Source organism: Pogona vitticeps, chromosome 4 (assembly GCF_051106095.1).
Source record: "Pogona vitticeps strain Pit_001003342236 chromosome 4, PviZW2.1, whole genome shotgun sequence".
NCBI classification, from domain to species: Eukaryota; Metazoa; Chordata; class Lepidosauria; order Squamata; family Agamidae; genus Pogona; species Pogona vitticeps.
In genome coordinates this window covers 18,546,314-18,681,994 of record NC_135786.1, presented here as the reverse complement: position 1 = coordinate 18,681,994, position 135,681 = coordinate 18,546,314, and the positions used below count along the sequence as shown (strand labels likewise).

Here is a 135,681-nt window from a genome sequence, read left to right as displayed (position 1 = left end):
TTTTAAAAATGCACTGTAGACTTTGACATTGGCAAAGGGTAGCAAGCATCGTATTTTAACAAGTAGTTAAGTTAGCATGCTAATGAAGCACTGGCCCACAACATTTTGTTGCCTGAAGTATTGCAGCGAACACATCACCCCATCAAAACTGGTTGCAGTCTGCCTTGCAGTTCCTTCCATTAAATAGTTGATTGGATTAGATGACTCCAAAGTTCTTCTAATTCTGTGATTCAAAGGATGCTGTTCCATTGGCAATTTGAAGCAAATCCTGTTCCACTTTTTTAATATCAGGTACAAGTCACAGGGTATATAAATTGTTAGCCGTGTTCACTTTTGATTCAGATTAAATTGATTTATTTCTGGTAATTAAAATTGGTTTGGAGGCTACATTGAAATTGACTCTTTTCCTTTCTGTTTTAGGAGCATGCTATTATTAAAGATTGGATGCCAGCAGATAATATTTTTTACATAATGGCCAGTGTATTAATTTTACCACTCTCTTGTGTCTAACTTTGAAGTCTGTTTGTGCAAACTTTGAACATTTGCAGATGAGATTTGAAATTGTTTCATCTTTTTCTCGGCAGTTGACATTTGCTGTTTACAGTAATTCCTTGAATTTTAGCTTTCATTTGGAGAGCTTTTTCTTGTGCAGGAAAAAAAGAGATCAATCTTTCGGTTTCTTTCTTAATGGTTAATTTTCATTAATTTCATTATCATCATCATCATCATCATCATCATCATCACTACCACCACCACCACCACCACCACCACCACCACCACCACCACCATCATCATCATCATCATCATCATCATCATCATCATCATCATCATCATTATTATTATTATTATTATTATTATTATTATTATTATTATTATTATTATTATTATTATTATTATTATTATTATATCATCTCCATCATTATTAACCATTAACTTAATTCTGACTCATGACAAATCTTTCCAGTGTTATTCTAGTTATTCTTGGAATAAAAATAGTCCACATACCCAACTGCACCAAATTGCCCCTGAAGAGCAAAATACTGTACTCAATTAAGAGGGGGGGCAATATTTAAGTAAATCTTCAAAGCTGGCTGGTTAACACATTGAGAGTCATGTATCTGGCCGCAAAGCCAGAGGTTGGGAGTTCAGTTTCTCACAGTGCATCCCAGAAGAGCCAGCCTAATAGTAAACCTTTAGCACAACTGATGCTTTAAAATGTCACAGGAATTGCTTTTAGGGATGAAAACAAGGGATTTCAACATTGTTGATGTTTTGATGGAATTAATTTCTAAACACATTATTTCCAAACGGTGATCCCAGCTCTAGCTTTCCTGCATGAAGTGTTAAATGGTGTTATTAGCCAAGGCAATTGTAAGTGGCTACAACGGGTGCACATAAACATACTCTGGATGCCACCACATCACCCCAATTTAAACTACAATGCAACAAAGAGACCTCATACCCTGGAGTGGCCAGGGACTGATTCACATCCTCAAGTCATTTATGCAGTAACACTGAGGGCACTGTCCCACTTCTAATGCCATCATGTCCCTGCCAAAGCCCCCAGTAGTCCTCTTCCATCTGTTACGTTGGGCCATCAATTTTGCCTTCTACTTCCTCTTTTGCAAAGAGTACAAGAAGTAAAGCTATCTGAGTGAGTGTTTGCAAAGGCAGCTTGGTTAGCATATCATCCTTTCCTTGAAATGGAAGGGAAAGCAGCATGCAACTAAATCTCCGCTGATAGCTGTAAATCCTTGATTGGAAGATACAGAGGGTGGAGCTTAGGGGGAGACCTCAGAGACTTTGAAGCATAGATTTTTACCCTTTGCAGGTCCAGAGTAGGCCTGCAGGCTAGAGTTTCCAAACCTCTGCTATAAATCTGTGCCCACACTCCAAAATATCTTTAGTTTCCCAGATGCTCCTGTTCTCACTGGGATCAAGATTCAACACAAGAACCTTTTGCATAGGAATAAATCTGCCCTTGCTGAATGGGACTTTTGTTTTATTTATTTATTTATTTATTTATTTATTTATTTATTTATTTATTTATTTATTTATTTATTTATTTATTTATTTATTTATTTATTTATTTATTTAATGCCCTATTTCTCCTAATGGATCCAAGGTGGCTTACAGTATTAAAAAAACAAAGTTTTTAAAAAAGTAAAGAATACATTATTACAGTGTTTAAAAAAAGCATTAAACGAATATCATATTAAAAACTCATAAAAAAGAGCAATATGAAAACACAAGTAAACCAACAGAATAAATACAATCCCTTAAAAAAAAAAACTCTTGATCAACCAGTAATTTAAGGAGAAGCCTGCCTGAAGAGAAAGGTCTTCATGTGGTATGTTTTTCCCTGGACAAAGGGATCCCCCTTCCTCATATTTCCTACCATTATGACTACGTATGTTCAATGGAGTGATTATTATAATTCTAAGTTATCAATGGCCTTATCAATATGTTCCTTATGGAGTCTATAGATGAACAGGAAAAAAATGATTTGAAAAAAGGAGGAAGATGGCAAAGTCACAGGTTTACACTCTTCAGGACTGGAGAGATCTGTTTTGCAAGCAAGAGATTAAAAAAGTAGATTCATATAAACAGATGATGTTGTGACTAAGAGAGGACCGTCTAGAAGTATGTAAGGGTGTTAACATTCAGGACAAGAGATGAGTAATGCAGACTGAGAGGAAAAACTGGGTTGATCTTGTGCTCTTTTAGAATTTGGCAATAGAGGTGGAAGAAATCTGAGTCATGTTGAATTTGCTACTTTGCTATCAAATTAGAGGAACTACAGATTCCCGTTTAGCAAGCGGTAACTGCATATTGACAAGAGGTGACTAGATACTGATCAAGAGGTAAGTGCATGCACACAACAACAAAGCTGGTATCATCTGCTTTTGCTAATATGTGACAGGGAATTATTTTACTATGTCTATGTCCCTGACAGATATTTATGGGAGCACGATTGTAGTAATCAATGAAGCTGAATGGGAAGAGATTCTGGAGAGATAAAACTAGTTCTTTGCACTGTGAGTAACTATGGAATTTACAGCAGCTGGATGTAGGTGCGGCTAGGATGGCTTTAAAACGTCTTAAGAAACATTTTCTAGTCACAATGGCTATGGGATACTTTCCACATCAGAAGGATATCAGGTGGGCATCACAAAACAGCTCCTCACGTTGGTCTGTGCAGAGCTTTAAGGGTTACTTTTTGAACTACAGTGGTCCAAAAAAGTATCTATTCCAAGTTCTGGCTGTATGCTTGCTGGTGTAAGTCATGGCTCGAGTACTATGTCCCTGCATTATTTCTCATTGCATAAGCCACATTTGGACAATTTTTGCTCCATTGCAATCCTAAACCCTTACAGCTTCTTCAACTGAAATGTCAAACCCTTCCTGCAGGAAGACAGTGTTAGCGATAAGCACACAATAATTCAAGCCACAAATGGAAACAGCAGGCACAGTACAAATAGTGAAAACTAGAGAACCTGCTTGAGACTCTTGTCAATGCCTAGAAAGGTATGTCAGAAGAATCCGCAGTACCTGCCTGCCTTTTTTTTTTGTGTGTGTGTAGGTATCACAGCCCTTTCAAGGTAATACTTCAGTAGCAGAGATAGGTACACATCCTATGGCATACAGCAGGGTTGTGATGATTCTGTCACCTTTTGTCTCGAGACTCTTTTGATATTTATTGTCAACGTTTCAGTTGCTCTCCCTTTTCATCTTCTTCCTTCTTTCATGATGGAAAGCATGTCACGGGGAATGGCTTGAAGAGCAGAATTATGAATTTTGCCATTGTGTTTTTACATCAGTGTATTTAATGAGCTAAATAAATATTAAATCTCTCCTATTCTATTTGACGTTATTAAGCAGAGCATCACAATCATAAGGACAGGTGAGTAAAATTGATCAAAGCATAAAAGGCATTTACCCAGCAAAAGGAGGAATAGGTAAGACCCAGCTCAGTGAACGTAAGGGTGGCTGTAAGGCTGGGAGGGGGTAAAGAATATTTTTGAACCCGTTTGTCTCCGTTGGCACAGACAGTAATGAGGAATACTGGGACCTCTATGGACTATACTTTGCTCACTTTTGTCACAAGATCTTCTAGAATGTGCTACCCTCTTCTGTGCTATCAAATTGCCCTGACTCATGGCAACCCTAAGAATGAGCAATCTTCAAAATGTATTGCACTCAACTGCCTTGCTCAGCTCTTGTAAATTCAAGCCTGTGGCTTCCTTTAAGGAGTCAGCCCATTTCGTATTAGGTCTTCCTCTTCTTCTGCTGCCTTCCACTTTTCTTAGAATTTTTTTCCCCCCAGAATATTCTGCCTTCTGACAATGTGTCCAAAGTAGGACCGTCTGATCTTCATTTTTTTACTCCTGAGATATAGTAGTTCAGGCTTGAGTTCAAAGGTCCTCCAGTACACTACTCTTATAGCAAAAGCTGTGGAGATATGGTAGCATGCACAGCAATACAAGAGTGGAACAAAATGCACAACATGTATACCTACCGAGCTTGAGATGTGGAGAAATTCCCAGGTGAGTCCTGGCATTAACGATGGGTGGTGAAGTGGCCATGTTTGCCCGTGACACTCAATTATTTAGTTTAGCACCTTATTAAATATACTGTATGCATAACTACAAACTCCAAAGCCACTATAGATCTGTCCACTTGTCTGATTGTGTGAAGAAATCCATGACAATGCAGGAGACCAGCTCTCTTTCTATACTGTCACAGCTGCTTCCACATTTATAGTTGCAAGTATGCTACATGGAACAGGACAGTGGCCTTAGAATTTGTGAACAAAAATGACTGTGAAGAGCATTAGGAGAATTTGTTGAAATTAGGAATGTAGGCATCAAAATGGAGAAAATTAAATGTAAACAGAGTGATGCATAACGAGGCAAAAAATCCCAACTATGCACATACACTAATGAGATATTTTCTGGCTACAAATGAACAAGAAAGGAGTTGTTGCAGGTAGCTTGATGAAAATGCCAACTCATTTGGTGAGGGGGGTGTTATAAGAAAGCCAAAGAGTGTGTTGGGCATAAAGGGAATTTTAAACATAATAATAAAACCACCAATAGTATATCCTTTCCTTATTAAATTCTAGGATACAAATCAATGTGGGGAAAACAAAAGCTGTAAAAGATGTGGAGCAGGTCAGGGAAAAGGGGCTGGAGCAACTCCCCAATGATTAGAGATTGCTATAGTTGGCAATATTCCGAGAACAGACAAGTAAAATGGAGATGTGTAAAATGAAGCTTGATATGAGAAATTAGATGAGGAGACACTGTCCTTTCTCATACTGGAGCCGTGGGTCATCCATTGAAGTTGAATGGTGGAAGATTCCAGGACAGATAAAAGGAGTGCATAGTTAAATACAGATCCCAGGATTCCATAAATGGAGCCATAGCAGTCGAGATGAATTCAAATTGCAATAATTGTATAGTTTAGATACACTCTGGGTGGGGGTTGGGGACTAGAATGACAAATAATGTGGGACATGCTTGGGGTTTGGACAATTTGATTAGTATTATTTTCCATTTATTACATGATGTACAAATCAAGGAAAATCAGCCCAGAGTTGCCACACACCGATATTTAGTCTCTTCCCTCTGTTGCTGGGGCTTCTCCTTTTCTTGAAAAAGAATGTATGTGCATCCGTTCAGGTGGTGGGATGGCTCGGATTGAAGCAGCTTCTAGGCTGAGACGCTGGCTCTCCCCAACTTCTCAGTTCAAGATGGTAAGACAGGAAGCAAAGGGGCACTCATGGGGATGTCAGTTCCCCATAATTGAGCATCCTTTGCCTCCAAATCATTTATTTATTAAAAAGAGTTTACTGCAAGTGCTGGTGTGCTGGGTAGTTGGGAGACCAAAGACGGGTCGGAAGAGTGAGGAGTCAGCAGAGAGTGAGAAGTAAATTGCTAATGAGTAGCCTGTTAAGGTAGCAGCTTGTTAAGCAAGCTCCTGCTAATCAGCAGCTTATTAAGGTAGTTCTTTGCAGAGGTACATTTGTTGTTAACGTAGCTCTGATGTAGAATTGCCTCCTGCAAATATGGATGACCACAACAAAAGCTACCTTAAGAAGCTGCAAACAAGGCAGATTGCCAATTTCCTCCTCTCTCTCTGCTGACTACTGTGTAGTTGGCTTAATTGAATTCCCCTGGGGAAACCCAACTTCCTGGATGTGACATCACAGCAGATCCATTTGTATTTTTCCCATTGTGTGGCTGCACACTTAGATGTGAAAGGGAATTAGATTCATGGAGCTAACGGTTATCAATGGCTACTAGTCCCTGACTCCAGTATCAGAAGCAGCATGGCTCCATATATTAGTTGCCGGGAAGTGCATGATGGGGGATGCAGTTGCATTCATGTTCAACTTGTGGCGCAGTGGTTAAAACGCTGTACTGCAGCTAAAACTGTGCTCACGACCTGGGGTTCAAATCCCAGGTAGCCGACTCAAGGTTGACTCAGCCTTCTATCCTTCTGAGGTCGTTAAAATGAGTACCCAGCTTGCTGGGGGGGGGGCAATGTGTAGCCTGTATAATTAAATTGTAAACCGCCCGGAGAGTGCTTGTAGCGCTATGGGGCGGTATATAAGTCCAAAAAAAAAAAAAAAACACCACCCACCTGTTCCCAGAGGTGGCTACAACAGCAGCAGCAACAACATGCCATCAAGTCAATTCTGACATGACCTATTTCAGGGTTTGCAAGGCAGAGAATACTCAGAAGTGATTTACCATTTCCTTCTTCTGGGGGCCCCTTGTTCATGTGTAGTTTGCCCAAGGCCACACAGGCTGGCTGTACTCACAGGAGGTTCAGTGGAGAATCAAACTCCCAACCGCTGATTCTGCAGGCAGATACCTAAACCACTCAGCTATGCAGTCAACTAACTGATTGGCAATTGGGTGAACAGAATATTGAACAAAAACCAGAATGGCTGCTGGAAACTCTCCCTCTTGTGGCTGAATGAAACTATTCTTTAAGGCAAACAATGTTTCATAGGCTATTGAGGCTCAGGGCAGGATAGATGGGTTAATGCTGGGATCTGGAACCTCAACTTGGGCCATCACAACAACTGTAATCATGCCCAGGGGCACAGTAAAGGACCTGTAAATTGCTTTCCCCTCTCTGTGCTTTCAGCCTTGAACATGAATATTCTACAGTGTTTGCCTAAATGTTCTGTTTATATTTCAGATTAAATATTGCTTAATCCCAAGTAAGCGTGTGTAGACTCAATTGTACACAGCTTTAGTAATTTAATGGAGAAGTCAACTGTAATTGGAAGGACAGATCCTGAAGCTGAGGCTCCAATACTTGGAAGGACAGATCCTGAAGCTGAGGCTCCAATACTTTGGCCATCTCATGAGAAGAGGAGACTCCCTGGAAAAGACCCTGATGTTGGGAAAGTGTGAAGGCAAGAGGAGAAGGGGACGACAGAGGACGAGATGGCTGGACAGTGTCATCGAAGCTACCAGAATGAATTTGACCCAACTCCGGGAGGCAGTGGAAGACAGGAGGGCCTGGCGTGCTCTGGCTCATGGTATCACAAAGAGTCTGACATGACTTAACAACTAAACAACAACTGTAATAGGAGTCTTAATTTTGCCTGATTATTCAGAAAAGAAGCAGTCCCCCTTCAGTTTAGTCTTAGGTGGGCTTAAGTCCCACCTCTCTCCCCATTATGAGGGCCCTGCTATAGAAATGATTGGGTCTTCACTCTAAGTGTACTAAAGTTCCGACATTGTCAACCATTCCCTTTCAAGAAGTCACTCACAACATCTGCCTGTAATATTAAACCTAATAATGTAGCATTCTCAGTGGCACTGCCTTGCTTACTTGTTTATGTATGCCTTTTTGAGTCACCTTTCTATTGAGTATAAAAGCAAGTGCATGGAATAAAAGCTAATTCTAAATTTTAGACTTAAAATACACACAGAGACTCAAAAGGAAATATCAATAGCACTGCAAAAAAAAGCAGAATGTATAACAGAGAGAGAAGCAGCTCTTTAAAAATCACCCACCATCTAAAACCTGCTTAAAAGCAACCAATCTGCAAATGAAAATGATTCCAGCAGATCATTCAATGGAGAAAAAAGGGGCTTCATAAATAAATTACAATGCCTGGAACGTTTTCCTGAAAGGAAGCAAGAATGGGAACCAGACAGAGTTTTCCAGTTAGGGTGCATGCAACAACGGTGGTGCCATTAGGGAAACAAAGCCTTGACCTGTGCCCTCACACTTCAGTAATTGATGAGATATGGCGGCAAGGCTTCATTCATAGATCTCATGGTTCAGGGAGGAAGAAGCATATGGGAAAAGGCAATTTATAAGTGCTCAGTTGTAAGGAAGAATCTGCACCTGACTTTTCCCCAGAACTTGAAAAAAGCAATTCAGATGAGCCAGAATCAGTAGAATCTCAGAGGCAGGAAAAACCAGTCCCCCACTCCCCCCACAATGAAGGCTGGAGCATTCTGAGACTTGTAGCTCAACATGTAAAATTACTCTCCTCTACATTCTGCAATTTCAGTGAATACTTGGAAAAAAGGGTTATGAAGTCCAAGACTCGGAATTATCTCCTAGAATTCAGCTGTGTTATTTCATGGCAACAGACCTGGGCCTTCACTTATATGTTGCTAAAGGCTGTCCCAAGACATTTTTCTGCCTGGGGCAAAGGATAAATGGTGCCCTCTTACTTCACTTACAGAAGTACTAGAGGCTTATTTACAGCATTCATCCTTGTGTCAGAAAGCAGCAGATTAGCTTAGTGGGCACAGTATAGCTCACAGGATGAATCTGGCCCCAGACAGGAAGTAGCGACTGTGGTGGAACAGCTTCTTCTTCTTCTGCAGGCGCAGAACAACAAATGGGTTGTTCTGACCAACCTTTCCTCCAATTTCACCTGGATAAGGTCACACTGTACTTTGATATTTTCTTTTTACCCAAGATTGTTTCTGAGTTTCACCTCAATCTACCAATCATCCTACCAGCTCTTTTTCCATCACCATCAACACCTCTTGAGCGCATGCTCCATTCTCTCGACGTAAGACGCTCTCTCGCCTTCTATATTGACAGGACCGAGTCTTTCAAAAAATTAAACAGACTCTTTCTATGTTGTTTGCATGGTCCTCGCAAGGGAGCACCAGCTTCCCCGCAATCTATCTCTAGATGGATCGTCCAAACCATCTCATTGGCTTATGAGCTGTCAGGCAAATCACCTTCTGAACACCTAACACATTGTACAAGAGCGCTGTCAACATCTACTGCCTTCCAGCATGGAATTGAACTACCTCACATCTGCTGTGTGGCCACATAGTCAACTCCATCGACCTTTATTGGGCATTACCATCTAGATGTCAGAGCACGGAGTGATGCTGGTTTTGGCAGAGCTATCCTGGCATCCTTCCTGCTGTGACAGCCCACCATCCGGTAATTGAACTTGCTAGTCACCCATTTGTGTGCATTCACAGGGACCACGAAGAAGAAAAAGAGGTTACCTACCTGTAACCATGGTCTTTGAGTGGTCTTCTGTGAATTGATACATTCCGCCCCTCTGTCCGTCACCTTTTACATAAATCATGCTATTACTCGGCGAACAATTGTTAGGAAGTCAGGGGACCTAGGATGGGCAGAGCATGTGCTCCATGGGGGAACATCCCACTAATCTTGTGTCTTTAAGCTCCCGAGACGTTCAGCGCAGGCGCAGAACAACCCATTTGTGTGAGTTCACAGAGGACCACTCGAAGAACCATGGTTACAGGTAGGTGACCTCTTTTTTCTTACCATCTGCTGCCTAAGGTGCAGAGTGAGTCCCTTTACACAGGTGGCAGATCAGACCCACCACTGTTATTTGCTCTGAAGGCGGACTTCTCAGAGAAGGGCACTTGAGTAGGTAGACGTGACAGAGAGTCCTGTCAACCAGCAGGAAAAAAGGAGGGACATATTTATTTATTTATTTATTTATTTATTTATTTATTTATTTATTTATTTATTTATTTATTTATTTATATGCTGCCCATCTAGACATAGTCTACTCTGCTAAATAGGCTCCAGTTCCAAATACCCACATTTTGAGAGAGCAGCAGCACAGATATTCCCAGTAGCTGCTTCACCCTTAATTGGGGTTGACAGGTCAGAAGTATCCAGTTCCCTAAGATATCAGAGCCAAGTTCTGAGACCAGAGGGTGTGGCCTTGTGATGTCACAGAAGCAGGGCAGTCAAGGGTTGGGAAGGGGAGGGTCTCCGTTGCTGTTATCAGGTCTTGTGCAACAAGTCATGATGCTGGTACTCCATTTCCTACCTTCCTCCCAATGGCGAGCTAGTCCCAATGTTGGGGTGTCAAAAATCCATGAGCAAGGAGGGGACTAGGAAAAGATCAAGAGGGTGAATGTACTTGGGTTCACTATGTCTTTGGTAGGAATATGCAGAGAAACACCTTAATGGTGACCCAGTGGAAATGAGTAAAGATGGCTGCCCAAACTACCTCATGCACAAGCTGTGCTTGCCACGACCCTTCTTTTTCTCCCTGGAGATCAAGAGAAGTACAGCAGTTCCCTGAAAGTTCAGGTAGTGCCCTGGCAACCCTATCCGTAAGGCTTGTGTCTAAAAGGATAAGCCTCTTAGGTTAAGGCATTAGAGTGAAGAGGCTGCAGAAGAGGCCACATGCTCTCTTGCCTCAACGATTGGGACATCTTGTGCACTGCTGCTAAAATCAACACATGAAGAAGTCTACAAGCGCAGCAATGTGATTTCACAATGAAAGTCTCCTTTGGAAGCACCCCAAGAGTCTAAGGCATATTCAAAGAAAAGAAAAAGCAGGAGGAAATAATCAATGTGAGCAGAAGCCCAGAGGAAAAAGGCAAATAGAGGAGCATCTCAGTAGTTTGTTGTTTCCATGAATGCAGGACTCTGCTCAGCTCTCATCATCATTCCACCTCTGACTACAGTTGGCCAAGCTGGTGAACCTCTTCTCCCCCCCCCCCCCGAAAACTCAGCTGGCGTAATCTTGAGAGATGCGACACACATACTTTTTGCAATGAAAAGAATGATGTCCGATGAGAGAAACCACCCCAGAGAAAACATTCTTTTCAATTGATAACTTGCAGGAAAACTTTTATTCGGGACATATTGCATATTTTCCAGAGAAGGCATAATACTGAGTGTCTCTCTTCGGACAGTTATTCAAAAGAGTATGGCAAAGGCTAGCTAGGAATTCTGAGAGTTGTATTAAACAAAAACACCTTTGTTTTTTGAGCTGTGGCTACAAATATGTAAATCATACTTCCTACCTGTGTAGACAGGGAGTCTCTCTTCCCCCCACTTTCTTTTTACATTTTGCAATCCAAATAATTATTCTAAAAGCTTAACATTTTATTGATTATTTAAATTTCTGTTCTTTCTATCCCCCCAATGGCAGCCAACAAAGGTAGAACTAAACAAAAGCAAGAACAATTAAAAGACAATAAACATATTAAAAAGCACAATAAGAGGCACACTGATAGAAATAAAAGAGCAGGACCTCATTAGGCAGCTGCACCCACAGCAGCAAGGGTGTGTAGATGCCAAATACCAGTCTGAAGAAGAAGAAAAAACACATGTGCCTAAAAGGAGGGACCGCCTAGCCTCCCTTGCCAGACCCTGAAGGTAAATGCAAAGAAATCCCTTGAACTTGGGAAGCCCTTGGAGGAAAGGTCGATTAAGTTTGCCATTGTTCTTGCTTGTTGTGCCCCTGTGCTTGTAATGATGTACCAATCAGGCGACTATTTCACCATAATTCCAGCAGAGGAGAAACTCAGCTCATCTTGCTTTAGCGGTGGCTGCTGTCAAAGCAAAAGGAAGGGCGAATCTGTTTCCTTTATTCTGCAGGAGTGTGCACCTTGAGAAAATGGACCACTGCTGGTGAGTTCCATAATACCTCCTGGAAAGCACTGGGTTCCTTCCCTAGACCCTCTCTAAATTCCCCGCTTCTTCCCAAACCCTAGCCAGCCTGACCCGAGACCTCATGGTGCAGTGGTTAAGCTGCCGTACTTCAGTGAAGACTCTGCTCACAACCTGAGTTTGATCCCAGGCTCAGGGAGCCGAATCAAGGTTGACCCAACCTTCCATCCTTCTAAGGTTGATAAACTGAGTACCCAGCTTGCTGGGACGTGGTGGTGATGGGGGCAATGTGTAACCTGCACAATTAAATTGTAAGCCACCCAGACAGTGCTTTTAGCATTATGGGGTAGTATATAAACAACACACTTTTTTGCTTTTGATCTACTTCACAGGGTTTTTCTGAGGATGACATGGGAAGAGAACCATGAGCTCAAAGGAAGAAAGAGCAAGAAATGGGAAGCTATAAGCTCATGGGAGGAAAGGAGCAATATAAATTCAAGTAGTTAAAAAATAGTAAAAATATTAGCAATCTCATGCTAATTAAACAATCTTCAGTAGATCTAGTGGTCAGTTCTGTACTAGATGGTTCATGGCATAGGTGGCTCATGGTTGGGATAGGGAATGCAGCCCATGAAGTCACCTTCTGTCCTGGGTCCAGGAGTTTCCTCTGCTCCCAAGACAATCCCTAGCCATGCCTCCAAAAGGAACTAAAACTGCAGTTAAAAACTCTGCAACACAGACATCTAGAACAAACAAATCATTACCAAAATCTCACAACTGAAGTTGCAGAATTTAACTTTTGTCATGCCTCTGTTCCAAACTGGGAGGAAGTTTAATTCATCTGACTGCTCTTTACTTCTGAGTGCTTAGGTTCCACTTGTAAAAGATTCTGAGTTTTAAGATAATCCATTCTTTATCTGGCTAAAGTGGAACTTTTAGCTATTAATTGTAAGGAAAAAAGGAGGGAATATAAGAACACCTTAAGCCAAAAGAAATAATTATTTCCAGCCTCTGTTTGATCATTCCCCTCATTCTCTGATTTCCTCAGCTGTAATCTGTAATAAATAATAAAACTTGAAAGCCTTGTTATTGTCTCATTTATATGCCAGAGTAAAGAAAATCCATAAATTATCCTGGCATTCTGACAGATGACCCCATTGTTCTGGCTCGGGGGGGGGAGCCTTTTGTTGTGTAGTCTGGTACTCCTACATAATATAAAACTGTGAAGCAATATTCCACTTATTCAGAGATAAATCTCGCTTTTTCTTTCTCTTAAGGGAATCACCTTCCAAATAAATACGATTAGGACTCATATGTTCAAAATCAAATGCTTCAGACTGTCTGAAACCACAGATACAGTATGATGAAACTCTATCAGACACTTCTTATTTATTTCAACCGAGAGATAGTTTTTCATGAATATACTGTACCATGGTGCACACATTTATGAATCCTTCCTTAAAATAACTGTGACTGGAAAGTCTGTTTACTATGCTCTTGATCTCCCTCGTCCTCTCTCTGCTAGATAGCTGGAATCCGCTCTCCTGAACTATAGTTCTAGAACTTTCTAACAGAGAATTCTAAATCCCTTTCCAACTACAAATTCCAGGATCCCATATGATGTCTCCATGGCAATTAAATCTGTATCAAGCAGCTACATGACTGATATAACTGTAGTGTACAAACTCTCTATGCTTCTTTTTCTCTTCCGCTTTCCCAGAAAGGAAGTGTTTACTTCTCTACCAACAAAGAAGTATATTAATGTTCTAACATCTTAGATAATTCCATAAGATTTGAAATATTTGCCTCTTAAAGGGCCTTCCTCACAGCTAGTTTATGTAGGGCACAGCCAGCTATAGAGAATAATGTTCTCTGGAATGGCGATACAAGTCAAGGACGCAAGCCACACACTTTGCTGGCATTCAACAGCCTGGGGGGCATTTCCCTCATTTTGCATAATAGGTAGTCCCACACTGAAGAGATCCAGTTATGGTTCTATCATCCTCCAAGCATTTTCCAATGTTTTACGTGGGCTCTATTTAAGTTTAAAGTGAAACAGTCATTCACTTAAGTGTACACAGGCTCTTTGAAATATCCAAAAAGTTGTCAGTTATCAACTGGACTTTCATCTCCTGATTTTTCTAGAAACAAGAACTGAAATAGATTTTTTAAAGGTTGTAGAGGTGATCTGAGGGGTCAGAGGCAGGAGATGCAAAAGCATTTTTCAAATCCGAGGGGGCTCTTCTTGTGTGGCCCCACAAGTCTATGCCTCTGTTTCAGCAAGTAACTTCTTGTATCAAGTCCATGGACATGATCCAAGAGAGCCCACATTAAAATATGGATTTTGAAGGGGCAGAGGAACTAGAGACCAAATTGCTAACATTTGCTGGATTATAGAGAAAGCCAGAGAGTTCCACAAAAACATCTACTTCTGCTTCACTGACTATGCAAAAGCCTTTGACTGTGTGGACCACAGCAAACTATGGCAAGTCCTTAAAGAAATGGGAGTGCCTGACCACCTTATCTATCTCCCGAGAAACCTATATGTGGGACAGGAAGCAATAGCCATGGAATAACTGATTGGTTCAAAATTAGGAAAGGAGTACAACAAGGCTGTATATTGTCCCCCAGCTTATTTAACTTATATGCAGAATACATAATGTGAAAGGCCATACTAGAGGAATCCCAAAATGGAATTAAGACTGCTGGAAGAAATATCAACAACTTCAGATATGCAGATGATACCACTCTGATGGCAGAAAGTAAGGAGGAATTAAGGAACCTTGTAATGAGGGTGAAAGATGAGAGTGCAAAAAACGGTCTGAAGCTCAACATCAAAAAAACTAAGATCATGGCCACTGGTCTCATCACCTCCTGGGAAATAGAAGGTGAAGATATGGGGGCAGTGACAGATTTTACTTTCTTGGGCTCCATGATCACTGCAGATGGTGACAGCAGCCACGAAATTAAAAGACTCCTGCTTCTTAGGAGGAAAGCGATGACAAACCTCAATAGCATCTTAAAAAGCAGAGACATCACCTTGCCAACAAAAGTCTGCGTAGTCAAAGCTATGATTTTTCCTGTTGTATGGAAGTGAGAGCTGGACCATAAAGAAAGCTGACTGCCAAAGAATTGATGCCTTTGAATTGTGGTGCTGGAGGAGACTCTTGAGAGTCCCCTGGACTGCAAGGAGAACAAACCTATCAATTCCAAAGGAAATCAAACCTGAGTGCTCACTAAACGACAACTAAACGAATAAACAACAACAAAGTCTTTAAAGAGCTACAACCATTTTTGGTTTTGGCTTTGTTTCTTATTTTATATGATGAGTTTTATAGTTTGGTTCTCTGACTGTGAGAAGAAAAACATTTGATGAGGAATTGAGCTCAGTGGTTACATCTTCAGTACAATACTGTATAGTGGAACTTGGTGAATCCACATTCTAGTCCCTGCTGAGCCTTGAAATTCACTAGGTGAATGTTTAGTCTGGTCACTGTCTTTTACGGTGACCTCCCTTGTCGAGTTGTTGTGAGGAAAAAGAGTCTTGAACTCACTGAGGGAAATTCAGGATACAGATATAACAAACACATAAAATAATCAATAGCAATTCAAGATGGTGTGAACATGAAGGCATCACCTTGAAAGTGGTGAAGGGAAGATGTTAATCCAGGCCATTTGTTTATTTTTCTGTTTGTTTTTTTTAGCAGTGCTCCAGCAGGAACCAAAAGAAATGAAATCTAGGCACCCTCTGCTGGTTGCTGGAGGCAGATGCTCAAGAAGTGCATCTGCAGGAGAATGAAAAAGGAACAACAAAAAAAGCCGGAAACGAAGGAGGGAAGTGAAATTAAGCAATAGTCTGAAGGAGCTTTGACAATAAAACTGGGCAAGGCCTGGAACTGGTAATCACATACCAGCTTGGCCTATCTAATACTTTGCAGGCCTTGTGCTCAGCCTGCCTACGTGTCCAACCAATTTAGGATGTTGAAACAGAAATGATTAGGAGAGAAAACAGACAAGAAAGATCAATCTGAGATATCTTCTAACTGCCTCTACTAAGGGGAAATGCCTTTGTGAGTACAGTTATTTAGACAAGTCTTTCTGAAAGTATGTTTAGAGAAGTATCAGTGCCAGATGATTTAGAAAGCCCTTTTCAGCCTCTTATGCCACAATGACTAGAAAATAAAGAGAGGGAAGTTTGGACAGTTAATAATATATATTGTGCTTTAAAATTAATAGGGCAGGAGAAACAGAAGAGAGCAGGAAAAAGAGGTATTCGGTAGCAACATTAATTTTTTTTAAATATATCAGGATGCTTGATTTGTAAAAAAGAAACTTTCAATCTAATATTGACAGAGTAGATGGGTATGTATGTATGTATGTATGTATGTATGTATGTATGTATGTATGTATGTATGTATGTATGTATGTATGTATGTATGTATGTATGTTTATTGTGTGCATGTGTGCGCGCATGTGTATTTGAAGCAGATTTTGGTAAAGCTACATTTTGAAAAATTCCAAAAACCAAAAAGGAACTTTGTCAAATGTGGTGGACAGCCCACACGTCACTCCTGTCAGTCATTTTGGAGCTCTAAACAGGACAGGAGGGGCGGAGTCAATTTATTTATTCATTCATTCATTCATTCATTCATTCATTTATTTATTTATTTATTTATTTATTTATTTATTTATTTATAGGATTTTTACCCCGCCCCTCTAGATCATGTCTACTCAGGGCGGCTTACATAGAAAAAGAGAACAATATAAAATATATAAAATTATAAAATTACAATTACAATTGAACAATTAATTTGAAGAAGATTACCAAGATGGCATGGCATAAAAGAGGAGAAAAATAAGAAAGACTTAATTGGCTGGAGGGAACTGGGAGTGCCAGAGAGGCAGAGTGTGACAGAGAAAGTTAGGGAAAATATGGTGAAGTGTTTAGACCAGTTAGGGAGGAGACTGTGAAGTGTTTAGAGTAGATATTGGACAGTTGGTTAGTTAGAGAATATTAAAGAGTTAAAAGGAATTGGAAGTACATTGACAGTCAGAAAATATTGAGATCTTGATTAAAGTAAATGAGTACAGTGGTGCCTCGCTTAACGAGCGCACCGTTTAACGATGAATCCGCATAGCGATCTAATTTTTTTAGATCGCTAATGCGATTGCATTGCGATGTTTTAATGGATAAAACATCGCATTGCGATGATCGGTAAGCATTTCGCTTACCGATCTTCGCATTGTGATGTTTTTTAAACAGCTGATCGGCAGTTCCAAAATGGCCGCCGGGGGCCCAAAATGGCCACCGCAAGTGTTTTCGTGCCCTGCCCTCACTTACCAAGGGCGCGAAAATGGCGGCGCTATGAGGAACTTCGCTGAACGGTGAGTTTGGGCCCCATAGAAACGCATTAAACCAAGTTTAATGTGTTCCTATGGGTTTTTTCGATCCATTTTTGCATAGCGACGATTAATCCGGAACGGATTAACATCGCTATGCGGGGCACCACTGTACAAGCAAGTTTATAAGTAATCAAATCCACGTTTAATGAATTAATGATAATAGAACATCCATGATTTTCCTTCTGTGATTCACTTATTTATCCTTAAATAAACCTTGTTTTATTTGGCAGCAAGAGTGTGAGAATCATAATTGATATAGTGAGGATAATATCCTCTGGAGGCAGCGAAAAAGGGGAATAGAACAAGTCGTGTCCAAAGGTGAACCTGGGTGAGGGGCAAAACACACAGGGGTCACTGGGGGTGTGTGACACCAAATTGTAGTGTGGCAACATGATTGTGTGCCAGAACATCAGTTCTCTCTTCATTTTTAGAAATCATTGCTTGAAAACCAGCAAAAGGGGAAAGGCTGGTTCATTCCTTTTTCTGGGGACCACATTATATGTGTCAGCACAAACCAGCCTGTCTTCAAACCACACCTACCTACACATTTTTGGCTCCCTGTCAGGGGCTACTCTTCCCCCCCCCCCATGTGAGCTGGTTCCAGTGTGTGTGTGATTGCTGGAGTGCCCCCAGAAGAAGGGAAAGGCAAACCTCTTCTCAGTAAAACCCTGAAAAGGATCACCATAAGTCAGAATTGACATGATGACACATCATCATCATCATCATCATCATTCGCTCTGTCCATGGAGAACCAAAAGGGACCCCTGCCTTTGTTTCACTAAAGCTGTTACTCTTTTTGCAGTTGTTGTCAGCTGAAAGATGACACAAAAGATCTCGGATGCTCCCATCACTATGGTGTTTGCCATCCTTATTTGCAAGTATTTGGACAAGATTAGCACTCGGCTGTAAACATGGTAAGATTAGTTTTAAGATGGAGAGTTGGAAATCTGTCAAATACGAAGAAGAATTCTTGGGAAGAATAAGGGCTGTTTTGACTAAGCTGCATGTAAGCCGGAACACCCACTTCCTTGCGAATTGAAATCTGGGTGAGCCAGAAACATAATTTCCAGTGACTCATCAGATCATCAGTTTGCTGGAAACCAGTTTCTATTAGCATTTTTAACAAAAGCGAAGACATACCACCTAGCAGTTTTAAACAACTTCATAGACTGGGATGGATGATTTGGATGGTTAATTTTAACCCCATGCTCAAACCCACTGCGGGACATACCTTCAATAAAAATAAATGGATGGATGTTGGTGCACGAACGCGCACATAAATACACAGACATATTTGGCTGAAATCCAAGGTAACCCTGGAGGTACAAAAAGGCACTGTGACATACTGAGGTTTTGGGAGGAGAAGAGAGGCGTCCAGCCTGATGGTGGGTACATCTGTGCCTCAGTGCATGCATGCATTTGGACTGCAGCTTCCAGAGGCATTAATCAACACAGCCAAAAGTATATAGCATTTCTCCAAGTCTTCTAGGATTTATGACCCAGAAGACCATAATAAGCCACAAGGTTGGTAAATGTTCAACGAGCAACCACTTGGCTGCTTCCAGTTACACTTCTCCAGTATAATACTGTAAGAAACTTTGAGTTATGTCAATCTTATGAATTCACGACCTCCAAAGTCCTATCATTAACAGCCCTGGTCAGGTCTTGCACAGTAAAAACCATGCTTTCGGAAATATCTTTTTATAATGTGGAAGATAAAAAGACAAGTCTACTACACTACTACTACTTTTATCACTACTTAGGATTTATAAGTGAATGGCATGAAACCAGAAACAATCCTGTCTAATCTTCACAGATAAATCCTGCCTAAAATGTTTTATAATTTTACTTTAAAGTAATGTTGGAAAGAAACAAGAGGTCATTAATTTCAAGAAGTAGCTTAGGTGTTACTTGTTATAATAAAAAGGTAGCTTTGCTTCTACTAGTTACATTGCTTGCTATATAAAATAGCAAGTAACTATGTTATTTGTAAAGAGTTACTTCTGAGCTCTGGGTTATGTGGTACCTGGATGGAAGAACGTGAACAGGTTCTTCTCCTCCCTGGGACGGCCGCTCACTCTCAGCGGGAAATAACAAAGGAGTCGTCTTGATAAATTTCAAACTTTCCTCTTTATTTCCACCAACATCCACCAGCACATCACTTATAGGATCAAACAGTTTCAACTCAGGCAATAGGCCACAACTGTCAGAAACAAAACTCTTATTATATTCCCATGGACTTAACGGCGGGTCTCCTCACACCATTCCTTGGGCTCTGGTTTCTGGGGAGGAATCCTCCGAATCGCACAAATTGTCCCACAACATGTATGGCGCACCCACCCTCTCTCGTCCGGTCCCTCAGGGAATCGTTGTTGCGAGGATTCCCACTCACGTTGCAGTTCTATTTCACGAGGCGCCACAATCACAGTCCGTTCTTTAGTTACATATCCGCTCGGTCTTTCTTTCTCCACCTCTGGATCCGGCAAAAGTCCACCCGCTTTAAGGTTCGGGAAATCTCGTATAAGGTTTTGAGTGCGAATTCTTTCAAAGACCTTCTTGCGTTCTTCTTGCCTTTTTCTCTCATAATCCTCCACTACTCTCCATTAGAGAATAGCCTTTTGTAGGGTTAGAAAAGAATCGTGTCTGAAATCCTGCTACCAATCAAAGTTGACAATCTGCTCTGTTCCTAAGATACTGATGAAATTTTCCTCCTCTTTTTATTTATTTATTTAAAATATTTTTACCCTGCCTTTCTCCTTAAAAGGCTCCAAGGCTGGTTACATCATGAAAAGGCAATATTAAAGCTAACACCTGTGAGTATGCAAATATTAAAAAGGATCAAACAAATGCTAAACTAAAAAAACCATAAGCAACATCAAAACACATTCAAAGCAGTAAGGCACACCCGTCCATTTAATAACCCCACTCTGGCAGCCAGTCACTCAGGGAAAGCTTTCCATGAAGAGAAAGGTATTTGTCTGCTTGTGGAAGGACAGACAAGATGGGGCCAGCTTGGCCTCCGGTGGGAGGGAGTTCCAAAGTCTGGGAGCAGATACAGAGAAGGCCCCTTTTTCCCCATCTTCCACAAGGCTTTTCCATTTTGAAAGAGACGTCTATTTGTTTTTCACCTGAAAATTGTTCCATGTGATTGGATCCAAGCCTCTTTGTTGCATTTCATCCTTTTGGTCTGCTTTCTATCACGCCTTAAAACATTCTTTATCTCATGCAGCCTGCACTCTCTCTATCTTTAGGACCTTTTCTCCCATCCTCTGTACTGGATGTCTTTTCTGGTCACCATACCTTATAGGCACACTTTATTTTAACAGGTATGACCTAGGAATGTGACTTTTTCAGATTACAATTATCATCTGTGGGGAATGTAGTTCAGAAATGTCATGTTTCCAGGGATCTACTTGTATGTATTGTTTAATTAGTTCTGGTGTCGTATCTTATTTTGTGACAAGATGCAGAAGGGAACTAGAACACTTCAGGATTTATATGATGTTAGAGTATTTATATGATGTTAGAGTAAAGATAAACTGGCTGAATAGGAGTTATCTAGGTATCTGGCCATGGAACCAGAAGTTGGGAGTTTTAATTCCTCATTGTGCATCCCTAAAGAGCCAGCCTGTGTGGCCTTGGGCAAGCTGCACAGTCCTTTCAGCACCTCCAGAAGAAGGCAATAGTAGACCTCTTCTGAGTTCTCCATACATGGAAAACCATGGAAAGAGTTACTAGAAGTTGACATTGATTTGACAGCACATAGTTATTATAAGATACCCAGTGTGAGATAGTGGATAGAATGATGGACTAGGATTTAATAATATTAAAAGACCACTAACCCAGAAAGCAAGATTTGTGTTTTTGTTGTTTACATTTGAGTACATCTGGAATTAAGGCTGCATCACATGGGGGGAACCCCCCCCATTCCCCCATCACCATTATTTAAGCATGTAACTAAGGTGAAAGATGAAATCAGCCATGAATTATCAAGAGCTTTCCTAATCACTTGGGGAATATTTTCTTGATTAAGTAGATGTTCATTACTGCTTTCTACAAATTAAACTTTTCATGCTTTAAATGTAGTCATACCCTTTCTCACTAGCACAGGAGATGGAAAGGAGAGGAACAAACAAACAGAAGTGCAGATTGGTAACTATAGACTATGGATTCAATGTTCTCACAGATGTCCCTTACTTGATTAAGTTCTTAATTGTGGGGTGTTTATGAAATGCTGTTCATACGTAGTAGGCATATTCCAAGAGACTATGGTAATGTTCTCTGAATAGGGATTTTGGAACAATATCTGGTGTGGCTGAGAATGCCAATTTGAGAGTGACAATCCTTTCCACACTGATGACAATCTGTCCCCCGTCCAGCTCCCTGATTTTGCTGCTTTCGGGACTGCCTCTTTGCCTCAGCCTGCTTCACAAGGATCTCTTCAAATTGGGAGAGGCCATGATGCACCGCCTGCCTCCAGGCTGAACGCTCAGATGTCAGGGTTTCCCATCTGTTGAGGTCCATTCCTAAGGCCTTCAGATCCCACTTGCAGATATCCTTGTATCGCAGCTGTGGTCTCCCTCTGGGGTGATTTCCCTGCACTACTTCTCCATACAGGAGATCTTTTGGAATCCGACCATCAGCCATTCTCACAACACGCCCAAGCCAACATAGACGTCACTGTTTCAGTAATGTATACATTACATATGATTGCATGCGTTAATGATTACTTCAAGATAGAGGAAACACTCGGTGTCGCATTTGGGGTTCGTCCTGTTCATTTTGCTTAAACCTTCTTGTGTTCCCTTAGTCTTCTCCTTTTGCTCCTACATGCCTGTTTCCAGTCATTTTGAGCTTAGAAGGACTTCAAGACAATCCCTCTGATGCACAATACACACACACACACACACACACACACACACACACACACACACACACACACACACACACACACACACACACACACACACACACACACACACACACACACACACACACACACACACACACATAAACAAACACCTGCCAATATTGCCCATCCTGGCTCTATTTGAAGGGCTATCTAGTCTCACTCTGGTTTAAACCTAATAAATTATAAGACAGGAGAACAAAAGGAGTCCTGAAATTGCTCATCTGTTAACATCTGGGGGGCAGGCTGCACAGGCATAGATATTTTCTTCCTTCCTTCTTGATTGAACTGCTGGATAGATAGCTCAGTGATTTAGAGATTGGGAGTTCGATTTCACACTGTGCCTCCTTGACAAATTGGACTCAATGATCTACAGGGTCCCTTCGAATTCTGCAGTTCTAAGGTGGTTGTTGTCATTGTTACTACAACAACTACTACTACTACAACTACTACTACTACTACTTCATCCAGTTTCATTCTTCTGCAGTGTGAGCAGGTATGTACTGTATTTTTATTTCTGCTAACAAATTTTAATTACTATAATTACTTCAAGATATGTATTAGCCCATATGAGTTAGCATATACAAATTATATGCACATGACTGTCCTCTTCTGGCCTCTGTTTGGACTGTGCTTTCCCCCTCTTTTTGGAGATCCATATGTGGCCACCAAGGCAAACTGGATACTGATTATATTGGCTAAAATCCTTTTTCATAATTAAAGTCAGTGAAATCCTGATAGCATAACTTTAGAAGTCAAATGACCTCAAGTTATCATTACAGACATAAACTCTTGTTGGGCAACTCAATACACAAGAGATAATGTCTGTTATTTACAAGCTTATCATTATGCTGGCATAACTATAAAAAAGGAATTTTGGCCAGCATATATATATACACAAAGAAAGACTGTTTTGGTATCTTGGCATTAAGCAATTTTTACTGGGAGATGTTAACAATCTGCTGGTTTCTGCTGGCACTTTTGGCTGCTGTTTATATGGTTTATTAATATCTGATTGAATCAAAAAGTTTTATTGAATTTGACTCTGAAAAAATTAAAAATCAATTGCTACTGTAGTGTAATGACTGGCTGTGTTTATTTTGCAATACACATAAAATGTTACAACGTCAGCATAACTGGAATGAATGGTGATTTGTATGGATCACTTTGTTATGTTAGAGATATTTTAATCTCTTAAAATATCTCCTTTGCAGAGCAGACTATAGATTGATGACGATGATGGTACCACCCTGAACACAGCTGATCCTGTCTGATTTTGAAAGTTAAGCAAGTGTTAAGCAAGAAAATTAACCTTGGTTAGCAGTTAGATAAGAAACCACCAAAATAACATGAATGTTGTGTTAAAGTGGGTTATCAATTCAGCAGCAGAACAGAGTTTTATGTTCAATCCCTACCATCTCCATATTCTGACCCCCCCAAAAAATCTTGTCTGAAACTACAACCAATCAGAGCAGACAATGCTAGCCAAGGTGAACCAATGGCCTGATTCAATATAATGCAGCCTAATATGTTCCTCTCTTCCTTTTGTTGATGCCAGGAGGGAGGGCACATTTTAATGATATTTAAGGTTTTAAAAGCTGTAAATAGTACCCTAACACAGGAGTAGAGATGTAAATTTCTCGACATTTTGAAGCTCTGGAAACAACTTCCCCCTTCATATTTTTTTTCAGAAAAAAAGGACAATTGGCAGAAGGAGGCAAATGATACCTTCCACATTGTTCCCCTTATTAGAAATACAGGATTTATCTCTGGGAAAAATGGGACTCCCCTGATTCTCCCCCTCAGACCTTCACAACTCTAAACAGAAGAGAGAAGACTGGGCTAAGCTTCCCTCCCTTATGAGCTACTTTTTTGTGTACATTCGAGATAACTTTCTCTAACCCCCATGGTGCCATGCTAAAGCCCACTCTGCCATTTCAGATGCCAAACACCCCAGTCTTTTGCATTAACAGACCAGACCATGTACATGTTTGGAAGCCATTCCTATACAGGCCTGTGGCTTTTCTTGAGAGCAAAAACGAACAAGAGAAGCAAGAGTGAAAATGGGTGCTGCTGCTTCTGCAATTCTTTTTTTTTTAAGGCACACATGCCAGCTGTTGCATGACAGGATTAGCATACCTTCAACACAGCTAGTGCAGAATTTCCTGTTTTTGCACTTGGTGTGCAGCTAAACTGAGATGTCAGTGAAGAGTGATGATGTACTATATGGAGGAGAAGGAGTTTGTGGTTCTCCCAAGTTCTCCGCTTAATACATACCACAAAGAGACAGGAACATAAGGCTGGTCTTTGCACACTGTAGCTTTCTAGTATATGTGTGCAAGAGTGTGTATGTGCGAGTAAGAGAGAAAAGAGAAAATTGCTGTGCTACACTTTTCCTGGTATGCTTTTCCTGTTGTTTCATAACTATAAATTAAGATGCACACACTCACACATGCCATTGGGTAATCTAGTACTGTAACCCTTGGGCAAGGTAGCACTGCATGCCAGTGGCAGTGGCTGGGAGAGGGATTGTAAACAGCAAGCTCTGAGGGAAGTAGAATCAGACAGTGATCATTACAGTGGCCATGCACCAAAACTGTTGTTCTGATGAGCACACACATCTTGACCAATTAGTACCAGGCTTTGGCAAGTCTGGGACCCACATTTTGGCTCTCAACACACATATTGTGAGATGCAATATGTATATGGAGCATAAATTAAACATGGAAATGACTGGACTGCCACCTCCATTTCTTTTCTTAACCTTTTTTTTACCTTTCTTTTAATATTTTAAATTTCATTTTAATGTATTTGGGTATTATTCTGAGCAATGGAACCTCCCATACTCCTGGAGGCTTCCTGGAGCAGAAATAGGCAAAACCAGCAGTAGAGACCATTCTTTCTGTCCTACCCCATCACAGGCACATCTGGAGATGTGAAGAGAAAGGGTCTCTTCTGTGGCTGTTTGTGGAACTCCTTTCGCAGGAAGACCAGGCTGGCCCCGTCTTTGTTGTTCTTCCATCAGCAAAGACATCTTTATTTTGTTAGCCCTTGGCTTACTAATTAGCTGATGCAGAAGGGGCTTCTCATGATGAATGTATTTTTTTTTTAAAAAAAGGTTTGAAAGCTTTACTACTTTTTTGCGGTTTTAGTATGCTAATTTATTTAACAGTATTTTAATAACACGCTTTAAAAGAACCCTTAAAGCTAACGTATTTAATAATTTTTTTAAAAAAACTATCTTTTAAAAAAAATTCATGTTGTGAGCTGTCAGGGAAAAAAGCAGGATATAAGTCAAATAATTGCATATGTAGATGCAAGCATGTATTCATGCGTGCATACAAATGTACATAAATTGTTCAATTTACCCCCCTGTGAACTAGAATTCAAGGGTATTCAAAGGGTTTCAGGTGCTTCAAATAGAGCCTGAGGGTATACTTTGCTTACTATTGATGTGATAAATAATCCATACAGAAAAATTTAATATCCTGATGATCTGCCATCCAGCAGTTTCACTGTTTCACAGTGCAATCAATCTCTGAAATCCTGTTGTTCACAAATGGCCATTTCAAGATCCATTATAAGCATTTTGGATGATTCACATCAAGATGTGTTCCCTTCTGAGGCTGCTATTCCTGGGTACCAGTCTGGCTTTGTTGCTTCATTTGTTTTTATTTCTTTGTTTGACATCCAGTGACAGAGGGAAACTTTATTAATCTTTAGCATATGCAAATCCCAGGAATTGGGAAATAGCAGATATCGGATTGCAGCAAAACCTGTTCTATCTCCTGGTCCCCGCATGAGATCTTTTGATCCTAAATTGCACAAGGAAACACAGTTGAAATGGAAATGGAAATAAAATGATCAGCAAGCTGACAGCCAAGTCAATATCTCTCCCCCCCCCCCCCGCAAATGGGAGGAAGCAGCAGCACAAAGATAATTAAAAAACAAGGGCAAGGGAAGATGTGTTTTTAGAGGAAGAAGAATAAAATAGAAAGAAAGAAAAAAGATAGAGCTATCAGATAGTTGTCACTTGTTATTTGTGCCGGCACCAAATAGCTAGCAGAACCAATCTAAAAATGAGTTCCACATGTTCCAAAAAGTTTCCAGAGACTATTGCTTCTGATATGTAGTACATTTCTTAAGCACCAGATTTTACATTAGTGCCACCCACACTAGAATCTCTGGAACAACTGTGCCTTCCCACACCCTTGTTACTAAAAGACAATTCATTTGTACATGGCTTATATGTCTGGACATTTTTATTAGTCCTGTATAGGCTCCAAGATTATTAACAGAGTGTGGACAACTTGATCATATACAGAACTTAAGAAAAGTCATATATAAAAAAAGACTGGACAATTCAGTCATATCCAGAACTTATGTGTGAGGGACAATTTCTTGAATTATGATTACCAGATTCAGTACTTTTCCTGTCCCTGGACCAGATCACCTGATGGTGTAGGCTTAGTTCTGTACCAGAAACACAGTTTCCCATAGAGCAAAAGTGAAAACTAAAATGAGTATTATTGTTGTCATTAACAATATTGATAGTGATAATGGAAATCAAGAATGGTGGCCTTGTAAAACAAGGAGGGGGGAAAGTGACAAATAAAATTAGAAGGAAATAGGAAGCATTGTGACAAAAATGTAAAGAGTTGAGAATGATGGGCAGGTGAAACAAGGAGAAGAGAAAAAAGGGCAAGTAGGCCAGGAACGGTCAAAAAAGAAGGAGAAAAAAAGAATAGCAATCTGTATTGGGAGTGAAAAAAGGGGAAAATTCCAGATTGGTGTGGACAGGCAGTGCCATGAGAACCAGTACATCTCAGGACAACCAGTAACACATAACGTTTTGATAAGGTGAACAATCTTGGGATGATCTATTCAAATCTGGAACAAAAACCACCAGTACGGCCTAGAAGAGTGGTTCCCAGTATTGGGTCCCAGAAGCCTTTGCCACAAGTGCAGCTCCAAGAATGTCTGGAGACCCCAGGTCGGAAACCATAGGCCCCTAGACCAACTCCAAAATGACTGGGGCAACACCACAGTCATACAAATTTTGGGAAATTTAACTCTTCACTTCCTCCGAAATCGCATCCTCTACATGGAAATTAATAAGTTTCATCGTCCTGTTGATCGTTGGATTATGTCAGTGAGCATGTTCCAGTTCATGCTTGATGAAATGTACTGTAGATATGTTTCAGACGAAGTTTCTGTACTCCCAAATGCCATATCTAGAGATCTGAAACATACTAACTTTACTATCTGTCCTCATGGGCCTAAGTAGGTTACTTGAGATTCTATCTGTGATTTAGCTCACCTGTGCATAAATTCCAGCATCACTTTACATGCACAGAAGTACTCAGTTGGAAGCAAGAACCTTGACTGTAATGGGATCCATTCATCACAGTCTGCTGATGTGGTGTAAGTATAAGGTATAAGTTTGTATATGAGTGTACAGTATATGTAAGTCATCTTATGGACATCAAATTTACACTCAACATGGGTTGTGAAGACCAAGATTTAAACATGTTCCCACAGGTAGGATTAAGGGCCAAGCAGAATTAAGGATTATTAATGTCTATACCTTAGTTGGTTGGTTAATAGCATTTTTAGGATATGGGCTACAGGACACATATGCAGAGATACTGTATATTTAAACTTTTTAAAAATTCACAGCATTTTCTCCAGTGAAAAATCTTCCTGAAACCCACTGTTCCCCTCTTACTAGAAACATGTAATGGGCACAGCGAAAAACACGATGTTTTTATTAATTGGGCAAATTGTAAATTCCATATATGGGATTCCCATGAGGAAAATGGAACAAAAGGAACAGGTTTCACTCCCTGCTCTCAGCTGCTAATTGGGAAAATGCTGAAGAAATGTATTTTCAATTTAAGGGCCTTAACCCAGCTTAACTCCATTTTAGAATGTGGTCAGTATGCATTAGGAACAGGTGTGTTTCTTCCCATGGTCCATTTGCTGCCACAAGACATGCAAAGATGAATTTAGGTGTAATTTACATAAGCTGCTTATAAGATGATTATTTGTGAGTGGAGTTTGGAAAGTTACTTTTTAAAAGTAACTAGGGTTCCGGGCCTCAAGTCCAGCTGAAGTTATTGTTATAATCTTCAAGATGTATGCCTTTCCTTTCCTGCTTCGTAAAAGGAACTAAAGTAGTTGTCTTTCCTTACTTTGAAAACCCACACCTGAATGATATAAACAAACCATTGGCCTGCTCTGAAAAACAGACTGTGTCTTGGGTCACCTTGTAGAAGACAAACTGTTCTCCATCTATCTTATTGTCACCTCAACACCCACATAGGAGCATATGTCAGGCACGCAAGGAATACATGGTTCAAGTAAGGGCTCATACATGACCCTACACTTGAACCATATATTCCAATTCTTCCATTAACTAAGGCCACACCCTGAAACACTAGAAGGAACTTAAAAATTGCACCATAAAATGAGTGTCAGTTAATAAATTACAATAGTTACATAATGAATTATACCCTAGATACTGCAAAGTGAATTAGGAGTAACTAGTTATTTGTAACTCATTTCCTCCAAGTTTTATATTTCACAGAGAATGTGTATGTGTATGCAGACACATAATATAGTATTATTTTGTGCAATACTGCTCTACAGTAAACTCCATAACAGACATTAAAAAAGACTAAAGAGTGAATGAGAACTTTCAAGTAGGAGACTGAAAACGTAAATGAATTTTCTTAAGGAATGTTTATTGAATCAGAAGGAAATCAAAATATACATCTATGTAGAATTCACATGCTAGTTTAAAGTAATATTAATGCTGTTCTTTCTCACTTTTACAGTAATGTAGATATCTGAATTTTTGATAAATGCTATTAAACTTGCATATCACAGGGCCTTAACTGTGCTCAACCTTCATAAAGCAAGCAGAATTATTTTCCATCTGGTGTATTTTTAGGTTTTAGAAAAAAGAAATTAGGTTTAATTACAGGCATTGAAAGAAAGGCATGTGAAAAACAGTTTTTTTTTCTTTTGCAGGATAATCTTGTAACATCTACTCAAAAGTAAATCTCTTTGGGGCTTACTCCAATGCAAGTGAGTATAGGCCTTTAATCTACAATATATGACAAAAAAAATTAATCACACAAAAGTAAATACATCCCGTGAGTCATTAATATAAAATACTCAAAGTCTGCCCCCTTGTGTTACATTCTTGTTAGTATATCACTTATTTAAAGTTTAAAAGTTATATTCTTCCATTTTATTACATCAAGGTAGAAATAGATGAGATTCAGTTAGAAAAAAAACCTGTACATTTCAGCCTTCTCAATAATATTAACTTGAAAATCATTTTGAAGCTTACTCTTGAAAAGTTTATGATCTCCTTGGTTCTTATATCTTTGAACAATTTTGTTAAAAGGTGATTTTGGTGGCTGCTTTAGAACTTTATACTTGTTCTTCCCCCCCCCCCAAGCTAATATTTTTACACAAATAGAACCCCTCTTAGCACATACTTCTAGCCATCATCATTTATAATGTGACTCATTTCTTATTACAGCCATGCAATGTTTACTGAGATACAAATCCTGCCGTGTTCTGCTGTGTTCATCTTGCTTCTGACTGGGTGTCACCTGAACATACCTTTCTCCCAGATTAGTTTCTGGATGTTTAACAGCTGTTTTTTCAAAGCCTGGTCAAACACTATATCTCATTATGTTGTTGTGTACATTGCTATATCTAACTTAAGGTGACCCTGACTGGGTTTTCAAGGTGCAGGTGACACTTAAGGAGTGGCTTTACTAGTGCCACACACCAGTGCGTTTCCATGGTCAATCCGGAATGTGAACCATGACTCCTAAGCCAACACTCAATCCACTACAACACACATAGAACCACAGAAGGACAGAATAGTGAAGTTGAAAGGGGCCTATAAGGCCATCAAGTCCAACTCCCTGCTCGATGCAGAAATACAAAAGGAATACACAGGATCTCATTAAACTCTCCTTGCAGCTAGAGTGGAGAGCATATATTGTGAAACACAAAATACATTTACAAGCCAACCGTAGTTTTCATTTGCCACGGTTAAATCATGGCATCTGAATAAAGCAAATCATGCTTAAGTCAATTTCCTCACTTCTCCATTTGCATGGTGCCACCCAGGTTCCCTCGTCTACATTGGCCTGGTTTGTAAAATTGTTCCAGGCTTAATAAGCACTGCAGGGGGGCAGGGATAGGCAGGAGTAACTCTAAAAGGGTCAGGCACTCCTTAGTATCCTTCCTCTTCTTATGCACCAGCTCTGCAGATGATTTTTGGTTTGTATTAGTCCAGAGTTCTAATCTGATTTATTATTCTGTCTTGTTAATGGATACGGAGCTGTTTCCCGGTTTAGATGTAACTGAAAACTTTGGCTGAATTCAGGGCAGAAATAAATGGTGCACAGGGGGACAAGCAAAGCTATCCTTCAGTTGTAAGGCAAAGTACACCCTTCCACTGCAAAGGGTCATAACCATGGTATGTTAACCCTGGTTAAATGCAGATCTTAGACAAGTTACTTTTATGGATTTATAGATCCCAAACTCCCCCAGACTGCATTCTGGCCAATGCATTTTGAAAGCTGTAGTTCAAAAAGGCAATATTTCCAAGTACAGTGGTGCCTCGCTTAACGATTGCCTCGTTTAGCGATGAATTTGCATAACGATGTGTTTTTTTGGAAAATAATAGGCACCGTATAACGATGTTTCCTATGGGTGATTTTCGCTTAGCGAAGTTTGGGACCATGCTTCACATAACGAATGCGATTTTAGGTCCCCTGCTTCACTTAACGATGTTTCTTTTTTCAATTAAAAAAGTATCTTAGAAGGGTCAAAAACGGTTCTAAATGCTTGGATTCATTAGAGGACCCCCTAAGTCATGTGCAAACCTGATTTGGCTTTGATCTGACTTTTCGTTAATTTATGGTGCATTTTTTTTTCGGCCCATAGGAACCAATGGACCTGTCAAAATCTGACAGCTCCATGCTTTCCTATGGGGGAAGAAAAAATTCACAAAAATTAGCGAAGACTCAGCAACTGTTCTAAATGCTTCGGTTCGTTAGAGGACCCCCTAAGTCATGTGCAAACCTGATTTGGCTTTGATCTGACTTTTTGTTAATTTATGGTGAATTTTTATTTTCGGCCCATAGGAACCAATGGACCTGTCAAAATCTGACAGCTCCATGCTTTCCTATGGGGGAGAAAACAATTCACCATAAATTAACAAAAGTTCAGATCAAAGCCAAATCAGGTTTGCGCACGACTTAGGGCGTCCTGTAACGAACCCAAGCATTTAGAGCAGTTGCTGAGTCTTCGCTAATTTTTTGTGAATTTTTTCTTCCCCCATAGGAAATAATGGAGCTGTCAGATTTTGACAGCTGTCAAAAGTTGGGGGAAAAAATTCACCATAAATTAACGAAAAGTCAGATCAAAGCCAAATTAACTTTTGCATCCGTTTTAGAGGGTGCAGAAGCTAATCCAAGCATTTAAAACCATTTTTGACCCTTTTATGACACACTTAATTTTGCAAAAATTGACTTCGCAAAGCCATTGAAATGTATTGAGTCAGCTTCAATACATTCCAATGGAGGAAACATTGTATCGTTTAACGATGTTTCCTATGGGTTTTTTCGCTTAAGGACGGCAATCCGTGCCTATTGGAATGGATTAACCGGTTTCCAATGCATTCCTATGGAAAATGGTGTTTCGCATAACGATATTTCACATAACGGTTTTTTTTTGGGAACCAATTAAAATCGTTATGCGAGGCACCACTGTACCGGTTAAGTGTAACGTCTACACTGGGGTATAGTTGCATAGGAATCTCACAAATGCCACTGTGTCCCCTTCTGCCTTTTGTACAATATCCCAGCTCTGTGTGACACAACTAGTTTTAATTTCCAGGCTAACTAGGAGTTGTATGAAGGGGCCACAACACTCTGCACACAGGAGATGTTGGGCACAATGTCTGTGGAACCGCTAAGGTATCCTGAGGCCTTGGAGGGTGGCTACCAGTCAGAGCTGACTGTACTGGGTTCAATGGGGAAATGATCTCACCTGTTTTATGAGACAGTACATAACTGACAAACTGGGAACATTATAGCTAGAGTGGGGACCCTCTAGTCCTGCAAACAAACCCAGTCCTTTACAATTATTAATGGTTTCTCAACTTTCATAAATAGTATTACTGTAAGTAAGAATGTTACGATAAAAAATAGAGGCATTTCGGTCTCACACTTTTGCCTTTGGACTTCCTCACCTTCCCTAAAAAATTATCAAGAACTAAATTTGGTCCTTGGGTTGGAAGACTTTTCCCACTCTTCTTTTAAGCTTCAATTTACTGCTCTGCCGACGGCTGTAAACCTCATGTTTTTCAAAACACCTCCTAGATGCTTGCCTGGGTATCTCAGCTCCATCAGCAGCAGTGCTGTGGCTATGTCTCTTGCAAGGAAAACATCCCACACCTGTGGACTGCTTGTGCCACAAAGCTGCTTGCTCAACATTATTCTAGATCTATTAATTTTGCTTAAGCGGTACAGTGTGCTGTAAGGACAACAAGAAAACCAACGCATGTTATCCTGTAAAGCGCTGAGTTTTTGCCTTTGGAGAGATTTCCAAAGCATGCACATGCGCGCCACACAGAGAATTCAACCTATAACACCTCAATGCCACAAACTTGGGAAACATAATTTGTATCCTATAATAAGTTTCTGATAAATACCAATCCATAGAGAATGTATGAGCATATAAATTGGGTGTGCAAAAATTTGGAAGCCCTGATTCATTTGGGAAACCTCAATTAATAACCCAAGATCTCTACCTGAGTCTTGGTTAATCTGAGCTTTCTTTCTTTTCCAAACGGGATCACAAATGAATTTCTAACTGAGCCAAAGGTGAGAATGACTTTACTTCTATACTCAAAAATCTCTCTCATGACTCATTGGAGATTCCCAGGTATGAGGTGTGAAGAGCATATCACAGGAGGTGGGAACATGAATGAACTTTTTTTTTTTTTAACAAAAATGGATTTTATGCCAGGACTTTAGTAGTTGTTTCCTCCTTCCTTTTGGCTTGTCTTTCCTAGTTAGCCAGTTATCAACCCTAGTCACAAACCTCTCTTTGGCTGTTTCCCGTAGTATCTCTGTAGGTTGTGCTGATGTTCTATACTTTGAGAAATGAAACAATTTCAAAACGTGCATCACTCTTTGCCTTGAGCATAGCCGCACTCATTTGGCAATGTCCATGTAAAGCAGAAGGGGACAGGGAAGAATGGACCCAAAGAAGTCATTCATTTTTGTAACTGTAAGGGGGTAAAAAAAAAGTTGATAATCCAATTTTCCCAACTGTTTCAAACTCTTCCTTACTTGGGTTTGACATAAGGCATGATAGACACTGGATCTGTTTGGACCTGAGCATCCGACATCCGCTTGGGGCTCTGTTGAAGGAAGAAAAAAAAAAGAAAATCAGAGGTTTGTTTATTTGCCTTCTATGCTTTACTCCTGTGACCTCAAGACTGTACTATATCTTCACAGCAACCAGAGAAGTGGGGGCGGGGGGAGTGACCCAAGGTTACTCACTGAGTTACAGCACTCACTGGGGACTAGAACACACAACTCTCAGATTCCAAGTATAACAGATGCAGCTGAAGTTGCATTAGAAAATGACTGTGTGGGAGCATTTTAACCTTCATATTTCATACTGGTTCACTTCATGCTGGGCCAATGATGTGCTTCATCATTATAGTAAATAAACAAGAATGGTGAGTTCAAAAAAAGTATGCTTGGTAGCTTAATTATGCATATTTTGTTCTGGTCTTACTGTTTATGAGGAACAGCAAAGACCTGGAAGCCTCACACCAGAAACAGAAATATTACTCAGCCCTTCCCTTACTCTGACTTTATACTTGACAGCTTAGTTTGGTGCGGAATATGGACTACAAACTTGCGTTTATAAGTAAAAAGTGAGTTTCTAAACCCATATACTACAGTGTCATATATTACACTTCTTCTGTGCTTGCACTGCATGACAAAATAGCATTTAAAAACTTTTGCCACAACACACTGATTGCCTTGAGACCAGCTACAAGCCTACTGGATATATCTGTGTTTACCCAAAGATAACTTGGTTGAATATTCCTTCTGAAAAGCTTGGTACGTTACAGGACTTTCGGTGCTGGCAGGCAGGAAGATATAAGACACACCTTCTACAGTTCTAAACATATAACCATTTTTTACCTGACTTATGAATATTGTTTAACATTCTACAGTAATCTTACCCTGTAAAGAAGGTTAGAAGAAAAGTTATCATTGATTCCCAAGAAGTTCTAAGAGGTGCTGTTTCCCCCTCAGCTTTCTGTTTTGGTTTTCTCTATGGCAGGGAATTGCATATGAAGGAAAAGTGTCTCTAGGACAGACATTATTCTTGTTGCTAATACCTTTACAATTTAGAAATAGGCCCTGCCCAAAGGCTCACAATCTACAGGACAAGACATGAAGGAGAATGGAAGACATGCAAAGGGAAATCAAGAGTGGAACAGAAGTTATTATAAAACATGCAGTCATGATACATGCAGTCAAATGCACGGCCAAAGAGACATTTCACACTGATTTTCCTCAAAGAGAAGTAAGGTGTTTTTGAAGCAGTAATAAAAAAACAAAACAAAACACTTCACTATTCTTGGATGCAGTTAAAAAGGGCAACCTTACACCATATTGTTTTCCAGACACAAGTACTCTGTTGCTTTAGCAGCTACTAAGAAACAAATGTGTCCCAGTCTGGTTTGACCAGAATTATTATTATTATTATTATTATTATTATTATTATTATTATTATTATTATTATTATTATTATTATTATTATTATTATTATTATTATTATTATTATTATTATTATTATTATTATACACAGCCCACCAAATATTGGCTGGATTGAGTTCCTTGAATATTGGATCATTCATCGGTATTTTTAAAAAATATGTGCTGTTCCATGAGTAATTGCTGCATCATACTCTAGGTGTAAATACATCTAATTTACACCTAGAGTACAAAGATGATTTTGTAGATCTTTTGGTATTGCACCTAAAGCACCAATTATAACCTGATCAATTTTAGAGTTTTTCGTTTGTTTGTTTTTTGTTTATAGCTCAATCTCAATCTGTAAGTTTTTATACTGTATTTGATTTTTGTTTTCAAATTCCTTCTATTCAAATCTAACATTCCCATGTATAGCCACATCTACTATCCTGTTCTGCTTCCTTTCAACCATTATATAATCAGGTGTGTTATGAGTCAGATGTTTATTAGTTTGAATCCGGAAGTCCCATAGTATTTTGACTTTTTAAATTTTCAACAACATTTTCAGTTTTGTGGTTTCACCAGTTTATGGTTGTTGTTGTTTTCCACTTTATAGTCATTTGATTTTCTATAATTGACATTAACCCCCTACCTCTGTTGTACATTAACCAGAGCACTGATACACTAGACGGGTGGTATAAAAATCAGATAGATAGATAGATAGATAGATAGATAGATAGATAGATAGATAGATAGATAGATAGATAGATAGATAGATAGATAGATAGATAGATAGATAGATAGATAGATAGATAGATAGATAGATAGATTCATGCAATTTTATACCAATAGCTATTTCAGTTATTGGAAGATATGTCAGCTGATTTTTTTTTAGTGAATGTTAATATTTTGGCTTTAACACATAGGGGAAAAACAACCACACTCAATAGATTTATCAGTACCTCTTGACTATAAACTGTATAGATAGTGCCCCTGTTTGGTCCCAGATCTTTGTACTTGATTTGAATGGGGCCAGGTTCATCTATGTACTACTGATGCACCGTTTCTAGCAACATATTGATTAGAATGGATGATGGTCCTTAACCATATCAGTGCATCTTCATGACAGCAATTTGGTTTCATTTTAACTGCCATTGCACCATCCCACAGTATCTTGGTATGTGCAGTTTGAGGAGGGACTCTGCATTCTCTGATGTAGTTCCAGTGGCGGCACTAAACCCTACCTGAAAATACTAAGCACCTCAACTGAACCCACGGGATTCTAAGGGATAGAGCCATTCCAGTTCCCAAGCTCTGAGAATGACTAAAGAAAGAGGAACGGTAACGTACAAGGCCCTTAAAAAACCCTCCGAATGACTGTCGCTTCTCTAGTCTCTTGGGTATGTTCTCCTTGGCAGCATCCCCCCCATTCTGAAGGGAGGCAGTTGTGGCTGTTTCTTGCTCCCCAGGATCCTGTTGCTCTTCTTTGGCCTCCTGTGGGTTTCCTTCCTGCTTGTCCAGCGTCTCTGTCGAGCTCCTTTGACTGCTGTCGCCTGCAGCGTTTCTGTTCTCGGTCAAGGACCTGTCTGTGAAGTCCAGTGTCTAAAGCAGTTTCAAACAGTGGTTATTTTGCTGTTGTGGCTTAAAATATGACATGCATTTGAATTGGCAGGAGTCTCCCCCATCGTGCCCCCTTCTCCACACCAAGTGGTGGTGGGGAAAAATTAGCCACCTGGTAGGCTGAACGCAGTCCAGTCCTGTGCAAACCCACTGGGTAATAAAGTCATTGTCAAGTTCATTTCTCAGTAAGCATGCAAAAGGGTGGCCTGTGTAGCATAGGAAGATGTCGTTTCATCTGCCTTCCTCACACCTATGTACAGTGATGCCTCGTTTAACGGCTGCCTCGCTTAACGAGGAAATTGCTGTACGATTAGGTTTTTGCAATCGCTTTTGCAATCACAAAACAATGGTTTAAATGGGGTTTTTCTGCTTTGCGATGATCAGTTCCGTGCTTCGGGAACCGATTTTCACTTTACGACGATCAGCAAACTGCCAATTGTTGGGTTTCAAAATGGCCACTGGCTGAAGAAAATGGCTCCCCGCTGTTTTTAGGATGGATTTCTCGCTATACAGGGAGCAGAAAATGGCCGTCTTATGGAGGATCTTCGCTGGATGAGCAGGTATTCAGCCCATTGGAACGCATTGAATAGTTTTCAATGCGTTTCAATGTTTTTTTAATTTCGTTTGACGATGTTTTCACTCTACAGCGATTTCGCTGGAACGAATTAACGTCGTCAAGCGAGGCACCACTGTATAGTTATTTTGACAGTTACAGGATTACATGAGGGCTTTCAAGTTAAGTGAGATATTTAAGGAGTTGGTTTCCCAGTTCCACTCCTGGAGTGAACTTCCACGGCCAAGTGGGGATCCGAACCCTGTTCTCCAGAGTTCTAGTCCATCACTCAGTCACCACACCACACTGGGAATCCCATCGGCAAAGGATGGGATTATGAACACAATATTATACTCTGGTTGAAACTAAGCTGTAAGCCACAACTAGAGTAGGCCCATTAAATCTGTAGGAATCTGGTTAGTGAACATCTACGTAAGCTCACTGATTCAGTGGGCCTACTCTAGTTGCAACTTACTATTAGGTTTCAGCCACTGAGTTATATAAAAAAATAAGCTTTCATCCAAGCTGATTATTTTGAGAAGTGATGTCTGGAGCAAAATTTCAATTCAAAATTTCAACCTCCGTGGTGCTTAAGCTGATTACTATCCAGCTAACAGGACCCACTGGAGGTAGGCACAGGATGTGGCATCTAGTCTGCTGACTTGCAATGTTAAAAGCAGAGCTTCCATAAACATCTGTACTAGTTGCAGAGCCCATGAACACATAAGCCGTCTGATCTAAGCTGCTAAGAAAAATATTTACTGTGTAGGCTAGCATCACTTTTTTCTTTCTCTTTTCTTTTCTTTCTTCCTGCCTGTCTGCTTGATTTATTTAAAATATGGATGCACCGCCCCAGTCTTGATCAGGATGACTGCATGCAGGTGATAACGGTATTAAATCTGCCCCTGATGTCCGTCTGCCCTCCAGAAATGAGAAGGAACTAAACTTTGGCATCAATAAGGATGACATTGACAACTTTAGTGACAAACAGAGATAGGCACAAAGTGAACCACAAAGCAAATAAAATCCATGAATTGGGCCATTGCGTAGTTCATTTTGGGGTGCTTCAGAGAAACATGCCTGCCCAGAATGAAATGAAATGCTAAACTATTATTGGCATCGGTGATTCGTGCATTTTGGGACTTCCCGGAACTGCTAAAGAGCTCTTTCCTGGGGGGACTTGTTTTTTTGGGAGGATAACTTGGACATCCCAAATACAATATTTGCCAAATTTGGGGAGTGTGAGGAGGAGAGTGAGCTGAAGACTCAGCTTGAGTTTGATGTCTCTAACTTGCTCCCTGGTCCAGGAAATCCCAAATTTCGTGAACCACAAAACAGTTCAATTTCATCAGAAAATTTGTGGGTTGTGGTTCATTAATAGTGATGAACCAGAAACCATCACGAACCACCATTTTCCCAGTTTGTGCCCATCTCTAGTGACAAATTCTGTTATGGATTGAAAAGACCCTTTCTTGAAATCACAAAGAGTTGCTTCCAGCCAGTGTAGGTAATACTGAGCTAGAAGGAACAATGACTCAGTATAAGGCAGCTTGCTAGGCTGAAACACATCCCATGACCTTCATTGTGTGTGATAACATTCTGCCCCAAAGCCAGGAAGTAGCCATCTGGGCACAGGCCTAGACAAAAAGGGTTTTTAAAATATGCATGCAATGCAACAACAGCATAGAAACAAAGCAGTAACAATGTCCTTATCACAAGCCATGAAGATGTGAAATGAGGGAAGAGAGAAAGAAAATGTATGGAAGATTAAGATAATCACCAAGCTACAGAAAGGAAAGGTTATAAGAGCACATTTATAACAATAATTTATTAGAAAAGTGACAACATGTAATTTGTTCAAAGTTAAGTCTAAACCAGTGACATTTCTCCACAGAACTGCATTTGCAGGAAACTTGACTATTATTAATATAATTATTATTTTACAAAGCAACAGTGATTACAAAGCTCTTTACTTTAACAAAGGAAGGAGAAAAGAACAGACTAGAGACAAGACTTGAGATTCAGAAGGATTTTCAAATAAACTCTAAGAAATCAAACCTAAATGGCACTGTTAGTGTTATTATAGTTCCAGACTGGAAAGATCAATGAGTTAATATTCCTTCCCATCCCCAGCCAGCCATCATGGTAGATTTGGGACATGATGCCCAAGTGAAACATCTGGAAGCAAATGCATTTTTAAAATAACTGTAGAAGAATGATGGGTTTTGTTGCATTAAAAAGTTTTTACATTTAATTTGCTTGGGCATCTTAAGCTGTTGTGTATTAACTCTTCTTTCATGATGTTTAGAGGCAAAATGATGAGATTCTGGAGACAAAGCAGTGCATTAATTAAAACTAGGGATGGGCATGAATCTCAGTTCGGAAGTTCGTGCTGGTTTGGAACTATGGCACCATACTCGCCACACGTTCGCTTTCCCCACCTCTGGCTGGATCCCCCACTCAGCAGCTGGCACACACCCCTCTCCTCCTCCTCCTCCTCTTTGATTTTTCTGCCTCCCCAGCAGGAACATGGATTTCTCTGCCCCACGTCCTTGGCTGGTCACTCATTCAGACAAAGAGGCAGGATAGGCAAGCTCTTACTCCTGCTGGGGATTGGCTGAACTGTCAATCCCCCTGCTGGGGATTGGCTGAACAGGAGGAAGACAGAAGTACTCTCTGACTAGTGAGTGGAGCATCCGTCGGGGAGGAGAGGGAAGCAAATGTGCAGCAAATGTGCTGCCATGCATATGAACTGGCATGAAACTCCAAACGGAGGTTCGTGCCCATCTTTAATTAAAACTACGGCTGCTGGAAGGGACGTGGTGGCGCTGCGGGCTAAACCGCAGAAGCCTGTGCTGCAGGGTCAGAAGACCAAGCAGTCGTAAGATCGAATCCACGCGACGGAGTGAGTGCCCGTCACTTGTCCCAGCTCCCGCCAACCTAGCGGTTCGAAAGCATGCAAATGCAAGTAGATAAATAGGGACCACTTCGGTGGGAAGGTAACAGCGTTCCATGTCTAAGTCGCACTGGCCATGTGACCACGGAAGATTGTCTTCAGACAAACGCTGGCTCTATGGCTTGGAAACGGGGATGAGCACCGCCCCCTAGAGTCGAACACGACTGGACAAAAATTGTCAAGGGGAACCTTTACCTTTACCTTTACCTTACGGCTGCTGGAAGTTCTTTCACAGAATAATAGAATCACAGAATAATGGAGATGGAAAGGGCTTATAAGACCATAGAGTCCAACCCCCTGCTCCGTATAGGCATTCAAATCAAAGTATACTGCTATGTTGTATCTTAAGGCTAGCACACAAGTAATCACTTGGTCAATGCACAGACTCTGATGAAGAAATTTAGGAGCGGGCACTTTATCTTAGTGACTGATCACATTCTGTTTTGAAAAAGAAACCCCACAGGCCTAAATCTCTCTGTGAGAGAAGGGCCTAAAATAGCAAGCTGCCTCTTGGAAGTCGTGACTCCCACACAAGCACATTTAAAGAATATGTAAAGTTTGCCCAAATCCTGAAATTTGCCTAAATCACACTGGAGTAAGGGGGACTGAATCAATGGGGATTTGGGGAGTCTCAGTTTCTCTCAAATACATTTATACCAAATCATAACTGAGGGCTACATGCAACAACTCTCTCTTCATGGCTGATTGGGGCTAATATATTTCAGGCTGACATAAAGGGAAAGAACTTCAGGCCTCATCCACCAACACTGCTAAAAACTGGCAGTAAGTTGGAATGCTGAAATTCAGTAGCAACTGAAGGGGAATCTTGCTTAAACTCAGCATTTTGGCACACTGGAGAAAGTATTGAAAGGGAAAGATTCATGTCCTTGTGTTTCATGTATCCTGTAACCATAAAAAACCACAAGAGACATGACAGGGTGGTTGGTTAGATATAGGCAACAGAATCCTTTTGCAGCCAGCCGTGCAATTTCCCCAGCAGTTGCTCCTTTGCTGTATAATGGGCATCTTCCTTTAATTTTCTGGGGGCTGCAAAAAACAAGCTGTGTGATGTCAAGTAAAGTTTGTCCAGCAGCTGAGCGGAAAAAGTACATTCAAGATGCCAACTTATTCCTGAATCAGCTTGAATACCTGCAGATTCTTTTACATGAAAAATTAAAAATAATATAATCAGATAATCTCTTTGAGGTTATATATATAGCCATGTTGAAAAGCCAAAGAAAAAGGCATGTTTAATACGGATAGCCATGAGACTGGGGAATGCAAAATGAAAGCCATAAATAACAAGTTGTATTAATCGTTCCGTTTCTAATGCTTGATCCAGCCCTGACAATTTGTCACAATTCTGATGCTTCTTGAGAAAGGAAAACCGTATTAAGAAGATTGTGTTTTCCCAATCAAGTCTACATACAGCAGCTCCAAAGCTTTGGCAGCCACAGAACGTAAGATTTTTTGTGAACTTGAGAGATGATTCAGAGATGATATCCTTGCATTCACTGAAATGCCATAAATCTTTACATATACTGCATTTTAGTGACGACCAGAAAAATTAGGAGAACACAATTAAAGCAGTTCGCCCCAACAAAGGACAACTGAACTGTCTTTGGAAAATTTAGCAGTTATATATGCCTCTATTGATGTTCAGTGACCTTTGACCTTTTTTTCAGGGCCCTGTACCATTTCTATCATGAGGTTAAATGGAGTTGATTTGGAATCCTTTTGCTTAGTAACTATGAACCATTGCAGAGTTCACGTTTTAAGGCCTTATGTCAGCTTAAGTCTTCCCTGAAGGGCTAATGCAAATGGACAACTGGCTGAATGAGATCATAATAACTAGTAAGAGCGATATTAGCAGGAAATACTAATGAGAGAAATAGGGCCAAGCGAGCTGATAAGGAAGTTAGCACATCATTACAAGTGAAGTTGTGTTTAAAGACACCAGTTTTATCCTTGCATGAGCTTTCCTCATCTCTTCAGTTTGCAAACTACAGTAGCTGGCTTTTGCTTGGAGAGTCATCTCTGGTAGCTTAGCACAGAATTTATTTGCAAGTCTGATTGCTCAGCCATGGGATTTTGAAGAACCTCATGCCTGAAAGGAAACCATTGCCATAACAGGAAAATATGCCTTTCTCTTAACGTTAAATCTGACCCCTGGTTGAGAGTTAGTGTGGTGCATTGTTTACTGCTGCATAAAGATTTGGGAGATCAGGATTCATGTCCTCGCTGGATCATGAAGCTGGGTGACTTCGTGCTAATCATTGTATTTTTCAATACTTGACACCAAACATAAATAAAACAGGTCTCTTCTGTTTACTCAGAACTAATATTTTATGTTGCTGCAGTTATTGCCAGCTCTTTTTTGAAAGTACTTAATGTGGACAGTATCCTGTTGCATAGCTATGCCAGCACAATGTGAGTGATGTCACCAAAAGTGGCAGATAAAAGAGTTCTATTGGGAGGATTGTAACTTCCTATTATGGAGCATGCATTGCCTACACCCCAAAATAACAACACAAACTCTTTACATTAGCAGCAATCTGCTGCTGCCAGTGACATCACTCCTGTTGTACTGACAAAACTACACAAGAGGATATTGGCAAGCATATTGCTATCTGGCTCCAAAGCAGGCCCGTTTTCATCAAAACAGCTAACAGGATCAAGCAATAGGACAGTACCTTGTGCCTTATACTGGATAATAAGGAGAAACTACTTCCCACAAATGATAACACGTTTCCTGTCTTCGGATCACCATCTTAAACATTACAGATAGTAATGCTAAAAGTAGTTGTTCCAGAATATGAGTGCAGTGAAACAATTTATTTTATTTGTGATTATGAATATAGCAGTACTTGTAATGTTCATTGTACAAAAAGAGCTAAGTGCCATAGTGTTTGCTGAACAAGCAAGTCACTGTGTTGGCATTATCAGCAGACCAGAAAAAAATACAGGGAAATACTCTGGTTCTCTCCAGCAGGCAGTTCTTATCTCCACTTTGCAAATATTTACATAAATACAAAATGCAAACCGAAGAATACTTGCCTTGCCACTAAATTTATAAGAGTAGGGCAGAAAACATGAAAAAAAAATCCTATAAAAACCTAAAAGTGCTTAAAATTAAAATTAAGTTTTAAAGGCAACTGGGAAAATTACATATCATATTTGTAACTACTTGTTATGCCACTTTTGCTGCAATATTATGACTGTTTTTTTACATTACTCATTACTCCAAACAGCTAGTTACATGCAACTACATTAATTGTAACTAGTTCCTTCCATACTCTGTAAGTATTTGCTTCCAAAGGTGAATACAATTTGTTTAAACCTAACAGTGCCACTGCAGACTTTATTAGGAAAGAAAGAGAGGGTGAAGAAGTACAATAGGTTGAACAGAACATGCTGTGTCTTGAATCAGTGTAGCATGAACCATTGTAACACCAAGCCAAGGAGAAACTCCAGCACTGAACCCGTCACCAAGGGAAGCCTGAATGATCTGTACACTTACTTGGTGATCAGGTGTTTGCCCATTTACCTCCTCTGAAGGAGCTGCCCTTCCATCATTTCTGACTGACTAAAACAACAAAGGATTATACACATTTCTCCCATTTTCTTGTGTTGAGTGTGGATGGCCTTCATAAGTGATGCTGCCTAGGCCACATTGTCTTTCCTGTTCTTGAACTTGTGAACACAGTGAAGAAAACAGATCTCTTTAAATCTCAATGATGGCAACTCTCCCCAATAATGACATAATGGTAAATCTGGAAGAGCAAGTGCTCATCAGCAGAGTCCCCAGAGCCACCCCCAACCTCCAGGAATCCAAAAATGTCAACAACTAGACTGGTTCACAGCAATGAATGAGGAGTGAATATTTTGTAAAGCTAACAGATTTTAATTGCACATTCAAAACAAAACCACTCTCAGATACTTTACATTACAACGAGGATGACTTGCAATGGTATAATGTTTCTTGGAAAACCCATTTCATCCTCAACTGCTGACAGGATCACCTTGGACATGGATATTGTTATACTCCATGCAAATCAGAAAGTTCCAAGGCTTTGACCCTGAAAACTTTGGCTGTACTTCCACCAAGTTAGGGAACTTCTGAACAAGTCCCTCTGTAGAGATGGGTGTAGTGCAGCTCTTGTGTCATATGGTTGTGCCGCCTGAATTTCCAACAGACTCCCCTGCCCCCAAGGTGGCTTGCAGCAAAACAAAAACAAACAAACCCCAAATTTCAGGAACTAATTCCTGAAATTTTAACATCTTAAAGTGTTAACACCATAAATTACCAACTTTTCAAAGTCAGAATTGAACTTCTTGTCAATTGAACTTCTTGAACACCTGCCACAATTTTTTTTTGTATTTTCAAAAGTCAATTCAGCTTCCCAAGAATCTAGGGCAGCCGTTCTCAACCTTTTTTTTTTTTTGCCACGGCCATAAATACATTGTGGAAGAAATATAGGCTGAATCAGGGTTGCATAAGTCACATAATGAACATTATAAGGTGGTATGTGAAGAATTGTTTCCAGTCTGTGGCCCTCTTCAAATGTGCCAAGCCCCCCCAAGGGACACCCATTGAGAATGGTTGATCTAGGGGACAAAAAGTTGAACCCTCCCTAGAATGTTCAAAATTCACCACCTTTGCATTAGGACAAACTTGGGAAAACAATACTTTTTCCCCTTCCACCAATGATTACAAGGCAGTTTGCAGTAAAGAGAAAGGGGGGGCAGTTATGGACAAGGTTTGTGGTTCAACTAGGATTCACAATTATTGAATTTTTTGGGGGGGGGAGTGCAATTACTTCCTCAATTCCTCAGGCATACCTCTTAAATTCCCAGCGAAGGTACAGTGGTGCCTCGCTTTACGATTGCCCTGCATTACGATGAATCTGCTTTACAACTATCTTTTTGCAATCGCAATTGTGATTGCAAAATGATGGTCTAAATGGTGAGATTTCGCTTTGCGATGATCAGTTCCCTGCTTCGGGAACCGATTCTTCGCAAAACGATGATTTTTCAACAGCTGTTTGGCGGTTTCAAAATGGCTGCCGGGTAAATAAAATGGCTCCCTGCTGTGTTTAGGGATGGATTCCTCGCTATACAGGCAGCGAAAATGGCCGCCGTATGGATGATCTTCACTGGACGGTGAGTTTTAAGCCCATTGGAACACATTGAAAGGTTTTCAATGCGTTTCAATGGGCTTTTTACTTTTGCTTTGGTGGTTTTCCTGGAACGGATTATCGCCGTTAAGCGAGGCACCACTGTAATAAGTTTGGGCAAATCCTGGAGTCTCTGATTGGTTGTGTGGGGTGAAAGTTAACCAACATTTGAAGAAAATTCATAGCTTGGTGGTGTCTCCTTAAGGCATTACATATGGATTCAACACATGATCATGTAAAACCATAGAATCATAACGTTGAAAGGGGCCTATAAAGCCATCGAGTTCAACCCCATGCTCAATGTAGGAATACAAATCAAATAATATCTGCCACGTGGTTGTCTACATTTCTCTTAATGCCTCTAGCGTTGGAGCACCTTTTGAGGTAATTGGTTCCATTGCTGTACTGCCCTAACAGTTAGGAAGTTTTTCCTGATATTCAACAGGAATCTGGCTTCCTGTAACTTGAGGCCATTGTTGCGTGCCCTCCACTCTGGAACAATCAAGAACAGATCCGGCCCCTCCTCTTTATGACAGCCTTTCAAGTGGTCATTTTGACCAGATAGGCGGGGTACAAATAGAATAAATAAATAAACAAATAAATATTTGAAAAGTGCTATCATATCTCCAGTCTTCTTTTCTCAAGGCTAAACATGCCCAGTTCTTGCAATCTTTCCTCATAAGGCTTGGTTTCCAGCCCCCTGATCATCCTTGTTGCCCTCCTCTGAACTTATTCCAATTTGTCAGGATCCTTCTTGAAGTGTTGTGTCCAGAACTGGACACATTACTCAAGGTGAGGCCTAACCAGTGCCAAATAGAGGGAAACACAACATGTCTGAAGAGTTGAGGTTCATGTTTGTCTGGAATCCTGGAAGACTGGGATTCTTGCTTAGATGGAAAGCCTCCACAGCATAAATGAAAATAAAAGAGTTGTTTCACTTCCAAGAGGAACCAATTTATTTCATGTGAGCATTCATGGATCACGCAATCTACTTCCTCAGACACAACCTGATGTGTCTGAGAGGCATCTGAGAAAGCAGTCTGTGATCTTTAAAAGCTCAACTGAAATAAATCAGTTTGTCTTGAAAGTAGCAGAACCCCTTTTCAAATTTTTTGCTACACATTCTGAAACAGACTAACACGGATGCCAGGTTGGTATCCATGTAAGAAGGAAATTTCTGTCTTCAAACTCATTGCTTTCCACAGGAGAAAATATAATAGTTGGAAGCCTTTAATTAACTTTCTGAGTAATTTTAAATGCTCCAAAAGTGCAGATCCAGCAAGAAAGTGGATTCATAAGGATTGTTTCTTAGCATCTGAGAGACTTTATGAGGGGAAGTGAGGTTGAACGATGTGGTTTCTTGCTGGGTAACGCCTTTTTCAGGCCAGCTATAACTAACCAGGGCAGAACCTTTGCTTTATTTGCACAAGCCCTTAGTCAGTGGCCACCATGGGGGAATATGCCTATTTTGAAAATTCCTGGATTGTAATTTTACTGTATATCTCTTCCACACAATTTTTTAAAAAATCTTTCTTACCAATTTGAAGAATTTCCTCAGATTTGTTTTGGAAGGCTTCTCATCTTTAGATTTTGTTTCTGCTGTTTCCTGGTTTCCGGTTGCATCTTTAGCTGGTACCTCAGGCGAGGCTTCAATTCTCTCTGTGTTTATCACCTCTATGTCATCTGTTGGAGTCTGCAGGTTATTCGTAACAAGTGTTAACAAACTAGACTTTTAGACTTTCTGATAGAGGCCCTGGCATGCAGTCACTTGCTGTACATTTTATTTATTTATTTAAAATATTTTTAGCCCACCCAAGGACCCAAGGTGGCTTACATCGCCAAAGGATAGTATTTAAAGCTAAAAACAAGAAGTATACAAATACTAAAAAGGATCAAACAAATACCACTCCAAGGAATGGTAAACAAAAGCAATACCAAAGCCAAACTCAAAGCAGTAAGCCACAGCAAGCCATTAAAAATACCCACTTAGGCAGCCAGTCACTATTTAAACCCAGCTGTTTAAGGAGGAAGACTCTGCAACTATGAAAATATAGCATGTTACCGAAAAGATCAAGTTAGAACTGTTTCCCTGACATACTACATGTCTATATGAAAGGAAGAATCCCACCCCCTTCTAGTCAAGGAAAATCATGCCATTCCTGTGTGTCTCTACAACCAGCTTAACTGGTTTTGACTGTTCTGCACTGGCTTGCTAGTACTGGATTTGTACAACATGACACATACTCGAAAGAGCTTAAGAAATGATGCTTAATAAAATGCCAAGGTGACAGCCTATTACACTCCCTTTTACTGCTTTTAAAAAATAGTGCTTTAAGATTTTGTTTTAACTTCCTGTGTTTTAGTGTTTGAATTGTTTTAAAGGATTTTAAGATCTTGACATGCTTTTTTCTTCGGTTCTGTAATTCGCCCTGAGATCTGGTGCTACAGAACAGGCTACATATGTTTTAAACAATAAATAGATGAATAAAGAACTCATAAGATTAGAATCAAGATAAACCAAATTTTATAATAAATGTTGGGTTGCTGCCAAAATTAACAAGTTCTCATTCCCCTTTGCGATAGGTTGTAAAATTGACCAGTGTTGACATTTGTCTAGCATCTCATCTAAATATAAGAAGCAGTGATATTAGGATTACAATCCTAGAATGCCATGACAGACATGGACATATTGGTAGTGAGATTCTGGGAGGCGCCATTCAAAAAAGTAATTTTTTTTATCCAGCCAGTGTACATTATAAGTGCGGGGGGAGCCGCCAGCAAAACTCATAATACTATCATGCCAAGCCATGAGAAAATGGTTACCTAAGATAGAAAAATCAACCTACAGTATCTTTAAATTTTCTTTCTAACATATTTTTCTACCCTTAAATTCAAGAATAAATAATCCTGAGGGTTTTTTTTCCTATGATCTTGATAGCAGTAGTAGAAACTTTATTAGATTTCCTGTCAAGATTTTTAGTCAGAATAAGTAATTATATAAGTCATGAATCCATTAAAAAACCAACAACCTTAAAAAGAACTAGCACCATTATTCATCGTAGTAAAAATGTTTTCACCCTGCTGTTTTTTTAAAAAAACAGTTATTATTATTCTTAGATATAAAATGCAATACAATAATGGCCCTGTAATAAAACATTAGTTAACAGAAACATGGAAAGACCTAGCATAAACAAAGATAATACATAATATTTAACTATAGCAACTAAAGAAAACATAGCATAATCATTAAAATCTAAAGCCTTGTTTGTGGAAAGTCTTTTCTTAATTTTAAAATAATAACTCTGCATGCTGTGCAGTTCTGAAATTGAACACCTCCAAATTTAAATTTTATGAGCATATCTCTAATGGCATTTTGCCATGACAATCGCTGCAGTAGCTGTTTTAGCAGTTATGTGTCTTCCCTGGCTCATGATGATTGATTAGTTCCCCCACTGCAACCCAGACATGCAGCCCCTACTTAATTTAGCTGCAGGAGTTGGTGCTGTGTCTCAGAGCACAGTTTATCCTCATTCATAAGACTGTAACTGTCTCTCAGGATCTTTGGGGTGTTTTTATCCCCTTCCCTTTGTGAAATGGTATTGTGAGGCGTCACATTACAGCCACTGCTGCTACAGCTGTAGCCCAAATGCCTTTTGTCTTTCATGCTATGTTGATGCAAGGGATATCTTTTCACTTGTGATAACAGTTGTATCCTGAGGAGAAATTCCAGACATCTTTGTGTTCCAGCAAATGGGGCATATTCAATCACCCAAGAAAACTACTGGGCAATTTTATGGTTTTTCCTAAGCCATAACCATTAAGGCTGTGCTTGAGTCTTCTAATTCACTTCAGAGGCTAATCTGGGGCTTCAGAATGGATCCTCCTGATTCAGTCCAGAGCAATTCATGCCTCATGCAATTTGATTTGTTACCTGGATCTGAGTCAATTTGCAAAATGGGAATGACAGCCTCCTATTGATTTGCATTCAAAATCCAATGATATGACACTTTTTCTTCCTGTTGATATACATGAAATTTGGAGGCATCACTGAACTTAGAGCAAGGGAGTAAATCTGCCAGATGTCAGACATGTCTTTGCATACTAGGCACCTTTAAACTTTGCTTTAAAAGATAAGGCAGATGCAGTTTGTACCTCATCTGATTTGATTTGTGCTTAGCAAACGACTTAATTTGTAAATTTGCCTTGGTTCCAGAATAGAGGTGGGAACGAAGTGAAAAACAAACCAGAATGTTTATGGAAAAGTACTGGTTTGTTGGTTTAGCGTGCTTTGGCTTTGTCAAAACCAATGAAAAACCTGACCCGAGCTACAAGCATTGCTACTTCACAAACTTTCTGGTTCATCCCCTCGCCCTCGCAACCCACCCCTTCATCCTTCCCACTGTCCCCATTGCCTCTCTGTTTGGTCCTGTTGGATTCTCCTCTTCATCCTCCACTGCCGCCACCATATTGAGAGACAGTGACCAGGATTCCCTTCTGGCAACCAGGCTGTCTGCCTCTCAGTATGACAATGGTGGCAGAAGAGGAAGAGGAGGAGGAGGCAGCAGGACCAGGTAGGGAGACAACAGGGGCAGTGTGAAGGGGGTAGAGGCAGGCTGTGGGGGGGATTAGTTTTCCCTCCTCCAGGCATGATTTTTTTAAAAAAAGAAACCAGTTTATTTTTTAAAAAATTGCAGATGGTTTGTGGTTCATGGTTTGTGGCTATGAACCACCGTGAACCACCATTTTTGTGGATTATGCCCATCTCTGTTCCAGAACCAAATCTGGCCATTCCACCTCAGTTTGAATCTCAAAGAAATGTGTATGAATTTAGCCAACTCAGTTACTTATTTGGGTTTTGGCCAAAGCCTATGCTCAGACATAATAATATTAGTAAATAGTAACAGCAATTATCATCGTCATTGCCAGCATCATGATTAGAGACACATATGTATTCCCCACAGTGGAATATCCAGTGTGCTTCTGTATGTCATTTGCAGCCCTCTCCACCCCCCCTGCCCCACTGACACCCCCTTCCTATTAAAAAACAAAAAACATTCTGCCTACCAGCCGCCAATCAGGTGATCAGCGGCAGAAAGACAGTCTCCCCTCCATAGCCACCCAACACCATGGTCTACACCCCACCCCCTTCCTTTTCCTACCTTAGCCCTCCAACACCCCCTTACTTTAATCGCCGCTGCTAAGGTCTCTATCTGGCCTCCCAGCCATAACATGTAAAAAGGGAGACTGGTTGCCCTTTGCAAAGATGGCGGCTGCAGCTTCATTTAGGGTAGGGAGACTGCAGCTGCCATCTTTGCAAAGGGCAGCCTGGATTCCCTTTTCCTGCCTTAAGGGAATCCAGGATGATAGGCAGAATGGTCTTTTTTTAAAAAAAAATACTAAGGACAAATAAAAATGGGTAAATATTTGTCCCTTCGTATTAGTGGGGGTCTCTAGAACCACTGATATGTAATGATTTTATTTGTCCCAAGTTACACATGCCACGACAAGCAAGCAAGCAGCCATACCTTTTTCCGAAAGAATTTACTCAAGGGTGTGGGAGTAGAATAAGATCTCTCTTTTGTCAGCTCTTTCGGACTTTCATTGCTGACCACCACTGTTGCTGTGGCCGTTGTTGCTGCTGGCTGTTGTACTGGAGGTTCAGGGGCTTTTATGCTCTGCTTTGTTGCTGGACTTTCCTGTGGTGCAGGAATGTATATTTCTGATTTCACAGTCGCTGTGGTGGTTACTGGCTGTTCATCAATCTGCAAGGCACATGCACATGAATTTGTAGAAACAAAACAAAGCAAACCAAATGTCTCCAAGATTTTCGACATTGCCTGTGGGATAATCAGGGATGTTGGCAAGTCTTTGTCCAGGTTTTTGGTACAAAGTCCCAAGTCTAAGTCCTTATTAAAAATTACCTTTATTCCCTAGGAGAAAGGGAGGGATGGGTGGATTCTGAATAACAAGTTGAGTCTGAGTAATTGGGAAAAAACCAGGGGTTTGAAGTTACCAGAGAGAACAACTCCCAAAACTCAAGTCTTCATCCCAGGGGATAAGTTATCACCACTATAGGCAAGTTTGGTGGAGTGCAAGACAGGGCCTTCTTGGTAGCTGCTCCTAGGTTGTGGAGCATGGAAAACAAAGACAGGATCTTCTCTGAGGTCCTTCTAATGGAACAGGACAAAAAAATCCTATTATTAATGTAGGTCTTTGGAAATCAAATTAGGTAGTGGTAAAAATTTTAAATCCTTTCACCCTGCCTACTTGCTGATGTGTTATTCACTGTGTTTTGGGTTATCCTCTGTTTTAATTCAGTTGTTTTATGTTTTTAACAAATAATTAAAATTGGTCATTTGAAAATAACATATAATATTACAGAGCTGGTCTATTGCAAGCTAGTTTGAACTTTTGAGGATAAGGCAGGGCACAACATCCAAGTTAATCAGGAAGCCATGATATTGAGCTTTCCCTCCCTGCTACTTGATTTTATTGTTGGCAATTTTAAGTTCCATTGTTTGACAGAAAGGCAAGGTACACATCAAATACTTAGTTATATCTGTATTGGACTAAAGAGCCAGAGAGAGCCAGCAAGGGCTAATAGAAAAAGTGATGGATTAGTGTTCAGGGGGTGTGGATTCACATCCCTGCATGGCCATGGATACTCACTGAGAGGTGGCAATGGTAAACCATTAAATGAACATCTTGCATATCTTGAAAACGATGTTAGAGTCAACATAATTCAGAAGTGACTTGACCACACACAAAAGCACAGACAGACAGAGGCCCTGGTCACATGAGGGGAATTTTCTCTAGCTATCCCCCCCGTTAGTTTGTTGCTTCCCCCCCCCCCCCCGTCATATGACATAGAGACAAGATCAAGACATTCTCCTGGCCAGCAGTATAACTGTGGAACATTTCCCCATCGCCAGGAGGGTTTGGTTTATTTGTAACTTTGTTGTACCGGTGCATTCCTTGCCAGGATTGCCTGTGTGCATGACCTACCCTGCTTTCTTTTCAGAATCGAAGCCAGGAAGGTAGTTGCCATTACTGTGACACATACATTATTATTTTTTTTCAGTTGTGCCCAATACATCGATACGTTGGTAAAAATATGTCATCTCTGCCATTTACATTACATTAGGAGCAAATATGGCCTCCGCCATTTACATTACTGCCGAGTAATTTTTTTAAAATTCTATGTAAAGATATGTTAAAGTGTCGATATGCCAATGTCTCTCTCTCTCTCTCTCTCTCTCTCTCTCTCTCTCTCTCTCTCTTCTCTCTCTCTCTGTGTGTGTCTGTGATCGCCAGTACTGCTGTGTGGTTATCCCAAGTCTATTTTTCTGCATTTCTGCAGAAGCAGCCAGTACAACAGAGGACATTTTCCTAAACGGAACCTCCTTTGCAATCAACATTCCCTTTAATTTTCTCCCGTGTGCAAATCTGCCCCCACCCCGCATGGGGTTCTGTTGTGATTGGAATGAAAGGGGCTGGAAGCAAATGATGTGGGTGCACAGAGAAGGGGGAAAGCTGTATGGAGGGGGGGCGAATCATGTGCACTCGAGCAGTCACACACCTTAGAGAGAGCCTTGTTTCTGATATATTGATAAATATTCTTTTTAAAATGTATATATATAAATCAAGAGGCTAAATTGTGCCTTGAAGCAAGAGAGAAAATAAATTGGTACCATGGTGTAGCAGCCATAATGATTCAAATAAGAGGAATAAATAAATTGATACTGTTAAAAGTTCTTCGGATGTTTGTCCCAGGATATAAACTGTGTAACCACAATTTAGGACAACAGAGGTATGGAAAGTCTCATGTGACCAGGGCCAGAGAGTATAAATGACAGTTCATTCCTATGCTCCTCTTTACATGGTTAAAATAAGACACATTATGGGAAGGATGAAGACTGCAGCATGGAAATCTAGTTCCTGCATCACATCGTCTTCATGGGTGACACCTGAAGCAATCACAATGTGCAATCAAAAAAGGCAACACTTCCATGCTTGCTTTTCAAAAGTAATACTCACTTTGGTATTTGCTGTTTGCTGGGCATCTTTCTTTACCTAAAAAGTAGGGAAACATGCATACAAGTCATTTGAGGCATTGTCTGTATGGGACTGCTTTCAAGGATTCCATAGGGATAATCATTTTACATAGTGGTCAATACAATGACACCATTGTTAGTTGGATGGTAGACAATAAGGTTTCAACACTCCTCAGACATAGTGATATTATAGCCCAATAACAGGAGGTGGTGGATAGGAATTCAAATGTGAAGATGTCTTAGAGGTGTTAATATGAATGACGAGGCTAAAAAAGAATCAGTTGATGAGAATGTGGGTAAACTGAATTAGTAGAAGATATTCTCCTTCTCTTATTATAGTGAAACCTGGAGATCAAATTAAATTATACATTTAACACATTGTTAGAATGCAAGTCCTTAGATGCTAAAATTCATCTGTTTAGCATAACAAGATCTGTGTTTTCACTCATTTATGTCTCTTTCTGTGTGTCTTTGGAAGTCTTTTTTTTTTTTTTACTTGATCCTGGCAACAACACTAGCAGCAATTCTTTGCTAGTGATTAGTTCTGATCTCTGGTAGAAACAGTTGTGTCTCACTTCCAGCAGCCTGCGGGAAAGGAGGAAGAGGGGAAGACAGAGAAAGATGGTGGTAGAAGAAAGAGAATTTTAAAAAAGTGTTGTCCAGTTTGGGTTCTAGCCCTGCAGTGGTAGCTGCTAGCAGATGGCCTCCAAAAGACTATCACAAGAGAATACAGGCCTCAATAGAAGAACGGATGCCCACTCTGACTTTCAGGTATGATTATAGTTATCATCTTAATGGCCCTAAATAGGTAGTATAGCTACTAAGAAAATGTGTAGATTACTAACATTTAGAGGAATGTAGGATCTTTTCTTTGTTTTAGTTTCTTTAAAAACCAACATGAGATGTAGTGTATTTGTCAAAGACCAGCCTGAATGCCTTTCCAACCACTATTCCACATTCCAAGTAAGTGTACATATTATATAAGCCCCCTACTCCCAAAAATTCCATGTGGGTGTCCAAACTGAATGTTTGCACTCAAGAATTAATTTCATTTTCCATCTGTAACTCAAGGGGCTTTGTCTATATGCATTCCTCAAGCATAATGGTGCTATTCTTTCCCTCCAAACCTCCATTTATCAATAGACAAAAATGTTGATGTAAACACTACTTCATTAATACATCGATGGAGGTTATGCCTAGTATTTTATAATGACCCAATCTTAGAATCAGAACAAGTTCTAAAATATTGAATACACATTTAGTGTGTTTCTGCAGTGTTTTTTTTACCACCAGAGATTCTGCTAAGTGGACCCCTACTACCGTACAGATTGTATGTACCCCACTGTCTTCAAAGATCTGAATTCGTGTACCATCAAAGAGGGAGCAGATTTGTTCGCTTTTGCCCTACAGCACAAGGCTAGAGCCAAAGTGTGGAAATTAAAAGGCTAAACATTCACAGATAGAAGTCAGGATTCTGGTAAACCTTTGGAGACTGTCCATGATGAAGAGTACTGTTTAGTTGGGGAACAATTACCTCAGGAGATGATGGACTTTCATTTGGAGATATTTAAGCCAGTTTCATGATCACTGTATGCCAGTGATGTTGTTGTTAAGACTATTGCAATGAAAAAAAAGGTGGGATTGGACAAGACAGCCCTCAAGATTTTTTCCAACTCTAAAATGTCATCATTACAGAGTTGCTCTACTCAGTGCACAAAAACTGACAGGACTGATAGTTGAAGCTTTCTTCAACACTGATGATGGGACAATGTTTACTGAACTGAAGTCAGAAAACTAGCTTAGGGGAGAAGGAGCAAGCCACATCCAACATCGTGTCACTTCATTCCAGAATCTTCTGCGTGAGATGACTGCACCACTCTGCTGAAAGGATAAGGCCAGACCTTTATGGTTCTACAATAGTTTGGTGACAAATTGCTGCTGGATAATAAAGCAACAGCTTGAACTGCCTCTTTAAGGCTGCTAGAAAGAGACATTGTGTTTAGCTCAGGGTAGACATATTTGGGCATAGTGACCTTTTAGAAATAATCAGCCACATCAGCACCACATCTATAGCCTGCTTTCTTCCTTAAGTTCACTTGGATATAAGCAGTAGTTGCAACTGTCAGGTGGGTTAAGAGAGGAGACATGAAGGAAACGATTGGTAGCATTCCCCTGCACTCACAGTCCAGATCACAACAAACAGAGATGCTGCATCCTCCTCCCTTAGAAATGCAGTGGTGCCTCGCAAGACGAAAGTAATTCGTTCCACGAGTAGCGCTGTCTTGTGAAATTTTCGTCTTGCGAAAAGTGATTTCCCATAGGAATGCATTGAAATGCATTCCTATGGGAACCTCGCAAAACGAATGAATTATTTTCGTCTTGTGAGGCATTGGTCTTGTGAAAAAATTGTCTTGCGAAGCACAGCCGTAGAAGAAGCCATCTTGCGAAGCACCACAGCGATTGCATAAACCATTCGTCTTGTGGGGGTTTCATCCTGCGAAGTGTTAGTCTTGTGAGGCACCATTGTACTGTGAAAATGAGTGGGAATCAACGGCTGTGATTAATGGAACCATGTCAGTGCTTCATCAGAAATGCAATGCAGTAGGACCCTCATATTTGTGGGATAAGTATCTGCAGTTTCACTTATCTATGGTCTGAAACTATTAAAAATAGTAAAAGAATATCCCCAGAAATACATATATCCATGATGTAATTATCAAAATCGGCCACTAGAGGAAGCTAGAGACCATGCTATGTATAGGATTCAGTATTATCCACAGTTTTTGGCATCTGTGGTGGGTGGCTTGGAACCAATCCCCTGTGAATATGGGGGTCCTACTGTACATAAAATATGAATCTACATGCTACAGTTACAGCAGAGAAGCATCCCTTTAACTGCCATGGCTCCATTTTATGGAATCTCGAGATCAGATCTTTGCTGAGATGCTTCAGATTTTTTGCTAGAAGGGTCTAGTGTCAAAGTATCTGCCCTACATGGTTCTATCAGTTTGATATCACGTCGGCTGCCATATCTCCTTCTTATGGAATGCTGGGATTTGTAGGTTGGTAACACATTCAGAGGTTGCTCCTGAAGTCTTGGGGTAATACATCAAAGCTGTCTAGCAGGATACTTCAAATAACTCACCAAGCCACAAACTGCAGGCTTCTTTGGGATGGAGCCATGACAATTAAAGTAGTACCAAACTGATACAATGTGCACAACATTGCACAAGTTTAATGATTTATTCAGCAAATATAAGATTATCTGAGTCTGGCTATACTCAGAGCTTGGAACATGACTTGAAAGAATGAATTGCATTGCTTATTTTTTAGTTGATCAAGTGGTCATTACTGGAGCCCAAATCAGAAAGCAATTTGTTGTCTTGTATTGTTATTAACATGACACACTGCCACAAACTCTATGATTTCCTCTATTGGTCAGTTTTGATACTGCATGTTGAAATATCTTAACAAAATACAAAAGATTGTGCAAACTGATATTTCACTTGCCATTCAGCATTGATTCGAAAATATAATAAAACTAGAACTCATGTAAAAATGGCTTAAAATGTCCTTTAAAATTAACTTTTTAAAATAACTAGCAAATGTTACTTGTCCCATCGATAAAGTTACATTGTCCCTAATCAATTAGTTACATTTGAAAGTAACTTTGTTGCATCTAAATAACCAAGAAAGTAACTGGTTAAAGGTAACTCTGTTGCTTGTACCTTGTTGCTTGCATAATTTGGTCCCCCATCCCATCTAAAGAATTTGGAAGAAGACTTATGTAGAACTGAATGTGATGGAAATAATAAAAGTGTGAGCTCGGAAATCCAAAGTTCAAATACCAATATATCCACTAGATGACTTAAGTGTGTACTCAGCCTTATTGTACTCCACTTTTACTCCTCTCTTGTTCTGCGATCTGAGGAAAGAAATAATTTCTTTCTTGTTTTAAAGAATGATTCATAGCATCAGAAAAACTGCAAACTTTAAAAACGTATTAACCAAAATGCTAGGAAATGTTTTAAAACTGCTTTGTTAGATCAGGGTCTTGGTTAAAGGCAACACGGGCTTTGTTAATGAGTGGTCTTACCCAAACATAGTTGTTATGATGCGGTTAGTGGGTTCACCCACCCAGTCTGAACCCTGAATGCACAGATGTTACACAAGACGTATATTTGCAGATGCAAAAATTTTCATAGCATGTTTACCTTTTCGAATCTGGCCAATTTTGCTTTTTTTTAAAAAAAGTGGCACCATTGCAATATTGCATTCAGTATTCATTAATTTAATAACATCCATCTGTTGCCATTCAGAGTCCTCTTTTTGTTCTTTTAACTTTGCCATACCAACCTTATGCCTAAACAGTTTGCTAAATGTACTGTGTCCTAATCGGGGACTGTCTGCTTTCTTTTTCTTGGGGCTTTTCCCGGGTGAATCGGTGGCCGTCTTCTCCGCAAGCTGCCCACCATGGCCTGTTTGAGATTCCTTTGTGTGACATCATTCAAAGCTTAGTCTCTGCGGAATGCTCTGTTTTCTTTTCACTCACAATACACAGCAGCAAGAGTTACATTACATTATACTGTTGTAATGTTCACAGACATCCTGCCTCATTGAGGAAAAATCTGTATCCTGTACAGTTGTACTAGGGCTTGGTTTGTGTACAGGGCCGCAGCTAATTGTGGTTAATTGACAAGTTCTCAGGTGCATCCTGCATCTTGTCAATTAGCTGAGGAAAATTACAAAAAAACTTAAAGTGAACACCAATAAAATTCGGGCCACTGTCTTTCATAACATCTCTCTGTTTCTCCCAAAGGGTGGGGGGAATGCAACATCAGATCCACAGTTCAACAGCTTAGAACAATTTGCATTGTTATATGTACTGTTCTGTATTTAAGCATTTTATCTTCAGGAAAAATCTTTCAACACAGGCTCATCTTCTGAGTGATTTGTATATATCTTTCAGTGCATTGCAAAACATTTTCAGGATATGCTTAGTGTGTGGAACACTCATCAGTTAAGGCAGTGGTTCTTAACCTTGGGTTACTCAGGTGTTTTTGGACTGCAACTCCCAGAAGCCTTCACCACCAGCTGTGCTGGCTGGGGTTTCTGGGAGTTGCAGTTCAAAAACACCTGAGTAACCCAAGGTTAAGAACCACTGAGTTAAGGTACCGAGTCACAGCACATGCCTATATTCAGACAATCTAGGAGACACACGGCATTCTCTCAAGACCCCATGTTATGGTGGAAAGGCAATTGTGATATGTAAATTGTCTTTTAGGGAAGCTCATTTCCCATCTTCTTATTAATGACCCCTTGGTAAAGCATTTAAAGAACACCAGCATTCCATTGCAATTAAACTACTACAATTCTGTTTTATTCAAGGAGGGGAGAAAATAATTCAAAGTGATGGTCATAATTAAAGATGGGGGCTTCATATTCATATACGAATATGAAACCAGCTGGCACAGATGGCCATCTTGATTATCTCCCACCTCCCACTTACCGTGTGGTGCATGGCCAGCATCCTCTCCTGCACCCCAATCATGGCAGTAACTCAGCTGCCAGAGCCCAATCTCCCGGTTTGCCCAGCCAGTCCAGCTAAGGGGCAGGAGGACAAGTCTGCCTGCTCCGCTGCAGAGTGGCTGGGCAAGCAGGGAGGTGGGGCTATGGCAGCCAAGCTACTGCCATGATTGGGGTGCAGGAGAGGACACCATGCATTGTTGTAAGTAAGTGGTCCGGCATGGACTGGTGGTGGGAGGTAATCAAGCTGGCCACCTGTGCCAGCGGGCTTCCTAGTTGGGTACAAGTAGGAAGCCCCCAGCTTTAGTCATAATCTTTGAATCCAAATGGGTTGGAAACTGGTTATCTTAAGCCACACCATCACCTATGCAACCCTGCCTGTGCATAAAGATTTTCCTGAAGTATTCTCCTTGAGTGCTTAGACTTGTGTATACAAGGACAAGGCATTCTTTGCAGTAGCCCCAGAATTCTGGAGATCCATTTCTATTGACTTATGCTTTGCCTTTTCTCTACAAATATTCATGTGAAGCCTGAAGACTCTTCAATGTTTCCTTTAAATTAAATTTTTGCCTACTTGCCAAAGTGACACCTACATCTTGTTTCTTGGCCTTCTGCTTGTAATCATCCCCAGAAAGTGACCAAAAATTTCTCTATCTATACTTCTAGAATGTACACCAATAATTGGACTTGCACCTTGGGTTCAAATCCTGACTCAGCTATGGCTTTTCTGTTGCCTTCAGAAAAACCACCCTCTTCGGTGTTTTTCATGTAAAATGGAAAAAATTGTAGCCTACCTCGTTGAATTAATGTTTCTAGTCTACTACTACAGCTACCGCCAGAAATCAGATGAGGCCACACTGAATATCTTTCATTTCTTACATGGGGTAAAAATGGTGCAAAGATTCCAGACGTTAGGCCTTTGGAAGAGAAGATTTTGAGAAACCACCAGCAAAGACTGAAAAGACTGATGATGTTAGCCGCCTAGAGTGGTCCTGAGTTGGCTAGATAGGCGGGATATAAAATAAATAAATAAATAAATAAAATAAAATGAACACCTAATCAAACATTTCCTGAGGTACAAGTGAGCCACTGTAGATCTCTTGGCCAAATCAAAACATTATTATTATTATATTAATTTCCTTGTTTAAATACCACCACAAAATATTAGCCTAAATATCAGCTTACGTAATTTTGCTGGCCACTCATCATCATCATAGGCATCCTTCAGTCTCGAGAGACTATGGTAACATGCTCTGAATCGAGGAGTGTCCTCTCCAGAGCATGAAGCCTGGGTAAGGTAATATGGAGGATAGGCTGTTACCCAAGCAGCAGATCCCCCCTCTCCACATTGCTGAAATGGTCCAATGGAAAGGCAAGAGCCAATACAACTGGTTCCAACAATGTCGCAGGAGTTGGCAGAACGACACATGCTGCCTTCGGGACTCCAGCTCCGGATTTTGCCTCGAGGTTAACTCCTGAAGCCTTTTCCACGAGTGGATATAGCCACAAGGCAGTGGAGGTTTGAAATTGGAGTTTTCCTTCTCCTTTATTCATATGCTGGCCACTATATTTTCAAAAAAAGGTAGCCTGAGGATAACGGTCATACAACCACAGTTAACGAGCAATTGTTTGCAAGCACATCACAGTGCGCATCTGTGTAAAATTCACAGAATCAAAGAATGATGGAGTTTCCTCCATTCACCTGTTATATAGGGCACAATCCTGTACATATATGATAGTGAACATGTAGGCATTCAGATCTTTTTGTATTGCAGCTTCTATTAGCCCTGGGCATGACATCCAAAGGTGAGAAATTATGGGAACCGCAATCCAACAACATCTGAAAGCCTTAATGTTCCCCATCACTACTATTCCTGTCTACTCCCTAAGGGGAAATACCTTAAATTTAGAGGAACTCAGTAGGATTGTATTGTTAGCCTCTATGTTTGCATGAATAGCACAGAACCTAAGAGATAGGACAATTGTGAAGCAAATGAACAGCAGAAGACCTTAATGCTAAGGGCTACAATTTACACTGCAACCAAAACAATTCAGAACCAAAGTTCTCAACTCTGTCAACAAGGCTCATCCTACAGGGGAATGAATATTTCCACTTTTGACCAATCCTGCTTTCACATAAATTGCACCTGTAGGATATACATGTTTTGGAACATATCTTTGTCACAATCAAATTATACATGTGTTGGTGCAAGCTTACAAATAGAGATGGGCATGAACTGAAAAACAAATCAGGAAGTTCGTTAAAAATTGCTGGTTCGTTGGTTCAGGTCCATCATTTATAACTGAAATCATAACCCAAATCACGATTTAACAAACTCCCCCCTGCACCTTTCCCACTGCCCCCATCACCATCTGATCTGGTCCTGTTGGCTCCTCCTCTTTGTCCTCCACCTTCACTGCCATCTTGAAACACAGCAGGCCTGGCTTCAGCTGATAGGGGGCACAGGTGCAGAGACAGCAGGCCCAGTTTCTGGAAGGGAAGCTTGGCCTATCTCTCAAAATGGCAGTGCCGGAGGAGGAGAAGGAGGAAGGGAAGGAGCTGACAGGAGCAGGGAGCCACAGTGGCAATGGGCAGGTGGTGGGACTACAAATGGGTGATCCAGCACCATGTGACACTTGATCAGGGCTGTGTGGTGCCGGATCACCCATTGGCAGCAATGGAGGAGGAAGAGGAGGTGGCAGGATGAGGTGGGAGGGGACAGGGGCAGTGGGAACCAGGCGGGGGCAGGCAGTGGGGGTGAGGGGTTTAGTTTCTACTTCCCCCAGGGTACAAATGTTTTTTTTAAATGAACCAGTTTGTAGTTTGCTTTTTAAAAAAGTTCAGATGATTTGTGGTTTGTGGGTAACCACGAACCACCACAAACCACCATTTTTGTGGTTTGTGGCCATCTCTACTTACAATTGTAATCTGTGAAGCGGTGCCAAGATATTTAGCTAAATAGCCAGAGCTTCTTGAAAGGATGGAAAATTAAACAAGGAATCCTTTAACTTCCTCATACGAGTCCATAGTGGTGCATGTGATTCTCCCCGTTAATTATTATAATGATTCTGAGATGTAGGTAGGTTAGGCTGAGACATAGCCATGGCTATCTAATGAACTTTGTCACTGAGTGGGAACTGAACTAAGCTCTCCTTGATCTATCACTATGAACTACCATGAGTGATATTCTTGGTCCATTGCAGTTACGACCTGATTACCAAAAGTTGCAGTCTTATGCTCCCTAACACAGAAGTCCCACTGAAATCAATGGGGCTTCCTTCTGAGGACCATATCCCCTCCCTTTGTGGGAAGGGCTTTCTGTCTCTCCCATCCCCTCCAAAGGCACACTTGGTGCATATATGAGAGTGGACATTCTTTGAAGTTACTTGCAAGCTTTGGAAGTCCTTACCAAGGAAGGCTTGGCAGGCCCACCTCCCTGCTGTCCTTCTGTCAGCAGAGAGAAATCTCTTTGTCTTCTTTCCAAATGAGCCTTTGACTATGAAAAAAGGGCATTTCAATGGTAGGCATTATACTTTTTCTCCCATTCTGCTTTTTAAATGACTTCAAATTGTTAATTTAGTGCTGGTTAATAATATGATAAACTTATTTATGTTTCTGCATTATAATTTGTTTTCTTTTTAGTTATATCCACTTTTTGTTGTTGTTGTGAGTTCCTTTGAGTCTTGCACTGAAAGACATGTGAGAAGATGATAGATAGATAGATAGATAGATAGATAGATAGATAGATAGATAGATAGATAGATAGATAGATAGATAGATAGATAGATAGATAGATAGATAGATAGATAGATAGATAGATAGATAGATGCTTGTACTGTACAATATCAGGGAACAACATCAACTAGTAGTGCAGAAATAAGCCAGTCCAATCCAGGGCCTGTTACTCAGAACTGGATTAAAATTCCTGTTCTGCTGTTCTTCCAGATCTCTTTGCGCCAGTCATTATCCTTCAGCCTAAGCTACATGGAAAGGTTAGGAAGAAGGTAAAATATATAGTAGATATATATCTATTATAGATATACATAGTACTTAGAGCTCCATGAAAGGAGTGTGATATAAAAATACAATATATGAAAAACAAAACGAATCAATAAATTACAGCTATATGGCATACAAAACACTGATATTGTCTGATATCAATTCAGATACAGTCATTTTCCATGTGGATACTGATCAGAACCAGCTGATAATCTCATTTAGGCAGGTATCCTAAAGAAGAACAAAAGAAGAAAGACTCCATATATTGTTTTATGGGGGACAAAAACACTCACCTTATCCTCAGAGTCACCCTTGGTTTCTGATTTGCTTGGAGAAACCTTTCAATTAAAAAACACAAAACAACCCATGAAATTGGCAGTATTAAAAATTAAGGCAACCTTTGGAAGTATCTTTGGTCTGCAGCTGGGAGATAAATATTACAAATACAGATTTCAAATTGGAGAGACTGGATGGGGAGAATGGTTTTAAAATGTAAGGCTAGGTTTAACATTAAGCGTTAGGACTTCCTATTGGTAAAACTAATTCAAAGCTAGACAAACTACTTAGGGATGATAGAATATGGAGTCATCTTCAAGAACAAATTGAACATAACCTATTAGGGTAAAAATACTAATGATTGGGGTTTCAGAGTTGAAAGTGGTGTAATATAGTTCCACTGTTACCTTGAATTATGCATATATTGGCTGATATCCTATTGCTTAGTAATTCACACTAGAATAGGCCTACTTAATCAATCAGGATTTAGTGAGTCAACTCCTCCATAAGTTTCATTGATTCCAATGTAGTTGTACTACACTAATTTAAATAACAACTAGAGTAGGCGATCTTTAATCAATGGAATTTATCAATGAGTTGACTTAAAAAATCCCCAGACCTACTCTAGTGCAACTTACAATGCTAAGCAACAAGATCTGAGCCGTTGTAATTTTTGTCATGCACTAAAAACCTAGAGATAATTAGTAAATACTGTACATCAAACTCAAGAATTGTACAGTCAACAAGGATATAATAACACCTCCAATACATTTAAAAACGATCCTTTGTTTCTAGTTTGAGCTTGTAAAATGGTTTTAAACACTGTAGCCTCTGTGCTGCAAGGTCAGAAGACCTGCAGTCGTAAGATCGAATCCACGCAACGGGGTGAGCCTCCGTCGCTTGTCCCAGCTCCCACCAACCTAGCAGTTCAAAAGCATGCAAAATGCAAAAATGCGAGCAGATAAATAGGTACCACCTCGGTGGGAATGTAAATGGCGTTCTGTGTCTAGTCTTGCTGGCCATGTGACCATGGAGGATTGTCTGAGGACAAATGCTAGCTCTATGGGTTGGAAACGGAGATGAGCATTGCCGCCTAGAGTCGGACATGACTGGACAAATTGTCAAGGGGAACCTTTACCTTTACCTTAGTTATAGTTCTGTGTCCTCAGGAAGTTTGTTATCATTTTGGTTTTAAAATATATTATTATTTAAAACTAACAAAAGTATCAAAATAATTACTTCTAGCTGTTTTAAAAAACTAGTAGAATGCTACAAGCTGCTGCCGTTTGGTGTAAACTACGCACAGTTAGTGAGGCCACACATACTTTTAGCTATAACAGTTACTTAAAACAAAAGGAGTGCAATTATCCCTTTGTTACACTATAAGCACAATAAATTCAGTTATGCCTTAGTTATTGCAAAAAAGGAATTACAAGTAACTTCTAGCCCACACTTTGAAAATCCTGTTTAAGACTGGGAGGTTGGCATAGATGATCACCACCCATAGTGGTCTAAGATAAAAGTTGTTGTTGATCTCATCATTACAGAAAATCAGAGCCCAATTCATGCAAAACACTGTAGCTTCTGTCCCTGTCTACTCAGAAGGATGTCCCATGACAACAATGGGTTTTACTTCCAGTTCATGACAAGACCCTGTTAAAAAAGTGATGAGAATAATGGACTAGGACTGAGGTTCAAGTCTCCACTAAGCCACGAAGCTCACTGGGTGGCCTTGGGTCTCAGCCTGGTCTACTTCGCAGATCATCCTGGGCATAAATTGGTGGTAAGGAGAATAGCCATGTACACCACCTTGAGTTCACTACAGGAAAGATGGGATGCATATATAAGAAATAAATAATAACAATTGCTTTGAATATTTGCTACTGGAAACCTCCACATTCAGCATCATCCTTAATTCCAGTAGCTGGAGATAAGGAACTGTAGAGAGCATAGAGTCCTCACTAGGAGACAATTCTGTATCTAGACAACATGCATTTTAAAGTGGAAAATAATGTCTTACTCTAACACAAACTTGCATCAATCTACATTTGTCAAATTAGGCTGTTTTTGTTTCGTAGTTGGTTAATACGAAGATGGCTTTGTTTTCTTGTTCGATGTCTCAGGGCCAAACTATGCAATACAGTTAACATGTCATTAGAAGCAGAGTTCCTTAAAAGGCAACTACTGTTTGTTTATTTTAATAGGAGCTTGCGATAACATGCATTTAGCAAATTAGCCTGGAACACAGCATTACTTTGTTTGTACGTTTAATGTCCTAGGCAAGTAACACTGAAAGATCTACATGTTTGGAGGGATGATGTAAGAGGATGAAATGCGCATGTGCCTTGACATGTGATCTGATTCTCAGACAGGCAGCCCTGAAAGATTTGTGTGCCTGGAGGGATACATCATTGTAAAGAAGGAAACTAAACATTTGCTTTAATGTGTGACTTGACGCTCTGTCTTCATGACCTTTGCGTAACTTTAGAAGCTTTAAATTCCCCACTGTTGGAAACTGATCTAGTAGTTCTTGTATTACATTCTTATATTGTTAAATTGTTGAATTCCATCTTAGTGTACACATTGCTGAAGAGGCAAAAGGACTTATAGAAAAAGTTTTCAGGGCTTCAATTAAATGAGTGAGTTCCTTACAAGGTGTTCTTTTGGTCCAACCAGGATTCTGGAGACCTCACCCCAACATTTTCAGATAAAGGACCTTCCTGACTTGCACATGAGCAGCCTATGACTCTTTGGTAATGTTGTTAGCTTGCATGTATATTTCCTTAAGTTCACAATGCAGAACTATCCTACACATGTGTATTCAGAAGGTCCCCTGTCTCAATTGGGACTTACTTGCTAGCGTTAGGCTTCAAGCCTATCAAAATTACAATGGTGTAAGTTCAGTGGGCCTGACTCAGAATGAAGATGCTTATGAATGCACTCTCGTTGTCTTCTTTATGTCTAATTGGAAATGCTAGTGCTGAGAAAGCAAATATACCTGAGGATGTTTTGAGTTTCAGAGCTTATGAATCAAATACATAATTTAAATGAACAATTAAGACACATTTTACATTTCCAAACCTCTCTTAAAACAAGACACACAAATTTAGAAGAAGGATGGTCAGACTGGAAACCAAGCCCTATGAGGAAATGCTGAAAGAACTGGGCATGTTTAGCCTTGAGAAAAAAGACTGGAGGGAGATAAGATAGCACTTTTCAAATATTTGCAAGGCTGTCATACAGTGAAGGGGTCAAGATCTGTTCTCAATCATCCCTGAGTGCAGGGCACACAAGAATGGGCTCAAGTTACAGGATGCCAGATTTAGGTTAAATATCAGGAAAACCTTCTTAACTGTTAGAGCAGTATGGCAATGGACCCAATGACCTCAGGAGGTGGTGAGTGCTCCGACACTGGTGGCATTCAAGAGAAAATTGGACAACCACCTGTGAGATCTGCTTTGACTTGGATTCCTGCATTGATCAGGGGTTGGACTCGATGGCCTTACAGGCCCCTTCCAACTCAATGATTCTGTGATTCTAAGCAGCTTCCTGACTGCTTCAAGTATACTGTGGCACTTTCACTCACTGAAGCGTCTGTGCTACTTATTTTCACTGTCAGTGATGCTGAACATATTCCCTGCTTTCCTTCTAAAGTCATGGAAATATTTAACAACATTCTGATTTTTTTTAATCCACATTACTTCTATCCAGGAAAAAAAATGAGAGCCAAACCTTACCAGCGTTTTGAAGAAACTCATGACGGAATTGTTAAAGTCTGTTCCAGCAGCTTTCTCGTCCTCCGGTTTTACCTCGTCTTGGGCAAGATCCACAGAGGCCAAGGAACTGACTTCCACCAAATCTTGCTGCGGAGGGTTTGGTTGGCTTTCATCTATTCCGTCCTGTATGAAAAGAGAGCAGAGCACTCTCAGTTCCTCCCTTGTCAAATGCCCGGGGAAAAGATGTTAGAAGTAATCTATTTGCAACTTGCATCATGTTGCTGTCTGAGGCACAGTTCTAATTCCATCCATATTTCTTCAACCTACATATCCAGAACAATTGGGTATTGATGCAAGTTGGGTCTAATATATGCAGCGTTTGCTGTCGGCCATGGGGAACATTGTTCCGAGCCTCAGCAAAGAACACATGCAAGAGGGCAAGTTGCATACGGCACAGAAAACAAGTCCCCTCTTCTGTTCAGTGCAGCTGAACTCTGAATTGCGAGCAACATATTGCTCCTGTTTTGAACTCTAAATTCTTTGTGTCACATCACACCACACACAGGCAGCTCCTTGTGCCCAGAATTTAAATAAAAGAAGAATAAGATGCACAAATTCAGGATAATTTGGTTTATGCATTCATTTAGACCCAGCTCAAGACTTTAATGTTCACCAATTAGTAAATATGTATTGATGCAATGTGTTCCAAGATGGTGTTTGCTGTAGTTATCAGCATTTCATACAAAATGATTTGTACAAGTTCAGTAAAAGAGATTTAGTCTGAAAATAGATAAGGAGAATATATAAACAGGAGGGTTCTGGATTTGTCCAGACCTCTTTTAAAGCTGGTGGCTGTGACTCCAACTTGTGTTGAAAAAAAATCAAATGACACAACCAGCAATGCAACATTTTTTTAAAAAAAAGATTGTAACAAGTATACACAACAGCGAGTAACGGGAATAAATTATTTTTTGAGAGTTATTTCTTAAAATCTGAACACAAAAATGTTCACAATATACACACTTTGTTGCCCTATTCATTCCTGGTTTATTTTTCCCTTTGTGTTATACATTTTTAGATTTTAAGAGTATATGCCTTACAAAAAAAAAGGCTTCACTCTTTTTAACTGATATGTCAACCACTCTGAGATTCTTTTCAGGAGTACAGAATGGCACTAATGGAGCAAGCAAGTAAATGCTTGAACAAAGAATCAAACACAATCTGTGACAAACTGTCCCTTTGTGTCCATTATTGCTGTGTATTAAGTTTCCCGGACTTTACACTGTGAGGCAAATATGTTGAAACTGAGGCACATCATGAAGGATTCTCTGGAAAAGACTACAAGGCTGGGAAAGGTGGAAGGCAGAAGGAAAGAAGAAAACCAAAAACAAGATGGATTGGCTCCCTAAAGGAAGCCACAAGAGTTTGAGTTTACAAGAGCTGATCAGGGCTGTTGAGGATATGACATTCTGGAGATGGCTCATTCATAGGGTCACCGTAGGTCAGACGTGAGTTGATGACACATAACAGACTGCACACCCTTATATTTCCCAATACCTTTTGGAATCTCTCTGCCCATAAACCGCTCTCTCTTTATTAGTGCTTTTGTGCCTCTTAGTTTGTTGGGACTCTGGCTGGTGTCAACCCTCTTTTCCCCCTCTTTGCTTTCAAATAGTGCCAAACATACTGATGTGGGTAGCAAGGAAATTTGTTTTCTCCCACTCTTTCATTGCATGGCTAACTATTGTACAACCCAAAAGCCAGGTCACCATCCAGAGTTCAGCTGAGACACCTGTTCTGCATCCACCCACTCCTCCCTCTTCCTTCGTCTGTACGCTCAACAATTCCTAATTGATTTCGTACTTTCTACCATTTGAAAGGGACACTTGTGTTTACTTATCACACACAAAAATAACACACAGTGCTCTTCAGCGGTGATTAATTTAGTCCATGGTAAAGTGTCCTGCAGTGTCATCTGAAGGAGTTGTGTTAGTAAATGGATCAAAACTCTCCCCTTTGTTAGAGATTTAGTCATAGTTAACTTTCCGTCAAATAAATTAAGCCAAACTGGCGCTGAGTGAATTCTGAGAGTTCCAGTGAATTATAGAAATTCCACTGTGCTGAAGGCCAGCAGTAGGATGTCGTGAGGCTTAGTGGTTGGGTTTTATATATCTATTTCTTCTGTTTTTTGAATTCACTGAGCATGTCCCTTCCCAAACAAAGTTAACCTACTGATGACTAGAGAATGTCACTTCTGATTGTCGCCATCATGGTCCTCGCAAACACCATTTACCTAACTAGTAACTGACATTTAGACCCTTTCCCAGCAAACAGACAGCTACCTCACAATAGTGATAATGTCTATACAACACAGCTACAGCCCTTTGGCACCATTTCTAACTGTCATGGCAGCATCCTAAGGAATTCTGGATTTGTAGGTTGCTGTGATATTTAGAATTCTCTGCTGTGGCTCAGGACAGTGCTGTAGAGCTCTCTAGCAGTAAATCCTGAGGGTTTTTATCAAATTACCAGTCCTAGAATTCCATGGGACAGCTAGAGATGAGCACGAATCACTGGTTCAGTGGCTCAGCCCAGTACATATACTGACCCCACAGCTGTCCTACGATTTGGCACCTCTCCACCTCCCATGGGCCACCACCTGAACTTCTCTGTCCTGCCCCCTCCAGGCACATGGGAGAGGACGAGGCACCGAACCACAGATTAGCTGTGGGGCTGGTTAAATGGACCAGGACAACCCACTGAATAGGCAGTTTGTGTTCATCTCTAGGACAGATCATGAGAGTTTAAGTGGTAAGAAACCATTTGCATGTATACTATAGATGCACCTAGTAACTAAATGAGGGTTTATGTTGATGGCCTACTGCTAAGCTGGCTGGTCCTGAATTAACTGACACACACAACATAATTGGGGAAAAAGAGGCCACAACTTTATTGACCATAGCAGTAGCCATCCTGGCCAAACACTGGGTTGGATCCACCTCATTGGGGGACCCAAATGCCCCCCAATGCCATCCGCTGTCTCCTTGAGAGACCTCTGGGGTGGCAGTTCCCTTGGGAGGCCACAGGGATGTAAGCCACTCTGTCCCTCCCCTGCCTCCTAGGGCTGGGCCTTTTGTGGTGTACCTATAGCTTTTAATTACTTTCACGGTTATAATTGTAAATTACTACTTCCTAAAAGTAACAATGTGGAGTCAAGTTACAGGAGCCAAGTAATAAGTAACACACTTTTTAATTTTACCAGTGTATTCTATAGCATGGGCAGATTTTCTCAGAAATTAGCAGTTCAGCATTGACTTCTGAGACGTTTTATTCCAACCACGCTTCATGACTTCAGGGCTCATTCACACAACTAAATATGTGCATGCCACTTTCATATCCCAAACACATTCAAGCTTTCAGGCACCTGGCGGTTACTGCTGCAGAGAAGCAGCACAAAAGAAGAAACTTCAACACCCCTTTAGCACCACTTCCTTTCTTCAAACAATTGTCTGATTTTTTTTAAAGGCAGGATCCCCAATGCATAATGTCTTATTTGTCCCGAAACACTCCCAGATCAATTCATTATCAGATATTAGCTGGGTACTAACTTCATACCTTGATACTATAGCATCATTCACTTTTGGTGCCAAATATATCTATAACCTGTTTTCCCTAGAGGGATAGATAAGTCAAGGCAGCTGACCAAGATAAAGAAATATACGTTATATGCAGAGATAAAAATGCAATAAAAGCACAGTAAAATGCGAACTCATCATTACTTATACAAAGGAAGCAAGCTGCATAAAACAGAAAACGAGGACATTAAGGATAGCAGTGCGAAACAAAAACCGCAACCTCCCTCCAGGTCAATGAAGAATCACAAAAACAACCTAAAAGGCCATTAAATGGAAGATGTTCATGGTAAGGACAAGGCAAAAGCAAAATATTCAGCCTCACATCCTCTCTGGATGGGGAATCCCAAAGCCACTGAGCATGACCAGGGTCTCTCCTTAAAGGAAAGGTATACAATGGATGAGCAGTACGCCTACTTATCCACACAGTGAACTTCTTGGGAATTCATGCAAACTACAGTCATAAGCAGCAAGCTTCTCTTGACTTAGGCCCCTAGTCCAACTTCCCCACTACGTATTATTAATTCTAATAACAGCAGTGTGGTGCTGGAGGAGACTCTTGAGATTTCCCTGGACTGCAAAGAGATCAAACCTATCTATTCTAAAAGAAATCAACCCTGAGTGCTCACTGGAAGGGCAGATCCTGAAGCTGAGGCTCCAATGCTTTGGCCATCTCATGAGAAGAGAAGACTCCCTGGAAAAGACCTTGATGTTGGGAAAGTGTGAAGGGAAGAGGAAAAAGGACAACAGAGGATGAGATGGTTGGACAGTGTCATCGAAGCAACCAACATGAACTTGACACAACTCCGGGAGGCAGTGGAAGACAGGAGGGCCTGGTGTGCTCTGGTCCATGGGGTCATGAAGAGCCAGACACGACTTAACAACTAAACAACAATAACAGCAGTGAGCTTCCTCAGTGACCTGTGGGTCAGAGTTGTTTCCAAGGTTCCAGGAAAGATTCTTTCCTATCCCTACCTGGAGATTGATGGTGTTCCCTGATAGTGTCTCATCAAGTACTAGCCAAGCCCACCATGCTTAACGGTGGTTGTCAAGATGAGATCAGGTGTGTCCACGAGGTCAAGCAGCGGTAATGACATTCATGGTGTTCCTTATGTGTCTGAAGGTGTGAGCTATGATTAGAGATGGGCATGAACTGCAGGTTTGATGGTCCGTGCTGGTTCAGCCATCAGCCCAATAGGTGTTCCGTGGTTCCGAGCCCTGCAGATGCCCACTCAGGGGAAGCACCCTGGCTTCCCTGCCCTGCGTCCTCCAGGCACTGTGTCTGAGTGGGCTCCTGCTGGAGGAAGCAGGGTTTGGAAGCATGGAACACCCTCTGGGCCAGCAGCTGGACCAGCACAAACCACCAAACTAACCGCTCATACCCATCTCTAGCTATAATCCATGAATGCTCACACTGAAATAAATATGATGGTCTTTGAGGTGCCACAATATTTTTGTTTACGTTATACATGCCGAAACAGAATCACATGCCTACCTATCCAAAGATGTTCACAGCATTGTCCATGGAAACTGATTTAGAGATGAGGCAAAGCTTCAGTTTAAGGACAAGTGTATACTTTGCTTGGAGAATCAGTGCAGGGAAATCGTCCCAGAAGGAGACCACAACTGCGATACAAGGATATCTGCAAGCGGGATCTGAAGGCCTTAGGAATGGACCTCAACAGATGGAAAATCTTGACATCTGAGCCTTCAGCCACTGCAATACAAGGATATCTGCAAGCGGGATCTGAAGGCCTTAGGAATGGACCTCAACAGATGGGAAACCTTGACATCTGAGCGTTCAGCCACTACGATACAAGGATATCTGCAAGCGGGATCTGAAGGCCTTAGGAATGGACCTCAACAGATGGGAAACCTTGACATCTGAGCGTTCAGCCTGGAGGCAGGCACTGCATCACAGCCTCTCCCAATTTGAAGAGACCCTTGTCCAGCAGGCCGAGGCAAAGAGGCAGTCCCCAAACCAGCAAAATCAGGGAGCTGGACAGGGGACAGATTATATTTGTCTTCAGTGAGGAAGGGATTGTCACTCTCGAATTGGCCTCCTCAGCCACACTAGACACTGTTCCAAGTCCTCCATACAGAGCACATTACCATAGTCTCTTGAGACTGAAGGATGCCTAGGCTAACACGTTTCTGGTGCTCGTATGCCTTTCTTGTAAAGATGTCATGATCAGCTTGTTGGCATGAGATCACTCTTAAAGCTCAAACTATTATGAATCTATTTAGCATCACTCGATGAAAAGAAAATGCTATTCTGATACAGTGTTGAGCCTGGTTTACTCCTTGAATGTCCTCCATTCTCCTTTCCCACTTCCTATATGGACTTTATGGACATTTAAAGGGTTGACATATCATAAAGAAGGGAGCATACATTTGGGTGGGGCACAAGTAGGCTATGATATGTGTGAAATATTGCATGGGTGGAATTTTAATATAACAAAAGCACTCCTCAGGGTGCCCTCAGAAGGAGCAGTTGTTCCCTTTCCCTTTGTGCTGACTGGTAGCAAATGAGTGTGGCACTTACTGGGTTTCCTTACTTTTAAACCCCCACTTGTTTGCTAATTCAGGAGCTAGCATCTCCTCAAGAAATAATTCATAAACATTTCAGGAAAACTAATGAAACTTTTAAAATTTGCTTTTGGAATTGTGTGTTTGTTTAGGGGGTAGATGAGCATTAAAACGGAATGCTTCTGATGAGAGTGAGATTTGCCAGCAGATGTGAGCTGCGGTGCAACACACCTGGAAAGCAGATGTCAGAGAAACCTGTACTATGTGAGCTGCTCTTCCACCCACAAGACTCTACTGGGTGTCCAGATTCTTTGGGGTGTTCGCAAAAATTCCTCTCCTGAGTGCTGAGTTCCATTATGGCTCTTTGAGACAACCATATGGCTTTTCTTGCAGAATGAAGGTGGGAAATAAATCCTAGAAATAGATTCTAGGATTATGGAAGTTGTAGTCCATCAAAACAACAACAACAACAAATCCATACCCAGCCTTTTCCAGACATTGTTCAAGAGTGTCCAGATCTGCTCAGCAGAAACCAGGTGTGCAGAACGAAAATGAGTTGATGCAGTGATGATGCCACTGTCCCTGCCTGGATGATCTTTCAATTTGTTCTTTCTTTTTTTCCGTTCTTTTTAAAAATGGCTTGGATTATTAGTATTATTATTTTTAAAAATACAAATTCTTATTGTGGAATGTATACTTTAGTTGATCTGCATTTCCCAGGAGGCTGAGAGGTTAAAGTAGGAGATTGGTAATGGAATATGATCTGCTGAAGAAAAACCCACATTGGGCTACACACACACACATATATGTCATGATCTTTAATCATCCAGCACTTTATGCAACTTCGAAAAGGCTTGGAAACTGATAATCAAGTTGGAAGGTGACTCATACAGGGAATGTTGAGAACCACCTATTTTATGGCAGTTTTAAGAAAAATCTGTTAAAAGCAACATTGTAGCTTGCCATATTTTAACAGTAACAAAGAGCAACAAATGTTTTAATGAACATGAGGTAAACATTAGAGATTTTGCGGAATATTTCCTCATTAAATGTCGTTCACTTGTCATTTTGACATTATTTCATGGAATTTTGGGGACTGTTTTTTAAAAATAATTTTTAAAATCACTTCAAATGTAACATATAAGTGACCAATGAATTAGTTTTTATAAAAGTTAATGCTAAAGTGCTTTTTCAGTAACATTTTCCAGCTCTGTTCTATAGACAGATGTTATGAGGTGATTAGTTTACAATTTGTGATGTGTTGTATATTGGGCATCTCTGTGTGTGTGTGTGTGTGTGTGTGTGATATGAGGTTATATATATATATATATATATATATATATATATATATATATATATATATATATATATATATATATATATATATATATATATATATATATATATATATATATATATATATATATATAACCTCATAACATATCACACACACACACAGAAAGAGAGAGAGAGAGAGAGAGAGAAAGCTATATTACACAATAAAAAAAATCAGGATAACATATTAACTATTTTGGGTGAGTAAACTTGTAACAAAATGCATACACTTTTGTATCAGCTCTGCCATTTTGGGACATGGAGAAGATCACATTTTTTAAAAAATCTTCTCACCAGGACCTCTTTGTTTACATGAAGTCTGGCTTAGTCACTGAAACATTGCAGGCGCGTCATTTACCTTGGCTTGAAACAGTAAATGCTTCATTAATTCATGAATCCTGCCCTTGTTTTAATTATGCTGCTTCCTGAATGTAGTTTTGTGGGGCTTGAAAATAAGGCCCTGGTTCAGTTGAATACACAATGCCTGTGTGGTTCCCAGAATAAAACTTAAAATGGAGAATTCTCCCTCTCTTTTCTCAACAGGGCTGCTTCACCTGCGGGAAAAGCTTTGATGTGATTAAACTCTCGTTGAGAGATATCAGTCATGGTTTACTAGAAGGGTGAAAGCAAAATCTGTGTGATTACAATTTTGTCAAATATTTAGACTCCCTGTATAAATAGATCATCCATTATAATCAGAAATTAGGCTTCCTGCCCATCAATTAGGCTGAAGAAACCAGATTTCTTTTTTTTTTTAAAAAAAAACCTCTCTTCTGTGTGCATTGAGGCCTCTTAACCTGAATTGACGTTTTGTTTTTCAAGTCAAAACCCAAGCAAAACAAGGCTGGGAAATGGATTACAACAAGTGGTTTGAAAAACCCGACAAGCTCCAGTTCACCAGCATTCCGAATCAATGTCAGTGGCAACTCATTTCTTTTTTTACTTCCATAGGTATTTCTGGAAAAATAAAGATTTGTAAGGTTTTTCATGCACCAAAACAGTCTTTCCCTTTCTCTTTTGCAGTCATTGCTTAGGGCTTGGAAGCATCAAGCTATGTGACACAGTTACCTGTAACTAGTTACTTTTGATAATGTAGTAACTTGTAACTAGTTAGTTTTGAGATAAAGGAGTTATAATGAAGTTACATTCTAAATTAGCATAATAAGCAGTAGCAAAGTTATTTAAATGGTGTAACAAATAAAACTTTATATTTACTTTATAAATTCATTTTTAAAGAGCATTTTAAGACATTTTAAGCTATTCTCCTATCAATCCCAAAGTGTTCCCTTTCTGCCTTTACCTAGCCTGGTATAAATGGGGATGTTATAAGCTTGTGACAGTTCTCCTACATGTAGTGCTGGGACAATATAGGCCTTACAAGCTTGGATATCTCATGGCTTAGGCAATAAGGGATGTTTTGCTCTCTAGACAGACCACAATCTGCTTTTCTCTACAAGGGAGTTCAGTTCTAGTATTACTCAGAGGTTGAAAATTTTTAAAAGTTACAGTTAAAAATCCAAGGCCTTCCTGAAAATAGTCAGCTACCTTTATAGTTACAGCTTATAAATGAGGAACAGATAGTAAATATCATAGATAAAAACAATAGAAGCAGGAGTTACCGGGGGGTGGGTGGGTAGGTTTAAGAAGCCCTTCTGTTTGCATACAAGGATGGCAACCAAGGAGAAAGGAAGTGTGCTCAATTGACCGAGGCTGTTGGTATGCACAGAACTGGTTCTTGAATATTTATACAAATCAGCTTGGCCATGTAGGTTACTCAGGTATGACTGCAGAACTCTTGAACCTGAGATGGTGGCATGTGGTCAGTACTGAACATGGATAAAGGTTTTATTGGTTTCAGACCACAAAGGTTTCACACCAAAACTCAGATTTTTTTTAAAGAATCAATCAATTTTTAATGGTTTTATATAAGTATACAGGTGAAATGGTATATTTCACCAAGCCAAAGGGCCATTTAAAGAGACTTACTAATAACAATCCTATGCTTGTTGTTGTTTAGCTGTTAAGTCATGTTTGACTCTTTGTGAACTATGCTACTGGAAGGCAAAATAGGAATAATATCTTCATACTAGTGTTAACCCTCAGGGTTAAAGAATGAAAAGCAACATTTGCCTTGAATAAGCTGTGGGGCATTTTCTGACACCCCCCATGAGAATTCCAACATATTGGGGGGAAGTTCTGTGTTTAGAGTCAGGGTTAAGGATAGGTTTTAATGTACACCTCTTGCATTTTGTGACACCCCCCCCCATGAGATGTCCAGTGCCCTCCCAAACATGTCCTCTCAACCTATTGACAATCAGGATATATTTATTCATAGTTTGCTTCATAGGAAGACTGCTAAACACATGACGTTAGCTGGGACAAAAATGTACCATAGTGACACAAATAAATAGGTTTGTTGGGACCTTTTGCTACCAACCAGCTCCCTCCCTCACCCCTCCCTCCCCCTCTCTCTGAAAAACATTTAGGCAGCAAGTGGCATTTACAACTAAGACAATGCTATAGAATGCCTATATTGTAGGTGTAGTTGTGTGGATTGCGCAATAAAACATGACCTGAGGGGAACTAAAACATCCATTCCTGATACAAGGGAGAGGAAGAATGAGATATAGCAATGAATAGATGACTGTATGCAAACTGTAGTTCATAGACAGTCCACTTCTGAATTCTCTACACCATTTCGTTCTCCGTGGTACTTAGCTATGCGGCCTCAGTGCTCCTCGCTCCTTGCACACACAGGAGGAGAGGTTCCACTATAAAAGTGGTGAGGTCTGCCACTCTAGTCTTTCCACAGATTCAGAACTCATGGGTTTAATGAATGGCTGACCCTTGAATATCAGACTCAAGAATGACCGTTAACTTCTTCAGAACATCCCCGTTGTTCACACAGTTTGGAAATTAATTTATTTTCCAGGTGAATGGAACTCATGCATAAACAGGAGAGTTCTTGGGAGAATCCAGAAAATGTTGCTCTGTAGGCCCCACGTGGAGCCAGACTGAGTAAACCTGCCACAAGTAGCCCCCATAGGACTGGATTAAAACATGCAGAAGTCCTAAACTACATCAGGCTTAGGAGACCCCATAGAATTATTTAAAAAACACAAACCGATGCATATATTAATCAAAGAGATGTAGAAATAATAAACTCTGCATTTGCATGTATATTGGTAGGTATGTGAGGGTGAAATAAATATGTACAATCTAACTAAAGCATACATTTTGCAATAAATCTATATCTGTTTTAGAATCTGGTCCCCTAATTTTTTCCCCAATAATACCATTATGCAAAACTTGAAATGTAGGTGTTTGTTTGTCTAAGTAGACACCCCGCGTCATCTGATTGCTGAACTGCGACTTGCTTAGCTCAAGAATTAATCCACCACTGGCCACCAACTAAGATCAAAACTACGACAACTTTTATTTCCTGTTCACAACAGGTGCCTGTTGAAACTCCTTCAGTTAGAGTTCGTTTTCTTGTTTGTACGGTATGAAGCTCTTTCCTCCCTGAAAATGCTTTGCAGATTTCATTAGGAATAAAAATAGATAGTCCTGTTTATATACTTGCCTTTTGCTGCTGGATATTATCTGGGGTGCTTTGTAATCCTGGGGCTGCTTCTGCGGTGATGAGTAGACCTGGGTTTTCTGCCTGCACTTCCTCTGAGCTCTGTTCTTGTCCTTTGTTCTTGTCTTTGTCCAGTCTGAAGAGTCGGTCGAAAAAGGTTAACTCTTTGGGCTTGGGCACTGCAGCATCACTCTCTGCTTCAGCTGGTGCAGTCAATGCAGTTTCACCGACAGATGCCTCGCTTAGCTTTTTATTTGACACTTCCTCTGGCGCAGCTGCGCCAGGAAGGCCCACAGTCTCACTCGGCGCTTTGTTTGCTTGGGGTGCTTCTGAGCTGACATCAAGTTGAGCCGATCCAACGGATGAATCTCTCGCCTGCTCTTCGGTACGTCCTGGTACGGGCCGTGAAAATGCAAAGACGAAACGAGATTTGGCAGCTGGCGGGGCAGGCTTGGCCTCCGGCCCAAGATTCTTTCCATCGGCCTCAGAGATGGAGCTGATCTCCATTGTCTTCTGGGAAGAAACAGCCACATTATCCTGGACAACACTCACTCTTGCATCCACTACAAATGCAAACAAGAAAACAGCAATTATCCCTCACGCCAGGAAAGACGCACTATTAATCATAGCTCCCTGCATCTTTAATGGACTGATTGTAAACTGCGATGCCTAAACAAACACACTGTGTACGTGTCATTCCCTCTACAAAGTGTGAGCTTTGGCCTATCAGCTCATGCGAGGAACTTTCACTGTCAAAAACCCCTGTGTTGCCCTTGGTACCTCCTCTGTTCATAGGATGGCAAGGCTAAGAGCAATTAGGTGCTAAATTGTTTAAAATATAGCACTTTACCTTTGTGAAGTGCTTTGTCTTTGCATGCCCTGTGAGGTAAAGGTTGTTCTTCTTCTGGGACAAAATTATGCCCCCCCCCCAAAAGCCCACAACCCTAACTTCCTGATGGTAGTTCTTTGTTAAATCGTTTTAGGTTCAAATTGTACAAGAAGTTACAAGTTGGAGAAGACAAAAACAGACTGCCATTCTTGAAATGGGTGGCTAGTTCCTTAAAGAGATTCCTGTGTGGTGTAGTGGATAGAGTGACAGACTAGGATGCTGAAGAACAGGGTTCAAATCCCACTTGGTCATGTAAACTCAGTGGGGGACTGAAACTGGTAAAACTGCTCCTTGAATACATCACTTACCTTGAAAGACCCATAAAGGTCACTGTAAGCCAGTTCCAATTTGATGGCACAGAACACTTACACAGTTCCTTAAAGTATCACAATAGAGATTTTTTTTTTGAAAATAGGCCAGTAGTCTTTGTGATAGAGAGGAACATATTTCCACATGTAAATATCCTCCTTACCAGAAATCATACAAAACAACAGCTAGGGCCAAAACAGATATTTTTGGGAAATCCCAGGTCATTTATTCTGACTGTCAAGGTGGTCAGAATGAAGAAGGACAGGCCTGTTCTTTTATTTCACAATGAATAATCCCAGTGTTAACTCTCCGAGAGCACTAGTTTCATCCACTTCTTCCTGCCAGTTTCACTGGAAATCACCCTTTAATGGCCTCTCCTCTTTTCCTTCCATCATTTTATTTTTTAATTGCACAAGAACCCATGGACTTTTTTGCATCCTTTCTTAACATGTTGCATTTAAATTGTTGTTCATGTGAATGTAACCCGTGATGCAGCATGGGGGGGGCACAGGGGCAGTCACCGGGGTGCAAATTTTTTTAGGGAGTGCAAAGCAGTGGTGTAGCGTGGAGGAGGTGCTACAGGGGTGATCATCCTGGCCACAAAATTCTTAGGGGAATACAGGCTGCCTTGCCGAGCATGCTCCTGCAGGTGGTCTTTCTGCTCCTCTTTCCCTTCCTGGCGCTCCAAGTCTGAAACTCCCGGATTGTCAGGCCAGCCACTGCTGCCACCAGCACAGACCCTGAGTGGCTCCAAACGGCTACAAGGCACCACCTTGGGAGCTTTTCTGGCCCCGCCCACCCCACCCCTGTGCCCTGCTTCACCCATATGTTGCATCACAACGTTTTTACATGACCCACATGATGCCACTGAATATAACCATGGTAGAATTTTTTTTTGGTCCTTTGTTGCAATACAGCTGTCTTGCTAGACACTGGAAAGACATTGCCCCCACCAAGACCTCTAATGGTCCGCTAATGCATTATAAGAAGGTAGGGCCTACAAACTTGAATCTGCTTCAGTCTTTTTTACACTGGCCTAACACAATCAAGTTGTCAACAAGCAGCATCATAGTTGTCATCCAAGCCAAGCAGGTAGTGGTCCCAGGCAATTTTGAAATTAACACTCAAACACACAAGCATTGGAAATAAAACATGCCACATGTCCTCTCGAGTTGAGCGCTGTAATATCTCACTGCTCCACCCCATTCAGGGGAATCCACGAGGGAGTTAAGCTGCTGCCTGACCATACCTCCATCCGGGCAGATCCTTCCTTATGCTTCCAACCACTTCCAACAGAGCTGTGACAGAACATGCAGAACCCTTTTAAAATTCTAACATCAACACCAAATGCACAAAGGGAGAGGGAATGGGAGGATGTCCAAAACTGAATGGCGGCTTCAGCCAGCATTTCTCTCCTTAAAAAACCCCAGAGACAGGACGGATTCAAATAATAAAACCTATGCCACCTGTGGGAGAAGAAACCACCTCCTGGCCAACATGATGTAGGAAGGAGACACCTGGCAGCCTACAAAATGGTGGCCACCACAATGCGCTCTCCCACACCCTCAGCTTGATAATAAATACAGCCCCTTAGCTGAGTTGGTGCACTGTTACCTCTTAGGGCATGGACCTTCTCTCAGATTTTGTAAAGAATCCACTGACAATTCATTAGGGGTTATTTATTCCAGTGGAGTCAAAGGCCCTCCAGGCAGAAAGAAATCCCAGGCTATCCAAAGCATGCTGCTTATATACTGACCCATAGCACTAAAGCACTCTCTGGGCAGTTTACAATTTAATTATGCAGGCTACACATTCCCCCCCCCCCAACCCAAGCTCAGTTTAGTGACTTTGGAAGTATGGAAGGCTGAGTGAACCTCAAGTCAGCTATCTGGGAATCAACCTAGGTTGTGAGCAGAGTTTTGGTTGCAGTACAGCAGTTTTAACTACTGGTCACTCTCTGATCCTCAAGACAGCCCATCAAAGCAAGAGATAGGCAAGAGAGGACCATCTCTTGATTTGAGAATTCTGATCCTAAGGTAAAGGTAAAGGTTCCCACTGACATTTAGTCCAGTTGTGTCCAACTCTAGGGCATGGTGTTCATCTCCGTCTCCAAGCCGTAGAGCTAGTGTTTGTCCATATTTTATTTAATTTATTTATTTATTCGATTTTTACCCCGCCCCTCTAGACAGCGTCTACTCAGGGCAGCTTACATAAGTTAAAACACGTTAAAATAGCATATAAAATGCAATTAATTCTAAGCAACAGATTTTCAAGATGGCAATACTCAAAAGAAGAAAAAGAAAGAGAAAATCACTGGGAGGAAGGCCTGTTTAAATAACCAAGTTTTTAATTTGCTTTTGAAAACACCCAGTGAGGGTGCCAGCCAAATTTCAACAGGGAGTGTGTTCCACAGCCGAGGGTCGACCGCTAAGAAGGCCCGGTTTCTAGTTTTCTCCTTCCGGGCCTCCCTCAGTGTCAGTCCCCTCAGCCATCCCTGCTGGCTATGTCGGGTGATTCGGGTAGATCTGGGCAGGAGGAGGCGATCTGCCAAATATTGAGGTCCCAAACCGTTTAGGGCTTTATATGTAATCATTAACACTTTGAAGTCGATGCGGAAACGAATAGGTAACCAGTGCAGTGCAGCCAGAGTGGGGGAGATGTGCTGATATTTTCTCACCCCAGTAAGAAGCCTGGCTGCTGTATTCTGGACCATCTGAAGTTTCCGCATGAGCCTCAAAGGCAGCCCCACGTAGAGTGCATTACAGTGGTCTAATCTCGAGATTACAAGCGCATGGACTAGAGTAGCGAGGGCCCCCCCATCAAGATACGGCCGCAGCTGGGCAATCCGCCATAGATTAAAATAGGCGGAGCGGACCACGGACGCCACCCAGGTCCAAATGTATCCCCAAGCTGCGGACCTCACTCTATGCGGCAAGGGTTGTCCCTCCAAAGGAGAGGGAGTCACCTATGCTGCTGACGGAAGGGCCACCCACCCTCAAGACCTCCGTCTTGTCCGGGTTCAGTCTCAATCCATTTGACTGCATCCATTCCAGTACAGTCTCCAGGCAGCGCTGGAGGGACAGGACGGCATCCACTGAAGTTGGTGTAAAGGAGATGTAGACCTGTGTGTCATCAGCGTACTGATGACACAATGCCTCACACCCCCTGCCCCAGCGGCCTCATATAGATGTTAAACAGCATTGGGGAGATGATCAACCCCTGTGGAACCCCACAATTGAGATTCCATGGGGCTGAAACATTCTCCCCAAGCTGTACTCTCTGGGGGCGGTCCTCCAGGAAGGAGTGGAGCCAGGCAAGTGCCAGGCCACTGACTCCCAACTCAGAGAGCCTCCCCAGGAGGATACCGTGGTCGACGGTATCAAAGGTGGCTGAGATGTCGAGGAGGACCAACAAGGACATATTGCCCGCATCGGCCTTCCTCAGTAGATCATCCAACAGTGCAACCAGTGCCGTCTCTGTACCGTAGCGCGGCCTGAAGCCCGACTGAAATGGGTCCAGAGCATTGGTTTCGTCCAAGAGCGCCTGAAGCTGATATGCTCTCAACCACTTTGCTGAGGAAGGAAACATTGGCGACGGGCCTATAATTGCCAATTTCGTCCACCGCCAAATTTGGTTTCTTCCTAATGGGAATACAGTTTCTGTGGTCATGTGGCCAGTGCAACTAGACATGGAACGTCGTTACCTTCCCACCGAGGTGGTACCTATTTATCTACTCACATTTACATGCTTTCAAACTGCTAGGTTGACAGGAGCTGGGACAAGTGATGGGAGCTCACTCCGTTGCGTGGATTCGATCTTACGAATGCTGGTTTTCTGACCCTGCAGCACAGAGGCTTCTGTGGTTTAATGCACAGCACCACCACATCCCACATTATGGTCCTAGATTTCATTATATTTACTATAGCGCCCCTTATAATCAGTATAGTAGATTCTGACCTAAGAATCTTGCACTCACTTCCACATGTGATGCTAAGCAGCTATGATTTAAAAAAACTGTGCAGCAGAAGGAAGCACAAGTAAATGATTTCTAAAGGGATGTATCTTAAACTGCTGTACAAAGACATGACCCAAGTATACAATAAAACGCGGAAAAGATCTGAATGTGATGGTTTCACATAGCAATAGCTGTGAAGCCGAAAGGCATTTAATAAATTATATCCAAAATTGCCAGCAGAATGTAAACTTTCTCACCGAAAATGAGTGACATACCTAAAATATGGATTGACCACTAGTCTTCTAAATTCTACCTCTGTTGCTAGATCATGGCTTGCGCAACTTGCAGTGACCCATACGCTTAAATCCTGCATGCCAGCATATGTATGTGCACAAGATATATCCTCTGACTAGTTACCTGACATGTTCATATCAACTGCGAAGCAACTCCATGTCCCACGAGATTATCTTTCCTTCATTCATATCAATGCAATAGAACTGGGAAAATTTTCAAAATGCTCCTATCGTCAAGCAACCCATGCTACCAGTGTGTCCACATTCGCAAGAAGCTGGTGAAAAGGGTGACTCTGCAGACACTGAGGTGTCACCAGACAGATAACTATCTTGAGTGAATTGACTAACTGGGCTGTTCTGGTTAATTTAGCAGATTGGCAAGTTTACTACACCCTTTTACTAAACATGCTGCTGAATACACAACAGTCATCAGACAGGACTCTGGGAGGGGAACCTGGAAAAGGATCAACAAGATAAAGAAAGAAAGAAAGAAAGAAAGAAAGAAAGAAAGAAAGAAAGAAAGAAAGAAAGAAAGAAAGAAAGAAAGAAATTATATACCTCATGTGCGGCATGACACACATGTGGTTTGTCTATATGCCTGGTAAATTACAGGGATACAATATCCTTAGTCACTTACTTGGTGACCATCTTATTCTGTTGCTCAGTGATGTCGTGACATATTTTGAAGCACCGCCTCATTCATCATGTCAATCTTTCCCAGTCTTCAGGGATTAACAAATTTAACAAACCACTTCCTGCACGTTTCATCTGTCAGGAATACATCTCTTGAAAACCTAGGGAGTCATCTTTGCTGTTGAATACCATCACCCCAAAGTGTCCACAGAATTTTTTCTGATGGGGTAGGGTAAAGCTGTGCAAGAGCATCATCTGATAATATAGGACACACTACAATAACATAGTGTGTTTGCCTATGTAACATTAAATTAATAAATCCATTTTAGGATTCCAAGGGCGCCAAGCACTTTCTTGTCCCTTCCCAAATGGGCACCTATCAAGCTACTTCCAAATATTCAGTAGAACAATGGGGATAGCTCACAATAAATAATGTTTTTTTGGAAAATCCCTCCCTCCAGCTCCTAACCTCAGAGAGCAGGGATGTCTAATGTAGATAGTAAATGACTAGAGATGGCAGTGAACCACTGGTTGAGTGGTTTGATGTGGTTCATTTCCAGAACAAATAGCTGATCCACTGTTTGGTGCCCCACACCCTCCATTGAATGCCCCCTTGATGGCAGTACCCCGACCTCCTCTGGGGCCTGAGTGGACACCTGCTGGAGTGGGTGGGGCGCTGAACTGTGGATCAGCTGTTTGCCTGGGAAACGAACCTTGTCAAACTGTCAGATCAGTGGTCCATGCCCATTTCTACAGATGACATCTTTGCCCCTGCTGATCAAAGAGTCCTAGCATTTTGACCCAATAAACCCTTGTTCCACTACAACACAGCTCTTGTGTAGAAAGATGATCTTGAAAACTATACTGGATCTCAAGCATTTGGATGGAAACCTTATAGACATCTACTTTTCTCTAGCAGCTGATACAGAAATGGAAAGGAATGAGAAATAAAAACGAAATGAAAATTTTATACAAGTGAAACAATTCATGTCTTCTGAGCATGCTCCATCTTCACTGGCCTTTAACTCTTTTTGTGTCTGTTCCTTAAGATTCTCTCACTTGCATACTTTTGCAAAGTTTAGAATTCCCCCAAGCCTGCTGACACCAACATCTTCTGTGTGGATGGATGGGTGTGGATGGAAGCAAAGTCATATATATGTAGGTGTAGATGAATATGTATATAAAGGTAAAGGTTCCCCTTGACAATTTTTGTCCAGTCGTGTTCGACTCTAGGGGGCGGTGCTCATCCCCATTTCCAAGCCATAGAGCCAACATTTGTCCGAAGACAATCTTCCGTGGTCACATGGCCAGTGCGACTTAGACACGGAACGCTGTTACCTTCCCACCGAAGTGGTCCCTATTTATCTACTTGCATTTGCATGCTTTCGAACCGCTAGGTTGGCGGGAGCTGGGACAAAGCGACGGGAGCTCACTCCGTCACGTGGATTCGATCTTATGACTGCTTGGTCTTCTGACCCTGCAGCACAGGCTTCTGCGGTTTAGCCCGCAGCGCCACCACGTCCCAAAGTCATATATATGTAGGTGTAGATGAATATGTATATAGAGCTACATAAAGATACACTTGGAGAATAAATTCACTACCAGTAGGTAGAATAAGGTTGTAAATGCTTCTTATACAATGGATATAACCCAGCAGCAATAGGACTTTACTAGTGGTGGTGCTTTTGAAAAATTAAAGACTTCCTCCTGTCTTGCAGCCCCCAACAGCTTCCCCTTAACAAAGGGAGTACTAAGGAAGACTTGGAGGAGGAATCATACATTTTTATGTTTTGAAAACTAATATACCTGATAACATCAGCAGCCTTAGATGGCATATGTTAGGTTGCTGTATTTCAGTCTAGATTTCGAAAGCAAGAGACTTTAGAGATATAGCCTTTAGCAAAAGTTACAGTGTGGGTCACAAAACCTCAGAGCAATGATCTGTGTAACCAAACTGTTGTTTTGAGAATGAGGTTGAAGTTCACATTCCATACATCAGATCCATGCACATTGTCTTGTAGTCTGAGAACAGCTGCAATAACACATTTCTTTCTTAAGGAAAGAAAAGCTGCCAATTTAATGCTGATATGGAGCAGAGGGCAGGACTTATCTTTTAAGAAGGATCCATTGAAATGCTCGTGTTCATTTCTCTGGAAAAGGTTTTGGGAAACAGCTGCATGTGTTGGTGGAGCATAACGTTGCAATTTTTGGAATTCAAACTCTGATAACCTGCACTTGATCAGCAAACCTGTTGTAGTTTCAGAATTGCTTGATGGCCTGTTTTTCTCCCTTTTTCATTTCCTTTTTAAAAAAAATAAAATTACAATTCCAGCAAACAACAAAAACCACAAAAGATTTATTGAACCTCTAGTGGCTGGTTGTGTCACAAGCTGGGCAGGCCTGAAGAGAGCTCATTGTGCATGACTGTGTGAAAATGTACAACATGGGGTGAGATGACCACATGTAAACATATTTCTTCCTTGGTAGCAAACATAGGGTGGAAGATAGGAGTGACGGATCAAATTCTGAATGAGTCAGAACCAAGTCAAATACTATCAATCATTCTGCATACACATGATATTGACATAGGCTGCTTTTTGGTACTAAAGATGACACATCTACCTAGGTAGTGTACACAGAAAAATAGGCAAGTGTGTTCAGACAACAAAAATGAGCAAGGCACAGCAGAATAGGGTGGGTTCTGCCAAGGTGCTGCATAAGACTGTGGGCAGACAGTTTTGGACCTAAGACACATAGGGATTAATCATTCAAGTTAAATTGTCTGACCTGTCACCTTTTGGTAAACTAGTGGTAACCCTAGACATTTCCCTAATCTTCTGTTCCCCACCGCACAACTACTGAACATGAATGAAATATAATAACAGAATGTCTATAAACATCAACATGGAAAAGTTGACTCCCCCCCCCCGATCATGGTGGGAGACAGATTAAGATAGTCAACAGAAGACCTGCAAGCCTTTCCATACTTTGCCCCTAACTAAGTAATCTCATGTATTTCTTCTGCCACCAGCCTGTTATTAATTTTCTGCTTTAGTTTTATTGTTTTTATCATTATCATCATTGTTTATGATTACGTGTCCTTTTGTTAGCCACCCAGAGAAGTAGCCTAGCTACTAATTGGGCAGGATATAAATGTAGATAAATAAATAAGACATAAGACATAAGACATAAGAAATTTATTTGTCATTTCATTCACGAGTGGGTGCAACGAAATGAGGTGCTCTTCGGTAAGCATATGAGGATTATTTAAATGAGATTCAGTCGATGCGCTCACTTCCAGTAGAGGTGGAGATTTCAAAGGATGCAGGCTTTTTTTTTAACTTGGGTGGGTTTTTAAGTGGATTTTTCTGCCCACTTTTGTCTAGTTTATCTTCAAAAAAGATAAACGGGCAAAAAAACCTTTTATTTTCCCTGAAAATCAGAGGGCCATCTGACTATCTGAGAAACTGTTTTGCTATTTAGCCAAAGGATACTCAATGTTGTCTACGTTGGTTTGGGCATGTCGTGAGAATGGCTGATAGTCGGTTTCCAAAAGATCTCCTGTACAGAGAATTAGTGCAGGGAAAGCACCCCAGAGGAAGACCACAGCTGTGATATAAGGATATCTGTAAGCAGGATCTGAAGGCCTTAGGAATGGACCTCAACAGATGGGAAACTTTGACATCTGAACATTCAGCCTGGAGGCAGGTGGTACATCACAGCCTCAACCAATTTGAAGAGACACTTGTCCAGCAGGCCGAGGCAAAGAGGCAGTCCTGAAAGCAGCAAAATCAGGGAGCTGGACAGGGGACAGATTATATTTGTCTTCAGTGTGGAAGGGATTGTCACTCTCGAATTGGCCTTCTCAGCCACACTAGATGCTGTTCCAAGTCCTCTATTCACAGCATGTCACCATAGTCTCTTGAGACTGAAGGATGCCTAATATAAATCTAAATCTAATATAATTTAAACTCAATGTTGTGTAGTGGACAGAGTGCTGGACTAGGACTCAGAAAGCCTGGGTTTGAATCACTACGGAGTCATGGAAATTCATTAGGAGAATATAGAACTTGTAAAACTACTCCTTAAATATCTTACATACCTCAAGAGCCCTATTAGAGATGCTAACAACACATAACAACAATTTAGCCAAAACGTGGATGTATTAAATTACAAATAACATAATTACTAATAATTAGGGTTTTTTTGGGAGGGGTAATGAGGGTATATAGGTTTTACATTTCAAAAGCAGGAACAGTAAGATGAGCAATGTCTTCTTGTTGTGTTCAAAAGTTACTATTTAAGGCCATTTGAAGGCATTTCATTGACATGGTGACAAACATTTTTCAAGTTTTAGATCATTCTCTAATCAATACAGTACTATTTTTTTGAAATGGGAAGCAATGAAATGGTAATGAGCTGTAGAATAAATTTTTTGCACTGTAGCAACAATATCTTTCTTTCCAAATACTATGATGACTAACAGGGATGAAGCTCCACATTCAGCAGGCATCTCAGGGTTGTACTATTTTATCATTGCAAAAACTCTGTGAAGTAAGTCAGGCTGAGCAAAAGGGCGGCTTGCAGAAAGTCACCCAGTGCAAACTCAATTTAAATTCTTTACCCTGTACTAACCAACTGGAACAATGTGTGTTTACCTTCTTTGTGACTAAGATAGCACAACCAGTTAAATCAAATGACAGAAATGGATGGGGCAGTCTTTCCTTTCCAGAGCATACCTGCATCACCATTTGCCAAAGGATTGGACTGTCCAGGCTGGATTATGACTGGTCCATTCTTAAGGTTGTCAGGAGGTTCTGATGAAACCTGGAACAAGAAACTAGAAGTTAGTTCTTGCCGCTCTCGCACCACAATTCTGTTCACTGCTGAGTGTATTGTAGTAATAATAGATTACTGTATTTTTCTGTGTATAAAATGCCACCCACTTTTCTAATCCAAAATTAAGAAATCTAAGGGGAGCTTAGCAAGTGTAGGTGGAAAGGGATCAAAGTGCTGCAGGATCGCTTTGATCCCTGCTTTCCCCTCCACTTGTTTTTGTTCTTGCCTCAGCTTACCTCTGTGTATAAGACGACCCTAAATTTTTAGTCTAAAGATTTTAGATAAAAGTATAGTCTTATACACAGAAAAATACAGTAAGCTATCATTTAAAAAAAAAGAATGAAACTGATCCAGTAATTTGAGGTATTAGCAGATTTGTAAAATAGCTGATATCCAAATTTTGGTCACCCATATCACTGTGCTGATATGCAGCACATCTTTATAAGGTGCTATTTGTGCTCTTGGGACCCCTGAAAATCAGGGATCCAGAGAATGTTGAGAGGCCCAAAATTCCTCCAGTTGTACATTGCTTTCTTCAGACCTTTTTATGAACATACAGCTACTGGATGTGTATGATCCTTCTCTTCCAATTCATGATCCCACATAACTAATAAACAAAACTGAACACACAATTTTAGTGCTGTAATTCTGCAGTACAATTGCAAACTCACCTGGAATATTTCAAACTAGCCATTAGTTGGAACATTCATTGTCTCTAATAATGAATAATAATTATGTGGTGACAAGTCAGTTCTGACATATGGCAACCCTTTCTGGGTTTTCTAGGTATACAGAACTCAAATAGGGTTTAATTCTTTCCTTCTCCATGAAAGCTACACAAGGCTAAACAGTGTGGCACTTCTCCCAGGAGGCAGAACAAGGAAAGGAACTTCACTCCACTTTTCTGGTTGTATGGTGTGCAGAGGATTGTATTTATACCCAGTGCAGAATTTGGACATGGATGTTTCTTCTTTGGACCCTAAAGTATGATGAAAAGGAAGACAGACGACTTACTCCCTAGAAATATCTCTCTTCTCTAACAGCTTAGAAAAGTAATTTTTTGGAGTACAGCTCTCAGTGACCATGTTCAGAGCTTTAGTAAAAAAGAAAAGGCAACTTGCTTCATCTGTCTTTTCTAGACATTCCTAAAGCAAGTCAGCCATAGGACAGCTTTGTGTTTATCATAGTAGGACTTGGGAAGAAAGGAGCTTAAGTGAAGAATTAGCTCCCTGCAGTCCAGAATAGGCAAAGAGCCAAGAGACGGTAACAGTGGTTTTAATACGTTGCCCTCTACAAAGGCAAATTTACTCTTCAAATTGGAATATTAGATCCAAGTGTTCCTACCCTCTTTCCAGCACAGCTGTCCTTATATCCATTTGTCCTATCATGCATCCACTGTCATGCTAAAGAACTAATAAATGTGCCAAAGTGGGAAACATTTGTTTTCTTGGATTCCAACTGCAAAAATCCTGTATGGCCACACTGTCTGTAGAATTCTGGGAGTTGTAGTCCAAAAGGCCAAACATTTCCTTTCTCTGTGTATAGGTATGCTCATGGACTGGGTATCTATACCTATAAAAGTGACTGAAAGGTTTTTCTTGGGAATGAAGCTCCTTGTCCATGATCCACTCCGGCATGGTGGAAGAAACATAGTACACCAGACAAAGATGAAAATTAAAAGGGCTCAACATTATGTTGGAGTTGTAAAAAAGAGAAGGGGACGTATTTACATATGTGGTGGCTATGTGAAAAAAGAAAGAAAGAATGGAAATTAATATTTAAAGAAATATCTGAAATAATTGGATTGAATATTCCAATGTCTCCAATAATAGCTTTATTGAATATGATTAAAGATCAACTGGCGAAAGAAAATAAGGATTTAATAGTAATAATGATTACGGCAGCAAGGATAATTATGGCAAGGAATTGGAGAAATGAAAATCAATTTAACCTGGAGGAATGGTATAGAGAATTATGGGACATGGCTATTAATGATAAACTGACATGTGATATGAAAATGAAAAATAACGATTTTAAGAAAATATGGAATGTATTTTTAGAACATGTATTTCGGAGAGGGAGGGGGTTTACACCGAGGGAAGAAACAATGAAATTTTGGAGTGAAAATGGATGGAATGAAGTGTAATGCTAGTCCTGAAGGTGATGGATGCACATGGGTAAATGTACTGTTTTGCATTTTTATTTTATAGTTTTTTTATAGTTTTTTTTCTGTAGTAGTAGGTGTATTTTGTATTCTTTTAATAAAAAATTTAAAAAAAGAAAATTAAAAGGGCACAGAATTATAGTCATAATGGCACTCTGTATATATATACTTGGATTTCAAGGAATCAAATAAAGCAGAGCTTTGTGCCCCTCTCTAGTCTGTTATTGTTGTTGTTTTCACTAGAGGCATCTGGAAAAAGAATTTGCACACTTTGTCAACATCTTCTCCGCTGCTGACAAAGTACAGAAACACTTTATGAATCCTGATGAAAGAATTATTGATTTTTCCAAAACCCACTGGGCATTTTATTGAAAGACATCACCATGGAGAACATGGACCTCAACCCAATTGATAGTTCAATAGGCCCATTGAAGCAATAATTCCCTACATCTTAACTTGCCATTCAGCAATTGATTCAATGCATATATTTGCGTTAAAACCGTCAGTTGCTTTTAGGATGTTTATCTCCTGGCTTTCTTTGTTTTTGTTTCCAGTGCCTTCTTCCGTCTTTTTTCTCAAAAAAAAACTGACGATAAACAGTAGTTTTAGAAGAGGCAGCTGTGTTAGTCTGTGCTGGCGCATCAGGCAAAAAAAAGAAACAAAGAAATAAAAAATAAAAAATAAAGAAGACAAAAACATTGCGGCACCTTAAAAACTAACTGCTATATTTTAATGTAAGCTTTCGTGGATACGTTATGTTATGTCTGAGGAAGTGGACTTATCCACGCAAGCTCACATTAAAATATAGCAGTTGTCTTCAAGGTGCCACAACATTTTTGTCTTCTTTATTTTTTCTTTTTTCTTTCTTTTTGCCTGACTATAAACAGTAGGAAGAAGTAAATGAAGATAACTGTGAGGAAGAACTATACCCATGCTATTTGCATGTTGAAATATCAAAAAGCAGAAATCAATGTACAAATGCAAATTCGAATACTATGTACCTGAGGGAATATCATCCCTGCCCTGCCTCCTCAAGCAGCTTTTAATTTCAGTCAGTATTGGCTTCAGTCCAGCAGGATGTAAGCCTGGGCTGTTTAGTCAGTTTGCACATGTTAAATACAATGGGTAAGAGACTAATGGCCAAGATAAAGCAGAATAAAGGTTTCTACTAAAGCTTACCTGAGAATATGCAGTTCCCTGAACAGGCTCTTCATCTTCGGACTGCTTTTCCAAAGAAAAGGAATTCCCCATTGTGGCAGCTACATTTGAGAAAACACAAAACTGAAGTTAAGGATACGCAGTGTTGGTTAAGTAAGGTAAAGGTAAAATTTCTCCTTGAGAATTTGTCCAGTCGTGTTCGAGTCTAGGGGGCGGTGCTCATCCCTGTTTTCAAGCCATAGAGCCAGCGTTTGTCCAAAGACAATCGTCCGTGGTCACATGGCCAGTGCGACTTAGACACAGAACGCTGTTACCTTCCCACCAAGGTGGTCGCTATTTATCTACTCGCATTTGCATGCTTTCGAACCACTAGGTTGGCGGGAGCTGGGACAAACGGCGGGCGCTCACTCCGTCACGTGGATTCGATCTTACAGCTGAAGATCTACAGACCTTACAGCAGAGAGACTTCTGCGGTTTAACCCGCAGCGCCACCACATTAGGGGGGTCCCAATTAATGGAAACATTCACTCTATTTTTCTGAATGACAAGAAGGTAGGCAGGGCACATACACCCATTATTTTCATTTGGAAGAAAGTCACTGGAGATTTCTGGCATTTTGTAATATTTGATGGCATTTACAAATGTGCTGTGTCTATCCTTCAATAGACAGTCAAGGTCCATGACTTTTACCTCAGATCTCTAGAGTGCAGCAGGCAGCACTCAAATGTACCGTTAACTTATATGAAGGTATCTTTTTCAATATTTCTGCACGGGGAACTACACCTTGAGAAGCTGCTAATGTGATTTGCTGGTCATGGGCCTGATTCCATGCAACCAGCACCTCATCAGATTGCTATGACAGCTTCTGCATTTGAAGTTTTGTATGCAGATAAATGTTGAACAGGAAATTGGTTATAGAACATCAGCTCTCTGTTTCTCTGGGTTAAGCTAGATATTGTATATTCCCTACAATCAGCACAATTTTCCTACAATGATGGAATTTCCTTAGATGAATATTTATTTATTTATTAGTTAGTTAGTTAGTTTTAGTTAGTTAGTTGGTTAGTTAGTTGGTTAGTTATTTAGTTAAAATATTTATAGGCTGCCTGTCTCCTGAAGGATCCAAGGCAGCTTACAGTATTAAAAGAATCATGTTAAAAGCAAAATAATAAATTATTGAAAATAATTTATATTACTTATTAATAAATATTAAATATTAAAATATAAATATAAATATTTAAAAAAGCATTAATCAAATATCGTATTACAACTCATGATAAGAACAATATTATGGTAATAATGCCTAACCAATCCAGCTTGCAAAGTAAGCTGAGATGTCTCTTCTAATGACCAATCACAAAACAAAGCACAACTAAATAAAATATATAGGTGAGGAAAGGTATGTACAATGTCAAATACTGTAGACATCTTGCACTACTTGATACAGCACAGTTCTTTAAACGTGTGCTGAGTATGTTGGCTAGAACCCGACTGGGGACTTATGCCAGTCCAAGTGTATTTGCATAAGTCACAGTAACAAATTGTTGGCAGTGAACAAGTTGTTGCACATGACCTGGACCACAAGCAGCAACTTGTCAACTAGAAGCAATTCATTGATATGAGTTGTATGATTATGCGAGCAAAAAATCCCACTCATGTTCTGGCCATTCTGTAGTTTCACCTACAGTCACCGACAAACTAATCTCTTGTTTCAATCTGTATTTCAATCTGTATTAAAGTATGCTCTAACTTCATTTTCAAACACAGGGATCCTTAATGGGGAGAGAGGAGTTGTCTTCTCCTATCTCTCCTCCCCATTCAAATACATCCCTAGCTCTGAAGCAGGAAGCCACTCGGTTGTTGGCTCCCCCCCCCCAAAACTATGGAGAGAAGTAACACATTTCTCCTTCAATATTGTTTCACTGAAATTGGTTTTATTCAAAATAATTTACATTTGATACAATTTTATTAACATGTTTGCATTTTTATGGTGGGAGTCTATGGTCACAAAGAGAGACGGTCATGAACCACTGGTTTGGCGGTTCATGTGGGTTGGTTTGTTGGGCGAGCAAGTATTTGGCACTTCCCAGCCCTGCCTTCTCCATTAGGCGCCCACTCAGAGCCAGGAGCCAGAAGGGGATATGGAAAATGGGGCAGTGCCTGAGTGGGTGCCTGCTGGAGGAAGCAGGGCTCCAAAGCACCAAACACCTGTTCAGCCAATGAATGAACTGGCATGAACTGTCAAAGATAGGGATAACCGAGAGTGCTGGACACACAACAATGGGCTCAAGTTAAAGGAAGCCAGATTTCAGTTGCATATCAGGAAAAACGTCCTAACTGTTAGAGCAGTATGATAGTGGAACCAGTTACCTCGGGAGTTAGTGAGTGCTCCAACACTGGCACCATTCAAGAAAAACTTAGATATGCTTTGATTGTATTCCTGCATTGAGCAAGGGGTTGGACTTGATGGCCTTGTAGGCCCCTTCCAACTTCACTTTTCTATGATTCTATAAAGTGGCGGTTCCTGCCCATCTTGAGTCATGAAATATTAACCCCCCCCCAAAAAAAAGCAAGAGAGAGAAATCAAAATCTACAACTGTGGTCCTGAAAGTTATCTAATAAATAAAATACATGCATTATTTTTAAAGATGTGTGTGTGCGTATGTGTGTCTACATACACAAATTCGAACATGTATATGTAAATCTGCCTCTTTGGCTCTCGTTTTTGGGAAATACACAGGTGAATACATTGGTCTGTGGCAGCCATACTTGGCAATACAAAAGGAAGTGGCATGAATATGTGGTGAATATAAGTTATATTTGTCCCTACCATCTAATGCACTGCTTGATAAGAACTTGATCATTGGGATTCCTGACAAATACTATGCTGGTTTTTAGAAAACTGGACAGTGTTTTTTTTATATATATAATGCATTTACAAATAAACACAACTCATTTTATGCATTCGTGTTCTGTCCAGCTATTCTGCAGTGAGCTCCCCACACCCTCACTCTGCCTCAGCCTTATCCTGCTTTTGTTTTTTCACAACAACATTTCTGGCAGTGCGCGTACATACTTGTCTGCCAAACACAGGTTTTATACAGTAGTTTAAAGGCAGTATGAATTGGGAATGTTGTCTAGCCAGTTTGAAAAGAAAAAGCAGGTTCCTGGGGTATGTGCCAAATACAGACCATTAAAGTTTCAGCTAATTTCATTTTCACTGTGACAAACAGCAAACTCTCTGGGATGGCTGTAGTGGCTTCATGCTCAAATATATATTGTTTTCATGCCATAGGTCCTTGGCTCAGTCCCCATTATGTCCTATGAACTGGTACATTTGGAAAAGATTTGAGGCCTAAAGCATGGCTTTGTGGCAGATTGGAGGCAGATTCACATCCATGAGTCTAAAACCATCACGCAGAGCAGGATTGTGGGACTTCCTCCCCCCAAGTTCCTCATAGCTTCGGGGGAAACATGTGGCTTGGTACTGCATACTGCAGCTACCATGGAGAAAGCCCAAAATAGGCAGGGCAAAAGGACCTGCATGCATAAGAAGGGGTGTACATATGCCATTCACATGGATACGAACACACAGATTCACAGCTGATTCTTTCTCAGTCCCTTTCTCACTCAAGAGTCCTTGGCCATATATGGAGCCCACACATATGAAGGAACTCCTCTTCAGAGTATCACCACTTGGGTGGGCTGCTCCCCCTCGATCCACATTTAGGGAACTGAATTCTGTCCTGCCAGAACAGAGGCCCCTCCCCTTCTGATGCCCCTCCAAAACAAATGTTGATTGAGAAACAAGCAGGAAAGAAACATGACCACAGAGAATGGAGGCCGGAGCATCATTAGACAATCTAGCTGTCACATTCTATGGCATGTTCTCCTGTGTTTCCCTGTCTAATGAGAAATTCCATCATGAGACATGGTGGAGGTGTGGTCTGGAAAGAGTTCTATATTTTTAATTCTGATGCCTTGGGCTCTGTATCTAGACCATGGTCCTTATATTTGCCTCTGTATTCAGCAGCATCAGAATTGGATTATGAACCTTGTACACCAAGGTCTGAGATGCCAGCCTATACTTCAGCTACAACACCAGGGAAAAATGTTGAGCATGTGGATTATGTCAAACATATAACTACCTGTTAAGTAAATATCCGGCTGCAAAGCCAGCAGAAGGACTCTGTAATGCATGCTATTTGTCTAAGCACCTGAGAAGAGGCAGGCCAGGCTAAAGAATACTCTCAGAAATGCTCCTTTGGCATTTTTCTAATCTTCTTGCTTTATCCCAGGAAATGCATGGGTGTCAGCAAAAGTGGTTACTGTCTCTCTGGAAAGCAAATTATTCTAATTCTTCTGATCTTTCTTTACAGAACCAAAAACAGTTGATCTGCTTCAAAGCCAGCAGAAAAGGGATGGATCAGGAATGAGTCACTCAGGGCAAACAAGAACCACCTTTGGACAATTCAAACAGGTACACGGCTGAGCTCAAGCCATACTGCAAATCCTCCCAACTTCCACTCTGCCAAAGAGGCAAGCCTCCAGACTTCTTATGCCCTGCAGGATAAATTTTCTTCTTCCTAGACTGAATTGCAGTTAGCATAGAAATATAAGCATGTGGTTCTTCATGAAAGGGGAGATGGGTTTGTGGAGACAAAACATAGCTGGCAGCGGGGAAAAAAGGGTTACGTGTCATTCCCTTTCCACCTATCCCTTCCTAATCAAAATGGATGCCTCCAAAGCCTCATTTTCTACAGGAGGGGAAAAAAAACCTTCAAAGATCTGGGCTGGGTTTGCCAGCAGCATAAGTCTATATGATCTTATGGCTGCTCTGTCCTTCTTTCATACATCAAGTGTTTCCTTTGTGTGACTGGTCTAAGGTGCATGACAGAATACTAGTGGTCTTAACCGACTAGATAGGCGGGATATAAATCGAATAAATAAATAAAATAAATAAATACTAGGGCTAGCTTCTTGTCACCTAAAAGTGGAATGGAAGGAAAATCATAAACGACACTGGCAGCCCCCACCCCCAGCATGACCAGTTGTATGACCAATCTTGCAATGAGTGCAAGAATGAGCACAACTTGGGGAAGCTACCAGAGTGCCAGGTTGCTTAAATAATTGCTTTTATCTTCTGCGTTTAGCCAGCAGCACAGTAGCGTGGGTCACAGACGTTGTTGCTATAGTGCTTTCACAATTCCTAGTTTCTGCAGTTACGTTGCAACCCGAAAGGTACTGCTCACAAAATTGGCACTAGAATCTTGGAAAAAAATATATGATTTCCTATTTATTTTATTTATTTATTTATTTTATTTATATCCCGCCTATCTGGTCAGTTAAGACCACTCTAGGCGGCTACATCAGTGAAGATCACTTGGTTTACTTGGAAGCAAGAGCACTTCTGGGGTTGTCAGATTTAGGGTATTGCTTGGAATGTTAGGGAATTACTGGTGGTGGGGTTTTTCTGGTGGGGAGACAAATCTTAGGGTGAGCAACGTTAGAGAAGAAAGTTGGTATTTTGTGTTCTAGGTAGGTTTAAAGCAGGGGTTTTAAACTCAATTTACCTGGGGGCCGCTGGAGGCAGAGTCTGGGTGAGGCTGGGCTGCATCAGATATTCTGTCACGTGGAGCAAGAGCCTGAGGAAGCCATCCAGGAGTTTGCTTAGCCGACAGACAGGTGGTCTGGCTGGCAGGCTGCAGTTCTGGATGGAGGGTGCAAGAGGTGCTGTCTTGGGAGAGAGCTGGCGAGTGAGGCAAGGCTCTTTTTTTAACTCTTTACAGCAGAGGATGTGTGGGCGCTTTGGGGGCGGCAGGCAAGGCGAGGGCCACAAACTATCATCTGGGGGCCCGCAAATGACCCCCGGGCTGCATGTTTGAGACCCCTGGTTTAAAGGGTCCTTTTAAGGAGAAAGGCGGGGTGGGTAAATAAATAAATAAATAAACAAACAAACAAACAAACAAACAAACAAACAAACAAACAAACGAGCGAGCGAGCGAGCAAGCAAGCAAGCAAGCAAGCAAGCAAGCAAGCTTGGGCACCATCCTCATCCATCGCCAGCTGAATTCAGACCTCATTGACCTGGTGTGCAGATCTTTCTATGTGTGCTGTACTTGTGTAACACCACCGCACCAAAAAGACACAGGTGGTTGCGTTTGTATGGATTATGTCATCTGGAGCAGGGCAGGGTATGGAGCACCAGCAGCTTGATTCATCATTTGATGAATCATTGCCATAGTCTCACTTCCCATTTCTAAGCTGGAAATAAGAGGAACTTTCTTTACAAGATTTTTGTGAAATAAGAAAGAAATCCAATGGCAAATGGGAAGGTAGTCCAGGGACTGTGAACTATGACAGAAGTTCTCCTCTCTTGCAGTAGAAACATAGGCACAGAGAGTATGGGAGAAGAGGAAGTGGTGGGAGATGAAGGGATCACTATGGGAATGGCAAAAATTCACAGTTCCTGCTGCCCTGTCACCTGTGGTGGCCATCTCAGGATGCGCTTACACTGCTGATTGGTATCAATTACAGCTCCGATGTATTTTAAATCAGTTTTCAGTCACATGGTTTTTTTGATCGCTATTCGTGTTCACTTTGACAATGTGGGACATGGTGGCGCTGCAGTTTAAACCGCAGAAGCCTCTGTGCTCCAAGGTCAGAAGACCAGCAGTCGTAAGACCGAATCCACACAATGGAGTGAGCTCCCGTCGTTTGTCCCATCTCCTGCCAACCTAGCAGTTCGAAAGCATGTAAAAAAATGTGAGTAGATAAATAAGTACCACCACGGTGGGAAGGTAACGGCATTCTGTGTCTAGTCATGCTGGCCACATGACCATGGAAACTGTATACAGACAAACGCTGGCTCTACGGCTTGGAAACGGGGATGAGCACCGTGCCCTAGAGTTGGACACAACTGGACTAAATGTCAAGGGGGAACCTTTACCTTGACAATTATTACTCCAATGTAAAGTAGGGGTTTAAAACAGCTTTGGGAAACTATATGTGAGATTTAAAATCAATTAACCAATGTGTTTGCACAGTGTGTTGTTTCCATTGCAGCTGATCCCAGCACATCGCCAATGATTGCAACCTTCTCTTTCCCATTTGTGTTGTGTAGTGTTTCTTTGGTTTTCAGACCGCCTTCAGAATGTGTACAATTCTCTCTCTCTCTTTTTTTTTTTTTTAAAAAAGAATACATTTTAAGTGACATAGTCAAATTACTTTGGATGGACAGATGGCAGTGGCCCTGCTACCTGAAACCCACAACTGCCCACAAAGATAATATTTAATATGAGATTGCCTGAAGTGATTAATAAAGAATTTATTTCACAAGCGCGTTAAATTAAAAAGACCCCATTGGCCTCTTCAGAAAAACTCACTTTATGGCCAAAAAATTCCCCAGGTTTCCTGTGCATCGTGTAGTCAGGATTTTTAAAATCAATTTTAATTATGCAAAACCAAATTCAAAAGCAGTTTTTATTGTCAGCGTAACAGCCTAACTTGGCCAAATGGTTATGCTGCTGGTTATATTGAGAAGCCAAAAGATACTGGTCACAAATACAGATGGTTTATGGGCTCCATCATCCCATTAGAGCCTACTGCAGAATTGCTTGAATATTTTCATTCTGACACTGAATGCAAAAATTAAAAAAGATCTGATATTATTATGATATTGCACTTATTATTTTCCAGTGGTATGTCATTTATTAAAATCAATAGTTTTGTCCATGGTAACTTTCTTGCCCCAGTGTAGTACTGTAGCTTTGTTTTCTAACACTGTAGATGTCTTGAATTTGTAATATGGATGATGATGATGATGATTACAGCCCACTTCTTATTTCTTAGCATTGTTGGTATATATGGGCAAACCAAAGAGTCAAGCCATCATCATATATTCTTGTTATAATCCAAAAATACAGAATACTGTACATTGGCTGGGGTTATATAGCAGATACAAGTTTTAATGAAAAAACTACCAGTTAATTATTGGTGTAATAAGTACGCTGTTCCTAATATTGCCATTTGTTGCATCTCTGATGGTGTTATTTCAGAGAGCTGCAGCTGATTATAGTATTTTATATACATTCTGCAGCATTGTTCCCAATGCCCCAATAACTATGGGGACTACGGAAATATGCTTCACCCACAAGTGAGTTATTTATATCGCCAAGGATATGTGTTTTGTTAATTATATATGGTATAAATGTGGTATATGTGAACAAACCAAAGGGTCAAGCCATCTATCATCATCATCATCTACAGCCCACAAAATGCTGGCTAAATTTAGTTCCTTGAATACTGAGCCATTCCCACGAAATGTTGGGTGAATTTACTTCCTTGAATATTGGGTCATTCCTGGTGTGTTGTTGTAATTGATATACAGGTACAAGACAACACCCTATAATATGTATTGGTTACATGCAACATGGATCTTTTAGTTATAGGCAAGAATTCAACCTAAACTAAGACAATGCCATTTGTTCTTACCAGGCAACTTTGGAGAAAAATAGCAATCATTTATTATATACGTAGATGCAGCAAACATCATGGATGGAAGATTGTGCCACCGTAGTTCAGTGTTTGTCATAATGTTAAATTACTCTGGAGGCATTCAAGAGAAAATTGGACAACCATCTGTCAGATCGGTTTTGAACTGGATTCCTGCATTAAGCAGGGGGTTGGACTTGATGGCCTTACAGGCCCCTTCCAACTCAATGATGCTATGACTCTATGATTCTGTGTTAAAGGGAATGAGAGAGAAGGGAAGTAGGATAAAGAAGCAATTTGGGTTGTTTGCTGATTTGAGTTTTCTGAAGCTGTTCAGAACACGAACTGCCCAAATAATACTAGTTGCTGCCTATCCTGCAACTTTTAAAAGTTTTTAATTTTTTTTTACAAGAACCACATATGCCACTTTAAAGTTGCATGCCCATTTCTCATGACATTTCTATGCCATCAAGTAATTCTGACAAGCTCATAGCAATGTAAAAGTCCACTGTCTCATGTTATTTTTCCAACATCCCTGTGAGGTAGCCTAGCTGGGAGAGAATAACTGTAGGGTGAGGTTCATGGTTCCGCAGGGGTTTCCACTGGTATGTCTCCAATGCAAGTTTTATCTACTGTAGTTTTATAAAATTTTATTCTATCTAGGCGAGTACAAGTGGTATTCTTGGGTGTGGCTGCTAGACATGGCCGAGGCATTCTTAGGCTTCTGCCTCGGTCCATGGGGTGATCATGGCCGAGCCATTTTCCTCTCAGACAAAGGAACCTCACAAGGTTGTTGTGAGGCTGAAGTGCCCTGCTCCCATAGACTCTCTCCTGAGCTTATTGTTGCTCCTTTGGATCTTTACGGCACTGCAGGAGATTTCCTAGCCTTACAGCACACCTCTGGGGTTTCACACCGTGAAGACTGACACCTCTACAAATTCTGGGGTTGCTTGTCCAGTGAGCTGACCTTACCTGCTTTGAAAGATATAGAAACCACCACAACCATTCAGATCTAAGGCTAGAGGCTTCACCCAGAAAAAAATAATAGATACTGCTAGTCACGTTGGCAAGCAAACAAGCCCATACTGTTCTGCAACTCAAGAAACTGGCAAAATGTCATACAAAGGATAATCCTACGCAGCTTTCTAAATGGCTTGTGGTAGGGGGCAGGAAATAGGGAACGAAAGCACACACACACCAACCGCCATCACCAGCAGCCTGGTCATTTTTATGATATCAAGGAGAAGTAATACTTTAAAAAAGAGAGAGAGAACGGGTGGCTTACCTTGCAGTGCCTTTTTGGATACGATCCTGGCACTGCTGAGCTCTCCTGGAGCTGTTCAGCAACGGGTGCTGCCACCTCCAACAGTGCTTTCCAGGTGCCAACAGGTGCTTTACCTTGCCTTGAGCGACGTTCACTATCAACCTGCACAAATGCCAGGTAAAAACGTATGGTACGGGTGGAGTTCTCCACACTGTACAGCCCTGCTGAGCTATTTTTAATTCCTTGCCTCCGGGGCCACCCAAACCTGTTCAATTAGAAACACACTTACCACCGTCCACGGTACTTAGTCCATCTCTCTCTCTCTCTCTCTCTCTCTGTTGTGAAGATTAGCATTTACAATCAGTTACATATTCCTTGTACCTTTGACAAGAAACTACCGCTGCAATTCCAAGCGTGTTTACATAGACCTAAGTCACACAGGGTTTGAAGGGACACTCCTAGGCATATGATACCATACAAGATTGCAGTTTTTACATGTGCTTAAAGCAAAAATAGAAACTATGAGAAGTTAGCTTGTTTGGACCAGAATTCCCAGAGACAGCATGGCCAAAGCACTGGCCAAAGGGGAGAAAAGGGTCAGTATGTTCACACCACAGTTTGCAAAGCTAAGAAGACAGTAACATTTTCAAGGACCCAGAATAAAGGGATAGATGGGGTTTTTATTGCAGAGTTTTGAATTCCTTTTGATACAAACACAGATGCACAGAAGAGAATAGCCAGATGTTCCCCAGAGTCCACTCCTTTCTCATTAACTGGCACTTAATGTCTCAATAATACACCCCGAGACATTTGCAGGAGAAAAAATAAAAATGTTTCATTCCATACAGTTCTGTGAAGATTCGCAGTCATCCAGGTGAGGTCATCTGGAAGCTCCCTCTGGCCAACTGGACTTCTTTCTTATTAGGTTGAAATGTTTCGCTACTCATCCAAGTGGCTTCTTCAGTCTGAGGAGAGTTGGTAGGAGACCTCTGATATATTCTGCGCGTTGGTTTCACTCCCCCCTGGTTTGAATAGGTTTGTTAGATGGACAAAGGACTGGGGAGGGGAGTGAAAATGCCACTTCTGCAGTCCTTCTCCACCCATTGTCATGGATTGTTAACAGCCATTAACAGTGGTCTTTCTGGTGTGTAGTCCTGATCTTTCTGGGGACAGATGAAAGGGCAGCATGATAAGTACATCATAGGAGACAGATAGTATCTAAGGCTTCCACCCCTGTTGAGTGAGGGATTTTCTATATGCACCTCTGACTCCTCTCTCAAATCACCTGTCTTCTAGGTCCAAAATGAGTACATCTTGGTCATCAAATGAGTGTCCTTTTTCCTTCAAATAAAGGAACACTGCTGATTGTGGTCCTGAGCCATTGCCCCTCCTGTGGTGGGGCATTCTCCTCTTTAGTGGCAGCTTGGTTTCTCCAATGTAGAGCTCCAAACACTCCTCTTTGCATTGGACTGCATATACTATATTGCTCCTATTGTGTTTTGGTGTCTGGTCTTTTGGGTGGACGAGTCTCTGCCTTAGTGTGTTTGTGGGTTTGAAATGCTCGGGTATGTGATGTTTACCAAAAATCCTTTTGAGCTTTTCAGACAGACCTGCCATGTCAGGAATGACCAGGTTCTTTTGTCAGCTCTGGGTCTCAGGTTGTTTCATTGTCCTGCTGGGTTGGGACATTGCCTTGTTAGAGGCCCATTTTGGATATCCACAGGCCTTAAGGGCTGTCTTCAGATGTCCGTCTTCCTTCTTTAGGGGTCTCCTACCAACTACCCTCAGACTGAAGAAGCTACTTGGATGAGTAACAAAAGGTTTCAACCTAATAAGAAAGAAGTCCAGATGCCATGACTCAACTTCCAGATTGCTTGCAGGTCTAAGTAAGGAGGCGGCCACAACAGCCACCAAGGATAGTGGAGGGGAAAACATTGGGGTGAAGGTTGCAAGGATGGAAGGCAGGTGATTCCCTTTCCTTCTTTACTCCTCAGCTGGAGCTCTGCTACCTTGTAGGTGAGGAGCCCATGGAGTTGACCTAACCCTCTTTCCTATCTTTTCTTGTGGCCATTGTTTAGTGGGTTGCAGTGAATTTCTTCTTGGTTAAATAATGTAAGTGGCATATTGAAACAGCAATGCATCAACCTAGCATGGTATAAGAATTGTGCTGCACGAGTTAGGGACTTAAAAAAAAGAAGTTAAAAATTGAGGAGGGGGTTTCTCAATCCTCCCTTTTAATGTCACAATTCACCTAATTCATCACAGGGTTATCACCTCAGATAATGCTGCCCTGAGCTCCATTTGGGTGTGAAATCACCATCTACATAACAGGACAATTAGGAGTGTGCTGAATCATCCCCCCTCCAAAAAAAAATCAGAAAGAGTGGGACAACTCTTAAAAGGGCAGGATGAATCGATCAAAGTAGAAGCATGTGTTGCTGCTGTAATTTGATTTGGACCAACCTGTACCAGCAGCAATCCATATGCTGATCTACTGTATATGCCCATCTAGACAGGCGCTAAGTCTGACTTTGGACTTCTGGAGGAACACCTGAAGCCTACAGCATTTTAACTGATGAATTCTGGCAAAAGAATCTGTGACAAATAAATGAAATGGAACTGTGCATTTAATGTGCTTTTGTTTTTTGTTTTTAAAATGATTTAAAAGTCAATAGATGAAACACAGCTAAATCATACATCTGAAAAGGGACCTTAAGTTATATGGACTTGCACTCAAAATTAAGCTTGTAATTACCCTTTATTGTTGAACACCCTGATCATAAAACACTCCCCTTCAAGGTTTAAATGAAAATTTCCCATCACTTTGGGAAAATGTGCATAAATGTGTGGTAAATACAAATGCCAATAATAAATGAAGACCTAGCCTTCTGCCCAACAGTACCAAGGGTAGTGTAGTGGGTAGAGTGATGGACTAGGACTCTGGCAACCAAGGTTTAAATCCCTACTTGGCCATGGAAACTAACAGGGGGAGAAGAACTGGTAAAGCCACTCCTTAAATATGTCACTTACCTCGAAAGCCATGTTAGGATTGCTGTTATTCAGGTTCAATGGCACATACCTAAGTTAATAGCCTTCTGCCACCAAAATAAGTCATGGACCACCCCAAATCTTCTGGCCATATATCCAAGATAGGGTGCTTTATGAGATGCCATAGACTCTATTTCAACCCAATGAAATCTTGGATGTACATCCAGGCCTTCCCTCCTGTCAGCTCTTGATTCTCTTTTCTTTCTTGCTATTCATTATTTATTATATTTTTTTGCACTGTTTCTGTTATTGATTATGTCATAAGGCTTTTGTGTTATTTTAATGACTATATGGTTGTTGGAAGCCGCCCAGAGTGGTAGAATATACCAGATGGGCGGGATACAAACAAACAAACAAACAAACAAACAAACAAACAAACAAACAAACAAACAAACAAACAAACAAACAAACAAACAAACAAACAAACAAACAAACAAACAAACAAACAAACAAGAATACATTATCTATCTATCTATCTATCTATCTATCTATCTATCTATCTATCTATCTATCTATCTATCTATCTATCTATTTATTTATTTATTTATTTATTTATTTATTTATTTATTTATTTATTTATTTATCAATCATTACATTACCTAACAATGGCCAGAATCTTATTACTTACATTTACTGGTATAAATCAAACACCAGCAGTAGAGATGAGAAATTCATATTCATCTTCTCCAGGAGAAGAATATTGCCACTACAGGTGGCCAAGCCAATTGGACCCTCTCCCCAGAACCAGGCTGTCCACTTACTGCTTGTGGTGCTCTGCACATGGCTCCTTGTTGTTTGCACCGCACCAACCATGGAAGTAGCCCAGCTGGGGCTTCCGCATCTCCCTGAGCTGTTGACCAATTCAGATGATGAGTCTCCCACTCAGCTGCTGAATTGTCAGCACTGCAGGGAGGCAGGGAAGCCCTGGGTGGGCTACTTCCATGACTGGTGTGGCATGAACGAAGATGGGCCACTCGCATTTTACTACAAGTAGTAAGTGGACACCCCGGCTCTGAGGGAAGGGTCCAATTGGCCCGGCCATTTGTGGTGCTGATATTTGTATTCGTCTTCCCCAGGAGACGAATGTGACTGTCCCATCTCTAATCAGCAGTGAATTGCTGCTAGTGAAAAAGTCTGTTTTTTCTTGTTGCATAACTTGGCGAATGACAGGAAATACTAACTTTTCAACAAGTCTGTTCTGCTGAACCAGTGCTTTTCATACTTTCATGTGTGACAAGTGTCAGTTTGTCACTGAGATTTATATCAGAATGTTCTGACCAATAAAGCAACGTTGAATGGCGTTATAAGGACAATACTGTACCATTTGAACAGTTCAGAGGAACCATTTTGTTAGTCCCTGTCTTGCTCGGAATTGGCTTTTGGTTCCTACACTGTACAGCAGCTTATGCCATCTGTCTGTTGTAGACAGCTGAAGTTGCAGTAGATACTTGCTTAATGCAATGCAATGAATTAACAGCCAATTCAAAACAGGGATTGAAGAGCATATGTGTGTTCTTTTTCAGCTGACTGCTTTATTTTCCAGCTGTTTCTTCCACTCATCTCCCTGTTCCTCCAGGTTAAGCATTTTACTACCAACCCCATCATTCAGACACAACTCTATAACCTAAACTCTATAACTCTAAAATTCATCCGGCGCCGACACTAATGACATTTCAGCGCCAGGTCAAAACCTTCCTGTTCCAGAAGGCTTTTAATTGAAATAATATTAGCTGTGGGTCCGATGGCAATTTATGTATATATATTAATAGTATTTTAAATGTTGAATTTTTTATTGTATTTTAAATGTTATAAGCCGCCCAAAGACCTTTGGGTAGTGTGCGTGGCATATAAATAAAATAAATAAATAAATAGACCATTATATCCAGGGTGCATCAGTCTTAGATGGCTTTGATAGGTGTCATAGAAGACCTACAGGGCCAATGGCCCTAACCTCAGTGTTGTGTACATATTGGCATGTGTGAGAAAAACTGTTGGTATAGAGTTGTCATCCCACTGCTGTCCTACATCACATTGTCAATGTGAGAATCTGGAAAAGTTACTGCTTTGGACAATAGCTTCCGGAACCCCACAGCCAACATGTCCATGCTGGAGGGACATCTAGAAACTGTTGTTCAGAGTTCTGGTCAATGCAAAGGGGAAACCATTATTATCCTGACACTCGGGTCCATGTACTTAATTCCGGGCAACAGCTCTTTAGCATGGTGGCTCATAGGAATAGATGGCATGAGTATGAGACAAATATGACTTTCCACCACAGGAGATAAGCAGGATATCCTTATTCAGGCTCTGCCCTGCAGTGTTTGCTCTCTGGTGGGTTATTTAAGTTTTGTTTATTTGCTGGAGAACTGTTTCCCATCCCTTTTGGGTGGTTATGCAGACCATTCTTTTTACCAAGTCACCTGATTTGGCTTGATCACAGTCTGGCTCAGATATTTCAGGAACAGAAATACTCCCCTGCCTGATTACAGATAAAACCAGCATGCAAAAAGAAAGAAAGAATATAATTCATTAAAAAAAACGTAAAAAGAAACTGCAAGTGTTTTCATTCAGGAAGAGAATGGATATTGTATTCCAGAGAAGTAGGGTAGGGTGGAGATCTCTGTGTGTTTTGCATATCCATAGACTTGTGCACATGATCACAATACACATGAGGGTTGTTTTCTTTTTATGAACAGCCACTGAATCAAAACAACAACAACAACAACAACAACAACAACAACAACAACAACAACAACAACAACAACAACAACACACATAAAAGCACAGCAGTTCCTTTTGCACCTAAGAACTGCCATTTCCATAAGCTCTCCAGGTCTTGGATACAGTGGACCCTTGACTTACAGACGGCTTGACTTACAGACTTTTTGAGTTACAGACTTCTCTGGCCACAAAATTTAGGTTTGACTTGCAGACTGAGATTTGACTTACAGACCAGAAACAAACCAAAATGGAACAAAAACGGCCTGTTACAGGATTAATCGGTTTTCAATGCACTGTAGGTCAATGGAGACTTGACTTACAGACTTTTTGACTTGAGAACCGCCTTCCAATACGGATTAAGTTCTCAAGTCAAGACCCCACTGTACTTGAGTTGGGGGCTTGTTTATTTTTTGACTACAGCTCCCAGAATCCACTAACTAACTAACATAGTCAGAGGTCCTAGTTACTGGGGAATCCTGGAAGTGATAGTCTATCTAGTTAATGTTTTCAAGCTCTCCTTCCCCAGGTTTAGAAAGCAGGTTGTGATATTCTGGATTAAGCTACTATTTAGAAGGGAAAAAAAGGCATAAGCAAACAGCTGAACCCCATGCAATCAACTTGTTAGTTAGCTTGCTACTCAGTGAAAAACTTTCACTGTGAAAAACTTTCCTGAACGGAAGATATATTAAGTTCACAGCATTTCCACCATCTACCAAGGAGACTGCAGAATCAAAAAGTGAGAAAACAGTAGTCTGGCAGGATTAATTGTTGACAAATCCATGTTGGCTTCTAGTTATCACTGCATTGTTTTTTGAGGTGCTTATAGACCGACCGCTTTATAATCTGCTCCACTATTTCCGCCAGGGTTGATGTCAGGCTCACTGGTTTGTAGTTCCCAGGTTCCTCCTCTTTGCTCCTTTTAAAGATAGGCTTAACATTAGTCTTCCTCTAATCATTTGGTACTTCACCCATCCTCCATGATCTCTAGAAAGTAATAGACAGTGATTCTGAGAGTTCTCCAGGCAGTTCATTCGATACATTTGGATGCAGTTCTTCCGGCTCTAGATATCTGAACTTGTTCCAACTAATGAGAGGTTCCTTGACTATTTGTCTATCAATTTCAAGCTGCAATCCTGTGTTCTCCACTTCTATTTCACATTTAGTACGTTTTCCGTTGGGTTCTTGAGCTCTTGCTAACATGTTTAATTCTAACGACAATTCTATGAGATAAATTAGGGTAGACTTGTTTGAATCAATGGAACTTACACAGGAGGTGACTCAACAAAGGGCCATTTATTCAAGATTCTACTCTACTGTGATTTACTACACCAGACAACAGGATTTTGGCCAGTGTTTACTTAATAAAGTTACTGTTTGCTTCTGTCCTGGATAGTATCATTGTCTCCAGCCTGAATCCATAGAAATCTCAATAATTTCATAATGTTTGCACTCATAAGGCATTGCACTACATCACAAGAATAGTGAGGGAATAATCTTATTTGCTTGTTTCATTGTTTATGATGTGTATGAATTGTCCTATGGCTGAGGCTCTCTGGGCAATTTATAGAATACAAACTAAATGGTAAAAGTAGTAACTCCCAAAAGTATAACCATAATACAGTGCAAAAAAAAAAAAAAAAGCAAGAAGGGAGGGAGGAAAGACGGACACAATTTTTGTAACCCAGAAAGAAAAAAAAGGTTAAAAAAGAAACAGCACTAAACCAGAGAAGTGAAACAGTTAAAAACAAAACTGCAGATCAAATGATTTTATGTCAGAACAATGAAAACAGGCTGTGAGTTAAAACGCTTGAGAGAATAAAAAAAGGTTTTGCCTGGCATTGAAAGCCTGCAAAATCTGTATTATGCCCATGCAATCAGCAAAGTTTATAGTGAAGGCCTCATCACCAGGCAGAGCAATGAGGAATGCAAATTATTTCCCATCTTTTATAGCAAAGTTCCAGGCTCTGCTAAGCACATAATGGTTGTCCTCCCTGAAATTGTGACACCCCCAATGTTTTTGAGGGGGGGTACTCTTGCTAATGGGGAAGCCACTGCTCAAAATGAAAAGTTTGAAAAACGTGAGGGAAAAGAAATGGACCTCTAGTATTTGGACTGATTTTTTTTTTGAAAAACGACAAAGTTGAAGACAGCTATGTCTTTACGTGGGAGCTTCCAGCAAAGAGAGAAGGTGACTGTGTCAGAAAGCAAAATTAAAACAGAAAGCAATTGTGAGAAGTCCAGAGAAGTGGGTGGGGCTGGCATTTGGAGAGCACAATTGACCCCCTGTGTGAAATGTTTTGCGTTCCCACCAAATATGTCCCATTGATTGTAATACTATGCTAAATATTTCGTTCCTTTTAGACACATTTCTACAAAGCTGAGATGATGGTTCTTTCTTCGCTGTCAAAGCAGTTGTGGTTTTTCAAGCAACATTGTTTGCTTCAATACCCCTCCCTCTCCATTATGGTGTGAAGCGCTCAGCTGACTCAATAAATGGCTTATTCATGTCTAGACTGATCCTGCTCAAGTCACCATTTGCTGATGGCGGTCTTTGGATATGCAGCATTTTGTAGCAGTAATTGCTCAGAAGCTACCAATGCATCCAAAACCTTTTTCACAGGAGTGTTTTTGGATTTTTCAGTGCCCTGAATAAATAGCAGAGCTGGGAAAAGTTATTTCTTTGTAATCGTAATCATCTTAAAACTGCCGAGGTGGAAGGGATCCTATGAACCATTGAGTGTAGTGCCTGTCAAGGAGACACAGTTGGGAATTGAACTCCCTAACTCTGCAGTCAGATATCTAAACCACTGAACTATCCAGCAGTTCTTTGTACTACAGTTCCCAGAATCCCCTAACTAGCGATTGGGGTATTCTGAGAAATATGGTTAAAAAAAAAGTAACTTTTCCAAACACTGACAAATATTGCTTCCGGTGAGTATGAACACACCACTCTCTTGAGTTCTATGAAGCTTAGTTTTTGAAATTAATGCTACAGACACAACAATTTTGGCAGGGAAATGTATTTTAAAAACAGATAACAAGATAACAACAATACAAATGTATATTTCATGAATATATCTTCGGTGTTCAACATAACAGAAATCACTAAGGCAGGAGTTTCTTGGAGAAATGTACCCCAGATGCTATACTCTCAAACTCAAGGAATCACTCCCAGAACCTTCTTTCACACAGCCACAAGAGACTGTATTCTCAACAAGGAAAGCCTTAAAACCCCTAACATCAATTAGACCAGGGGTGTCCAACCTTTCACCTTCCCTGGGCCACATTAGAAGATGAAAATTTGGTTTGGGCCGCACATACATTTGGTTTGGGCGGCATGGGGGGGCCGCCCTAGCTGTCCTCCGCAGCCCCACTCCAAGCATGCTTACTGGCAGCTGCGATCTCAGACAGCAGAGGCTGCCAGCTTCGACTCCTGTGGCCTTATGGGAGGGGGTCCACCTATTGACGGGGATGGCGCAATGCAGTCATGCAGCCCCCCTGTCCTGTGCCCCTCCCACTCCTTCCCTCTTTCCCCCTCTACTGTTGTGACATGCCCCGGCCACATTCCAGGCGCAAGCGCTGGCAGTGTAACTTGAAACTTTGGAATTTCTTGAAAAATAAAAAATTGCACTGGGCCGCATTATGAGCTGACCTGGGCCGCATGCGGCCCTCGGGCCGCAGGTTGGACAAGCCTAAATTAGACTTAAATCCCTGTTCCTTGTGCACGGCAGCCTCCTTATCTTTAACAACCCAGGCTGTTGGATTAGGATTCCCCTCAACTGGCTTAAATTATTTGGTTCACAGAGGATACAAAGAATTTTGGGGTTCCATTACAAACCCAGCACTCTTGGTTTTTTTTAGAAGGAAATTACAGAGGGCTTATGGGCACTTCTTGCATATATGATTTGTTTACATACATACATATACATACATATATAGCCGGAAGGACTCAATCTGTAGGATCCCTTCCAGCTCTGGAATTCTAAAATTATTGTTATTATTATAAATGAAAGTCCACATATTTATTTATACAGACCGCGCCATCTAGTGGCTTTGTCAAGCACAACCACACACACCCCAATCCATGACTTACATAAAAATGTGTACATATAACATAAAAGAAGAACAACACACCTAAAACCTAAGATGGCAGCAGTGGACAGGACACAAACAACAAAATATAATGGAGGAAATTAAAATGATTTTTTAAACCATCCAGTTAGTAAATTCACACTACCCTGGGTGTTATACAAGAAACAAACCCCCACAACCACCACCCACTTCATTCCCATAATAACATAATGAAAACGGTACTAAAACTAATTCGAAAGTGGTAATCTACTGAAGACCTAAAATTCACGTGTTAAATTGACATCATTTGAGGGCATGATGTTCTTAAAGGCTGCTTTATATAATTCTGTCTTGAATAGTTTCTTAATTATTGGGAGTGATGGAGCCTGGTGCGCCTCAACTGGAAGTTTGTTCCGCAAAGCATAGCATAGGCATCCTTCAGTCTCGAGAGACTATGGTAACATGCTCTGAATCGAGGAGTGTCCTCTCCAGAGCATGAAGCCCGGGTAAGGTAATATGGAGGATAGGCTGTTACCCAAGCAGCAGATCCCCCCTCTCCACATTGCTGAAATGGTCCAATGGAAAGGCAAGAGCCAATACAACTGGTTCCAGCAATGTCGCAGGAGTTGGCAGAACAACATATGCTGCCTCCAGGACTCCAGCTCCGGATTTTGCCTCTAGGTTAACTCCTGAAGCCTTTTCCATGAGTGGATATAGCCACAAGGCAGTGGAGGTTTGAAATCAGAGTTTTCCTGAAACTTGTAGGGGCAATGAAATTGAAGGACTACTTGTAATCAACAGATGGTCAGGACTTTTTGGTTTTTATTTTTAAATACCGCATTAAAAGTGCCTGTTCATGGTCTCAGGTACCTCACAGCCCAGTCCCCTGCATATCTCAGCAGGGCTTCCTCTTCTGCACTGTCGCTACAGTCCGAGCAGAGTCATCTTTCCACCAATTCTGGAGTCGGGGACAAAGTCCATAGCCGAGAACCCTCCTCTGTCTAAATCTCTGGCTGCACCTGCAGTGGGGTGGGGCAGCTTTCAAGGGGAGAAACCTCAAAGGTATGCCAAGCTCTGCCTTGGCAAAGCTTCCCGCAATGCCAGGGAGAAGGGGTGGGGGTGGGGTTAGGGGGTACAGAGACCCTCACTCTGACCTACATCCATCCCCCAACAGCTTCCACTTAGCTCCCGGTAATGGAGGCTATTATTGAGAAAGCCCAACTCCTCACTGTTACCTTTCTATATCCCTTAGTTGTTACCTTTCTAGCTTCTCTTTCTAGCCACCTTTAGCATTGTGGATTGAGAGGAGAATGTGACACAAGCTACTTAGGGCCTTAAAGGTCATAACCAGCATCTTAAATTGAGCCTGGAAACTAATAGGGAGTCAATGTAGGTGGACCAAGAATGAATCCCAAAACATAAGAGTGCCTGGCTAGTGACATTCCATTCCATGAGATTTCAAGTGCAAAGCTAAAGGCTCAAAGAGTGGACCCTAAAACCTGAGTCTTGAAGTCACAGCCTGTGACTCACAATTCTAAGATGACAGATTGGAAACATAGAGGAGTGTTGGTTGATATTCTATTTGGTCTCAGCTCCATAAGGTCAATTAGATTTCTTTGTTCACAACGGCATCAGTAGGAAGCCTGTTGTTGATTTATGCATGTGTAAGTTGAATTGTGTAACAGTAGCAAACTATCATCAATTAATGTTGACTGCATTATGAAGCACATGCCTGATTGCACAAGGGGCACCTGACTAATAATGTGACCAACAGCTCATTGCACCTGTGACTTATTGAACTTTACTTATTGTGATGGGGTCACTGCTGCAGCATCCCTATCAGGCTGTCTTACCCTACCCCATCCCCAAAGGTACGTGGTGCAGATGATACACCCTCAGTCCCTGAGGCCCCAGGAGGACCATCTGGCCCAAACAGCAGAAACACTCGCAGGCACAGAGATTCTGATATAGGTAGACCATGACAGTCAAACAGAGGACTGGAAGTAGCAGATGCTAGAAGGCTGTCATATAGAAAGGAGAGAGAAGGGAGATGAGGGAATGCCAGCTAAAAAAAGGACCACTGGAACAGCAAAGGAAAGCAAGGGTGACCTTCAACCAGGGTAATATACAAGGAGCACTAGGAAAGACAGCCATGACTATACAACTTTGACGTTTCCAACAAAGAAATTGAAATAGAGATTTTATATACCTTGTTTCAATCATTGATCCAAATGGAGATGGGAGCCAAGAAATCAGAAGAAGATGGAGACTAGGAAGAATAGCAATGAAGGAATTAGAAAAGATTATCAACTCTAAGGATGTGTCACTGCAGACCAAGATCAGCCACATTCTTGTATTTCCAATCACCATGTATGGATGAAAAAGCTGGTCAGTTAAGAAAGCTGACAGGAAAAAAAAGACAGATTCATTTGAAATGTGCTGGAGGAGAGATGGTGGATATTCTGAATTTCCAGAAAGACAAACAAGTAGATCCTAGATAAAATCAAGCCTGATTTATCTTTGGTGGCAAAAATGTTGAAACTGCCTATTCGGGCACATCATGAGAAATATATGGAAAAGACAATAATGCTGGAAAACATTGAAGGCAGCAGGAAAAGAGGAAGATCAAATATAAGATGCACTAATTCGCTAAAGGAAGCCACAGACATGAGCTTACAAGAGTTGAGCAGGGCAGTTGAGGACAGGACATTTTGGGGATTGCTCATTTGTAGGAATTCCTTAAGTCGAGGTGAACTGACATCACATAGCAACAGAGGAACTAGATGAAGGAAGAGCGATGATGACTGAGAGAGAGGAGAAAGGCAAGAAGATTTAAGACAACAGCTCAGATCTGGAGGAAGACAGGTCATGAGACGATGACCAGGAGAAGGTGGATTAGACACATAATGGTGAGGAAACACCAGAATCAGAGTGTGAACTGGACTATATTTATAAAGAAGACCCCTGCACTGGGAACACAGTGCAACTACGGGTGCCAAAGGGGCTGGGATTAATCTAGTGGAGCCCCTATCTTCCCAGTCATCTGAGCCAGCACCTTGCACCAAACCTGGATCGGTCATTGGAGAACTCACTCCTATGATGTTTGTTGTTGTTTAGTCATTTAGTCATGCCCGACTCTTTGTGCTTGAGGAACTTGCAAAACGAACACGAGAGGTTTCTCCAGCAACAACAGCAAGGACCTCAGATGGCCTCAAGGGGTCATTAGCTAAGGCCTCCACTTTGGGCTCCATGTGACAAGGCCCATTAAAAGAGAGGATTGATTTAACCACCCCTGTGGAGCTAACTAAGGGTTGGGAACAGAATGGAAATGATCAGGAGCCAGTGAAGGAAACCACATCCCTAAGTTTGCAAGACCTGAGCAGAATTATAAATGACAGAACAGGACCTTTTGGAAATCACTCGTTCACAGGGTCTTCATAAGTCAGAAGCAACATGACAGCAACAGATGATAACTCAGTCCAAGAAGAGGCTACATTCCATTGTGTATTGGATAAGTCTAGCGATACCTCCCTATTACATCTTTATGCTCCGGAGAGGCAGTCTAAAGACCACCAAATTAATGATGCGGGAATTCATCTGACTCAGTCCAATCTAGTATTATTTCATTTTATTTCCTTCATTTGTATTTCACCTCAGTGTGTTGTCAATATACCATAAATCAAGGGCCTTTTGACAGGACAGTTATCACTCATACAGTCACCAGAGGGCAGTGTTGAATTATTTTAGACCCAGACTGTTAAACACAGTATGTATCTGTGCAGAAAACTATCCAGCAATTAATTCATTCCTTCATTACCCTAAATAAGGGGCAAACATCTGTGAACTGCTAGATGGGCTCCCATTAGTCATAGTCAGCATAGTGAGAGGGTTTATGAGATAGAATCCCACAGGTTTGAGAGAGAATAGTGTGCTCAATATTTGTCCCCTTATGTTAGAATTCAGATTTTTTTGGCAATGGAATCCTGAGGCATGTTTACTCAAGAATGAGACTTTGAGGGATTATCCACTATGCTGAGAACTGAAGCTGTGCAGCCCAATTCCATGTAAATTTACCTTACATTAAATACCAAGAGGGCAATAGAGAGAGATGCACTCCCTAATTACCGTATTTTTCGCTCCATAAGACGCACATCTCCATAAGACACACCAATTTTTGGTGAAATCTGTTTTCTTCTCCTAAAAATTTGGTGAGCCTTATGGAGAGGTCCGTCTTATGGAACACACCAAGCCTCAAAAGAGTCCCGGAAAGTGGCGATTTCGCAACCTCTGGCCCCGCGGGGCGGGCAGGGTAAGCCTCTAAAGGGTCCTAGGGTGTGTTCCAGGACCCTTGGGAGGCTCCCCCCAACCCCCCCACAGGGCCAGTGGGGGCAAAATTGCCAGCTTCGCTCTATAAGATGCACAGACTTCCCCCCCACTTTTTTTGGGGGGGAGTGCATCTTATAGAGCAAAAAATACGGTAGTGTGTTCCAGTCTGCAGTTCTGTGGCACAATCCTGTGGAGGTTTGCTTTTAACGAAGTCTTATGTCATTCCTTACACTCCGATAGACCTACTTAGGATTGCCATTGTCATCTGTGATCCTAAACATACATATTGTTGTCATGTGCTGCCAAGTTGCTTGCAACTTCTGGTGATTCTAACAGGGTCTTTAACGTATGTGAAATGGTATGAAGTGGTCTTATTATTACCACTGCCACCCCCATGAGCTTCCATGGCTAAGTAAGAATTTGAACCCAAGTCTCCCGAGTCCTAGTCCTATACTCTACAAATTTATCTCTAGTTTTTGTTTTGTTTCAGTCTGAAATGCTTGCACAGACTAACGTGGCTATTCCTTCAAAAACTATGTTCTAGATATGTGGCAGCATTTACTATGTCACTACATAGATAGCTCTGGGCCCAGTTCCCACTCTTGCTTTCTCTTCTGGTAAGTCTAATGTTTCATCAGCTGTGTTGCTTTCACTTGGCAGCTCCTTGGACAGTCATCTTACTTAGGAAATCCAGGATTGTAAAATGGGATCATGCCTTTCACTTGAGGAACTCTTGAAGATAAATTCTTCACAAATTGTTTCTGCAAACTCACCAGCTCCCCTCTGCCTTTATACTTCCGGTTTGACAATCCAATTGTAAACCAGCCTACTCAAAAGCAAACCCCATATATTTTAGCGACACTTACAGTCAAATAAGTCTGTTGAGGAGTGCAGCCTAATATATAAAAAAAGAATCCATCATCATCTGCCTCGTGGAGCCTCGTGGCGCAGTGGTTAAAACGCTGTACTGCAGCTAAAACTGTGCTCACGACCTGGGGTTCAAATCCCAGGTAGCCGGCTCAAGGTTGACTCAGCCTTCCATTCTTCCGAGGTCGGTAAAATGAGTACCCAGCTTGCTGGGGGGGCAATGTGTAGCCTGTATAATTAAAAAATTGTAAACCGCCCGGAGAGTGCTTGTAGCGCTATGGGGCGGTATATAAGTCCAATAAATAAATAAATAAATAAATAAATAAATAAATCTGTGAATCTGTGCTACTGGAACAGAGGAGAAAACGATTCATTCATTCATTCATTCATTCATTCATTCATTCATTCATTCATTCATTCTTCCTTTCTCTTTAAAAACTCAGATGCAACCTGATTTTCATTAATACTGTATACGATTTATTTTGTGAACCTGGGTGAATTTTCCTGATTCCCTGTCCCTGTTGCTTTCCTGGAAGAAAACACAACATATCACAGTGACAGCTTATTGAAGTTGATGGATAGAAATGGAGGTTAAAAAAGCCCACAGCTGCTTTGGTTAGAGAGGAGTATCTTTGGCACATCACAAGAAGCAGATCTAAGCATCAGACAACCCTCCTGTCAACCGATGCCAATCAGCCCTGCCTTCTGCTATGGATTCGTACAGTCCCTGATGCAAAAGCACTTAGAGAAACCACTTTTAGCAAGTTATGGGAGGATTGTGGCTGCTATTCCGAGCAGTGTATGCTCCCATCAGACTCCCATGAAGGGGTTAAGTGTCTGGGACAGGGATCAACTGCCTGTCTCCCATTCCATGGAATGCCTTCTTTTGTTGCCAAAGATTCCAAGAGAAAGAACATGCTTTACAGAATCAATGTTTTGTTTATTTGAAAAAAAATCTAAGAAGATAAATATACAAAACCGTAAAATAGTTCTAAACCACCAAACCCTACATAATAAACATATCAAATGGTACTAGTTAATGTAACACATCTTTCCATAAATCAGAAGCGGCTGGATAAGAGAATCAGTATGATTATTGAAGTAGTGAATGAAAGGAAACCAGGTTTTAAAAAACAAGTCCATGCTGGAATTCTGACACCTCAAAGCCAATTTCCTTATCCTAGATTCCCAAGCATTCATAGAAATTTCTGCACCTGTCTTCCAACACTGTCTAACTGCCACACACAAAAAAGTAATTAGCTCTTTATGGCTTAGTAGTGTATGGGAATATAAGAATAAATTCATTAATCCCAATGCTGGAATTACAACCATACTTTCTGATTTTATAGTTCTAATTTTTTCATACACCTTGACCTTGAAATTATATATTTTCTGGCAATGCCACCAGGAATGTAAATATGTATCAATTTCTTTGCAGTCTCTCCAACAAATTGGGCTCCTTTTTTCATATGATTCAACTTCAATGGAGTATAAAACTTGGTCCCTTACAACAGTTGAGATTGATTTAAAAAGTTTCCTGTTTCACAACCTTTTCCAGTCTTCATTTCTGATAGTAAATCCAGAGTATCTCCCAGACTTTTACAGAATCATTATTGAGCATAACTCCCAACTCTGCCACATGACCATAACACCATATACAAATACAAATAAAATGATAACAGCGTGCACCTAACAATTGAAAGGAAACGATGGATGGGTAACATCTGGAAGCAGTTGGGATGCTCACAAAAACTCTCAGGGTCAAAACAGATAATACTCGTAGGCATAGCATACAGTTAGATTTGATGCTCCCTGAAGTGGTGAAAGCTGTCTGTTTGTTGTAGCACATGCTTGCTTGCCCTCACTTAGATATTTTGTTTTATGTTTTTTATGGAAACCTCTAATTGGATGTAGTACATAATTTCTTTTAATGTCTCGTTTGACCCTGAGAAATTAGCTAGGTTGAGAGTCTAGAACATGTGCAAGATCATTCATTGAATGTCATGGCTGTGTGGTTCAAGGCCAACAAACTTTTCGTCCATAGCACCATAGGTACGTATCCAAGTTCTCCATGGCAGGCAGTTCTGCTATTTTAATAAGATACTAAAATATAAGATTAAGGGGCACATTCCACACACTAATGCCTGTAACAAGCAATAATTTAAACAGTGGAAAGGAGGTGCTGGGGGCTGTTCTTTTAAGGGGAGGAGCACTAAGGGAAGGGAGATGTGTTCCCAACCTTTTTGCTGTTTAAATACCTCAGCTGCTGGTCTTTTTGGAAATATGCTGTTGATATACTGTACATCTATAAGATTTATATGACGGAAACAATCTGGAAACAATTCAGAATAAATAAATAGATAGAAAACCTAGAAATCTCCTTTTCACAAAATGACAGCCTTCTGTGACTTTTCTATTAAGAAACAATTTTGTTGCACACATATACAGTATATCACAGAAGTGAGTACACCCCCTCACATTTCATAAATATTTTAGTATATCTTTTCATGTGACCACACTGAAGAAATGACACTTGGCTACAATGTAAAGCAGGGAATATACAGCTTGTATAACAGTGTAAATGTGCTGTCCCCTCAAAATAATGCAACACACAGCCATTAATGTCTAAACTGCTGGCAACAAATGTGAGTACACCCCAAGTGTCAAAGACCAAATTGGGCCCAAAGTGTCAATATTATACCAAGCTGTACACTCCCTGCTTTACATTGGAGCCAAGTGTCATTTCTTCAGTTTTGTCACATGAAAAGATAAACTAAAATATTTATGAAATGTGAGGGGGTGTACTCACTTCTATGATATACTATATGTGTAACATGTTGATTGTCCCTCAAGGAAGGTAGTTATTGATGTTGTTATGAAGAGGATTCAGTCATGTACTTTTTCTGTATTGTCTTCCTACAGATTTAACATGAAACGTGCGGGGGGGGGGGGAACCCATAGACTTTCATTCAGTCAGTGCTATCGGGACTTTTGTTCCAAAACCACAGTCTGCATATTTTCCTCCATCCCATGATCCATCCATAAACTTGCCCAGAAATTGACAATTGACACAGGAGGGCCCTTGCTTCAGAACACCATGTACACTATACACAGAGATGGCAAAAGTTACTTTTGTGAGCTACAGTATTTTTTGGTGTTAAACGCTACAATCTATTTGAAAAGCAAATCACCACTCTGGCAATCTTTCAGGGGCAAGAGTTTGTCCGTCCTTTTCAGTAGGGACATCTTTCTGGGTGGCCTTGCTCTCCACATAAACTACCCCCATGTGTCTTTTTGTAGCAATAATGCAAAACTTTTTTGCTTTTCTTTTTTTTTTTTTAATTTGAGGCTGCTCATAATCTGAGCCCCTGAACTATAACATAACTTATTTGTGCATGAATATCTAGAAAGTTCTGCCATAATAACATAGGTGTTTTTTTTTCCTTTCCTTTCAGCACAAATAGTAAATTTCAGTTCTGGACATCACACTTTAAGAAGGATGCCAGCAAACTTGAATAAGTTCAATGAAGGGAACTGGAAACCAAGCCCTGTGAGGAAAGATTGAAAGAACTGGGAATGCTTAGCCTTGAGAAAAGAAGATGAAGGGGGGGATATGATACCACTTTTGAAATACTTGAAAGATTATCCATACAGAAGAGGGTCAGGATATGTTCTTGATCATTCCAGAGTGTAGGACATGTAATAATGGGCTCAAGTGACAAGGAGTCAGATTTCAGTTGAATAGCAGGAAAAAATCCCTAGCTGGTAGAGCAATACAATGGAACCAGTTACCTTGGGGGTGGCGAGTGATCCAACGCCGGAGACATTCAAGAGAAAATTGGGTATCTATCTGTTGGGACAGCTTTGATATTCCTGCCTTGAGCAACAGGTTGGACTTGATGGTCTTGTAGGCCCCTTCCAACTCAATGATTCTATTCTATATCCTTTTGAAAGATGCTGAGGAGAAAGACACAACTATTCCCTCTCCCATACATACGATTCCTTGGTGCACTGCAGGAATTGGAAACCTCTGGCCTTTCTGAACTCCAATTTAGTTCTCTGCATCTCAGTACAGATCTAGATGGACCCTAATTCTTGATATTGATGCTCGGCAGTTTCCAAGGTTTTGTATTGTTTTGGGTTGGGTGGGGATGTAATTTATGTTTGCAAAAAGCAAATTCTTACTTTAGAGTTTCATTGTTGTGTCAGACTTGGATGGCTGTGGGTCTGTATATACAATTTTGGGGAAAAAATCAAGATGGGATGTGAGTCATTTTGATTTTCTTCACATTGGAGCGGTGTGGTCGAGAAAACTAAATATATGAGGTTTGCAGGGTAAATGTCCAAAACAAAGGTCAGACCTGGGGATTCTTAAGATAACTTGATTTTCTATTTTCCCATCCTTGGTCTAGGCCACAGCCCTAAATAGCCCTTCGAAGGCTTTTTTCATCTCCCTGGTGTCAGCTGCTTTGAGAAGTCATATTTAGAGGGTTTCCATTCCTGGAATCAACTTTCTGATTTTCTTCCCACTCATTCTAGCTAACCACTAACTAGACCCTAGGTAAGGTTCATTTGGTGGGTTTTGTGTGTGTGTGTGTGTGTGTCCTTCTAGCCATAATAACTGTGTTCCACAATGTGCACTGATATACTTTTTAGCTTTAGAAAATCTGTGCTCTGTAGACAGCATGTGTTTCTTTGGTGAAAGAATGCATGTCTGCTTAGCAATAAATAGAATTTAAGGAGATTTTTTCACAGTTATGTGGAAGGAGGATTCCACCCAGACTGGTCGCTACCATTCACACCTGTTGGAAAACAGCCCTGACCATTCCTTTGTGTTTGGGTGAGAAATGGTTAATTAATGAAAAAAAGAGTAATCCTCTGGGGTTTTCCCTTGTGTGGTGTCGCTTTATGACTAGTAGTGAGAACAACAGGGTATCTGGGGTTGATCATCTTAACTGCTGCCATTGGTGTTGTCAACATTCAGGCTGCCCTTTGCTATGCAAAGCTCGGCTTCTTTTTTCTTGATGGCGATGTGGACATGATATTGTGCAGCAATATTGGACCAATTCCTGGCGTTTTGAATCATGAATACAAGAAGGACAATGTCCCACATTCATAAACCAGAGTTGTTGGGGGTTTTATTTGGGGTTTTTTGCGGGGGGGGGAAGAATTGAATATACATGTAGCATCGCGCATTAAGATCTCATCGCATTTATATCAAAACACTGAAACACTCTGATAGCCAAGTTAGATTACTATTATAACAAACTTAGTGGATTTACTAAAGGTCTTAATGGAGAATTACTTCCATGAAAGAAACATGCAAATTATATAACTATTTCCCCAGATAAATTGGTATTTTGAGCCTACAGCAAAGCAACAACATTAAGATTCAGCACAAGTATCAAAATACTGAAAGACTTCAAATATTTTAAATTCATCTAGAGCATACAGAAATCTATTTTCCCAATAAACCATACTTATCCTGCTGAACCATATAGACAATACTTACAGTATAGAAATATTTTATCCTAATAACTTATTTTGCAAACATTAGTCAAGAAGCTCATTCATGAACAGTTGTTGTTTAGTCGTTTAGTCATGACCCCATGGACCAGAGCACGCCAGACCCTCCTGTCTTCCACTGCCTCCCGGAGTTGGGTCAAATTCATAATATTATGCCAAATTTTAGCACATTTCATTTTATACAGTGATATAGTCCAAGGCAGTGCAATATTTATTTACAATATTTATTGTATTTCCCCCCCCCCCCCATTTCTATACTGCTCCATTAGTTTTGCTCCTCTCTGAGCAGTTGATGTGGCATCAGGCTGTTGTAACTGTGTAGTGTGCTTACTCTCTGAGTTGCAACTGTGGACGGTGAACCCATACATGTTTCTGCAGAAATAAGTCTCATCGTGTTCAGAGGGACTTACTCCTTGCTAAGAACAGGGCTGGATTAACCATTAAGCAAAATAAGCATATGCTTAGGGCATCAACAAGGAAAGAGGATACCTCAGTTTTTTTTCAGTGCCAGATTTACTGTGGACCATGGTGTGAATGATGCACCCTCCTTAACAAACTAACAAACCACATCCATCCACCTCTCACCCTTGGCTCTCTCCCTCCCTCCTCCATCATCATCATCATTTTTGTTTTGTTTTTTGAAACTTCTGTATTTTGGGATGTTCAATGGAGATAAGGATAAGAAGAACTGCTGGTCTTTTAGCCTTGTGACCTCTGTACTATATGTGCAAGTCAAAGAAATAACAGCAAAATGCCCCCAAAGGAGGTTTTGACCTCTTATTTGAGCTTTTCAGTTTACAGATTCTGACAAAATCTGTCTATATTAATCAAAACATGAAAACGTAAGATTGGGCTGGAAGCTGGTAATTTGATTGTACGTATGATTTTGCATAAAATAAGTGGTTCTTTTTTGCCACATGCTATACAATTACTGTACTGTATTTTCATGCATATAATGTGCACATTATTTTTTTTCAATCCAAGGGACCTGCTGTGTGTTACATTCATAGGGGGCACCATAATCTTTTCAGTGCTGAAGGCCTCTAAAGGTTTTAACCCAGCTCTGGTTAAGTAGGTACAGGATTTCATCCGGGGAGCAGGGAGGCATCCTACTTTGAAATGTACAAGATGGAAATGATCAGAACATTGATGCAACTGCAGTGATGTAAACTACAGTGGCAAATTAACACCAGTTAACAAGCTGTCATTTGTATCGTTCTTCAAGTGCAGCCATGTGAATTGATCCACAATGAGAAATAAAGGCAGCAACTAATACATTAGCAAAAACGTGTAGCTTCAATTTATGCCACTGTATTTATGCTGACATAACTAATCAGTAGGATTCTGTCCAAGGTCTAGAGAAACAATTTGTTGTTTAGTCGTTATGTAGTGTCCGACTCTTGGTGACCCCATAGAGAAACAATTATCACGTTACAAATTTATTGGTTAAAGGCTCAAGATCCCAAGATCAGGTTTTCAAGGATCGTCTCCTTGAATAGCAAGGTCAATCTTAACTGTGACCTCAGTTCTTAATAAGAAGAGAGGCAGGTGGGGGTCAACAGTGGACAAGCATGATCTGGTTTAGTGCAGGAAATCAAGTGGGTGATTCAGTGAAAGGAACACTGATTCATCTCTCGATTTCTGTACTGAGACCACGATGTTATACCATGTCTTAGCAGTGGCATTGTTAAGGCCAAGATATTTTTTGCCATCTTGTTTAGTTGCTTCATGTTAGTGTTGGCTTTTAAGCTTCCACTGTTCAAGGATGACCACCTTAAAATCCATGACAAATTGTACTTTCCCTTTTAACACTGCAGTTTCTGAAGTCAGATAAGTATTCTCTCTCTCTCTCTCTCTCTCTCTCTCTCTCTCTCTCTCTCTCTCTCTCTCTGTGTGTGTGTGTGTGTATTGACTTACCTGTAAAGAGAGTCAATAATTAACTGACCATTCTATGTAGAATCCATTGCGGTATGGCTGGTATATATATGAGTATGAAAATATCTCTAGCTCTCTTTTGTTTCATTTCTCCTTCACTTCCTCCTCATTTTTTCTTTAGATTGGGTAACTAGACTATTAATTATTCTCCAAAGATGGAAAGTTTCTCTGTTTGTGAAAAAAAATAACTTGTTTTGTCTCATGTACTCATCCAAAGGGACGTGGTGGCGCTGCAGGTTAAACCGCAGAAGCCTCTGTGCTGCAAGGTCAGAAGCCCTACAGTCATAAGATCGAATCCACGCAATGGAGTGAGCCCCCATTGCTTGTCCTAAGTTCCCACCAACCTAGCGGTTCGAAAGCATGCAAAAAATGCAAAAAATATTGCGAGTAGATAAATAGGTACCACCATGGTGGGAAGGTAACAGCGTTCTGTGTCTAGTCGTGCTGGCCACGTGACCACAGAAGATTGTCTTTGGACAAACGCTAGCTCTACGGGTTGGAAACAGAGATGAGCACCACCCCTAGGACACAACTGGACAAATTGTCAAGGGGAACCTTTACCTTTACTCATCTATTAAGAACATTTTATTTAGTGTACATATTTCCCCCATTGGCTATGACATGGTTTTAAAAAAATGTAAGAGCATTTTATCTGTTTGTATTTTATAAAAGTGTGCAGTGATTTGTGCACATTTTATTCCTCTGAAACATTTTATAAGCCGTGACAATAATCATCACCATATGTCATCAAGTCAATTTTGACACACGGCAACTCTTTTTCAAGGTTTTCCAGGTAGAGAATGCTTAGAAGTGGCTTACTATTTCTTCCTTCTGGGGGTGCCCTGGGTTTGCCCAAGGCCGCATGGATTGGCTCTTGTCCCTTGAGACACAACAGGGAATCCCACTATCAACTTCTGGCTTTGCCACCAGATATCTAAGCCATTGAGCTATCCAGCGAGCCTATAAGTCTTAGAGATGTGTGAGTTCCCAATGTGAGGTACATTTCTTTTCACAAAGTATAGTTTGTGTGAAATGTCAAGTGCAAACAGACTATTTCCCACATTTAGATACAATGCATTGAAAGATGACCTTCCTGGAAATTGTTCTAATTTTGTAAGCTGCTCCCAACCTCATTGCCCTTTTCACCATTCTGAAGGTCTTGCACTGCTGTGACTTGTTTTCTGAGCGTTCTAAGCTTAGGGGTCATGAAGTACATAGCAGAGTTTTTAAGGAAAGGATTAACATTTCACAAATCTCATCTGTCAATCTTTGCTCCAATCTGTGTCACAGAGGTTGATTTGACGTTTCTTACTCACCTAGCTCTCTTATCAGTTCCTTATGACAAAGTTGTACAAGGGTGAAGAAAGTTAAAAGTAAGTGTGTGTGTGTGTGTAAGAGAAATAAAATAAAGGAAATGCAAATTTTTTCCCATAGTACGTGGCTTATTTTTCTCTTCTTTCCAGTGCTGTAAACTGATTGGGGATGACTGATCAGGAAAAAAATTTTTCTATCTTTTCCTGAAAGTTTTGCTTTACAGACTTCTCTTTATAACAGGACACTGCATTTGAAGAGGATGGTAGGATTAAAAGAGTATTTATCATTATAGTGGTGCCTCGCTAGACGATGATAATCCGTTCCACTGAAATCACTGTTTAGCGAAATCATTGTCTAGCGAAAAGCATTTCTCCATTGGAATGCATTGAAACCTGTTTAATGCGTTCCAATGAGGAAGAATCGTCGTTGCCTAGCGAAGATCGGCCATAGGAAAGCGGCTTTGCGAACCACCAATCAGCTGTTTAAATCGCTGTCTTGCGAAGCTTAGGTCCCGAAAACACCTGTTTTGCAAGCGCGGAGGAAGCTGTCAAAATCGTCGTCTAGCAAAAATTGGTTTGCGAAGCAGGGACCAAACATTGTCCAGTGAAATTCCCCCATAGGAATCACTGTTTTGCAAATCGCTATAGTGATTGCAAAAAGTCAATGTCTAGCGAAAAAACTGTCATGTGGGGTAACTGTCTAGCGAGGCACCACTGTAAATTCTAGATTCATCTGGGAAGAGTTGTAACAAATGGAGACGAAAAATTATGATCAGCTGATTTTGCTAAATTCATACTGTATGTATGAATTTTATTCAATTTTGTTTCAATTTTATTCAAATTTTAGCCAAAGGCCAATGAAACAATACACAAAACCAATGACAAGTCAACAAAACAGCATCTTCATAACCATATATAACAACTTCCAAAATGGCTAGAATTTAAAATATACAGTATATATATAAAAGACTCTTATAAAATAGAGAACTCTATTTTTATACAGTCATCCTTTAGTGACCTGAGGGGCCTTTGCTAGCCTAAATGACCTTAGTCACCATACACTAATCAATGGGGTCTTTATCCATTTGATTAATCCAAATTTGCCTTAGCTTGATGGCTAGCCAGCCAAATTTGGCCACATTGTAAGCTGTAGCCTTATTTCTGTCTTCTAGCAAGGTCTGGAGATAGCCCTTCCTGTCACCTCCATCCCTGTCCAAAATAATTGGATTGATGTAGCTTTCCTGGATCTGTTTGTAAATTTTGCAGTCCAGGAGTATATGCTCCAAGGTCTCTATACTTCCTTCTCCGCATACACACAGCCAATTCAAATATGGAATTTTCTTATATCTGCCCTCCAAGACGGCAGAAGGCAACATGTCCGTATAGATTAGCATAAACACCTTTCAGAATTTTTAAGTTCGCTTATGTAAGGCATTGATGTGTTTCTATTAATACCGATGATATCCCTTATATGTGCTTTAAGTTCATGCTGCCTTTCTATGTCTAAGATCCTTTGCTCAGACTTTTGGCTTGGTCATAACTCATAGACATTAGATACTGATGTGGGAATCCAATTTGTTCTCCAACAGTTCCATCCACAGTGATACAGAGTTGTCCTTTAATATCAAATGGGCGAGCCCAGAGTTAGTGTGGTTCAATTTTAACCAATATGACAAGACAATTATCCAAAGTCTAGCCTCTATAGTTTCTAGTCCTGTTTCCAGATGAACCATTGCATTTGATGCATTGCTTGGTAGCAATAGTATGGCTTTTAAAAATTTAGTTTGGAGTTTTTCCATCGTAGATCTGTTTCTTACAATACTAAAAGGAGCACTGTAGGCCAATTGTGCCAGAGATTTTGCAGTAAATAATTTGGAGGCTGCTGTCATATTTTGCCCCACTTTGGTCCAAAATAATTTTTGGATTGCATCAGCACTTCTTTGTGCATTAGATACAACATACTTTATATGTGAGTTTTTCTTCCCATTTGCCTGAACAATAACACCCAAATATTTGTATTATTGTACCTGTTCAATGCGGACATGATTTAAATACCAGGTATGCCTCTTTGGTCTATTAACAAAGGATATGACCTTTGTTTTATCACAATTTATCTCCAATTGGTTTTGTTGGCAATATTTAGAAAGTGTCTGCAGCATTCTCTTAAGTCCTATCAGTGTCCTTGAGAGAAGCATGGCATCCTCCGCATACAATAATATAGTAATGTGTTTGCTTGCTAATTTAGGGGGATGATGTTCCGGAAGATTTAACTGAGTTGCTAGGTCATTTATATAAAGGTTGAATAACAGGGCAGCCAGTATACATCCCTGTTTTACACCTTTCTCAGTTTTAATAGGAGCTGTAAGATGGCCTTGTGAGTTGGTTTTAACTTGTGTTTTTATGTAGAGCTCTAATCAAAAATAAGAGGTGTTTGTCAATAGCAGAGCCTCTTAATTTAGCCCATCAACGGCGGCTCTAAAGTCAATAAAAGTTCCGTATAGAGAAACAGGGTTCTTAGAATAATATTTTGAGATTAAATGCTCCAGAATCAAACATTCATCCAGAGTTGAATGGCCCTCTCTAAACCCTGCCTTTTCTTCAACCAAACAGTTCTCTTGAACTATCCAATCTCGTAATTTCTACTGCAGGTGTCTAGCATACAGTTTACTTAATATATTAAGTAGGCTAATAGGTCTGTAGTTTAATAGAAGATCTTTGTTTCCTTTCTTATATATAGGAACAATTATTGCCAGCACCCAATCCTTGGGAATTCTCCCATTATTATCGATTGCTGTAAATAAAGATGTCATTATTGGTATCCACCAGTCAGAGTTTTTCTTAATTAATTCTGAAGTTATTAGATCTGGGGCTTTACCAGGTTTCAAGGTTTGAATAAGATTCCTCACTGGTGGCCATTGAGGGAGATTGTCCAGTTCATCAATTTCATACTCTGCGGGTTCGGAACTAAGTCCTCTAAAATGTTGTTCCCAAACTTCTGGTAGGATGTAATTGTTCATGACTATGGGGGAGCTAATTGGATAGTCAGATACCAGATGCCAAAAAAGGGATGCGTTCTTAGTTTTAACTGCTGAGCTTGACTCCACATTCTACCTTCAGCATCTTTTTTTTTTGCGTCGAAGAAGGAATTCCTAATGAGCTCCTTGTTGTTTTAGTACCCAATATTGAGTCCCTTCTGGGTTGTTTCTGTACCTACTGTAGCTGTTTCTTATATCTCTTTTTGCTACTCTGCACTCTTGGTCAATCCAGGGAGCAAAGAACTGTTTATTTACTCTTGTGGTGTACTTGTTGGCCTCATCTATGATTTTATAGATAACTATGGTTAGTTCCTCATAACCCTCAATACAGCACTCAGGGTTTTCAATTGTAGAGATTTCCTGTAGAATCTTGTCTAGTTGGTCTAGTTCAGTGGTTTTTAACCTTTGTTACTCGGATGTTTTTGAACTGCAACTCCCAGAAACCCCAGCCAGCACAGTTGGTGGTGAAGGCTTCTGGGAGTTGCAGTCCAAAACTCCTGAGTAACCCCAGGTTAAGAACCAGTGGTCTAGTTGATCGGAGGCCAGCAGATTAGCTATCCTATTTTCTATTCTAGGGTTCCATCTAGCCACTTTCACTACACCACTAGACCTCATTCTATAAGTGGGCAGATGCTAAGGATCATCATAATCCTAAAGATACTAGTGGGGCTAAAAATAAATAGACTCAGGATATTTTTTAAAAGAAAGCAATGTGACTGCCATTTTTACTGCCCAGTCAAGGGTGCTGATTTAGACAAGATCATTAAGTGTAAAGATATGTCACTGGAGACGAAGACCATGATCAAGATCACCATACCCTTGTATTTGCAATCACTAGGACATGGATTTCTATAACGTCATATTTTTTATTCAACCTTTTTTTGTATTTGTAAATAAATTGAAATATGTTTCATCTGGTGAGAATTATGGGTTTTAGAAATTTTGCCTTTAAAGTCATGTATTTTGACCTTTCTAAAGCGATGTGTTATATTTTTGCTTAATTTTGTAATAAGTTATTCTCTGGTCATCAGCAACCCTCCCTATAATTTCAACATTCCTAAAAGGAGATGTTCAGAGAATGTAAACTATAGCATTTTGTTCAAGTGTTTAGGGATAAGACTTGTAGTAGCAATGGTGATATTTTGTTTTGTAAACTGAGTGAAGTTAACGCCCAAAAGCGTTTAATATTCAACAACATGGTGATGCCATGAAACATAGGAATTGTTTAGCAAGTTTAGCAAGTCACTTAGAACAGGCAACATCTTTTTGAGGGAGCTTCTTGAATTGCAGGTTATCAAATACCCAGTAAGAATTTTGCAAGGATCCTTGTCCTATGATGGTTACTTCAATTATTCCCTTGAAGAAATTAGGTAGTGATAGCCCCATAGATTTCTTGGAGAAATACACCAGTCACTCAATTCCAAATGAATCACCTCTAAGGAAAAAATTACATCTCTACCTTCTATAAAGATTTGTTAGAAAAGATAAGACCTCCTGTTGACAAAAATAATATATGGGTTTCAATAACAAGTGGTGTAAGTGGCAGATATGTAGCTAATGTTATTATTATTGGCATTCTGAAATGCCAAGCCTGGTGAAGTATTTCTTCTAACATGTGAAACTCTACAAAAAGTAAACAATTCTACTATTGTTATGCTCTTCAAAATTTCTATTAAGCCAGTGGTCCCCAACCTTTTTGGGACCGCAGACTGAGGAAGTCTCTCTCAGGCGCATGCGCGAAGCGGTGGGGAGCACTCACACTGGCGCTGGAACGCGCTTGCATGAGCAAAGCAGCTGTGGGGAGGGGAGTGCATGCGGGGGGGGGAGGTATCAGTGATTATTCCACCCACTTGACTTCTATTCCATAAGTATCTTAAAGACACGAGTAAGTAAACACATGGCAAACCTATGGCATATGAGCCACAGCTGGCACGCAGAGCCCTCTCTGTGGGCACGCAAGCCATAAGTCGCCATTGAGAAATACCCATCCTCTGACCCCGGATTTTAGCACTCCCCTCTGCTGGTGCAGTGGTCCAGCGGAGGAATGCAATGGCGGCCATTACTGGTCTAACCTGATGGGGGATTGGAGGACTGGTAAGTATTTCTCTGTTAATACCGCCCCTGGGGGTGGGGAAACCAAGCATTTAAACATTGCAGTGCAGGGGCAGATGTTTTTTCTAAACTAAAAACTCAGTATTCAGGTTTAATTGCAGGGTTGGCAGTTTGAAATAAATAAGTCGGTTTTGTGTTGCAGTTTGGGCAATCGGGCTCAAAAAGGCTCACCATCACTGCTCTAGACGAGGTCTAACCACTGCTGAATAAAGGGGAACTAGTACTTAGCAAGGCTTGGAGACTAGTCAGCCTTAGAAAGCATTGGCCTTTTTTGCAGCCACATGACATTGTGTGCTCCTATTCAGCTTGTGATCTACAACACTTCCAAGATCCATCTCAGTCATATCATTACTGAGCCAAGAATCCCCCATCTTGTAACTGTGTGCTTGGCTTCTTTTTTCTTAGGTGCAGTACTTTGTACTTATCCCTGCTGAATTTCATTCTGTTGTTTTCAGCCCAGTGCTCCAGCCTATCAAAATCTTTTTGAATTTTGTTTCTGTCTTCCAAGATATTAGCAATTCTACTTAATGTGTTGTCCACAAATTTGAAAAATGTTTCCTTCCTCTCTCTCCATCAAATTTAAAAAAAAGTTGGAGAGCACCAGGCGCAGTACTGAGCCTTGTGGTACACCATATTCCATGTGTCACCTCCTCCCAGTTTGAGAAGGAGCCATTGATAAGCATTTTCTGAGTATAATTCTGTAACCTATTGTGTACCACCTGACACTTGTGCTATCCAGCCCACATTTACTTAGCTTGTTAATCAGAATATCAAGACAGAGAAATCAAGATATGCTATGTCTACAGCATTCCTATTGTCTAGCATGGATATTACCCGATTTTAAAAAATGAGATAAGGTTAATTTGGCAGGATTGGTGTTGGCTTCTAGTTATTGGTGCATTGTTATCAAGGTGCTTGCAGAATGACCGCTTTATAATTATAATCTGCTACAGAATTTTCCCTGGGATTGAAGTTAGGCTGACTAGTCTGTAGTTTCCATAATATGACTGACGACTCAAATCAATCCTTTCCATTTCCCTTCTGCTTCAAGGTTACTTTTTCATAGCTTGGGAACATTTTCTCCTCAGTCTTTTGAAGGAAGAAGAACCACCTGATGGTGGAGCTGTGCAAAGACTAAGATAGGCAGCATCAAGGGAGGGAAAGAGTTAACCTTTGTTTTGTTTCAGTTCTCAAACTGTTTTATGACACCTGCAACTCCTTTTCTGGCATATTTATATTTCCTTTTATTCATTACTGTATTGACTGTTGTTGCATATTTAAGTTTTTATATTACTTCTTGTGAGCTGCCCCGAGAGCTTTATTATCTGGTGATCTACAAATACTGTAAGAAAAAAACAAAACAAAAAAACAAACCACCGCTCAACAACACACATACCATAAATTGGTATATTGCAGTTGTAGGGGTATAATTTGAACACATAATTACATATTGTTGAGCTTCTTTGTTGTGTAGTATATCTTTAACCTAAATGACAGACATGCAGTTGGCTTTTCAACCAGTGGAGAAAACACAACACAGTGAGTGAATATAGGAGACAGCAAAGCAGCGCTGAGTCTTTAACTCTAGACATGGAAAACCTGCTCAGTGAGCCTTTCTTGAAAAAGGGGACAGTCCACATTGAATCCTGTTTTCTTCTGGGGAATTTGGGAGGGATATTGCCAAAATTAAATTTCTCAGTGATTATTCCCCCCACTTGACTTCTATTCCAGAAGTATCTTAAAGACATGAGTAAGTAAACACATCACAAATCGTGTTCCGAGGCGGTGGAAAATCCCTTTCCACATACTCCAGGGCAAGAATGAAGAACAACATTGAAAACACGTCCTGTTGAGGTATATGCCTACTCTGAGGCACCACCAGCCTATGCTAGCACAGTCCAGAAGCATTAGTGTGGTGTTTTCCCAACTACACTTTGCAGAGTTATTTCTGGCCACTTTCTTTGGAAAAAATGAATGCTCATGTAAAGAAAACACAGCCTCTGCTTGTTTGCACAATATCAGATATTCAATTACTGTCTAATACGCTTTTTAAGAAGTGCCAATTACCTCACACTTCCTTTTTTTTAAGATTTGGAGGAACTGACCTTATATTGAGTCCTTGAACTCATATATGAGTCATTCATAGTTTGTGAAGGGAAAAATTCTTGGAACTGATAATTAGTTTTTGATTGATGTGAATGACTCCAGTGCTAAGAAGGGAAGGTGAAAATTCTGCCAGAGGAATGTGATATTGTATACAATTTTATCTCAAGAATTTGAGGTAAACTGACAGGAAAAATGCCTTGAACCTGTTGGTTCAAGACCAAATGTGTGCAAATGTCTTCTCAAAATGTTTTCAGTTTTGTGTAGACTGAATCTCCTCATGAACTGCTGTCTTCAAACTAGACTACTCCTGACTGGACTTTGAAGACTCTTCTCAAACTTCTGCTTCCTTCAGAATATTGATGACAGATTGTTGATAGTAGTCAGGGCAGAAGCAGATGTTGACCATACGTCCCTTTGTAAGCCACTTCTAATTTGGCTTTTATGCCCCAGTTTATTTTTTTCTCCAGAACCCACCCCAGAGTTCCTTTTAAAAAATAACCAATTTATGTGCATTTTCTGTGCTGTTGGAATACAATACTTCCCCAGACCAAATAGATTCAGGTAGTGAACAAAACACAAAACCTACCGGACTTTGTTTTCAAGACTTCAGCACAACACATAACCTATGCTACGTAGGCTGGTTGAGTCTCAAACATTTCTTTAAGAAATAGACCAGACCTGATGGGACTCTCATATATGCTTTATTTTGCAATATACACAATAGATTGGTACACAGCATGATGAGGATGGCTTAAGGTTGAAAGCTAGCTATTTGTCTGCTTTTTTAATGATCCAATAAATGTATTACCTGCCCTTGTCTTTGTATTGTATTCGTTTGTTTTGTCAAACATTTAGTTTCTGTTTCAGTTGTATCTCTTCGAATCTTTCCCTAAAGCGTCTCAACTGCTCCCTTCACCTTTATGCAATACTACTCGATTCTCATTTTTCACCCTCTTTCCCCTTCCAACTCTTAACAATCTCCACCTCTCCTCTCTCTTGAATGGCCAATCCACTCTTTAACATCCTCTGACAGCGTTCCAAGGGCTGCGATAGGTTGAGCTAAGGGCAGGGCAGGCATCATTGGTTCCCACTGCATCTACTATTTGTAGAGGAAAATTCTTATAGGCTGATTGTGTACATACCTCAGGTCACCTCCAGCAGTTTGCAGATTCATTTCCCTTTTTAGGATTGAGCTTCAGGACTTAAACATGGAATTCCTTTGAATTCTGGTTTCTCTAGCAAAAAGGTCCACCTGGATTCTGTATATTGATAAAGTGCTTTCAGCTCTAATTACAGCTTATCTCTAACATCTCTTTCTGAAGCACATGCAGACATCATACTAATTCATGTGTAAATGGTAGGTGTCAAAACGCAGTTCAAAATGCTGGTGAACTGCAATGAGATAAATTAATCTTCGTTCCTCATTCGGAACTGTATAACATTCTTAAAGATGGCAAAGATTACATAATATTAGACCAGTGGTTCTTAACCTTTGTTACTCGGATGTTTTTGAACTGCAACTCCTAGAAACCCCAGCCAGCACAGTTGGTGGTGAAGGCTTCTGGGAGTTGCAGTCCAAAACTCCTGAGTAACCTAAGGTTAAGAACCAGTGTATTAGACAATTCAAAACAACACTTCTCATTTCATATTATGCTCAATTTATTTTAAGATGCAGTTCTAGCTTAAGCTCACAACTGTAGTGCTAATTGACCATCTCACAATAAGGCAAAGTGACTGTCCTCTTGGCAGTATTGCATTCTCCACTGGGTAGGGAGCGTAATCCGAGGAGCCCCCTCCAGTAGGTTCCCCAGCTGTGCTTTAACATACGTATGGGTGATCTTAGGGTGTGAGATGAAAGGGGAATATCGGAGTACAGTTGTGTCTGACTCTAGGGCGCAGTGCTCATCCCCGTTTCCAAGTCATAGAGCCAGCATTTGTCCATAGATAGTTTCCGTGGTCACATGGCTAGCGTGACTAGATATGGAACACCGCTACCTTCCCATAGTGGTGGTACCTATTTATCTACTTGCATTTTTACATGCTTTTGAACGGCTAGGTTGGCAGGAACTGGGACAAGCAGTGGGAGATCACTCTGTCACGTGGATTTGATCTTACGACTGCTGGTCCTCTGACCTGGCAGCACAGAGGCTTCAGCAGTTTAACCCGCAGTGCCACCATGTCCCCTGGATGTTGATGTGGCAGGCCTTAAATTCTCAGAAAGAGAACAGGAAGATTTACCTTTTTCCCCAAAGGCAGCTACTTGACATGGCTAGCAAGTATCTGCAAGAGGAAGTATGGTGTCTGGTGACTTCAGTCTGAGTCCACCCTAGTGGTTGGAATATCCAGGAGAGGCCTTGGCTTTATTCATTGCCACTTTCTTTTTCTTTTGACATCCGCTGAGTCTTCCTACATATGCTGTGTATTAATTTTGATTTCCCTCTCCTTGCTTGGAATTATGGCACATTTTTTAAAAATTAACTCCATGAATGCCAGAATGAACACAAAGGATCTGCATGAGGAGGGGCACTCCACTCCATGGGTGGCTGCCACTACTTACCTGCTCTGGCCCATAGTTACCCCCAGATCATATAAAAAAGGCTGATTTGGTCCATGGTCATACATTTGCCGGAAGTCAGCACATG

The 135,681-nt window shown here is 40.7% G+C and overlaps 1 protein-coding gene across 5 annotated transcripts; it reads right to left on the bottom strand.

Moving 5' to 3' along the window:
• Positions 1–32,033: 32,033 nt before the first annotated feature.
• BCAS1 (brain enriched myelin associated protein 1) lies at positions 32,034–92,323 on the bottom strand. Of its 5 annotated transcripts, XM_072996834.2 has the most exons (12): positions 92,244–92,323; positions 88,801–88,888; positions 77,986–78,545; positions 66,928–67,089; positions 63,208–63,252; positions 57,745–57,879; positions 53,372–53,407; positions 50,860–51,096; positions 46,872–47,027; positions 43,678–43,743; positions 36,379–36,630; positions 32,034–33,671 (listed from the first exon to the last, which is right to left on the bottom strand). In XM_072996834.2, the coding sequence occupies exons 1-12, from the start codon at positions 92,313–92,315 to the stop codon at positions 33,597–33,599; spliced, it is 1,884 nt and encodes a 627-aa protein (XP_072852935.2). In that variant the 5' UTR covers positions 92,316–92,323; the 3' UTR covers positions 32,034–33,596. The 5 variants fall into 5 exon arrangements, with proteins under 5 accessions (XP_072852935.2, XP_020635196.3, XP_078248288.1 ...); XM_020779537.3 differs by lacking the exon at positions 43,678–43,743; XM_078392162.1 differs by lacking the exon at positions 57,745–57,879.
• Between the last annotated feature and the right edge of the window lie 43,358 nt (positions 92,324–135,681).

Excerpts from the sequence above, each read along its gene's own strand:
- BCAS1 (XM_072996834.2), bottom strand. The coding sequence starts at position 92,315 with ATGGGGAATTCCTTTTCTTTGGAAAAGCAGTCCGAAGATGAAGAGCCT. Across the intron at positions 47,028-50,859 it reads GTAAATTCTTTCGGAAAAAG|ACTCCAACAGATGACATAGA; the intron begins GTATGGCTGCTT and ends AATAACCTGCAG. Across the intron at positions 33,672-36,378 it reads GAGGGTTTTTTAAGGGCCTT|AGCCCCAAGCGGATGTCGGA; the intron begins GTACGTTACCGT and ends TTCCTTCAACAG.